General features: G+C 52.6%; 2 protein-coding genes across 3 annotated transcripts; both read left to right on the top strand.

Annotated features, from left to right (window-relative positions):
• The first annotated feature begins 5,820 nt into the window (after window positions 1-5,820).
• On the top strand, window positions 5,821-31,625 carry LOC144941066 (very low-density lipoprotein receptor-like). 2 transcript variants are annotated; one of them, XM_078867498.1, is made up of 20 exons: window positions 5,821-6,097; window positions 6,274-6,393; window positions 15,434-15,550; window positions 16,237-16,365; window positions 16,597-16,977; window positions 17,740-17,865; window positions 18,916-19,038; window positions 19,902-20,021; window positions 20,870-20,995; window positions 21,333-21,507; window positions 21,879-22,106; window positions 22,673-22,791; window positions 23,431-23,570; window positions 24,388-24,529; window positions 24,712-24,864; window positions 25,085-25,213; window positions 26,119-26,211; window positions 26,812-26,883; window positions 27,618-27,808; window positions 28,057-31,625. In XM_078867498.1, exons 1-20 carry the CDS (start codon window positions 5,872-5,874, stop codon window positions 28,084-28,086), a joined length of 2,940 nt encoding a protein of 979 aa, XP_078723624.1. In that variant the 5' UTR covers window positions 5,821-5,871; the 3' UTR covers window positions 28,087-31,625. The 2 variants fall into 2 exon arrangements, with proteins under 2 accessions (XP_078723624.1, XP_078723625.1); XM_078867499.1 differs by lacking the exon at window positions 5,821-6,097 and having other exon boundaries at window positions 6,376-6,404.
• A 29,371-nt stretch (window positions 31,626-60,996) lies between these two features.
• LOC144941065 (tyrosine-protein kinase Src42A-like) lies at window positions 60,997-134,393 on the top strand. The gene is made up of 8 exons (XM_078867497.1): window positions 60,997-61,274; window positions 103,090-103,211; window positions 114,986-115,149; window positions 124,782-124,950; window positions 127,842-128,000; window positions 129,975-130,156; window positions 132,021-132,177; window positions 133,413-134,393. Exons 1-8 carry the CDS (start codon window positions 60,997-60,999, stop codon window positions 133,613-133,615), a joined length of 1,434 nt encoding a protein of 477 aa, XP_078723623.1. The 3' UTR covers window positions 133,616-134,393.
• Window positions 134,394-143,303: the final 8,910 nt, after the last annotated feature.

Below are 143,303 nucleotides of genomic sequence, written 5' to 3'. Positions count from 1 at the left end.
GTCCCCCACTCCTCCTGATGTCGAGGGAAAATGGGCGAGGTTTAGGACTGTGGCTCATGCAGCTGCAATGGCTGCTTTGGGTACACGATCCATACCTCCCCAGAGACCCTGGCTGACAGAGGAGGTGTTCAGGATAGTTGAGACAAAGCGACAGGCCCATTCTCATCGGCTACAGCATCCCACGTCGGAGAATGAGGAGGCTTACCGCAGCCTTCGCTCGGAGGTTTGGAGAGCCGTGAGGCGCTGCAAGGATGGGTGGTGGTCGCGGGTTGCTGAGGAGATGGAGTCTGCCTCAATGGCCCACCATCACAAATCACTCTTTAATTCTATCAAAAAAGTAACCTGCAGCCCCACACCTATTACCATCATTAGGGGAAAAAATGGTGATCCAATCTCCGACCCGCAGAAACAGGTTTGCAGATTTGCTGAGCATTTCTGTGAGGTCCTGGGGGAGGGGAAATCCCCCAGCCTAGAAAACAACGGGGGACAAAGTGTGGATGACCATGTGGAGGCTGCGGTGCCTCAAATATTGGAAGAAGAAGTATCCCCCTGTGAGTGGCTGGCTGAGGTGCCATCTGTTGAGGAAGTTCTGAAGGCGATCCAGAGTCTGAGACCAGGAAAGGCACTGGGCAGAGATGATCTCCCAAGCGAAATGCTGAGGGAGGGTGGCATTTGTGCACAGACTGCCCTATATGACATCATAACAACAGTCTGAACCACTGGATGGATTCCGCAGGATTGAAGGATGCCCTGGTGGTAATTGCTGCTCACTCAGAGGAGGAGTTGGAGGTGCTGCTGCTGGACCTGGAGCTTGCCACTAAGAGATGGAGCCTTTCCATTAGCCCCACCAAAACTAAGCACCTGCCTGGGTATTTTGTACTATCGGACACTCCACCCCCACAACTCCCAATTGGTGATAGGGCAGTTGTGGAGAGAGTGGAGAGTTTCCCATACCTGGGCAGTGTGCTCATGATCGGCTCCGGTTTAACAGCAGAGGTCTCACTCCATATCAGTCGAGCGGGATTATCTTTTCATCGGGTGCGGAATGCTGTGTGGAAGCTACCTGGTCTGTCGCTCGGCACGAAGCTTCAGGTCTTCTCGGCCACAGTCATTCCCTCCCTTCTCTACACTTGCGAAACGTGGACCCCCCTAATGGAGCATCTTCGCCGGTTGGAAACATTTAGGCTGGGCTGCCTACGATCCATCCTGGGTTTAACCATGCTAGATAGTGTGAGGAGCTCACAAATCCTTGAAAGATCTGGACAAAGTCCCATCCGTGAGCTCCTCCGGCAGGCAAGGCTGTGTGGGGGCCGTTGGCCCCCGGGGTCCCCCCCGCCTCCATCCCCTATTCCGTTTACGTTACCCCACCTCCCTAATACCCGCTAGGGTTTCGCCGGCCTTCGGACGCGACGCCCCTACCCATACGGCTTCACGCGGTGCTCCCACGCTGCGAGCATACGTGCGCACAGCATCATCAATCAAACGCCATACTCCCCCTCTTTACACCGCTACGTACAGCTCTCGCACGCTGCGAGCATGTGCCCGTCTACAGCCCGGTGCGGCACTCGCCTCCACGTCGAATAACCACGTGACCAATGCGCACCCGTATCCGACACGTAGCGAACGTACGCGCACTCACGCACACAGCTCCCCGCGGCACCCACTCACCACTGAGCACTCACGTTGTGATCGCGCACCTGTATCATACACGTAGTGAACGTACGTGCACTCACGCACACAGCTCCCCGCGGCACTCACTCACCACTGAGCACTCACGTTGTGATGGCGCACCTGTATCATACACGTAGTGAACACACGCGCACCCACACGCGCAGCTCCGCGCAGCGCTCACTCACGCGGCGAACCACTGTGTACACAGAACCACACACGTTCACACCTCTCAACGAGATCACACGAGGCTGCGATCAGCTATTAATGATTTATTGTCTGCTACCTGGAACTTGTTGTTAAATCAGTCTGAATCGACGAGGCTGGCCTACGCTGATACCTTTATGCCTATTTCCTATTTATCTGCTTATGATACCCTTTCACCTTGCTACTCACGGTTTGAAGTATTCGGCGTCCTGTGGCTTTTCCTCGATGCTCGTCTGGACACGTCACGTGGACGTCCAGAGGGCAGAGCTGGGAGCCGACTTGCACGCGGGCGTCTTGAAGAGAAGTGAGATCACTCGATCTTGCTACGATCCCTTTTATCCTCTCTCCCGGACTCCCCGAACACTCTCCGCTCATGCGCGGCGCATATGCTAATCAATGTGTGGCGTGCGCGGCGTAAATTCTAATTAATCCCTTTATCACGCAGGCCTTTGTTATTGCAGATTATGCTGCGGCGTCCATCACAAAGGCTCGCCGTGGGAACTTGTGCGCGGCTCCCCGCGTGCCTCCGCTCTCCTGATTATTCATACTTCAGCTTAATCCTTTACCTTCCCTAACAATGGTGCCTGCGCGCTCAAGCGTAATTATCCTAACCATCAGCGACTACGCGCAAGAGCCCCTGCAGTCCTGCTAATCATGCCGTCCCGTCCCTCCCCTGCTTGCCTCGTCGATACGTGGGGGGTGTGTGTGGGGGATGCGCTTCAACCGCGGTGGCCGAATGCCCCTCGCCGCGACCATACCATCATAAGGCCGGTCGCAGCGCCGCGGTGCAACGTAGCGTCGGGGGAGGTCGTCCAATTCCCTGGTCACCGGAAACCGTGAAAGTCAATCCCGATAAGGGCTTCTCGGATAAAAACCGGTCGATCAGGTGACCTCCCCTTCCAGCTCTATGGGGGGGGGGGTGCGTGCGGGTGTGTTCATGTGAGGTGAGGGGGACGCGGGGTCGGCTCCGTCGCTTGGTGGTGGCGAGGTCGCAGATGGGGCGCCTGCCGACCGGCTTCGTGGCGGCGGCATCACAGCTGCGTTGGGTAGGCCATGTAGCCTGCATGCCGAGCCACCGCATGCCTAATCAGCTTTTCTTCGGCCGGATCGAGGGGGCTAAACGGGCGTGGCACGGGCGAGAGAAGAGATGGAGTGATGTGGTACAGGAGGATGTGGAGGTGAGTGGACTTGTCGATGACTGGTACCAGCGGTGTCAAGAGCGGCCTCTGTGGAGGAGGTTCGTGAAGGACGCTACTGGGCAGTTGGGGGCAGTCGCCCTCCAACAACAACGGAGGGCAGAGGAGTGACGCTCACAACAACGAGTGGAGCGCCGGGTAGCTAAAGCACAGCAAGTTGGCACAGTAGGGGGGCACAGGTGGTGCATCAGCCAGTCGTCTCAGTCAGTCAACTTGTGGCATCTGGGTCTGCCCCGTGACCTCCTGCCAGCGGGTGTTCGACACTTCACGTGGCCTCAAGGTGCACATAGCCTGGCACAAGCATCGTGGTGACGTCACCGCCACTTAGTGGCGAATGGCGGTTGTTGTTGTGTGTAAGTCGATGTGTGTGTGTAAGTCCGTGTGTGTGTGAGTCGCTGTGTGTGAGTAAGGTGATGTCTGTATGTAAGTCGATGTGTGTGTGTGGCTCTATGTGCGTGTGTGAGTCTGTGTGTCTGTGTAAGTCTATGTGTGTCAGTCGATGTGTGTGTGTAAGTCGCTGTGTGTGTGAGTCGCTGTGTGTGTCTACGTCAATATGTGTGTGTGTAAGTCGATGTGTGTGTGTGAGTCGATGTGTGTGTGTGTGCGTCGATGTGTGTTTTAGTCCATATGTGTGTGTGTGTGTAAGTCGATATGTATGTGTGTCTTTTTCGCCCGGGCAATGCCAGGCACTTCCCACTAGTATAATATATATTATACTGGTAGGAACCGCCAGGTTACACCAGCCCACAGGGGATTATTGTGTCCATCCGTCGTGCAGGGAGGGGCTGGGTGGGGAGGGGAGGGTGGGGAGGGGCTGGGTGGGGAGGGTGGGGAGGGGCTGGGTGGGGAGGGTGGGGCTGGGTGGGGGGTGGAGGGGGTGGGGCTGGGTGGGGAGGGACTGGTCACCCCATGGTGCCCTTATAAAACTCAACGTTTAACCTACTCACGCCGGCTTGTGCCCGCCCACCACAAACTTTACCATATTCCTATTTTTTTGGAACATCATATTTTTGCCAATTTTTGCGCTAAAAAGATCCCAATAATTGGGCGGTCGACTCAACCCGACATCCTTCCAGGGGTCGATACAAAGGGGAAGCCACTTTGTTCTGAAGTCAATCGTCGTTTTGTCTAATGAAGACTAATCCCCGCCATATGAATGAGGAATTTACACCACTGGCTTTGCAAGGTTGTGAAATCAGACGAGCTCCGATGCTTTGATGGTCATTTGAGCAGCAGGACTTCACGAGTTTGATCCACGTGTCAGCAGGGTGTATTGCCTCAATGTAAACCTCCATCAGCAGGGGGACTCGGAGCAGCCCTGAGCGATCAAAGTATTAATGAGCGTCGCTGTGGAGAAGACTGTACAAGTAACACAACCGCTAAGCTGGACAAATGCGGTGCGTGACTACTTCCCCACATCTGCCCCTCGAGATTGAAAAACTCATTTCTTTAGAACTGCGTGTTGTGTGTTTAGTTTCTTGTCCCCCTCCTCCGCAAATTCCGATTAGAACGGTTGGCTACGTACGGTACGAAAGAAGTTGAACATACATATCTATCAAATATACTGTACAAGTCTTTTTTACACATCGCATCAGCGCCGCGGTCTTCTGGGAGTGGATTTTTTAAGCAGCTTTGGTTAAATATACGCACAACTCTAGGCCAGTTTAATCAACAGTTTGATGATGATGCTAATCATGAGCCTTGAAGACTACCAGAGTTGTGATGATGACGACGATGATGGAGGGGAGCAGCTGTGATGAGGTCACTGGTAGTGGTGATGAGTTGTGATGAGGTCACTGGTAGTGGTGATGAGGTCACTGGTAGTGGTGATGAGTTGTGATGAGGTCACTGGTAGTGGTGATGAGTTGTGATGAGGTCACTGGTAGTGGTGATGAGCTGTGATGAGGTCACTGGTAGTTGTGATGAGGTCACTGGTAGTGGTGATGAGATGTGATGAGGTCACTGGTAGTGGTGATGAGTTGTGATGAGGTCACTGGTAGTGGTGATGAGCTGTGATGAGGTCACTGGTAGTTGTGATGAGGTCACTGGTAGTGGTGATGAGTTGTGATGAGGTCACTGGTAGTGGTGATGAGCTGTGATGAGGTCACTGGTAGTGGTGATGAGTTGTGATGAGGTCACTGGTAGTGGTGATGAGGTCACTGGTAGTGGTGATGAGTTGTGATGAGGTCACTGGTAGTGGTGATGAGTTGTGATGAGGTCACTGGTAGTGGTGATGAGCTGTGATGAGGTCACTGGTAGTTGTGATGAGGTCACTGGTAGTGGTGATGAGTTGTGATGAGGTCACTGGTAGTGGTGATGAGCTGTGATGAGGTCACTGGTAGTGGTGATGAGTTGTGATGAGGTCACTGGTAGTGGTGATGAGGTCACTGGTAGTGGTGATGAGTTGTGATGAGGTCACTGGTAGTGGTGATGAGCTGTGATGAGGTCACTGGTAGTTGTGATGAGCTGTGATGAGGTCACTGGTAGTTGTGATGAGTTGTGATGAGGTCACTGGTAGTTGTGATGAGGTCACTGGTAGTGGTGATGAGCTGTGATGAGGTCACTGGTAGTTGTGATGAGGTCACTGGTAGTGGTGATGAGGTCACTGGTAGTGGTGATGAGCTGTGATGAGGTAATGAGGAGGTGTGAGGAGGTGTACACATTGTGGTCGTTGTGACACTGATCCGGCTCTGGGGGAGTTGTGGAGAGGAGGAGGTTTGGTGATGAGGTGGGAGCATGAAGAGGAGGCGCTGTGAGTAGGTGGAGGAGGAGGCGCTGATGAGGAGGAGGAGGCGCTGTGATGAGTAGGAGGAGGAGCAGCAGCAGCAGGCGGAGTCGGCGGCTCCGCCCCGCGCCTGTTGAGATCCCCGCTCCGCGACGCCGCCTCCCCACATCCGAGTCGCGACGTCCATGCGGAGCCATGACCCAGCGGAGCCCCCCGCACCGCCTCGCCGCGCAGCGCCGCCGCCTCCTCTCGCTCGGCCTCGTCGCGCTGCTCGCCGCCTCCCTCGCCTCCCTCGCCTCGGGTGAGGAGACGCGCAGACGATGGGTGGCGCTGGCTGGCGCCGTCGCGTCTCCGTTCGTACCTCCACCTCCCCCCCATTCATTATCGCACGCGTGCCGCGCGTCCCCGACTCCCTTGCGTGGTCCTCACGGTGCCCCCCCCCCCTGTGCCCCCCACCCCCCGTGCCCCCCCCCCCAGGCGAGTTTGCTCGCTGCGACCCGTCTCGCTTCCAGTGCCGCAATGGGCGCTGCGTGCCCGAGGCGTGGCGCTGCGACGGCGGCAACGACTGCGGGGACGGCAGCGACGAGACGGGATGCGGTGAGTTGGCGGTGAGGGCGGTGAGGGGGGTGAGGGTGGTGAGGGTGGTGGAGAGAGTGGCCCGTGGGGTGATGGCAATGGGGTTGAGGGTGAGCTGGTGGTGAGGGTTCGCGGTGTTGTTCAGGGGTCAAGGGTGAGCTGTTGGCAGTGAGGAGTGATGGGTGAGGGTGAGGTCTCTTTGAGTCGGAATGGGCTGCTTTGGATAGGGGTGAGTCGTGCCAGGGTGAGTGGGGGGTGTGGGTGTGGTCTCTCTCTCTGGGTTAGAATGTGAAGGGGAGCTGTTGGGGTGAGTTGCATGGTGAGGGTGAGTTGGTGAGATGGGGGTGAGTGAGTGGGGTGAGTAGCATGGTGAGTTGGTGAGATGGGGGGTGAGTGTGTGGGGTGAGTAGCATGGTGAGGGTGAGTTGGTGAGATGTGGGGTGAGTAGCATGGTGAGGGTGAGTTGGTGAGATGTGGGGTGAGTAGCATGGTGAGGGTGAGTTGGTGAGATGGGGCTGGGTGTGTGGGGTGAGTAGCATGGTGAGGGTGAGTTGGTGAGATGGGGGTGAGTGAGTGGGGTGAGTAGCATGGTGAGGGTGAGTTGGTGAGATGGGGGTGAGTGAGTGGGGTGAGTAGCATGGTGAGGGTGAGTTGGTGAGATGGGGCTAGTGAGTGGGGTGAGTTGCATGGTGAGGGTGAGTTGGTGAGATGGGTGTGAGTGTGTGTGGTGAGGAGCATGGTGAGTTGGTGAGATGGGGGTGAGTGTGTGGGGTGAGTAGCATGGTGAGGGTGAGTTGGTGAGATGAGGGTGAGTGAGTGGGGTGAGTAGCATGGTGAGGGTGAGTTGGTGAGATGGGGGTGAGTGTGTGTGGTGAGGAGCATGGTGAGTTGGTGAGATGGGGGTGAGTGAGTGGAGTGAGTTGCATGGTGAGGGTGAGTTGGTGAGATGAGGGTGAGTGAGTGGGGTGAGTAGCATGGTGATGGTGAGTTGGTGAGATGGGTGTGAGTGTGTGTGGTGAGGAGCATGGTGAGTTGGTGAGATGGGGGTGAGTGTGTGGGGGGAGTAGCATGGTGAGGGTGAGTTGGTGAGATGGGGGTGAGTGTGTGTGGTGAGTAGCATGGTGAGGGTGAGTTGGTGAGATGGGGGTGAGTGTGTGTGGTGAGTAGCATGGTGAGGGTGAGTTGGTGAGATGGGGGTGAGTGTGTGTGGTGAGTAGCATGGTGAGGATGAGCTTGTATATTGAGGTTACCTGTTGACGCTGGCAAGTCGCTCCAGTCTCGTGTGTTTTCACGTCAGGCTCGGTACACTGCTGATGAGACCCACAGGAGAGAAGCTCGCGTGGTTCGTGCCTCCATGTGCTGTTTGAGCATCTGAAAAAAAAGGGGGAACGCCTATTTTTTTTTATTTTCATCATTTCGTGAGTGACAAAAAAGGTCCTATATTTATGACTGCTCAACCCTAGCAATTCATACTTTGGTATTTTTAATTGCCTTTGTTAGTGTTCGCCTGTTTGCGTTCTCTGCTCTAACGCTGGTGGGATAAGTCCATAGAGAAGGCGGTCTCTCTGGTGTCGGGAAGTCCGTCTCAAAGACGCTGCATGTTCACCACAAGCATGTGTGGTTAATGCAAACTTGATTCCTTGGTGTTTGGATATCTTAACACCTGTGCGGTATTGCCAGCAAGGGGTAAAGCCTATTCTTCTTTTCATTAAATTAGCTTAACTCTAGGCAAATGCTGCTGCTGGAGAATATTTGATCGTGGTGGGGATTGACTAAAATATATTTAATTGCAGCGATGATGGCGTGAGTGTGGAGTTGAGTTTTTGTTTGGGCAGACATCCATTCATCCATTCATGCGCTGTGGGGAACGCGGTGACGTGGGGGTCGTGGTGGGGGCAGCTGGGGGCTGGTGGGGGGAGGGGCTGGTAGGGGGAGGGGAGGGGCTAGTGGGGGAAGGGGGGGGTCGCTCTGGCCAGTTTCCCGCGTTCGGCGTCTCACGTCAGTCGGGACACGGGGCTCGCTGATTGGCGCGGAGCTCAACAGCAGATGTGACGTGCCCGCTTGGGTGGCCAATGGTACGCGTGGGTGTGTCAAGGGCGTGGTCCCCCCGCGTGCGTCGCGCGCTTGGGGTAGTAGGGGCGGGGTGGGGGAGTTGAAGTTGAAGGGTGATGGGTCCAAGGTGATGGTGATGTGTGTTGTTGGTGATGGTGTGTGTTCGTGATGATTTGTGTTGTTGGTGATTGTTGATAATGGGTGAGCCTTCTGGAATGATGATGGTGAGCGTTCTGGATGATGATGAGCGTGCTGGATGATGGTGATCAGTGTTGTTGATAATGGTTGGTGATTGTGAGTGTTCTAGATAACGGTGTGGGTCCTGGGTAGACCTGCAAGGTGTGGATCTGATGTTTATAGGAGGGGAACTTTCCCTCACATTTGTTCTAAATCTGTGGACTCTGTGGAACTTGTTGTCCTTTACCTCGTAACAGCCGAACCTGTGACCTCAGCGGTCACATAGCTACAGCCCTACGATGCCCTGACAATCACGGCCTCCGGGCCCGGTAACTCACAGACCGCACACACCGACGTCTCACGTGGCAGCTGACAATTGGCTCTCAACTCACGTGACGCACGCGCGAGTGCGTCTCTCTGTGAGCAACCTCTAATGTTCAACATCACCTGATTCGAACGTTGTTTGGCGAGGCACCCTTTGTGGCCCTACGTGAGCGAGGTTCCATTGCACAACCTCGACGGAGCACAGCTGGCTCGGAGCCGCCCACACAAATTTGACCATGGCAGGGTGGTGATGTGTTCTGAAGATGTATGCTGCTCTCACGTCTGCAGTCGAGCACCCAGTTCCTACCTCACTGCTGCGCCTGATAGAATGCAACGTACAGCAGCAGTCGGGGTGATTGGTGATCCAGCACGCGTTGCTTCACTCCAGTTACTCGTTCGCTCACCGGCGGCCAGTCACCTCCTCATCGCTCTTCTGTCGCCACGACCATGGTTACCGTGTCCTATGAACGTCACTCGTTGATTCCTTCACCCATGTTATGGACTTCGGTGTACCAGACTGACTGCTTTGTCGGTCACATACTGACGCTGTTCAGGTCACAAAAACAACAACACCACCACTCACCCATTCACTCACTGAACCATCACGCTGCAGGTGACATTACTCTTCGCTCGCACTGCTCTGCTTTAGATTTCCCTCCCATCGTCTCTCTTTTCCCACCAGCACAAATAATCACTATTCTCGGTCCAAGACACGAGTTCGTACACTTTTTCTAGCACAACGTTGGTTAGTGCTGCGTGTTGCTGTGAACGCGTGACGTTTTGGGCCTTTGCTTAGCAACTATGTTTCGAACACACGTAGAGGTGGACACCGCTGTGTCCATTGGCCACGTGACTGGAGCTCAAGGTGTGGCATTGTTTCGTGGAGTCTCTATTAATAACCACCCTGGGTGAGTGGTGATCATAGGGGGTTCAAGTCCAAGCAAGGAGGTTTCACTCTTTGAGTGACGGCGGCTGATGGAGGAAATGTTGCTGCAGGGCAGAGTGGGGCCACGACGCAGCCACTCCCCAAAACTTTTCCCCAGGACCGCCCCTACTTGCAGACCAATGCCCCAATTATAGAGCAGGTGCCCAAGTCCGCCTTGTGTCGCACTAGGACAGCCGTGCCACTGATGCCCCCCTTTTCAAATGTTGAGATGATCGGATGTGATGTAAAGCGCCCTTCTGAGATGCCCACGCGTATAGGAAGGGGCTGGGGGGCGGGGTGGCTCTATCAAAAACAAAATAATGTTTTTACATCTGCCCACCCGAACTCTCTCCCCATGTCCTGCAAACTCTGCACCTGTGCATCTCTGCGGAAGCTTCAATTCAGCCACCGTTAGTTCATGAGCCCAGACCGATATCTCTCACATGAGGTAGCACGGCTTTAGTGGTGCAAATGTCTTAATGTGGCAAATAACCATTTGAGATGAGTGGCCGTGTAAATCAATGTTTGCCTTAGGTGGTACCACTCACTGCTCTGGCCCATGGACGAGCAGCAGCAGTGTCGCTGATAATTCCCTAGGTAGGGCGTTTGCTGCTGGTTCGTTATCCCTGCACCGCGTCACATTGCGTACGTACAGCTGCCATCGTTAGTCCGCGTGTTTACCCAGGGAAAGCCTCGTCTCAGTCTCAAAACTCCGTTTTTTAGCAGGGTTCCTGTTTGCTTCTCACAGATTAATACTTTATTTTATTTTATCGACCATGGTGGTGATGATGGGTCGGCCCCAGGGGGAGCCATTTATACATCACAAAATGCATCGTATAAGTTTACAAGTTGCACCTTATAGATACATAACATTTTGGCACTTTCGTGTGAAGGCGATGTTAAACCCTCGCCAGGTGTAACACTCCGTGTGGAGATGGCGAGTGTTGTCACTCCGCCGTGTTGTATTCTTGTGGTGCGGCGTTCCAGTTGCGATGCCGCTGATCATTCTTGAGATTCCCATCCTCCATTCCGCGTGCCACACGGGACTGGGGCGGTCAGTGGTGGTGGGACAAGTGATGGTGGAAGTGCAATGGTTAAGCGCACTGCTCTCCTAATCCGGCATCCCCGAGTTCGATTCCCGTTCATGCCCAATAACAGTGGCGAATGTCCCGGGCCACTCGGTCAACTTGGCCTTAAAAGTTAGTACCTTAAGCGGTGTGTAAAAACATCAGCACTGGGGAGACAAAGGCGGCCACGCGTGGTGTTGGCCACCCATGCCTCATAGGTGCACTGTGCCAGTCTGTCTAAGTGCTTGCTAACAGCACTTGCTCCAACAATCTGTTAAGGCTATACGGGGGATCTTTGTCTTTTAGAGGTGGCCGTGGGAATCCGCAAGCGCTGCATTAATGTACCTGGCGACGAGTTGCGCAACCCCACAAGTGCCGCGTGTGTAGCAGAGGCTGGGGCTGTCGCCCCCCCCCCACGTGCTCGTCGGTGTGCGTCATCTCGCGTGGGGCGTGCCCGCTGCTGCCCGGCCCCGCCCCATTGCCGGTGGTGTGTTGCGTCGAGGCCAATCGGCGGAGGGCCCGGGAGTGGTGCGGGGGGCCGGCCGAGTGACGACGCGGCGCTGCGCCCTCTCTCCCAGCTCCGCCCCAATGCCCCTGCCCTCACCACAGCGGCTTCCGCTGTGGCGGGGCTGGGTCGTAGTAGGGGAGTAGTAGGGGAAATAGGCATTTGCATGGGACGGTTGAGCTGTTTAAAAAAAGTCAAAGCTCTTTATTCCCCTCCGTCCTTCGGTGCCCCCCCCCATACCCCGCCCCTCAAAATCCCAAGCACGTGAAGAATGTATGAATGATGCGAGACATGTTTAGAGACTTGTATGGATAAAACCTTATTCTGAACAATAATACCGATACATTACTCACGACGTGACTGCTGCATTCGTAACCATGCGCAAAATAGCAGGATGCTTCAAGTTGCCACACCAGTTGTCCAACAGTGCTTTTCCTAAGGATAGACCTCGCCGCCGCCATAGTAACGTGGACTTCACACCACTGACTTCAAGGCTGTATTTTGAGAGATTAAACCACCGGTCAGAATGGCGGATATCACTGGCTTGTGAGACATATTTAGGACGTCCAGTATATATTCACCGCATTCCAGATCCAAACAATGCACCTCGTGGCTTTGACATTCCTCCTCGAAGACAAGTGTAACCAACTGCGTCACAACATCAACAGGCCAATGCGCACATCGCCTTCATGAATGGGAAATTCAAGACGAGCCTCAGTAGTGCGATTGTGGCCATGTAACCCAAACTACGGACTACAGATCGAACCACCATTGTTGTTGTCTGTGCTCCTTCAACGGAGGAGGGATAGCAAACCTACACGAATTGCCAGGCAGACCTCGACATTAGCCTTTAGCTCCTGAACATGTCGCCACAGGCAAGAATAGAAGAGCAAATAATGATTTCTCGCTCGCAGTTGGTGTCCGGCCCCACCTGTTCTCGGGACGTGGGTGAGTGTGCATTCCTCGTTGTGAAATGGCTCTCCAGTGACGGCATTCTCCGTGGCAGTTGTCCTTATCGGTCCCGCAAGTGGGACCGACTTTCCACCCCGTGTGGCCTTAAATCACCCCCAAGCCTCCTTCCGCTCTATTTGCCCTGGACGCCGGAAAAAAGATGCGCATTGCTGCCCTAAAATTGGGAAGCACACCACCTTCCCATGCGATTACAAGCTACACAAACGGGACTATATATGTCCATTCTTTCTTGTGTCCCTGGACATTAAACATTTTATAGTCAATTTTGCACAACCCCATTTCGGATTGCATCATTTCGGTAGCGTTGGCTTCAACACGAGCAAAACTCTGTACCGGTTTCTGACACTCGGTGTCTCATTATCAGCAGACTCAGGCTTTGATGATGAGAGAGATGGGGGTGGGCAGGGTTTTGAGGTGAGGGTCTCAGGTCACTGTTTAGAAAGGTAAAGGTGCAGACCTGCAACTTTTTGCTCGCACCACAGCGCGCGGAAGGGCCTTCTCTAGAGAGGAGCCCCTCGTCGAGTTGTATTTGACCGAACCCCTCCATGTTGAACCGGGGCATCTTGGAAGAGGTTTGGAGTACCCACATTTTACCCCACCACACGTTACTTACCGACCGTAGACAGTAGTGAACCCGTTTATACTGCTGGGTGGTGGACAGAGGCGGGGCGGGGGAAATTTGATAAACTTGTGCCACTGTTTGAACGACCTCCGGACTGCAAGTCCAGTGAGTGTTGCTGACCATGATGACACCACGACAGCTCCAGTGTTTATTTTGATTGGGCCGTTCATTGACGGCAGCGCACGCTACACGTGATCAACCATGTGGTGGGGGCCGAGCGGGTGGGGCGGCACCTGCATGATGGTGGGATTGCAGCACTGGCTGTAAGTCATGCGGCTGAGTTGTTTTTGTTGAAGGCAGGAATCGGTGAGATCAATTGTCAACTTTGAACTTTTGGGGCCCAGATTTTCTCAACTGCGTTCGTATGGTTGTGACTCGGCTCCATGCACACAGGTGGTGGCCGTGACTTTAAAGTCACTGCCTCCCAACTCGTTTTTATAAAACAAAGAAGCAGACGGTTGTCCTACTGCCGGCCTGGTGGGCCGCCCAGCAGTAGAGCGAGCAGCTCGCAATCTCAAGGCTGCGGAGGAGTTTGTATCTTGGTTGGAGATGGTTAACTCAGCACATGGTTGCCTCCCTATGGACTCAATATAATGATCACTACTGTGTTGGGAAAATCAACGTCAGCGTTTGTAATAAAGGAATTTCCACCACTACTGCAGGACTGTAAACAGGATATGGAGCGCCAATGCTGCAATGCTCATTTAAACAGGACAATCATTGACTTTTGCCATTGAAAAATAAAGTATATTTATTTACACAACCAATCAGCATTGTGGGAAGCCATAATTTTTGTAGCAAAGGGTTTTAAAGTAAGAAAACTCTAGACGGATTTCGCCACCCGTTTATCGGCAACTTGATAGTGCCGGTACAACTTTATTGCAGACAATTTGTGTGCAATAAACGCCGGTGAATTTGAGCTGATGTTGCATGGTGGCCTCTGCCAGTATGAACGGCCTTATTGTGGTAAGAGAATAGCACACGCGTTATATTGCAAGACAAAAACAACAACAATCCCACTGTGATGTATTAGGACTTGTGTGCGTGCGCATCTCAGTTAACCCATGGCACTTGGGTCTATCCTGTGACCCGCCTGTCAGCAGAGCGAGATCCATCCACGCTTCACGTGATGGTCTCAAAGTTCATCATAGCCTGGCACGAACATTGCAGAGACATTGCTGCCAGTTTGTGGCGGATAGCTGCTGTTGTTCCTGCAGCTGCTGCTGTTGTTGTTGTACTTGTGAGTGGGTGGTTGACGTGATTAGTGGATTCCTCTACAAACCCAACCACCTGAGTTCCATTCCCGCATATAGCATCAGTGGCAAGTATATTAAACCGAATATGGGCCTCTACTAGGTTGACATGGCTTCAAATGAGTACCTGCGTTCAGCGTGGTGTGTACCACCACGCTGAACGCGAAGACGAAGGCGGACGGACGTAGTGCTGCACATCACTTCCCTCGTGTGCTGTGCCAGACTTTGTAAGTGTCACTCGATAATATGATTTGCCTCACGAGTCTCTTTATGGGCTATGCAGGGAATGTTTTGAGATATTTGCATGACTCACTCTCAAAACACACACACGGGGATTTATTGTGTGCCGTGGCACTTGTAGAGTTTGCCTGGAGCACGGTGCGGTGTGGCGTGAGCGCGCCTCGGCCAATGGGATCCTGGCAGGTGGTGGTGGCGATGCTGGTGGGTGATGACGGGGTGGGGGGTGGGGGCTGGGCCCTGCCCCACCACCTTCCTCTGCCATAGCCTTGACCATTCCGAGGGCTGCTTCCGTGACGAGCAAAGCGAAGTCGATGAACGCCCGAGGAGTCGCCGAACCCAGTGTTTACAGTTGGTGGTTGTGCAAGGCCGCAATTTGAACGGAACACAAAATGATTCCTCCTTCTTGCCCCACACTGACTGCCCCCCCTCCACATCCTATTGTCGGCCACACGGCATTCTGGGAGCGTGTCTCATCGGCAGCATTAATGGTTCAAGCAATCTGATGAGACAATGAATGGACCGGTGTCCAGCATTCAGTCGGGCTTGTATTGAACCATGCTGGTGAACTGCCCGATCTTTATAGGTTTAGGACCCCCTCTATCTCTGATAGAAATTGGTCCAAGTTCAACACATAGTTGCATGATACATAACGCAAATAAATCATTCGTATCGTTCTGGAGAATATAAGTAGCAAAAATAATTAACTTGTCCTAACTCGGAAGGTTTACAGAGTGCTGGATCATCGAACTGACTGCTGCCTCATCACATTGCACGGTGGATTTATATGGTGGTGACATCTGAGTGCGTGGTGCTGAGTTGGAGTTGAGAGTACGTGGTGTTGATGGTGGTGGTGATGGCGTTCGTGGTGATGGGGCACCATGATGGTGGTGGTGATGGTGGTGTCGTCATCGTGTGTGGGAGCAGGACCTTGCAGGAAGGATCAGTTCAGCTGCGCCGATGGGATGTGCATCAACCGCAGGTGGCGTTGCGACGGGCGGCCCGACTGCCCCGACAGCTCGGACGAGAGCCCGGCCGAGTGCGGTGAGGCCTCCCTCCCCTCACGCCATTGCCACCAGTCACGGTCGTACCAGCTTGGCCTGGGGACCACGCGGGCGTGTGACCCCCTGTCCCTGTTGGCACATGTGTGTGTGTAAATGTGTGGATGGGGAGCGGTGGCGCAGCGGTTTGCATGCTACGCTACAAACCCGGTGACCCGAGTTAAATTCCCACTCGCGGCCAACACAAGTGACGGTTATCTGAACTGGTCCTGGGCCTCCCCTCGGTCGCCTCAGCCTGAAATTAGTATCTGGTGCGACGTGTATAAACATCGCCACTAGAAGACAAAGGCTGCCGGGCATGGTGCTGGCCATTCGCCCCCTCGTGTGCCGTGCCAGCCTTCATAGGTTTAGAGTATTTGGTTGCTTATAAATTTACACGTGATAAGCCACTTTGCGCTATCATTTGTGGCCAGGTCGCTTCTTGAAAAAGAGCTACATAGCTCAGTGTGCCTTACCTGGTAAAATAAAAAACAGTAATACAAAAAATAGGTGCTTTTCGCAAACAGACTTGCTCCAATAGTCTGTTAAGGCTATACGGTTGATCTTGGTCTGTGTGTGGACCTGATTGTGTGACTCAACTGTGTGTGGTATGCGCGTGTAGCCGTGTGGTCATGTGGTTGTATGCGTGACTATGGTTGTGACCCACGGCTGTGTGTGTGTTTGTGGCAGGCTTGCGCTCTTGCGCATCTGATGAGTTTGACTGCGGTAGAAACGTGACGTCTCAGCGCTGCATCCAGCACAGCTGGGTGTGCGACGGAGACCGCGATTGCGAGAGCGGGGAGGACGAGCAGGGCTGTGGTGAGGCCCACCCCAGCACACGGGGGTCCATGACCCCCACTCTCAGCGGTGCTCACACTCAAGGCCACCATCCTTGTTCTCCTTGCGTCATCGGAAAGGATTTCGGCATATTTACAATTATGAGAGCGATGGCGGTAGCACCAGCGCTTTGGCCGCTTGTTGCAGAAGTTCTCGCTTACAATCCGGTCAGCCGCCCTTCTTAATACTTGTGACCACCCCCCCCTCCCACAGCCCCCGTGGTGTGTGCAGAGCACGAGGTCACGTGCCGCAGCGGCAAGTGCGTGGACGAGAAGTTCGCGTGCGACGGCGACGACGACTGCGGCGACGGCACGGACGAGGAGGGCTGCCCCACGGTGCCGCCGTGTGCCGCCGGCTCGCTGGCGTGCCCGTCCGACCCGGCCATGTGCGTGCCGCCGATGCTGCAGTGCGACGGGCATGCCGACTGCCCCGGCGGCGAGGATGAGGCGGACGAGCGCTGCCCCGGTGAGGGCCGCCTGGACCCCAGCTGCAGGAGCAATGCGTTTCGCTGCCGCTCGGGCCACTGCGTGCACGAGGGTTGGCGCTGCGACGGGGACCCCGACTGCGACGACGGGTCTGACGAGGAGGGATGCAGTGAGTGCCCGCACACCCCATTTCCTCCCCCCCACTCATGAGTCCTCACTCCCGATGCGGTCATGACTAAGGTTGTTAATGTCGCACCCAAAAACGTCTCGAGCAGCAAAAGCCGACGCGTTGACCTTGTTGGCTGAGGTGAAGGCGGCTGCCACAGCAGCCGTGTAACGGTTTAGCGCGCTGGATGCAGAGATCGTCGGAATCAATTCTGTCTCCTGACGCGGAAGTCAAAACAACGGTGCGAGTTTCTTAAATCCCCCCCCCTCCACTTCTGTTCTTCCAGCAGTAGCATAAAGGCTGGGCCACAATCACAGTTTAGTCGAACGGCAGGTCACGTGTGGTGAGGTAAAGTGTGGGTATGCCCACCACTTCCTGAGCCGTCTGGTCGGCGTGGAAGAGTAGCCAGATACCTTTTGTAGAGCCCACTCTCGTAGAGGGCCTTCTACCAGCCGTGGCACTAGCAAGCAAGTGCAGGGCGGCACCTTTACCTTCGTACTGAGGTGACTTGGGCCGTCGTGCGGATTGTACGTTTGCGAGTGGCCAATGGTTGCTTTCATTACTCACATCCCACTGGAATTGATTACCAGTTCCTGACTTTCAGAATCGGTGACCGATTTGGAGAGTTGTTCACTGGTTACCTGTGAACAACCCTAGTCACGACTCGCGTAACTGAGCGAGGTAAACGGCGTCGGCGAAGGCACGCGAATCTCAATCCGTACCGCCTCCATCCCCTCCCTCCTCTCTCTTCCGTCCGTCGAACAGAGGTGGAGGCTTGCGGTGCGAACCAGCTGCGCTGCACGGACGGGTCGTGCGTGCCCGGTAGCAGCCAGTGCGACGGCTTCAGGGACTGCCACGATGGCTCCGACGAACACGACTGCAACAACACGGGTTAGAGTGCGAGCATGCGTGCGTGCGTGCATGCGTGCGGCGCTTCCTTGCCTCAATACTGTTGTTGTTTTTGGAAAAAGTGCCGTTAGCGAGCACCTGTGAAGGTCAATATGGTGTATGAGGGGGTGGGTGGCCAACACCAAACCGGGGAATGTTTTGCTCACCATTGCTGATGTATCCATCGGGTACTTATTTAAGGCTGAGTCGACCTAGGGGAGGCCCGGGGCTGGGTTCAAATATTAATCACCGATGTTAGCCGCGAGCGGTAATTGAACTCGGGTCGCCGAGTTCGTAGCGCAGTGCGCTAACCGCTCCACACAACGCGCACACAACGCGCACACAACGCGCACACAACGCGCACACAACGCGCACACAACGCGCACACAACGCGCACACAACGCGCACACAACGCGCACACAACGCGCACACAACGCGCACACAACGCGCACACAACGCGCACACAACGCGCACACAACGCGCACACAACGCGCACACAACGCGCACACAACGCGCACACAACGCGCACACAACGCGCACACAACGCGCACACAACGCGCACACAACGCGCACACAACGCGCACACAACGCGCACACAACGCGCACACAACGCGCACACAATGCACAACACACACTCGCTTATGTGAAGCCTCAACACAGCAGCACCTCGACCATTCAATTCAATGGAATTGATGAAAGTTACGCATGATACTTCCTGCTCTGTTGATAGTTAACCAGCCGGGTGGCAGCTCAGCTTAAGAGCAAACCTTGCCATTGCAAGTTCAAATCCTGATTGGGGCGGTGGACTCAGCACATCATCCATCCAGAGTCAATAAACTTGAATACCAATTTGTGGGGAGTGCATCGTGGTTGTCCTATAGGTAGACTTGCCCATGCCATAGGAATGTGGACATTTTAATATTTGGCTCTACAGGGTCGTAAACAGGAGATGAGCACCAACGCCTCAACAATCGTTCGAGCGGGAAGTCACTTTGCGTGTTGCTTCGTGTGGTAACACTGGACTAATTATGCACCTGCTTCTGCCGCCTATAGCCGTGGACTGCACGGGCCCCGGCTGGTTCCGCTGCCGCTCTGGCGAGTGCCTGCAGGACCGTCAAGTGTGCGACGGGACGAGAGACTGCCACGACTGGTCGGACGAGCCGCTCAGCCTGTGCAGTGCGTTCCCACACGGCACCCCACACCACCCCCCCACATCTCCCCTATGTCTCCCTCTCAACGGTGCGAGCTCTTACCCCCTCTGTTCATCAAAATCAAGATGCCACCACCACCACACCTCTTCGCCACCAATGCGTTCCACTCCTCCCGCCAGATCCCGCAGCTGCTGCTGCACAATCAACACTGCCCTGGCCTTAGATTCACAAAGATTCACATAAGACTCGCACGGAGGCCCATGGACTCGCACAGAGACACACCGAGACCCATAGAGCTATCCCGACGGTCTCCAACTATATGCTCTTAGAAGTCTTCTCGACTTGTGGAGACCACTCCAATGCTGGTCTCAGCAATCGGCTCCACGCACCCTGCAATACGGCCCACCCAACGCAACCGTTTTACGTCTCATCATAGCTTTGGCACTCACCTGCCCCGCGGACCTCTGCTTTGATTATCCTGCCTTGACACGGAACCCTCAGCATCCGTCTCGGACACCTGTGCTCCGTAGCCCACAACTCTTTTGGAGCTGCTTGGGTAGGGTCAATTCAGACTCACTGTTTTTCTCTTCCACAGTGGTTCCCATGGCCCCTCACAAACTTGTGCTGCTAAAGCAATGCACCTCTTGAGCTCTTTCTCACAGCCCCCCATCTGCATTATGGACTCTACTGCTTGATTATGCGCAGTTCCTCTACCACCTACACCTTATCTCCTCCTACCGAGACCAGAGTTAAAAGGAAGTGCTAGTCTGGAGTGTGTGTGCACGCTCACAGCAGTTTCCCCAACAGTCTGTAAAGGCTATATGGGGGGGATCTTGGTCTTTGTGTGGCACGGATGGCAACTGACGTCCGCCCGTGTTTGTGCTGCAGATGTGAACGAGTGCGCCACCACCAACGGAGGCTGCTCGCATACATGCTGGGACCGGCCGCTAGGCTTCGAGTGTGGCTGCCCCGCGGGATACGAACTCCTGGACGAGTACACGTGCGGAGGTGAGCCGGCGATCGCAAACTCGTCCCCCGCCATAGCTCACCCCGCCCCTCCTCTGCACAACGCCGGTCACATGTACAAATGCTTGTAACCACTATAACTTGGAGCGCGTTCATGCAGCGAACATACCACCCAATCAACAAGTTGATATAGATACATCAGTAAGTGGTGGGCACCCCCGCCATGTATATATTGATGTTGAACTTTTTTTTGTTCTGTACTTAACCAACTGTGCTAATGTAAATGTAGAACGCACCCGGGCTGTAACGGCTGCGTGCGAGTGAGTTTTAATCAGAGGCTTAGACGAGCCCGAGACTGGTGGCATAGTCTCGTGGATGTGTGTGTGGAGGAGATTGTTCCGTGTTGAACCGGTTACCCTATTGATGGGTTGCACCTCTGAGTAGCACAGTTGGCTACATACGGTGCAAAATAAGTTCAGCATACATACATAACTTTGTGAACGGAGAGCATAGTTATTGTTTTTGAGGAAAGCAATCGTTGTTGAGGGGCCATGTTTTTTAATTTGTACGTCTGTAGCTCATGGGTGGCTCAGCTGTGGAGTGAGCGGCTCGCAGTCCGAAGGTGGCAAGTTCATGACTCATGCTATCATTCCTCCAGAGGTAGATTCAATCAATACCACTTTATGAGGAAGTCAACAAGTGGTTTCTTGACTTCTACACCTGTCCAATAGGAATGCAGAATTTCCACCAACTGGCTCAATCATGACTGTAAAGCAGGAGATGAGCAATCTGTTATTGCTCTCACGTGAGCAGGAAATCTCCTTGGCTTTGAGATAATGGACACCCAGCCTGACGAGCCATGCTGCTGCTGTGCGTGCCGGCCCCAACAGACACGGACGAGTGCAAGCAGCCCGGCGTTTGCAGCCAGCTGTGCATCAACTATAAGGGCGGATACAAGTGCGATTGCTACGAGGGATACACCATGGACCCTGCCACGCAGGCCTGCAAGGCCACTGGTGAGTGTTCCTCCCCCAGTCTTCAGCGTGCTGCCCCCTTCTGGATAAATGAGCGTTAAACATCGTCAAATGTTGTTTTGGGAAACCTTGCGTTTCAAAGTAAACTTGAGGTTTTTTTTATTGGTGAACGTGAAATAATTGGTTAGTTTCACTGCAATTTTTTATTGTGTCGCCATTGCAAAGCAGCGAGGGGTGGTCTGTGTTGGTTGCGCCCTTACCTCATAACGGTCGTGCGTTAAGCGTGTCCAGGGGGTCTACTGACACGAGAGCAGCAAATGCGTCGGTGCACGTCTCGCTTTCGCGCATAACATCGTGTGCCGCGTGTGTGTGTGTGCAGAGCACCAAAAGACCTACCTGATCTTCGCAAACCAGCGTGACGTCCGCCGCGTAGACCTGCACACGCGCAGCTACAAGCAGCTCATCTCGCGCACGCGCAACACTGTCGCCGTAGCCGTCGAGATCACGGCCAACCGCATCTACTGGTCTGACCTGGGCCAGAAGCAAGTTTACAGGTGTGGCCTAGCGCGGAGAGGGGGTCCTCCATACCCGTGTGAGTGAGTGGGTGAGTGGGTGAGCGAGTGGGGAAATGAGCAGGTGAGTGAGTGGGTGGGTTTGTGACCGAGTGAGTGAGTTGGTGAGCAAGTGGGGAAATGAGCAGGTGAGTGTGCGAATGAGTAAGCGAGTGGGTGGATGGGTGGGTGGGCGAGTGAGAGGGGTTACGAGCGGGTGAATGAGTGTGAGCGCATGAGTGGGTGGGCAGGGGAATGAGTGGCCGAGGTGAGTCAGCGAGCGAGCGATTGGGCAGCACGTTGGCATCGTGCGTTGTCGATTGTGGACACCGCGTGTGATGCTCTCTCTGTGCCTCTCTCCCTTCCCCGTACAGCGCACTAATGGATGAGGCGCATGATTCCACGCGCCACACCAGCGTGCTGGGCGAGGCGCCTGTCTTTGTTGAGGGCATCGCCATCGACTGGGTGCACGGGAACCTCTACTGGACCGACTCGAAAGCCAAAACCGTTGCCGTGGCCAAACCCGACGGCTCCCGGCGCCGCACGCTCTTCGGTCAAGGGTTGAGCGAGCCCCGTGCCATCGCCGTGGACCCGCTGAGCGGGTGAGCAGGCGGCACACCACCCCCCTCACCCTGTCCGTCTGTCCGTCCGTCTGTCCGTTTTGGCAGTTCACTAGCGTTGAGACACTGAATGTCAAAAGCTTCACTTGTGTAAAACCCATATTGCTAAAATTCTGCATTTGCCAGAAGACCGTGTGGCTAATGGGATGTGTCAAAAATATTTTAACGTGGAGAGACAGATATGGAATGGTATTACCTACTCAAATTTCTGTATCTATAATATTTGGTTTGAATATCCATTAGTGGTTGAGCGAGCAGTTTGCAATCGGAAGGGCATGAGTTTAAATCCTGGTTGGGGTGGCTGCCTCGGCCCACCATCCCTATAGGATAGATCAAATAGGGACCACTTTGTGAGGAAGTCAACAGGGGTTGTCCTTTGGATTGACTCTGATGAGATGTAACATTTTTTATTTTTTTATTTACATGTAAGGACAGGTATGGGAAGGAGGTAGCACATTGCTTCGTTATTGTTACTCGTGTGCTAGCGGTGCGACTCATTGCGCCGCCTTCACCGGTGCTAACCTCCACGTCGCCGCTCTCCCGATCAGGTTCGTCTACTGGTCCGACTGGGGTCAGCCGGCTAAGATCGAGAAGGCCGGCATGAACGGCGTAAGCCGCCAGGTCATCGTGTCGAAGGACATCGAGTGGCCCAATGGCATCACGCTCGGTGAGTCTCGCCCAAACGAACAACCGCCCACTTCGCCGATTGGCGCGCTCACACAGCCGGCAAGAACCGCCCGTGCAAAGCAAGCGTGAAGGCTGCGTCACCACTGATCGGGAATATCATTATTATTTCCTGGCTGCTTCCCATTGCCCCGCAACGCAAGGCTTTCTTTTACATAGTTTCTGCCTGTTGTGATTATGATTATAAGAGCCATGGGTTAAAGAGACGATGGTGGGAATTCCATAGTGGAGCAGTGCCAGGGAAAGAAGCAGAAGAGAGAAGTGCTGTGACTTGCAATGTGTTTCGGTGGGTCGGTGGGGTGGAGTGGAGTGGGTGGGGTGGGGTGAGTAGGTGGGTGGTGACCTGCAGTGTAGTGCTTGAACACAGTCTGGTGGATGAGACGAAAGCAAGTCTGGTAGACCGAGTCCTTAATGTGGGTTGAGGAATCAATGATTGAAGTTCACGGGAACGGTAGCCATGGTAGTAGCTATAGAAGAGCGATTTAGGAGTCGAACCGACTGCTGGCAAATTAACGAGGGACTTGGAGCGTGGGGTTGAGGGTAAACCTACGCCGGTGAGAATGAGGAACAATCGTTGCCGGTGTTTCCGTGCTCACCCTCGCGACCCCTCTCGACCGTGCAGACCTGGTGAACAAGCGTCTGTACTGGGTGGACTCAAAGCTGCGCACGCTGTCCAGCGTGAACCTGGCCGGGGGCGAGAGGCACGAGGTGATGCACCAGACGGACGCGCTCCACCACCCCTTCGCCATCGCCATCTTCGAGGTGAGGGCGCCGCTCACTGCGGAGGTCTTGGGACACTTGGCGTTTATGGTCCAAACCCCCCCCAGCTAAACGCACAAACACACACAACTCGTAGTGTTGTGCGCACCACCGCAGCATGTATAACACGCTCGAGCTGTAACCCCGGGTCCTGTTACCGTTAACCTGGTCCGAGAAACCGAGTTCTGTAAACCGGTTCCTGTAAATCACCGGGTTCTCCGGTTTTCCCCTCTACATTTAAAATCAACATGCGTGTAGCGTATTTGGCTGTTATACATTCCCATATCATAAGCCACTGTTGGGCTATCATTTGTGGTTAGGTTGCTTCTGAAAAAGAGCTATATAGCTCAGCGGGCCTTACCTGGTAAGCTAAAGTTGTTTAGTTCAAAACATTTAAATAGTATAGTGTAAGTTGAGTTTGTAACGGCTGTGCATGCTGTACGAGTGAATATTAATTAGAGGCTTAGATAAGCCGGAGACTAATGGTGTAGTCTCGTGTGTCAGGGAGGTATCGGTCTCGGGACGCTAAAACTGTTAAATTGTCAATGCGTCTGTGCGTGGCGTGTGGTAGTGCAGTGGTCATCACCCTGCACTACAAACACGGCGATACCAGTTCAATTTCCGCTCATGACCACTAACGGCGAATATTTTAACAATTTCTGGGCCTCCCCTAGGTCGGCTCAGCCTTAATCGAGTAGCTGGTGCGGTGACAAATGTGGCCGAACATGGTTATGGCCACCCCCTCATGTGACGTGCTAATAGCACTTACCCTAACAATCGTTTAATGGCTGTACGGGGGATCTTTGTATTTGTGGCGCAGGACAAGGTGTATTGGGCTGACGGGGAGAAGGAAGCCATCTACAGCGCTGACAAGCACACGGGGAGCGGCATTTCCTCCGTGGTAGAGGACCTGCACAGCCCCCAGGACCTGCTCGTTTACCACCCCCTGCTGCAGCCAAACGGTACAACGTGCGCTCTGCCACCCCCTGCTGTGCTATCCCCTGCTGTTCCATCCCCAGCCGTGCTCTTCCATGCTGCGCCATCGCACACAGCTCGTCGCACACACGCACGCGTGCGCGTATGCATCTCCCCCCTCCCCCTTGACTCATGCCCACCCCCCGCGCTGTCACTCCTCGGTTTGCAGGCACGGACTGGTGCAGCACAGCGCCGCTCCCGAACGGCGGCTGCGCATACCTGTGCCTGCCGGCGCCGCACATCACCGCCGGGTCGCCGCGGTTCACGTGCGCGTGCCCCGATGGGGAGTTCCTCGCAAACGACGGCCGCGGTTGCAGCAAAGGTGAGCGTGGGGGTAGGGAGGGACCCAGGGCGCGGGGCCGGGGTTCGTCCGCAAACGCGACGGTCGCACCGCCCCCCTCGTGGGCACCGTCTCGGCCTGGATGGGCGATCGCAAGCCGCACCCGGACCCCCCACGGTCCGGTTTCGTCAAGGCGACGGGAGGGGCGTCTTTGTCAGGGGGCGTCGCTCACTCCACGTTACCGCTTTCGCGCCTCTCGTAGACCGCCCCCCTGTCGTTGTGATGACAACCGGACCAAAGGACGTCACGAGTCGGGAGCCACAGCGGACAAGCCCACGGCCCGCGACCGCCTCGTCCTCCACCACGACCACCAGGACCACCACGATGTCAGGTACAAACTCAATTTCCCTCAAATCACTCGCTGCCTGTATACCAGACAGCCGGGGTTGGAGTGAGCGAGTGTGAGCGTGCGAGTGTGCAAGGGTATTTTGTGGGAGTGGGTGCGATGTGAGTGGGAGGTGTGTGTGAGAGTGTAAGGGTGCATGTAGGGAGTGGTAGTGCAACTGTTAGCGCGTTGCGCTACGAATCTGGCGACCCGAGTTCCATTCCCGCACACCGGTGACAATTATCTGAACCGGTCCTGGGTCTCCCCTAGGTTGACTCGGTCTCAAATGAGTACTTTTCCATGAGGGAGACAAAGGCGGCCAGGCATGGTGCTCGCCACCCACTGCCTCGTGTGCCGTGTCGGCCTTCATATGTGCTCGCGAACAGCACTTGCCCCAACAGTCTGTAAAGGCTATACGGGGGAACTTTTTCTTTCTGCATGTGTGTTTAGTGTGCGTGAGATGTGTGTGTGAGTGGGTGCGAGTGTGCATGTTGTTAGCGCATTGTATTACGAACCTCACGACCCGAGTTTGATTTTCGCCCTCTGGGCCAACATCGGTGACGAAATATCTAAACTGGTCCTGGGCCTCCCTTCGGTCAACTTGGCCATAAATAAGTACCTGCTGCGGAGGCGGCAAAAATACTCAGATTGAAGCGGCCGTACACGGACCTGGCAACCCACCCCCCCCTCGTGTGCCGTGATAGCCTTAATAGGTGCTGACCAACGGCACTTGCGCCAACAGTCTCTTAAAGGCTACACGGGGTATTTTTGTGTGATAGGTACCGGTGGTGGTTGGGGTGGGGACATGGGGTAAGTGCGAGGGAGGGGCCGGGGCAGCTGTGACTCGCCTGCTTACGTCTCGTGAGCTGTACACGTGTCGCCCTGCTCACCATCGCGCTGCCCTCCCACAGACCGCCCGGCTGCCGTGACGACGGATGACGCGACTCGGCAGCACCAGCGGACGAGCACGGCGCCCGCGACCTCCCCCACCGCGACCAACTCCCGTACGAGCCCCTTCCTCTGGCTTTTAGTCACTCGCTGCCTGTAAACCGGTTCAAATCCAGCAGGCTGCCCTGATTAATACCACGGTGGTGTCGTATTTACCGGAAAAATACTACATCGCTATCCGCTTCGCTCACGGTGGACATAAAAAATCCTGTGAAGTCGTTCAGAAAGAGTAGTCGAGCATTGTGTGCCGGCCGGCGTCACGGTCTAAATTTTACCAGAATAAAAAAAAAATACCGCTAATTACTCAATTTGGAAACGCATGGCAACAATGTACTCCTACTGAGAAACCGCTGTTGACTGTGGCTGTAAGACACAGCAGCTCCTTCCTTTGGACGTTAAAAGATCCCCATGACACCATTCGAAAATAATAGTAGCCCATTATTTCAGCCGTCACGATCCAAATTTGTCCAATAAAAAAAAGACACCGCAAACGACTTACTTCTGCCACACACCCAGTCGGAGTTGAATGGCGTCTGGATGTTGGATTCAGTGTGTCGTCGGATCATCAGTGCTGCCGTTCGGCAGCTGGATTGACCTTCGCGATCATCGCGTTGTGGCCCCCTTGATCCGACTGTCCCCTGTGTGTCGCGTTGCAGATATGCTGGCTCGGAAGGAGGAGGCCTCAACGTCTGTGGTGCCCGTGGCACTGGGGATCACCATCCCTATTGGTGAGCCCCCCCCCACTCCGACCCCACACCCCACACTCCACACTCGGTGTTTTATGGTGAAGTGAGTGGCTGGGCGATTCTGGGGGCCCACTGGATGGAGCTGGCGATGGCGAGAGTCTGGGTTCAAGTTGGGCTTTTACATTCGCGTTCTTCTGTCACTGGTAGCTGCATGACTAAAAGTCCGTTTCCGGTTTACCGCACGGACAAAAACGTCTCGAGCAGTAACCACGTCGCGTTTAGCTCGTTAGGTAACAAACGAATGCAGCTGCGACAGCGGTGTAATGGTCGGTCAGCAGTGCACTGGGCTTACAATCCAGAGGTCGCCGGTTTCAGTCCATCTCCTGGCAGCACAGCACTTGCCTGATGATGCTGGTTGTAACCACCAGGGAAACATTACGTACCCATTTGTTCACTGCGTGTGGATCACTAACACAACCAGTGGTGCTGCTGAAGCAGCAATCAACCGGCATGTTTGTTCATCACTTGACAGCTTTATTCATTGGCTATCGGGTTGAGGAAGGTGCACGAGACACACATTTGACTTGCGCTGCGATCTGACCCAAAAGTCAGTTATGAATCATTAAAATATCTTTATTTGGTATTTCCACTTAAATTTGGCAGCAAGCCGTCTGGGTGTGAAGGGCAGGTGCGGTGGGGTTTGGGTGACACTGTGTGACCCCATGTGACGTCGCGTGTTCATGTCCCCCCCCCCCCACCGTGCTTGCCGTTTGCAGTGCTGCTGCTGCTGTTGGCAGCAAGTGCAGTGATGCTGTGGCGTAGCTGGAAGCGGCGTAGTGCCAAAAGCATTCACTTTGAGAACCCGGTTTACCGCAAAACCACGGAGGAGCAGGAGGAGGAGGAGCGAGAGATGAGCTTTGGCATGACTCGCAACGGCTCCGTGAGCAGCGCCCACTCCTACACGCCGGTACGGAACACTCCCACACGCCGGTAACGAAACACTTTGTGCTCACTACTGCGTGACGAGATTTCTCTTTTGTTCGTTTTCATTGTACAGGAGACTCGATTATCCACACTAGTGACGGGGAGGTTGGCCGCGGATAATCGAGAGTCGACTGAACTTTGTTTCACGTTGTCGCGCCACATCTGACCTCGTGTGGTTGTTGAGGTTTTTTTTTTTCCCTGACACATTTATTCGTCCGTATGTGTTTGCAGATTGTGCAGGTCCACGTAGAAGAGGACTAATGTCGGAAACTTTGGGGGGAGAACAACAGAAACGAAAAAGCCCCACGAATATACATTTACAACCAGAGGACCAGTGAGCTTCACTGCAGTCACCCAGGAGGGGTCTGATTCTCTCTCTCCTCTCTCCGGCACCTCCCCCTGGCTTCTCTCCCAAGCAGGTGTGGGTGGGGGGCTTCTGGGGGTGGGCAGGGGGGGTGCACAGATCCTGTGGAGTTTGTTACAAGTCGCCCTTAATTGCGTCCGAAATTCCGAAACGCCCTGGGTTGAGGAAGGTGTTTCTTCAATTGTGCTAATTGCGCAATTTAAGTTCTCATTCTGCCATTCGCCCCTCGCTGTAATGAGGGAGTGGGCGGTTGAAGCTGCTCATCAAACCTACGGTGCCAACGTCTCCTCCATCAATGAAGTCAACCCTGCTTTCTGGGAAAGGCCACAACACAAGCTACCTTGCCAAGGTTTCGCCATATTTCTACGGCAATCGGAGAGCGGGCTGCGTCGTGACCATTCTGAGACTCTTGACGTGCGGCCGCCTTTCACGGGGTCTGGGCACTCTTGTCGCGCACCACCGCTCCCCAGAAACTTTACGTTTGAGGCATTGCGGCCCTCACCACACATATTCTGTTTTTTTTTCTAACCACTACGTGGCCAAGTTCAGCCAAAGAGTTCTCAAGGCCGTCACACGCCAACGACTAACAGGCGGCGGCGGGGGCATGGACGCAATCCGGGCGGAGTGGCGGTCGGGTCGGACCGTTAAACGAGAAGCCTTCCAACGGGTAACGTTGCTGTCCACGGCCACGTTAGTTTGATGACCTCATCAATGTCGACCGGGGGCGGGGGGAAGGAGGGGGGGGTGATATTTTGCATAAGCGCTTTGGTTTGAATGAATCGCTCCTGAAGGAGGAGGGGGGGAGCACCATTGTTTACAGATTTGAGGGTAGGGAAATCGATCGTTGCTTTATAAACCCGTGGGCGTGTTGATGCACGGGCGAGCAGGCAGGTGAGGTGGGGGATGAGGTGGGAGGGGAGGTCACATCGCCGACGTCTGTAAGCAGGCAGCGTGCCCGAGAGCCAAGAAGGTTCTCCTCGTCCGAGTCAGTCTGTCTGCGGAGTGGTTTTGACGACGCCCGGGAGAGTCGGAATCCGGGAGCTGCGTGTATGTGACAGCCGCTGCTCTAATCGTGCATAGCACAGACTGTACCATCAAGACAACGAAACAGCCTTAATATTATAAACACGGGCAGATGACTGCAAGCAAAGCCCGAATGTTTGTAACGTGGCCAGTTTACTGCGGTGACGATTGTGTTGTGTGTTGCGTGCATGGTGAATCGGTTGGACTGTGCTTGGATCAGCTTATTTATTCTTGGTATTGTGTGTATATGTGTATGTATGTCTGGCTTTGTACAAACAAAACAATACTCCGTCTTCTGTAAATTTGAGCCATCCGTGATGAATGTCGGTTAATCGACACGTGTTTGTAACTAGTTTTCTGTACATATGTATAAAATGCTACGTGTGTGGGACAGAACAATTGCCCAACACGCATTGTATTGTGATGACCTACTGTAGTAACTGGCCGGGAGTAAAGATGGCACGGGGATAAGCACCCTGTGCCTTCTTAGCGGCGGCAGGATTTCAAGACGGTTTTTTTTTGTGGTTCTTTATCGTTGCTTTTTCAGATCTTTGTTTTTCCTGTTTTTAAACTGGCATCAATCAACTCGGGGCCAGGGGCGGCAGTGGGCCACATCGGTAGAACGTCAGGGGTGCCGTGGCGCCGCGATGTCACTTTGGAACGGCAGCAGCGTCGGGAACCCATCACGATGGCCACCGGCGCCGTTTTGGTGAACGCAAGAAACGGCACAAAGTGGCCTCTTGCTCATAGAAGCACACTCGATCCTGTGACACTACCAGCCACATTTCGGTTGAGGGTTGAACGTGAAGTCCGTGGGCTTTTCCAGCAAAAAAGCCCATCGAGGTGGGGTCAACACCCCGAGCTCTCGGTTGCGCCACCAAATCGTTCTCAATCGCACGCGATCGTGGACGAGTCTGGTAGCAGAGACGTCCACTCTGGGGGCTCGTTAGCCATTGTGTCACACGGCACCGAGTCGCGTAGCCGACGGCTTCCGGTGTGGATCTGCCCGTTTGGAGTTTTTTTTATATTTACGGCGTGGGTGCGTGCGTGATTTGTTGCAGAATTGTAAATAATAATTGCAAAAGAATCTCAAGGACTCACGAATGCCTTTCCAGCCAGGCCTCGCCTCGCTCGTGATGACGCAACTGTTGTGACAGTCGTCGCAACCGACCAACTGGGCCAAACGCGTGTCGCTAAAACCCTCAGGAGCTGCTGTGCACGGTCGGTGCGTCAACGAACCTCATAAATCGGCGCGGCAGGCAGAGCTTCGTCAGGGTAATTCTGCCGCGCCGCCGAAGGGCTCTCGGTTCTTGGCGTCGCCGGGCTGGGTGACCGCGCGCACTCAGGAGCCAGGCGTAACGCGACCACGAGCTTTAAAAAAATCGACTGCGTCCGTCCTTGCTCGGTCTTACTACCTCCCGTGTGCTTTCCGCCACGGTGGAATATCCTCGCGCCAGAGAGAGGAGCTTGTGCCTGGGGCAGGGGGGGGGGAGAGATAGTTTTGTCCACGGCAGCAACCTCGTTCAGTATCCCTCGCCCATGCGTTCCTTATCTGCAGCGTTTGCTGGGTATTATATCCGTCCGTCACGCGTTGCCGCGACCAATGCTTTCCTACCACCGCTCGCGTGCAATAGCCATGCTGAGAAGCGGCTCCGAAAAGTTGTCACGGGTTCGATCGTTTCCACGAAACGCCACGTTCGCGCGGTGGTTCGCGTGGTGGTCCGCGGAAATTCTTGACCGTGATCTGCAGATATGGCTGGGGAACTCCCACTGCGTTTTCTATCGAGCCGTAATTAGTGACATCTGTATATGCGTTATATAAGTTCAGACTTTTATTTCAACTGGTTGCCAATTTTGTATATTTGTCACTTCGTTGCCAAAATGATTGGGGGGTTCTATTTAAGTTTATGTCCGTTGTACGCGTTTGTAAATCGGCCGAATGGGATCTTGCACTTAATGATGGGTATCACGTGCCATGGTCACTGGCGAGCTGCAGCGGCGGCGCACGAGGCTGCATGCGGCGCTATGGGGGGGGGGGGGGTTCGGTGCACCCCGAACCCCCCCCCCTCTTGTCGTTGCATTGCTGCTGACTGTGGCTCCGCTCGTACTCGCTCGCACGCACACATTTGGGCAGCAGCCTGGGTAAAACCAGCGGCGGCGTCGCCGTCGGCGTCTTTGTGGAGCTGCGTTGCAGCGAGTGAAAAAAACCCATCCCCCGTGGGGCGCCTCGGGTTCGTGTGATGTTGCCACCATCACGTGTGCGCGTGTGTCTCGGGGTCAGGGAAATCCGTCTATGCTCTGGCTGCATTTGCCTCAGCCCATGAAACAAAATAAGTGATGGCATATGCAATCGGCGTCTCCGTCTCAGAGGTTACTGTGTGCAAATTACTTGCCTAATTTGTCCAAATAAATGCCGGAATGCAACTCTTCGCGCATGCTGAGGTTCTTCATGAATTGCAGAGTGGTGTGGGTGCAGTGCTGCTGATGTGTGAGATGGGAGTGGTGAGTTGTGAGTGTGGAACTGTGATGCATCGTGAGATGAGAGTGGTGAGTGTGAGTCTGTGGTGCTGTGTGAGATGGGAGTGGTGAGTGTGAGTCTGTGGTGCTGCGTGAAATGGGAGTGGTGAGTGTGAGTCTGTGATACTGTGTGAGATGGGAGTGGTGAGTCTGTGGTGCTGCGTGAGATGGGAGTGGTGAGTGTGGTGCTGTGTGAGATGGGGGTGGTGAGTGTGGGTCTGTGGTGCTGTGTGAGATGGGAGTGGTGAGTGCGGTGCTGTGTGAGATGAGAGTGGTGAGTGTGGTGCTGTGTGAGAGGGGAGTGGTGAGTGTGGGTCTGTGGTGCTGGGTGAGATGAGAGTGGTGAGTGTGGGTCTGTGGTGCTGTGTGAGATGAGAGTGGTGAGTGTGGGTCTGTGGTGCTGTGTGTGATGGGAGTGGTGAGTGTGGTTCTGTGGTGCTGCGTGAGATGGGAGTGGTGAGTGTGAGTCTGTGGTGCTGTGTGAGATGAGAGTGGTGAGTGTGGGTCTGTGGTGTTGTGTGAGATGGGAGTGGTGAGTGTGAGTCTGTGGTGCTGCGTGAGATGGGAGTGGTGATTGTGATTCTGTGGTGCTGTGTGAGATGAGAGTGGTGATTGTGGTGCTGTGTGAGATGGGAGTGGTGAGTGTGAGTCTGGTGCTGTGTGAGATGGGAGTGGTGAGTGTGAGTCTGGTGGTGTGTGAGATGGGAGTGGTGAGTGTGAGTCTGTGGGGCTGTGTGAGATGGGAGTGGTGAGTGTGGTTTGGTGGTGCTGTGTGAGAGGGGAGTGGTGAGTGTGGGTCTGTGGTGCTGTGTGAGATGGGAGTGGTGAGTCTTAGTCTCTGGTGCTGTGTGAGATGAGAGTGGTGAGTGTGGGTCTGTGATGCTGTGTGAGATGAGAGTGGTGAGTGTGGGTCTGTGGTGCTGTGTGAGATGGGAGTAGTGAGTTTGGGTCGGTGGTGCTGTGTGAGATGGGAGTGGTGAGTGTGGGTCTGTGGTGCTGTGTGAGATGGGAGTGGTGAGTGTGGGTCTGTGGTGCTGTGTGAGATGGGAGTGGTGAGTGGGTCTCTGGTGCTGTGTGAGATGAGAGTGGTGAGTGTGGGTCTGTGATGCTGTGTGAGATGAGAGTGGTGAGTGTGGGTCTGTGGTGCTGTGTGAGATGGGAGTAGTGAGTTTGGGTCGGTGGTGCTGTGTGAGATGGGAGTGGTGAGTGTGGGTCTGTGGTGTTGTGTGAGATGGGAGTGGTGAGTGTGGGTCTCTGGTGCTGTGTGAAATGAGAGTGGTGAGTGTGGGTCTGTGATGCTGTGTGAGATGAGAGTGGTGAGTGGGTCTGTGGTGCTGTGTGAGATGGGAGTAGTGAGTTTGGGTCGGTGGTGCTGTGTGAGATGGGGGTGGTGAGTGTGGGTCTGTGGTGCTGTGTGAGATGGGGGTGGTGAGTGTGGGTCTGTGATGCTGTGTGAGATGGGGGTGGTGAGTGTGGGTCTGTGGTGCTGTGTGAGATGGGAGTGGTGAGTGTGGGTCTGTGGTGCTGTGTGAGATGGGAGTAGTGAGTTTGGGTCGGTGGTGCTGTGTGAGATGGGGGTGGTGAGTGTGGGTCTGTGGTGCTGTGTGAGATGGGGGTGGTGAGTGTGGGTCTGTGGTGCTGTGTGAGATGGGAGTGGTGAGTGTGGGTCTGTGGTGTTGCTATGTGATATGAGAGTGGTGAGTGTGGGTCAGTGGTCCTGTGTGAGATGGGAGTGGTGAGTGTGGGTCGGTGGTGCTGTGTGAGATGGGAGTTGTGAGTGTGGGTCGGTGGTGCTGTGTGAGATGAGAGTGGTGAGTGTGGGTCTGTGGTGCTGTGTGAGATGGGAGTGATGAGTGTGGATCTGTGGTGCTGTGTGAGATGGGGGTGGTGAGTGTGGGTCTGTGGTGCTGTGTGAGATGGGGGTGGTGAGTGTGGTTCTGTGGTGTTGCTGCGTGAGATGGGAGTGGTGAGTGTGGGTCTGTGATGCTGTGTGAGATGGGGGTGGTGAGTGTAGGTCTGTGGCGCTGTGTGAGATGGGAGTGGTGAGTGTGGGTCTGTGGTATTGCTATGTGAGATGAGAGTGGTGAGTGTGCGTCAGTGGTCCTGTGTGAGATGGGAGTGGTGAGTGTGGGTCGGTGGTGCTGTGTGAGGTGGGAGTGGTGAGTGTGGGTCGGTGGTGCTGTGTGAGATGAGAGTGGTGAGTGTGGGTCTGTGGTGCTGTTTGAGATGGGAGTGGTGAGAGTGGGTCTGTGGTGCTGTGTGAGATGGGAGTGGTGAGTGTGGGTCTGTGGTGTTGCTGTGTGAGATGAGAGTGGTGAGTGTGGGTCTGTGGTGCTGTGTGAGATGGGAGTAGTGCGTGTGGGTCGGTGGTGCTGTGTGAGATGGGAGTGGTGAGTGTGGGTCTGTGGTGCTGTGTGAGATGGGGGTGGTGAGTGTGAGTCTGTGGTGCTGTGTGAGATGGGAGTGGTGAGTGTGGGTCTGTGGTGTTGCTGTGTGAGATGAGAGTGGTGAGTGTGGGTCTGTGGTGCTGTGTGAGATGGGAGTAGTGAGTGTGGGTCGGTGGTGCTGTGTGAGATGGGAGTGGTGAGTGTGGGTCTGTGGTGCTGTGTGAGATGGGAGTGGTGAGTGTGGGTCTGTGGTGTTGCTGTGTGAGATGAGAGTGGTGAGTGTGGGTCTGTGGTGCTGTGTGAGATGGGAGTAGTGCGTGTGGGTCGGTGGTGCTGTGTGAGATGGGAGTGGTGAGTGTGGGTCTGTGGTGCTGTGTGAGATGGGAGTGGTGAGTGTGGGTCTGTGGTGTTGCTGTGTGAGATGAGAGTGGTGAGTGTGGGTCTGTGGTGCTGTGTGAGATGGGAGTAGTGCGTGTGGGTCGGTGGTGCTGTGTGAGATGGGAGTGGTGAGTGTGGGTCTGTGGTGCTGTGTGAGATGGGGGTGGTGAGTGTGAGTCTGTGGTGCTGTGTGAGATGGGAGTGGTGAGTGTGGGTCTGTGGTGTTGCTGTGTGAGATGAGAGTGGTGAGTGTGGGTCTGTGGTGCTGTGTGAGATGGGAGTAGTGAGTGTGGGTCGGTGGTGCTGTGTGAGATGGGAGTGGTGAGTGTGGGTCTGTGGTGCTGTGTGAGATGGGAGTGGTGAGTGTGGGTCTGTGGTGTTGCTGTGTGAGATGAGAGTGGTGAGTGTGGGTCTGTGGTGCTGTGTGAGATGGGAGTAGTGCGTGTGGGTCGGTGGTGCTGTGTGAGATGGGAGTGGTGAGTGTGGGTCTGTGGTGCTGTGTGAGATGGGGGTGGTGAGTGTGAGTCTGTGGTGCTGTGTGAGATGGGAGTAGTGAGTGTGGGTCTGTGGTGTTGCTGTGTGAGATGAGAGTGGTGAGTGTGGGTCTGTGGTGCTGTATGAGATGGGAGTAGTGAGTGTGGGTCGGTGGTGCTGTGTGAGATGGGAGTGGTGAGTGTGGGTCTGTGGTGCTGTGTGAGATGGGGGTGGTGAGTGTGAGTCTGTGGGGCGGTGTGAGATGGGAGTGGTGAGTGTGGGTCTGTGGTGCTGTGTGAGATGGGAGTGGTGAGTGTGGGTCTGTGGTGCTGTGTGAGATGGGGGTGGTGAGTGTGGGTCTGTGGTGCTGTGTGAGATGGGAGTGGTGAGTGTGGGTCTGTGGTGCTGTGTGAGATGGGAGCGGTGAGTGTGGGTCTGTGGTGTTGCTGTGTGAGATGGGAGTAGTGAGTGTAAGTGTGGTGCTGTGTGAGATGAGAGTGGTGAGTGTGGGTCTGTGGTGCTGTGTGAGATGGGAGTGGTGAGTGTGGGTCTGTGGTGTCGCTGTGTGAGATGGGAGTGGTGAGTGTGAGTGTGGGGCTGTGTGAGATGACAGTGGTGAGTGTGGGTCTGTGGTGTTGCTATGTGAGATGAGAGTGGTGAGTGTGGGTCTGTGGTGCTGTGTGAGATGGGAGTGGTCAGTGTGGGTCTGTGGTGCTGTGTGAGATGGGAGTGGTGAGTGAGTCTGTGGTGCTGCGTGAGATCAAAGTGGTGAGTGTGGTTCTGTGGTGCTGTGTGAGATGGGAGTGGTGAGTGTGGGTCTGTGTGAGATGGGAGTGTTGAGTGGTGCTGTGTGAGAAGGGAGGGGGGGAGAGTGAAGTGATTCTGGGTCCTACACCACCGCTCATAATAATTTAATCTCTACATTTATGCGTCACTCAACTGCCTCGACATCTCACACAGCGCCTGGCCTCGCATCTTAACTCAACCGTTACCAAGGGGACTCTCCCAGTGGCAGCTGTCTCTGTGCAGCAACGACGTGACACGGCGCCCACCCTGATCCCAGTAACCTGCAAGTCCCTGTTGGTGGTGATGCACATTGCGTGCCTTGAGTATATTGCCCGCCTCAAAAGCAGTGTCATCGACAGCCATTGCCCGTGCACTGCTGGATGAGGGCCCACTCGAGCCCTGTCCATCCCTTTGGTCCTGCTTCATCTGCGCCGTGGATTCCTTTGGCTGACGCTCCAAACATTTATCTCGACCACTGACCGTCGCCGTCTCTTCTGGCGATGTGGCCCTGCCCAGGTGCACTTCTCTGAACAGTAAATACCTTAGAAATGTGGAGTGTCAACGATTCAGAGACGGAGTTTCTAGGAGGCACCTTTATTGACAACTTTCACGGTCTCATGCACACTCTTTCCACTGAGATAGCCAACTACTATCCTTCGCAATATCTACCGGAGACGTTTAGCGACGACGTCGATGAGACGAGTCCATTCCCAGGACCGGCAGCCCCGGGCTCCCGCTCTTAGCTCCTTTTATGCTCCCAGCGCTGCCTGGCTCTGCCCTGACTGCGCCTCTCTTCTTGAATCCGCTAGCAGGTTCCAGGGGCATCCAGATGGGGTCCTCCGTGACCCTTACCCGAGTTCCTCCCCTCTGCCCACACCCCGTGCATACCCTCACCGGCGTGTGTGCTGTCTACCCACCACAGTTGCCGCTGCTGTCCACCAGCTGGCGCTATTACACTACACATGGATAATATATACTGTATATGTGTGTGGGGAGCAGTAGTGTAGCGGTTAGCGACCCGAGTTCGATTCCCGCTCACGGCCAACACCAGTGACGATTATCAGAACCGGTCCTGGGCTTCCCCTAGGTCGACTCAGAATCAAATGAGTACCTGGTGCGGTGTGTGAATATCGCCACTTGGAAGTCAAAGGCGGCCGGGTGTGGTGCTGGCCACCCACCCGCCCCTCGTGTACCGTGCCGGCCTTCATACAGTGAGGGAAAAAAGTATTTGATCCCCTGCTGATTTTGTACGTTTTCCCACTGACAAAGAAATGATCAGTCTATAATTTTAATGGTAGGTTTATTTGAACAGTGAGAGACAGAATAACAACAACAAAATCTAGAAAACGCATGTCAAACTTTTAATAAATTGATTTGCATTTTAATGAGGGAAATAAGTATTTGACCCCCTCTCAATCCGACAGATTTCTGGATCCCAGGTGTCTTTTATACAGGTAATGAGCTGAGATTAGGAGCACACTCTTAAAGGGAGTGCTCCTAATCTCAGCTTGTTACCTGTATAAAAGACACCTGTTCACAGATGCAATCAATCAATCAATTAGATTCCAAACTCTCCACCATGCCCAAGACCAAAGAGCTCTCCAAGGATGTCAGGGACAAGATTGTAGACCTACACAAGGCTGGAATGGGCTACAAGACCATCGCCAAACAGCTTGGTGAGTAGGTGACAACAATTGGTGCGATTATTCGCAAATGGAAGAAACACAAAAGAACTGTCAATCTCCCTCGGCCTGGGGCTCCATGCAAAATCTCACCTCGTGGAGTTGCAATCATCATGAGAACGGTGAGGAATCAGCCCAGAATTACACGGGAGGATCTTGTCAATGATCGCAAGGCAGCTGGGACCATAGTCACCAAGAAAACAGTTGGTAACACACTACCCCGTGAAGGACTCAAATCCTGCAGCACCCGCAAGGTCCCCTGCTCAAGAAAGCACATATACATGCCCGTCTGAAGTTTGCCAATGAACATTTCAATGATTCAGAAGACAACTGGGTGAAAGTGTTGTGGTTAGATGAGACCAAAATGGAGCTCTTTGGCATCAACTCAACTCGCCGTGTTTGGAGGAGGAGGAATGCTGCCTATGAGCCCAAGAACACCATCCCCACCGTCAAACATGGAGGTGGAAACATCATGCTTTGGGGGTGTTTTTCTGCTCAGGGGACAGGACAACTTCACTGCATCAAGGGATGATGGACGGGGCCATGTACCGTCAAATCTTGGGTGAGAACCTCCTTCCCTCAGCCAGGACATTGAAAATGGGTCGTGGATGGGTATTCCAGCATGACAATGACCCAAAACACACGGCCAAGGCAACAAATGAGTGGCTCAAGAAGAAGCACATTAAGCTCCTGGAGTGGCCTAGCCAGTCTCCAGACCTTAATCCCATAGAAAATCTGTGGAAGGAGCTGAAGGTTCGAGTTGCCAAACGTCAGCCTCGAAACCTTAATGACTTGGAGAAGATCTGCAAAGAGGAGTGGGACAAATCCCTCCTGAGATGTGTGCAAACCTGGTGGCCAACTGCAAGAAACGTCTGACCTCTGTGATTGCCAACAAGGGTTTTGCCACAAAGTACTAAGTCATGTTTTGCAGAGGGGTCAAATACTTATTTCCCTCATTAAAATGCAAATCAATTTATACAATTTTTGACATGCGTTTTTCTCGATTTTGTTGTTGTTATTCTGTCTCTCACTGTTCAAATAAACCTACTATTAAAATTATAGACTGATAATTTATTTTTCAGTGGGCAAACGTACAAAATCAGCAAGGGATCAAATATCTTCTTAGGTTTTTTCGGTAAAGTCACGTAGAAAGTAAAATAAAATAAAAACAAAAATCACGACGTTTCGGAGGCAACACAAGTCTCCGTCATCAGGTGGGACCGTCACAGCCAGATTAGCTGTATCAAGTGAGGCAATGATTCAAGATGTAATCCCTTAAAAGCGCGATGGGTATTACCTTGTTATCTCGGCATCTCTTGAGGAAGGCCAGCGTCTCGAGAAGCTGTGACTTCTTGTCTCTTTGTCTGTTAAAAACTCTAAAATACTTTTTTCCCTCACTGTAGGTGCTCACTAACAGCACATGCCCCAAAAGTCTGTTTCAGGCTATACAGAAGATAAGAATATTTATTGAGACTGAAGGAATCCGATGAGCTATGAAGTTCTTTTTCACAGATGTCCAGTCGGAGCGGGTCAGACAGTTACAACAACAGAGAATATGAAAACCGATAGGGAGTGTAGAGTATAGGAAAGGTAACCAAGTCGCTAAAATAAATAACAGTAAGGTATATAACTACAAATGACAAAAGTATATCAAATCATGCCGATTTTTCAACACTAAATGCAAACTTGGGCAAGACAACAACAGTCCCAGATCACACCAAGACAACACAGTTCCTCAATAAAATTGAAAGATCCTTTGTCGTTAATGTGTCTGTCTGTGTCTGTCTGTGTCTGTGTGTGTCTGTGTGAACATATACAATAATTATTATTATGTATGAGTTTAACAATGCTTCCTTTTGTTGTTGAATCGTAACACATTTTATGACACTGACTGTATGGGGATTTAAATACAGTAAATCATTATTTCCTTCCGACTTATGAACCGTTCAACTTACGAACGGGCATCTGGAACGGAGTCCGTTCATAAGTCGAGGGACTGCCCGTACTACATTCTCCTGGCGAGCCGGGGTAAGGCACCTACCTCCTCGACACCCACGGGAAGGGAGTTTAGCAACAATCGTGCGAACCACCAACCCTCGCTGCCTCCACAGTGCTGAATTAGAGCCACGTGCGTAGCCACCACCGCTCGGCTTTGATTGATTGCATCAAGCAAGCAACTACAGAGGGGAATCGGGCACGGTGACGGCACCAATGAGAGCTTGGTTTTCCGACAAATGTTATTCGTGAAGACTAAAACGCCATGAATAAATATGAACAAGAGTAATGCATTAGGAACAACCACCGTGGACTTGCTGGTGGCAGTCATCATAACTGGTGGAAATTAACTGCAGGAAACGAGAGATTGGGACTTAGTGGGGAAGCCAGCAAGATCGGCGAAAGTTAAAAGAGCAAGCAGCTTGTCATCGTAAGGTTGTGAATTCAAACCCTTCTCCGTGTTGGGTGGGGGGTTTACTCAGTCCATCACCCCTCTCGCCAGAGGGTCGATAAAACAGGTACCACTTTTGTGATGAAGTCAACAATGGCTGTCCTTCATAATAAAGGTTTTTCGGTTAGATCGCGTTATTTATAAATGTGTCGCAACCCTCCACCACCCGACACAGCCAATCAGTAAAAAATGTGTCACGTTGACAAAAAAAATAATTCACTACTTTAGCCCACCGGTGTGTTGAAAAGTAAATGCACAATATTTACAATTTTTGAGTACGACGTTTTACTGGTAATTACATCCAGCATCATCGGACAATTTGCCAGAAGAGTGAAGCCATCCACCTGATCCTGGTCTTAAATAGAGCAGCAGGGTGACGTCATCATTTAACCCAATCAGGTGCAGATGTAGTGAGTTCCCAGGGAGACAGACGACGTAGTTGAGGCACACTCTTTTATTTAACCAAAAGGCGGTAACAATACTTGAATGGGGTAACGGCCCCTTCACCCTTACTCAATGGGAAACACCCCTAGCACTATTCCCTGACTGTCCTATTCCCAGTCATCCGCTAAGAGTGCTATGGGAGGCTATCTGATCAGGCCCTGGTTAAACACGGATCCCGGCACCCAGCTAACCAGGCCGTCCTCGGCCCTGACAAGAACAGCAAGCCAGGGGAGTCCCAGGGCCTATTCTGCCGGTCTTCAGTCTTCACTGGTAAGCTTCTAACACACTGGCCGCGAGCCCTCTGGCTCCCTGCCTTTTATAGGAATCCTCTCTGAGGGGTGGGGCTATGGGGGATCACAGCGCCCCCATGGCCCCCCAGGGTTAACCGATGCGGACGTGGATGTAGACACCCGTGTGTGGGTGCAGACACCCTTGTGTTTCTGTCCGCCTTTCTCCCAGTAACAACCCTACACAGAGATCAGAGGCAGAGAAGGGGGGTATTGTAATTATATAATAGACGAGCTGTCCTAGCCGGCTTCCCCCGGGACTTGGATCCACCACGCCCGGCCGCCTTTGTCTCCCCAGTGGCGATGTTCACACACCACAGCAGTTACTCATTTGAGGCTGAGTCGACCTAGGGGAGGTTCAAATAATCGTCACCGGTGGTGGTGGTGGCCGTGAGGAGGAATCGAACTCGGGTCGCCGGGTTCATAGCGCAGCGCGCAAATCGCTTCGCTACGCAGTGCCCCCCCCCCCAAAGTTGTGAATATGTGTGTCTGTTCAAAATGTTTAGCATACTTCCCGACATGCAAGAAACTTGAAATTTGGCATGTGGTTACTGTCCAGACTGTACACCATGCAATAATGGATATATTTTGCATGGCAAGTGAGCTGTGACATTTATGATGTCACCCGCATGCGGAAGCGTAACGCAGTGTGCCAGCTGATGTCACGCATCCCCCCCAACCCTCCGCGTGTAAAGTGCCATACACATGCATTGCAGGTCTAAGGCGTTCTTCGCGTAGCATTGCTTTATTATTTCCGTCGTTTACTGCCGTACGCACCCTGAGAGTTGTGTGTGTCTGCAGCCAGCACGTGTATGTGTACCTTTGGACGCGGTAGTGTAGTGGTTAGCGTGCTTGCGCTACAAACCCGGCGACCCGAGTTTGATTCCTGCTCACGGTCACCACCGGTGCGAATTATTTGAACCGGTCCTGGGCCCTCCCCTCGGTCGACTCGGCCTCAAACGAGTAATTCGTATGGTGTGTGAACATCGCCACTGGGGAGACAAAGGCGATCTGGCGTGGTGAATCCAAGCCGGGTAGTAAAGCTAGTATATGTATAAAAGGGAAATTTGTGAATATGTGTCTGTTCGAAATGTTTAGCATACTTCCCAACATGCTGCAAACTTGAAATTTGGCATGTGGGTAGCTCCCACACTGTGTACACACTTTTGTATTTGGGGGGGGGAATGACAATGAAGTGTGTGGCGACAACCTGCATACAGGACTGGCGAGGATCGATATCTGGTGAGCGTTTGTGGTATCGATTAAACGGGAATAGGCGGGTAATAAAGAAATCAACAACCTTCGATTCTTGGCACGCGAGCGTAAGTTTTTTTTTCCACCGCGCGTTGGGTTTAATTTGAATTATTCAGGTAATGATCAAAGTTTTATTTTCATTTATCATTAAATATGTAATTACATGCATTATAAAGATGAGGGTTATTGTGTGCAAACTTTACATGTAGCACGTTAAATATTTTCCCCCTAAGTAACATGGCTAAACGGTACAATGGCAATGGGTCTTTTATGTAAAAATTTATTTAGGTAAATTATTATTGCAAGTACTTAATTCTTACCTATAAAATATTTTTTTGTCTGTCTGTGTGTCTCTCTGTCTGTCTGTGTACGCAACTTGCGACGCATTTAACTCACAAACTGGGGTTTACATTTCTAACTTTAAAGTAGTTATATTGACAATTTAGCGGTTTCTGCCGAGCGCAGTCAGGGCAGGAACGAATAAGTTTAGAGACCTCGGCCATCATGCCGGGCTAAAAGTAATCCCGTTGCAGCGTCCGCAAAGTTATTTGAACACCGAGGTGCAACAATTTTTCACTATGCAAGACACGAACCAAGCCGTCACGGAGGGTAATGGGGACTACAATCCGCCATCGGTCTACCATATCCTCCCTCCACATCAAAAGGCCGTCATGAAAAGCCAACCGACCACAGTCATCCAACGCCAGAGAGTCATGTGTGTGTTCCGCTCGACGCCGCAAAGTAGCTAAGGAATCATCCAGCAGCTGCTCGCGCACCCACACGGAGCGCGGAAGCTGCAGGATGCTGTCAGCCGGCACATGAGCAGCGTGCGTCTTTGAATCATCCACCGCGGACATGACAGTTCGCGGAGGTGAAGTGACAGGCGTACAGCGAATCGTTCCAGAAGAAATGCGCAGCGGGAAGCATGTTGCAATCGTGACAGCGCATCCGCGTTGCAATGCCGGGAACCTTGACGATAAACGACCTCGAAGGAAAATTCTTGTAATATTTCAAGCCAACGAGACAATTGGCCGGCCGGCTGCTCGATCTTCAAGGAGTATTGGAGAGCCGCATGGTCAGTGTGGACAATTAATTTCCTGCCGTAAAGGTAAGGCATATACTGACGCACAAAGTACACAATGGACAAAAATTATCTTGTTACGCAGAAGCGACTTTTCGTTGTAGAAAGGACACGGCTGCCATAAGCGACTACTTTCTCTACACCATTTTTCGATTGCGATAAAATGGCGCCGATACCCGTGTCGCTGGTTTTGGTATCTAATATAAACGACAAAGAAAAATCTGGATATTCGAGCGTGGGTGCGTCGGATAAGCGACTGCGATGGGCCACGAATGCCACTTCCTCCTCCGGACCCCATTTAAATCTCTGATTTTTAGCAGTCAGCGCGTGCAGGAGTTTAGTGACCGTAGCAAAATTTGGCATAAACCGACGGTAATATAACGCAAATCCGAGGAAGCTTCGTACATCCCCTCGCATGTTGGGGTCGGCCAATCGCGAACACAGGCTGTCTTGGTCGGATCCATGGCAATACCGTCGGAGCTCACAACGTGACCCAAGTAACGCACCGAATGTTGCAATAGATGACATTTTTTTGGTTTTAATTTGAGGTTAGCGGGGCGCATCCTCTCAAAAACGGCGCGCAGGCGTCGAAGGTGTTCATCAAACGTGCGACTAAACACAATTACATCATCCAGATAAATGAGACAATTGTCCCACTGCAAGCCAGCTAAGACGAGCTCCATCAAGCGTTGGAATGTAGCGGGAGCTGAATTCAACCCCATCAGAAGGCAATTTTATTGAAAGAGTCCCTGAGGCGTGCGGAACACGGTCTTCAGTTTTGAAGAGTCATCCAAGGGCAATTGCCAAAACCCGGAAGACAAATCGAGAGTCTAGAAATACCGCGCTCCGGAGAACGCATCCATGGAGTCATCCATACGCGGGAGCGGATACGCGTCGGCCACTGACATTTTATTCAGTTTGCGGAAGTCCACGCAAAATCTGAGATTCCCGTCCTTTTTTTTAACAAGTACGACTGGTGCGCCTCAAGGGCTGTTAGACGGGGAAATCATATCAGCGGCCAGCATATCATTCACAGTGCACTGCACACGTTCTTCTCCCATAGGCTCAACCGATGCGAGTTCTGACGAATAGGGCTGGCCTCACCCGTATCAATGTGGTGGGACAAAAGGGACGTATGTCCCAAATCGAAATCATCTTTACTGAAAACGTCAGCAAATTCACACCGAAGTGCACGCAACTCCCTGCGTTGGTCGGAAGACAACGACAGATTCTCTCGACATAGCTCCGTGATCCATCGATCATCCGACACAGAAGTGGAATGAGTCGCCTCCCCCCCCCATGCAGAACTTACAAAAACGGGGCCTGTCCGGAACGAACTATCGTCTGAGCGCCAACAAGCGTCAGACTCCGGGTCGCAGTATTAGACGGGGTCAGAAGGACCCCGGCTGCCACATCATCGCTACGATTCCTTTCCGATAACGCAATGGCACCAGCATCTGGGAACCCGGCAGAATTTCAACTGTAACGTCTGCTAGCGCCTGCACGGCGGCGCACGGCGACGAACGCAAGAGCGGAGACGGTAGAAAAAACAATTTACAACCGGAGGGCATTTCCAAACAACTCTGATCCACGAGAATTTTAACAGGCATCCTCCCAAGAAAATCAGGGCCCAACAAGCAGGGCACAAGCAGGAAGATGGATTCTGGCTTAGCAATCATTGGAAGGACGTAATAAACCATTTCGGATCTTAACTGATTGTGTTCACGTTTACGGTGACTTTCAGACCGCGTTCCACTCACTGGCATTGTATTCTCCGCAGGGAATGGATTCTTTGCTCTGCTGCATTGACATATTTTGTTTCTTCCTCTTAGTATCTTTCACACGACGGTCAACGGTACAATGTATAATAACAAATAGTATAAAAATGTATATGCTTAATACAATGTACAAAGTAATATATAGTATCGTAATTGTATAGTGATATACATTAGGGTGGGTAGAATAATGTATAAGGTATAGGGTGGTTTATAGCAATACAGTATATAATTTAATGTTGGGTTTGTCTATGGCAGTATATAGTACGGGTAGACTCGTGTGATGTAAGAGAATAAAGTTTAGATGGAAGCATATCATATTTTTTACGACGTAGAATTGTAATGTATTAGTTACTGTTAGTAACTCAGCTTATTGTAGAGTATATTTAGTATAATGATGATACTATGTAGCAGAGGTGTGGACTCGAGTCATGCGACTTGGACTCGAGTCAGACTCGAGTCATGATTTTGATGACTTCAGACTCGACTTGGACTTGCCTCATCTTTGACTCGACTTGACTCGGGACTCGAGAGCAAAGACTTGAGACTTACTTGTGACTTGCACAACAATGACTTTGTCCCACCTCAGAGGTGTGGACTCGAGTCATGCGACTTGGACTCGAGTCAGACTCGAGTCATGATTTTGATGACTTCAGACTCGACTTGGACTTGCCTCATCTTTGACTCGACTTGACTCGGGACTCGAGAGCAAAGACTTGAGACTTACTTGTGACTTGCATAACAATGACTTTGTCCCACCTCTGCTATGTAGTTTATACTTCAGTTGCTTACGTGGTGGTTTTTAGTTACTGCAGCTACATACTATGAACACTTCTTCCCTTTACTAATGCTACCCCTATCCCCTCCCTGTGATGCTGCTAATCCTGCATAATGCACGGTCAAAGTAGCACTAATTCACATACCTGCATTTCCCATATCCCCTCCCTTGGATGCTGCAAATCCTGCATAATGCACGGACATAAGTAGTACTAATCACATACCTGCATTTCCCATAAATATGCTAAATTCCTCTTGATATGCAAATTCTTTTGTCAAGGCACCCTTTCCCCCCCCCCCCTTTCAACCCAGTTTATATATATGCTCCAAGCACGTGTGCTGTTTCATTCAGACGCTGTCGCCTCGACAGACCTGGTTTCACCTGAGGACGGCTGCTTGCGTTGTGGCCGAAACGTCGTGAGAATTATTTTATTATGTTTTATTTTAATTATTTTATTACTTCCCTTCTACGTGACTTTACCGAAAGAACCAAGAAGAAAAAAGCAGGGCACAGCCAAGGACCTCGAAATCAAGACCGGCCCTGACACAGCAACATCCCCAATCGCAATGTGGGCATCCACCTGGCCGATGATGCCCATGCTACCCCCATTAGCAGCAACGCAAGCGTCAAAGGCCGGTCGAATTCGTGAAACGGGAATAGACAGAAGCTGAAAAATAACATCAGAAATGATTGTAGCAGAAACACGAACATCAACGCCCTGAATAGAGCCAGGTACCGTCGAGGATCCTGCGGCCGCCGCGACCACGCAACATGCCAGCTTTTTCCATTGCGTTATCGAGACAGGCCAACCCTTGGCAACAGTACCCGAATTACGATACGAACGACCCTGCTCAGTGATATGAGATGCCTGAGGTGACGAATTAGGCCGGGTGTCTGACGTGTGCCGACTTGTCTGCATGGGAAGATGTTGGGCCGTCGGAGAAGGAGTCGGAGCCGGAGCAGCAGGTGGAGTCGGAGAACGAGGGCGACTTCGGGCGATCCCACGTGAAGTGGCCCAACCGGCCACACCTAAAGCAGGTGACGGCCGGCCGGCGAGCTGCCCAGTCGTCACCCCGACGTGGACCGGAGAACCCCCGGCGACGTTGAATGTCGCCCCATCGTCGATCCCAACGAGGAACAGCTGCCGCAAGATCACCCTCCGAAAGCGTATCGTCCGGATTGTGGACGACTTTAGTTGGTGACCAACCCTTCGGCTCACCATCGTGACCAGGATCCCCAGTCCATGGAGCCATCTGCGTCCAACGCTGTAAGTTCTCATGCACGTTCAGGCCTCTGGCGGCCCATCGAGACGTCTGCGGCTCATGACCGCAAGCAGGTAGAACCACCCCCATGTCCCTTGCCAAAGCTAGCATTCTTTCCATAACCAGCGAGTCAAGGACTTCTTGCTTGACATTGGGGTAGGCGGCCACAGTCAACGCCATCAAAGTGCTACGGTAGGCGAGTGGGGATTCGGAACTCCCCCGCCTACGCTGCATGAACTTTCGTTGAGTATCGGAAGGCAGTTTGTAGACCTCAGCTATTTCCGCGTACACATCCTTCAACGTTTTCTTTTTCTCAGGAGGAATCGTCGAAATACCACCAGCGCGTCGTCATCCAAAACGGTTGGCAGAGCGACCAACGCCTCTTCCTCCGACCAGTGTAGTGAACGGAATGCTGCCTCGAAGCTCCAAGTGAAGGCGCTCCAATCACCGCCTGCAGTGACGAATTCCTTGACTTGAGGAAGACGGCTGCTGCGTTCAGCTCCGTTCCATCCAACAGCAGCAGCTCCCACCGGCTGCTCACCACGTGGCTCCTCAGAAATGGCGGACTCCAACCGCGCTCCAACAGTGCCGCCCAAGATGGCGGCGTCCCGCCGCATGGTCTCCGTAGCGTGTGTAATGGCGGACAGCTCTCCCGCGCCCGCAATGGCGGCCATCGACTCTGCAGGGGGACCCTCCGAGGCTCCATCCCGAAGCCTCTGCTCATCACCCCTCGGCAAAACCTCCTGTGGGTGCCCCGTAACCATAGACGACGCGACAAGAAACACCAGCTGGAGAAGCATCGTCCGTAGCGAGTCTAGCTGCTCTTCCACCCTTTTCCAGCCGTCTTCTGCCCGCTGTGGTGAAGATGCCGCAGCTGCGCCGTCCGTCTCTGGCGCGGTGACCTCACCAGCCGCGGTTCCTGTGACCGGGACCATGGATCCCGGGGTTGGCAGGTCCTGGGTCCCTGCCTCGTCAACGTCGGAAGATGCCACAGGTGAGTTCTTCTTCTTGAGATGCTTGGACATTTCGCTTTCCGTTGTACTTTTTTGTCTCTAGAAGAACCACTTCTGACTCCAGTTGTAATAAAGCACTTCCACGACAACTGTTGACTGGCGTCTTTCTTTATTATATAACTGCACAGCTCTCGCTCTCTCCGGATGGTTCCACTCTCTTTCTCTGCCGTGACGCGCGCCCTCTCTGCTCCACCATCGCGGCGCGTCTCTCCCTCTCGCTCCCTGTCCACCGCTGGCTGACGGCGTGCCGGGATGAGAGACGGCTTCGCTGGAAAAACCGTGGCGAGTAGAGGGTGGCGATGACGCAGTCCGGACTCAGGCTTCCCACACCTCTCACTGCCTCCCCTTATTTTCTCCACGGTGGAACAAGCTCTGCCTCCGGACACGACCCCTCGTAGAACCTTCTCGACTGTTCTCGCACATATTCTCAAGCTCCGCCCGTCACCTTTGGCCCAGATGGATCCCACACTTCCCATTGGGTATTAGTTACCCAGTGGTGGCTTATGCAGATACCCCTCGTCGTCCCCTAGATGGTGCTCTCTCATTACACTACTATAGAGTCACTAGCTACTACTCACTCTATTGTATGTAGGGTGTTTAGGTATATGTGCCTACGCGGGGGTAAAAATATTTTTTTAGTGTGGCGGGGGGGTCGACAATTTTCGGAAACCTTATAGATCAACTATTTACCCCCCACTTTCTATAACTTTTTTTACTTATAATTTTGTTGACGGACAAATGGATGGACAAACCGCACACTGGGCTTTCACAATAGCTTAGTATTTGTGTATGTATATGTCATGTTTTAAAGTTTTGAGAAGTTTTTAAATCAAATTTTCCGCTGGGCAACGCCGGGTACTTCCCACTAGTCCTATATAAACTCTCGTTGCAGCAGCTCTTTCTCCTATGTCAGCAGTCCTCCTGATGTGTTTGTTTCACACCTGCTGACGGTTGCTTGTGTTACGATGGAAACGTCGTGATCTATGATTTTTTCTACCTAAGTGACTTTCTCGAAAGAACTGTAGGGCTGTTACGGAGGGGCTGTATGTGTAGGGCTGTATGCATGGGATCACACGGGAAACAAGCACAGGGGGCGGGGCTCCGTGAGTGCTAACGGGGAGGTGCCCGCAACGACGTCCGCACCGGGCAGCCTGGGGGGTTGCCCGGAGTTGTGATCCTCTGAGGGGTATAAAGGGGGATGAGCCGGAGAGATCGGGGCTCAGTATTAGGATGGAGAAGGAAGACTGAAGACCGTCTAGCTAGAAGCCGTGGACTCACCTGAGACGCCGCCCTTGTCAGGGCCGCGCAGGACCGAGCCAGTGGCATGGTCCCGCGACCCAGAGTCAGTCTCTGGGACTCCGGGTACCGTAGGCCGGCTAACCAGTGTCGGCCCAGACAGCCTCCCCTAGCCCAGTAACTGGAGGACTACGAGGCAGATTAGGATAGCTAGCGAAGTATCCCCAGCTATCCGGGTGAGGGGGCCGATACCCCCTCTAGTGCTGTCCTGTTCTGACCGCTTACACGAATAAACATACGTGTGCCTCAACCTTGGTGTCAAGCGTCCTCAACGGTACTTCAACTGGTGTCAGAACAACTACGAACAATGGACACGCGCCGGACAGCTCGAGCCGGAGTACCACAAGGGGAGGACAACGCTGAAATTGTCGAGCCCGAGACAGCTCAACAAGACATCGTGCAGCCGGAGCCGGACGCATTCTTACCGGGGCATCACGATGAAGAGGAGCTGCCGTCAGAAGGGCTGAGGCTGGCGCACGCGAGGCTGGCGGAGCTGCTTTATGCAGCTGCCGCCACGCTTGAAAACATCACGCGCCTGGGGGCTGGTGGACCACCACGGGGCGAGGGCAACCGACGTCCGGTGCGCCTTCCCGCCATTTCGACAGATTCAAAGTTTGAATCTCCCGCCTTCGCCGCGGCAGCTGCAGAGGGCGTGGCCGGGCTCTACCTGGGGTCCGACATCGCTCTCGCTGGGGCAGCCGCGTCATCGCCGGAGGGAGCGTCATCACGGCTGCGACAGGCGATCCCATCTGCCGTTCGCACCGAAGCACTGCCGAATTTTGGGGACAGCAGCCTGCAGACTTCCACGACGAACGCTGTGCTGCAACAACGGCTGCCTCCACTTAAGGAGTTCGTTGCTGCGGAGGGCGACTGGGGCGGCTTCCAGAGACGCTTCATCGCCCATCAAGAGATGGCCAAGTGGTCGGACGCTGAAGCTCTCTGCGCGCTGCCAGCGCTCCTCGACAGCGATGCACTCGCCGCTCTCACGTCGGCGCCGAGGGAGAAGCGCTCCACGTTACGGATGGCGCTGCAGCTGCTGGCCGGGGTCTACGGGCCTTCAGCTGAATGCAGACAGCAGTTCTACGATCGCCAGCGGGGTGAAAAGGAGTCGCCCCTGGCGTACAGAACGAGTCTCCTGGCGCTGGCGAAGACGGCCTTCCCCCGTATGGATGAAGACGGCGTAGACGCGATGGTCACGGAGAAAATTCTCCTGTTAGCTGACGACTTGGACATCGCCGTCGTTGCGCAAGAAGACAAGGAGATGACTTCTCTCCAAGCTGCGCGGCTCCTCCACGCCAACTTGCTGTCGCTGCGACGGAGAGCCAGCAGGGCGAGGGCCGGGCGTGCGGTGGCTGCAGCCACCCTTCCGACGGAGGAGCTTTACGCCGTCGACCGTCGACGGCAGCAGGCGACGGGAGCACGGTTGGGCCGGGACGAGTCAAGCCACCTCGACCGTCCGTCATCTCCGCTGGCGCTCCCGCGTTGCTTCAACTGCGGCGTCTGGGGCCATGTCGCCTCGGGATGCCGCTCTCCTCGACAGCGCGGGACGACGCCTCGACGGGACGCCGGCCCTCCTCCTCCCAAGCTCCACCAACATAACCCGGCGAGTCGCGGCACCCCACATGTTTGGCCCAAGCACACACCCGTCACACACTCGCACACCGCAACAAACGGGGGGCCGACATTGCGCTGCGACGGGCAAACACGCATCACTGCGGGGACTCGAATCGAACCCGGGCAGTGGTCCGTGTTAGCCCATCGTGTTGTGGCCGCGTCGTCGGGGTCGTCGGCTGTGGTGGGACACATTGACGGGGTAGAGGTATGCATCCTGGTCGATACGGGGGCATCGGCGACCATCATTTCCGAACTGATTTACAATATTCTACCTGTCCAGAGCCGTCCTTTACTGCCGGTCAACGTTCCATTCTATGCCGCTAACGGAGGCTCTCTTGGCATCATTGGACAGATTCGGGCGCAAATTTGTATCGGGGACATCAAATTATCGGGGCCTATTTTTGTTTCCACCTCGCTGGCGGTTCCGTGCCTGCTGGGGACGGACTTCTTGGCCAAAATGCCGATCCGTATTTTGATCCACCAAGGATGTATTGAGCTTCCGTCGGGACGACGTATGGCGTTCCTGCCTTCCCCTGCTGCGGCTCGAACGGCGTGCTCAACAGTCCCGGCGTTCGTCGTTAACACCGTTCGTGTGCCGCCGGGAGCTCAAATGTTAGTGCCTCTGAAACTTCGTCGGCCTTTCGCTAAGGGCGTTGGGGACCGGGGTATTGTGCTGGGACCGTCTAGGGCCGGGGTTAGTGGACCTCATTTGATTCCGGCCCAGACCGTCGTTAGAGGGGACGGGGACCCTTTCATCGCGGTCCTCAATGTGGGGTCGCAGAGAGTGGTGGTTCCTCAAGGGACGGTGCTCGCTCATGCGACACCGGTGCCCTGCGAGGAACCTACCGCGAACCACATTGACACTGCTTCCCGGGCGCACCCACATTCGGACAGTGATGAAGGGTGGCTCGACGCGCTTTGCGCGGGATCGACGGACCTATCAAATTCAGAGCGCCAACAGCTTAGAACGCTACTGAGGGAATTTTCCGACGTCTTCAGTCGGAATAAATACGATTTGGGTTGCACTAATCTGCTGCGTCACCATATTGACACGGGTGACAGCGCGCCAATACGCCAAAATCCGTTTCGGTTAAGTCCCGCCGAAAAGGACCATGTCAAATCGGCTATTGATGACATGTTAGCCGCCGACATCATTTCTCCCTCCACCAGCCCTTGGGGAGCGCCGATCGTCCTGGTTAAAAAGCAGGACGGTTCGTTGCGGTTTTGCGTGGATTTTCGGTGCCTTAACAAAATTTCGGTTGCCGACGCATACCCGCTCCCACGGATGGACGAATCGCTGGACGCCTTGGCGGGAGCGCGATTCTTCTCCACACTAGATTTACTTTCGGGATTCTGGCAGCTGCCTCTGGACGATGATTCAAAGCCCAAAACTGCGTTCCGTACACCGCACGGCTTGTTCCAATTTAACCGGTTGCCGATGGGCTTACACTCAGCGCCGGCAACTTTCCAGCGTTTGATGGAATTGGTTTTGGCTGGATTACAATGGGGGTCGTGCTTGATTTATTTGGACGACGTTATTGTCTTTGGAAAAACTTTTGACGAACATCTCCAGAGGTTGCGGGCAGTTTTCCTAAAGATGCGGGCTGCTAATTTGAAATTTAAGCCCCAAAAATGCCATTTGTTACGTGATTCGGTGCGTTATTTGGGGCACATCGTGGGGCGCTCAGGTATTGCTACCGATCCCGCCAAAACGCAGTGTGTCAGCTCCTGACCGACTCCCACCTCGGTGGGAGAGGTCAGGAGTTTCATTGGCTTCGAGTCGTATTATCGAAGCTTCGTCGCTAATTTTGCGACGATTGCCAAACCCCTACACGCTTTAACATCTAAAGGGGTTCGGTTCCACTGGGGTCAGGATGAGGAAGCTGCTTTCTGCTCCCTTCGGGACGCCTTAGTGAAAGCTCCTCCCTTGATTTACCCAGATTTTTCGAGACCGTTTTTGCTCGACACCGATGCGAGCAACACGGGTATTGGGGGCGTGCTTTCCCAGGTGGTTGACGGCGTGGAACGGGTGGTTGCGTACGGCAGTCGGGTGTTGTCTCCAGCGGAGCAACGATATTGTGTCACCCGTAGGGAACTGTTGGCAATTGTCCATTTCATCCAACAGTATCGCCCATATCTGTACGGTCGGCATTTCACCGTCCGCACAGATCATGCGGCACTGCAGTACGCCCTGAGGGTTCAACAGCCATCGGGACAATTGTCCTGATGGTTGGAGGTCCTCCAGGAGTTCGATTTCGAAACCACCTACCGTAAGGGCGTTCGCCACACCAACGCAGACGCTCTGTCACGGATGCCAACCGCCTCCGAATGCGCATGCCTCCTGGGGTCGGGGCGTTGCAAGCCAGCAGGGGACATGATGGTTCCGGTCCTGGCGGCCGCCGCCGATGACGAAACATTGGTCACCGATGATATCGCGGAACAGGGGAAAGATTCCCTGCTTGGGTTGCCTGTTAATGAATGGGGGCGCCTCCAAATGGAGGATATCTCCCTCCTCGCGTTGCGTCGTCGCGCCGGGGAGAGAGGGCGGGAGACGGGTGATGCCGACGCTTGGGGGATGCACGCAGGGTTGCTCATGCATTGGGACGGCAAATCCCACCGTCACCGGCTGGTGGTCCCTTCGGGATTACGGGGTAAGGTGGTGTGGGCTGCTCATGAGCGCCTCCTCCACCTGGGTACCCAGAAAACCCTCGCCTTGCTCCAGCTTGATTTTTTTTGGCCGGGCATGACAAGGGATGTCGCTGATCTGTTGGCAGCATGCCCTCGGTGTGCGCAGCGCAAACCACCGGCACGGGAGTCAAACCCGCCCTTGCAGTCCATCCAGGTCTCCAGAGTAAACGAACTGGTCGCGCTGGACATTCTGGGGCCATTCCCCGCCACCCCCAGGGGAAATAGATATTTGCTTACCGGGGTGGAATACTTTACGCGCTGGCCTATGGCCTGGCCCCTGGCAAATCAGTCGGCAGCAGCCATCGTGGACGCCTTTGTCCAAGGTTACGTCATGGACAAAGGTGCTCCGGAGCGGCTGCTGACCGACCAGGGTAGAAATTTTTCCGGAAAACTCCTAAAACAAGTCTGTGATCTCCTAGGAACGAAAAAAATTCGAACCTCTCCCTATCACCCGCAAACGGACGGGATGGTCGAGCGTCTGCATCGCACCATCACGTCTATGTTGTCGCAGCAGGTTTCGGACTCACAGACTGATTGGGACTTACAAATTCAAGGGGTTCTAGCGGCATACAGATTGGCTCCCCATGCTGCGACGGGATTTTCACCCTTCTTTCTTATGTATGGCCGCGAACCCGACCCACCTGTTCGGGCACAGCTGCAGATCCCCGCGCCGCTGGGTAAAACTAAATTGGACGAACACGTTAAATTTAACCTTGACAAACTGACTGAGGCGCGGGATGCTGCGAGGCTAAATTCTGACAGGCGTCAAAAGGCGAACGAGCGCCTCAGACTGGCTCGCGCGCACGTGCTGCAGTGGAAGCCAGGGGACAGGGCATGGCTGCACTGTCCCCAGGTACCACTCGCGACCTCCTCAAAACTCGTGCGCCCGTGGCGGGGCCCCGTCGAGGTTGTCGAGGTTTTGAGGCCTCAGTGCGTTCATATCAAATGGGGGAGGCGCCGGTGGTTTGTACACCCCTCTAGGCTAAAACCGTTTGTTGCGGTGCGAGGCCCCACTCCACACACGCAGGGCCAAGCATGTGGGGGGTCGACCGACTCGGAGGGTCCGTCGCTGCTCTCGCCTGATGTGTTGCCGGCTGTCCCGCCCCCAGGCGCACCGGGAATGACGGGCTCACGCCCAACAACCCACACGGGTGATGCCGACGGTCGCGCGACTTCAATCGCGACCTCATCTCGAAAGGGACAGCCGCCACCGGATGGTCCGCCGTCCGGGGTTGCCCCGTGTGACGGGCCTGCGGCAAGGACGCGCGCTAAAATGCGCAGACTCTTATAATACACAAAAGGAAGAAAAAAAAAATTCTTATTTTCCTTCACGTGTCATGGTTACTGTGTGCTGCGTCGGTGGTGTGCTCCTGGCACACTGTGTGTGTTGTGTTGTGTGTGTGCTGGGGGTTCCTGGCGATTTGTATATACGTTGTGTTACGGAATTCGTATTTATTTGGGGGGGGGGGGTGCGTCGGGTTATTTTCCCTTCGGGGTTTTTATGGTTTTTATTGTTGTTATTGTTATTGTTGTTCTCTTCTCGTTATGGTTAAAAAAATTGAGGCACACGCGGGGCTCAAGGGGTTAATATACCTTTATTGGAATTGTTGCAGCCGGGACGGCTGCGAGCTGTGTAGGGGGGGGTGATGTAGGGCTGTTACGGAGGGGCTGTATGTGTAGGGTTGTATGCATGGGATCACACGGGAAACAAGCACAGGGGGCGGGGCTCCGTGAGTGCTAACGGGGAGGTGCCCGCAACGACGTCCGCACCGGGCAGCCTGGGGGGTTGCCCGGAGTTGTGATCCTCTGAGGGGTATAAAGGGGGATGAGCCGGAGAGATCGGGGCTCAGTATTAGGATGGAGAAGGAAGACTGAAGACCGTCTAGCTAGAAGCCCTGGACTCACCTGAGACGCCGCCCTTGTCAGGACCGCGCAGGACCGAGCCAGTGGCGTGGTCCCGCGACCCAGAGTCAGTCTCTGGGACTCCGGGTACCGTAGGCCGGCTAACCAGTGTCGGCCCAGACAGCCTCCCCTAGCCCAGTAACTGGAGGACTACGAGGCAGATCAGGATAGCTAGCGAAGTATCCCCAGCTATCCGGGTGAGGGGGCCGATACCCCCTCTAGTGCTGTCCTGTTCTGACCGCTTACACGAATAAACATACGTGTGCCTCAACCTTGGTGTCAAGCGTCCTCAACGGTACTTCAGAACCAAAGAGTATGGATTCCTGCAGTCACGAAAGCTTCGAATCGGTATTTTATTTGTTTTAATAATCTGATCACTTTCAGCAGTGTTGCTTTGCGATCGTGATTTGGCATTCAGTGCTCTGTTAATTTGAGCATTATTGTAGCCATTCTGTCGTAGTGCTTCTTTAACATGTTTAATCTCTCTCCATAGACTTTCACCATCTGACACTATTTTAGCCCGATGTATGAGCGTCTTGATAAGGGAGGATTTTTGAACTGGGTGATGATGTGAATCTGCATTCAGATAGGCATCAGTGTGCGTTCCCTTTTGGTAAACACTGTGTGTTATTTTGCCATTTAGGCCATGTCCAAGCAAAATATCTAGGAAAGGGAGTGTGTTATTCACCTCCGTTTCCATGGTGAACTGGATGGCCGAGTTTCGTGCATTGAGATGATTTATAAATTCATTAAGTGTATCTTTACCATGTGGCCAGACAAACAAAGTGTCATCAACATATCTAAACCAGAAATATGGTTTGAATGTACTTGAGGCAAGTGCTCTTGTTTCAATATTTTCCATGTACAGATTTGCTAAAGCAGGAGATAAAGGAGAGCCCATTGCTGCTGCTTCCTTTTGTTTAAAGAAATCACCTCTCCATAAGAAGTAAGTGTTATTTAAACAATGGTCAGCTAGTTTTGGAATATCTTTTTGGTAAACCTGTATTATCTACTAGTGTATCAAGTAATTTAAGCGACTCGCTAACTGGAACCTAAGTGAATAAATAAATCACATCAAAACTCACCAGAATATCATTCGGATTAAGTTTAATATCTTTAATCAGATTCACAAGATGTTCTGAATTTCTTATGAATGAAGATGTCCTACCGATGTAGGGCTGTATTTGTTAATTATATATTTTGCTAATTTATATGTGGCAGAGACAATTGTACTTACTATGGGTCGTAATGGGATGCCGATTTTCTGAATCTTTGGTAGCCCATACAGTCTAGGTGGTATTGAGGCCCTTGGCTTAATTTGGTATTGCTCAGTTTTGGGGATGAATGAATTTGCAATGATTGCAGTAGTATTAGTTGGATCTCGTTTAATTTTAATGTAGGTACTTTCCTCTAGTAAATCTTTAATTTTATTATCATAATCGGCTCGTGACATCGCTACAGGAGTGCGGCCTTTATCAGCTGCCAGAATTTGAATATCTTTATTTAATCGGAGCTCTCTTAAGGCTTTTGCTTCGTTAGAGCTAATATGTATTTTTGGTACTTTACTATTCTCAATTATTTTGGCAACCTCGTGTCTAGTCATCTCTGCCTCATTATGTGGAAGGTGTTTTACCGCTGATTCCACCTCGGCAATTATCTCATCTACTGGAATTGTGCATGGGATACGGCAAAGTTAAGGCGTTTAGAAAGGATGGAAATCATGTCGCTGGTTAAAACAGTTAGTTAAGTTCATTTCGGTTTTGTTTTTAAATTGTTTGTTTTTAGTTTAGAATTGTTTGTTATGAAGTATAGATAATTTGTTAGAGTTTTTGTTAGATTAAATACATTATCAGACGATTGTTGTGTTATAGTATCGATTATATTCCAATAATGAAAGGATACACTATTGCTTTTATTTAAGTGCAAGTGCTTTAGAGATTCCGAAATGAGAGATAATTCACTCCTGTTGTGCTGTATTTTCTCTAGCAAAAATAATTCGCTGGCTTTGTGTAGTATTTGGTTAACTTTAACAGACTTTATGTGATGTGTTATTTTAACTGCGTTTGGTATTACCTTCGAATCTCTGCACCATTGAGGAACGCCAGTGAAGATATCAATTTTACCCGCTTAATGCGGAGCTTCTCCAACTTTCTGGTTTTAAGAAACGTATCCTCCCCGTAGAGGTTAGTCAGTTTATAAATAACGCGATCTCACCCAAAAACCTTTATTATTAGTAATATTAGTCGCGAAAGCCTACGTGTTAAAATGGCTGTCCAATGGATAGACTCAGCCCCGCCGTATGAACGTGGAATCTCCACCACTGGCTTTGCTCGGCTGTAAACGGGAGATGAGCACAAATGCCTCGATGGTCATACGGGCAGGAAATGGCTTTGGCTGTTGAATTCAAAGTGAAACGCCAGCAGAGGGAGGCATTGCCACGCGACACGCTGGGCTATCTGCCGCCTCTGCCTATCATTATTGCAATCTGTATGGGCGGCTGTGGCTCCGGAAAGTCCACGAGGAGAGTTCGCACCTGGTTAAACATATAAACTTTAATTAGTGTTACTATCATTATTCTTCCGCTTGTTTACCCAGGGAAATCTCACCGAGTCTCAAGAACCGCTTCCATGAGGGGCCTGCCAATTTGTCGCAGAAGTAGCGGGCATGATGTTGCTGCTCCGGCGTGTAATGCCACTCGAGTAATTTGCAGGATCATGTTTTAAGCATTGGGTGGTTACGTCGCGGCGCACACATGTGATCCAGTTTGCGGAGGCGGCGAGGGTTGGCGGATCACAGAAATGTCGGGAAACGCCCTTTCCTTGCAGGTCGAGGTGCCCTAAACCTTTGGACGTCACGAGAGGGCGGAACAGCAACACTTGTTTCGTCTGCATGGGATAGAGCGTTTCCCCCTCGCATGTGCCGGTTTTTATCGGGGTGCTCCGGTTTCCTCCCATTGTTTACATAAAAAACGTATTAATTGGATACGTGTATGTTGAACATTTTTCACACCGTTTGTAGCCAACCGTGCTTATCAGAGGTGCGGGGAAAGGACAACAAACTAAACACAAAACGCAGTTTTAAAGAAACGAGTTTTCAATCAATATTTAAAAGTCCATTGTATCGGAAGGAAGAGCGTTCCAGACAACCGTAGAAGCGCATCTAAAAGCGTGTTGGATTTTTCCCGGCGCGCCAGTTTCCCTCTTGCGTGTAAACACTCATCGTTATAATATATAGAGGACCCCAGAGCCTGGGCAATTATAGGTAGTGACGGCTGACCGCCTGGCTGCTGCTGCCTTCCCCGATTCCCTGTGGTTCCTCCTCGTTGCCGCCTCCTCATCTGTCTTTCTTTGAGAGCGATGGGTGAACGCTGATGTGCCGGCACGTTACAAGTTGACGGAATGTTTTTATTTTTCAATTTAAAGCTTTCGTGACTGCATGGATTCATATTCTTGGTTCTTTCGGTAAAGTCATGTAGGTAAAGAAAAATAAAAAATAAAATAAAAGAAAAAAATAAGTAAATTAAATTACGACGTTTTAATTGAATTTTATTGTTTGATTTTGATTATTTTATTATTTCCCTTCTACATGACTTTACCGAAAGAACCAAGAATATGAATGTTTTTAGTTACTATCGTGTGTGCGCGTGTGTGGTTAGCCATGGGAGTAAACCGCAGAATCCGGATGAAACCCATGGATAACAGGAATACAAACTCCGCACAGAAAGGCGCCTGACTCGGTGATCGAACCCATGGCTCCTTGCTGTGAGGCACCAGTACCGTCCTCCCAGGTAACCAAGGCGCCAAGGAGGAATGTGTCTCGCCAGAGCGTGGTAGTAGCGTCTCCTGCTGCCGACACCGCGGCCACGAACCAAACGTGCGGAACAAAAACCGACAAGTGCACAAGACGCGCGCGTGGAATAGCACTGAGAGACGGAGAGACGAGGAATGCGTGGATTAGAGAACAGGATAGAGACACTATCATCATCATCTCGACCAGGGGCCGGCAACCAAAACAACAAGAGACAATCTTTTTCGGTAAAAAGCAGCAATACTGTATTTAAAGATCCGTAATGCGTGTGGTGAACGCGACAGACGGTGGATCCTTAATAAATGATGTCACGAAGCAGCCCTTCATGAGCCGCATGCGGCTCCGGAGCCATAGGTTGCTGAACCCTGCCTATGGTGAACTGGACTTCCATGGTGAACTGGACTCCCATGGTGAACTGGATTTCCATGGTGAACTGGACTCCCATGGCGAACTGGACTCCCATGGCGAACTGGACTTCCATGGTGAACTGGACTCCCATGGTGAACTGGACTTCCATGGTGAACTGGACTCCCATGGTGAACTGGATTTCCATGGTGAATTGGATTTCCATGGTTACCTGGACTTCCATGGTGAATTGGACTTCCATGTTAAACTGGACTTCCATGGTAAACTGGACTTCCATGGTTACCTGGACTCCCATGGTCAGGGTTCGGCAACCAAAACAACAAGAAGAGCCATTTTTTTTCGAATTTCAAGAGCCGCGCTGCAGTCCTTAAAGAGCCACCGCATGCGGCTCCGAAGCTGCAGGTTGCCGACCCCCTGATCCAGACCGTCAAGAGGAGCGAGTGGGGCCTGGGCAGGACGCGTCACGGCTCGCAGGGACCACGGACGATGGAAAAGGATAACTACGGAGTGGCAGCCCGAGAGGACGTCCAACCGGGGAGATGGAGCGGTGAGCTCGGTTTGTGTGCAGCTGCCGGGTGGATCGTTACACCGCGGGATCACAACCATCTCGCTCACCCGTCCACCACCCTGCTCACTCACTCGTCCATTCACCCACTCACTCGCCTTCACCCAGCAGTGGATTGATCTTGGCTGCTGCTGCTGCTGGTGACGATGACTATACCCCCGAAAATCCCCGAGGGGTTCACCGCTGCGCCATTGTATTGCGAGGGATGGGGTGGGGGTGGACCCCGTGGGGATCACGCGGGGTCCACCCGCCCGGGTTTCCTGCGAGTCGCGGGGGCAGGCCCGGGGGGTCCAGGCGAGCGCTGGGGCGCAGTCCGCCCGGCTGCGACATCGAGACGACAGCCGACCGGGTGTGGGGGGGGAGACCGCGGTGAGAGACAGGGGACCTGGGTTAATAGGAATAGGAGACCTGGGTGGCAGATCGAAGACCAGAGGGAGACGGGGTAGGAGACCTGGTTAAGGGAAGGGTGAGGGAGGGGAGTGGAGACCTGGGAAGAAGAGGGGAGGAGGAGGAAGAGGAGGGGGAGGAAGAGGAGAGGGAGGAGGGTGCAGCTCTCGGTGGAACACAGAGGCGGGGCCCCGCGACGCTGAGAGGTTTCTGTCGCCGAGACCGCACGGACCCGGCCCGGACTCCCCGGGGCCCGAGAGGGGACCAGCGCGGAACGTGAGGGGGTCTGCTGCTCCTTGCAGCCTCAACAACAACAACATCGTCGTCCTCTTCACCTCCAGCTCCTCCTCCATACGCGCTGCCACCAAGGGGACCCGCGGGGCCCCACTGGAGGCGAGGGCGAACGGTGTCTTAGAGGGGTCCCGTGCTCCGGGCTCCACGAGCGAAGGAGTCCCGTGAGAGGGCCCCGATTTGAGACGTAAGGGGGCCCGCGGTGAGTCGCGTGGACCCCAGGCTAGACGAGTCTCTAGTAAGTAGGAGGGGGGGGGGAGGTCCCCGGTGGGGGGGAACTCCTCTGAGGGGGTTCCCGGGAGCCATGGGCTGCCCGTGCTCGGTCGAGCGGCGCCCCGACGATCCTGGGCCCCCCAACGGGCCCGTGGCCCCTCACCTCTTTGTGGCCCTGTTCGACTACGAGGCAAGGACCCAGGACGACCTGAGCTTCGTGAAGGGAGACCTGCTGAAGGTCCCCGACGCGGGCCCTGACAGCTGGTGGTACGCGTGGCTCGTGGAGCGCGGGGCCCCCTCGGAGGGGGGCCCCGAAGGGTGGATCCCGGCTAACTACGTGGCGAGGGTGCAGAGCATCGAGGCAGAGCCGTGAGTACGAAGCCCGGGGGGTGCCTGCACCGTCACCCCCTCCCCATTCATCTCTAACCCCCTCCACCCTGAGACCCCCTCCACCCTGAGACCCCCTCCACCCTGAGACCCCCTCCACCCTGAGACCCTCTCCACCCTGAGACCCCCTCCACCCTGAGACCCTCTTTACCCTGAGACCCCCTCCACCCTGAGACCCCCTCCACCCTGAGACCCCCTCCACCCTGAGACCCCCTCCACCCTGAGACCCCCTCCACCCTGAGACCCTCTCCACCCTGAGACCACTTCCACCCTGAGACCCTCTCCACCCTGAGACCCCCTCCACACTGAGACCCCCTCCACCCTGAGACCCTCTCCACCCTGAGACCCCCTCCACCCTGAGACCATCTCCACCCTGAGACCCCCTCCACCCTGAGACCCTCTTTACCCTGAGACCCCCTCCACCCTGAGACCCCCTCCACCCTGAGACCCCCTCCACCCTGAGACCCTCTCCACCCTGAGACCCCCTCCACTCTGAGACCTCCTCCACCCTGAGACCCTCTTTACCCTGAGACCCTCTCCACCCTGAGACCCTCTCCACCCTGAGACCCTCTCCACCCTGAGACCCCCTCCACCCTGAGACCTCCTCCACCCTGAGACCCTCTTTACCCTGAGACCCTCTCCACCCTGAGACCCTCTCCACCCTGAGACCCTCTCCACCCTGAGACCCCCTCCACCCTGAGACCCTCTTTACCCTGAGACCCTCTCCACCCTGAGACCCTCTCCACCCTGAGACCCTCTCCATCCTGAGACCTCTTCCACCCTGCGACCCTCTTTACCCTGAGACCCTCCTCACCCTGAGACCATCTCCACCCTGAGACCCCCTCCACCCTGAGACCATCCCCACCCTGAGACCTCCTCCACCCTGAGACCCCCTCCACCCTGAGACCCTCTCCACCCTGAGACCCTCTCCACCCTGAGACCCTCTTTACCCTGAGACCCTCTCCACCCTGAGACCCCCTCCACCCTGAGACCCTCTCCACCCTGAGACCCTCTCCACCCTGAGACCCCTGCACGGGTCGAGGTTCTATCAGAATTGGCCTCTAATGGCCACCGTCACGACCCTGCCGCTGGTGCTGAGCCCATAGCTGCTGCCAAACCGCTCATCTCCCGTTTCCAGCCATGCAGAGCCAGTAGTGGACATTCCACATTCCTATGGCGGTTAAGGTCGGGGGGGGGGGGGGTTATATATGGGGCAAACACTGCTTGACCACCCCCACAAAGTGGTTACTCATTTAGTTTATCGACCCAGAACGGAGGAATGATGATGATGGTGGTGCCGGGTGTATCCGAACCCCGCCTGGGCCCTCAGCCTCTCCCAACTGCTGCGTGAACTTCACAGACGAGGGGGGGGGGGTTGATCGCTCAACTCACTCACTCCGATCTCACAAAGACCCCCGTATAGCCTGAACAGACTGATGGGGCAAGTGCTGTTAGCGAGTAGCACAAACGATGAAGGCCGGAACGGCACACGAGGGGGTGGGTTAGCACCACACCTGGCCGCCTTTGTCTCCCTAGTGGCGATGTTTACTACTACACACCAGGTACTCATTTGAGGTTGAGTCGACCTAGGGGAGGCCCAGGACCGGTTCAGATAATCGTCACCGGGATTGGCCGTGAGCGGGATTGGAATTCGGATCGCCAGGTTCGTAGCGCAGCGTGGCGCTAACCGCTACACCACCGCTCCCTGACGCACACACACAAACTACACACACACGCTGACTACACACACACAGACTACACACACACACTTACTACACACACACAGACCACACACACACACTGACTACACACACACACTGACTACACTACACACACACTACACACACACACTACACACACACTACATTACACAGACACACACTACACACAGACACACACTACACACAGACACACACTACACACCCAGACTACGCACACTGACTACACACACATACAGACTACACACACACACTACACACACTGACCACACACACACACTGACTACACACACACTGTCTACACACACGGCGTGGATGCTGGTGGATTGTTGTTCCCCCATGGACTGGATCGGGGTTTGGGGCGAGGACTTCCATGCGCTGGCGCGTGGGGACGCCCAGTTGCGTGCTGGGCTGACGCGGCGCCGTGGCCCGTTCAGGAGCGAGTGGCGTTCTGTGCGGGGGATGGCGGCGCGCCAACTACCTCGCCTGGTGCACAGGAGGTCGTGGGTTCGATCCCGACCCTGACGCCTGCTGCTGTATATTTGGAGTTTGCGTGTCTCTCTCTCTCATCATCCCGGTGGCTAAGAGATGTTAACTACCTCGCCTGGTGTACAGGAGGCCGTGGGTTCGATCCCAACCCTTGACGCCTGCTGCTGTATATTTGGAGTTTGCGTGTCTCTCTCCCCGTGGCCGCGTGGATTTTTCTCGGGGCCCTGCGATTTTCCCTCCACATTTAGAAACATGCTTTGAGAGTATTTTGTTAGCTATGCATTGCTACGTGATACACCACTTCGTCGCGTTATCATTTGTGGCCAGGTCGCTTCTGAAAACGAGCCGTGTAGCCCAGTGGGCCCTTACTGTGGCGCACGACACGACAAACGCGGCTGCTCGAGTTCCCCCGCTCACGTCGAAGTACGAGTGGCGATTATTTGAACCAGCCGCGAAGTCTCCACAAGGTCGTCGGAGCCTCGAACGAGTGCTTCGTGCGATGCGTAAAAAACACGTGAGCACTGAGGAGACAAAGGCGGCCGGGCGTGGTGTTTGGCCGCTCACCCCCCTCCTGTGCCTCGCCGACGCGGTAGCCCCAGCAGTCGGTTCGAGGCTACCAGGGTTACCTTCGTCTGTTTTTATCCGCCTCCCTCCCAGATGTTTGTTTCGTTTGTGGGTTCGGGTTTACACAAGTTTCCTTCATCCTCATCCGCGTCTTTAATTTCCTCACGAAGGCGCCCGCCACATCACCGGCAGGAGGCCGCGCTCCACACCCTGTCGCTGAAGCTCCGCGAGCGAGCGTCGTGAAGCGAGTCGCGCGAAGCGAGTGTCGTGAAGCGAGTAAATGAAGCGAGTGTCGTGAAGCGAGTCACTGAAGCGAGTGTCGTGAAGCGAGATAATGAAGCGAGTGTCGTGAAGCGAGATAATGAAGCGAGTGTCGTGAAGCGAGTCACTGAAGCGAGTGTAGTGAAGCGAGATAATGAAGCGAGTGTCTTGAAGCGAGTCACTGAAGCGAGTGTCGTGAAGCGAGTCACTGAAGCGAGTGTCGTGAAGCGAGTCACTGAAGCGAGTGTCGTGAAGCGAGTCACTGAAGCGAGTGTCGTGAAGCGAGTCACTGAAGCGAGTGTCGTGAAGCGAGTCACTGAAGCGAGTGTCGTGAAGCGAGTCACTGAAGCGAGTGGCGTGAAGCGAGTCACTGAAGCGAGTGTCGTGAAGCGAGTCTGAAGCGAGTGTCGTGAAGCGAGTCATTGAAGCGAGTGGCGTGAAGCGAGTCACTGAAGCGAGTGGCGTGAAGCGAGTCTGTGAAACGAGTCACTGAAGCGAGTCACTGAAGCGAGTGTCGTGAAGCGAGTCACTGAAACGAGTGGCGTCAAGCGAGTCACTGAAGCGAGTGTCGTGAAGCGAGTCACTGAAGCGAGTGTCGTGAAGCGAGTCACTGAAGCGAGTGGCGTGAAGCGAGTCACTGAAGCGAGTGGCGTGAAGCGAGTCACTGAAGCGAGTGGCGTGAAGCGAGTCACTGAAGCGAGTGTCGTGAAGCGAGTAAATGAAGTGAGTGTCGTGAAGCGAGTCACTGAAGCGAGTGTCGTGAAGCGAGATAATGAAGCGAGTGTCGTGAAGCGAGATAATGAAGCGAGTGTCGTGAAGCGAGTCACTGAAGCGAGTGTAGTGAAGCGAGATAATGAAGCGAGTGTCTTGAAGCGAGTCACTGAAGCGAGTGTCGTGAAGCGAGTCACTGAAGCGAGTGTCGTGAAGCGAGTCACTGAAGCGAGTGTCGTGAAGCGAGTCACTGAAGCGAGTGTCGTGAAGCGAGTCACTGAAGCGAGTGTCGTGAAGCGAGTCACTGAAGCGAGTGGCGTGAAGCGAGTCACTGAAGCGAGTGTCGTGAAGCGAGTCTGAAGCGAGTGTCGTGAAGCGAGTCATTGAAGCGAGTGGCGTGAAGCGAGTCACTGAAGCGAGTGGCGTGAAGCGAGTCTGTGAAACGAGTCACTGAAGCGAGTCACTGAAGCGAGTGTCGTGAAGCGAGTCACTGAAACGAGTGGCGTCAAGCGAGTCACTGAAGCGAGTGTCGTGAAGCGAGTCACTGAAGCGAGTGTCGTGAAGCGAGTCACTGAAGCGAGTGGCGTGAAGCGAGTCACTGAAGCGAGTGGCGTGAAGCGAGTCACTGAAGCGAGTGGCGTGAAGCGAGTCGCCTGAAGCGAGTCTCTGAAACGAGTCATTGAAGCGAGTCACTGAAGCGAGTGTCGTGAAGCGAGTCGCCTGAAGCGAGTCTCTGAAACGAGTCACTGAAGCGAGTCACTGAAGCGAGTCACTGAAGCGAGTCTCAGCGTGACGTTTAGCCGTGCGCTCTCGCGAGTCGGGTCCGTCGCGAATGCGCCACCCCGCCGATGGCACACGCTCCGAGTGAGCTCTTTGGGACTGACAACGCTGATTTAATTCTGCCTCGGACTCGACGACAGATCCCAAACATCTGCTGAATCTAAAAAGTCTCTTTTGTTTTAATTTTTACCAGGTAATGCCCACTGCGCCATACAGCTCTTTTTTTCAGAAGCGACGTGGCTATCACGAATGATAGCTCAACGAAGCGTCTCATTACGTGGACATTTACAGCAGCCAAATGTGGAGGGGAAAACCACGGGCAGAGAGACACGCAAACTCCAAATATAAAGCAGCAGGCGTCAGGGTCGGGATCGCGCCCACGACCTCCTGTATACCAGGCGAGGTAGTTAACATCTACTAGCCACCGTGATGATGATGAGAGAGAGAGACACCGCAAACTCCAAATATACAGCAGCAGGCGTCAGGGTCTGGATCGAAACCAACGACCTCCTGTGTACCAGGCGACGTGGTCCACGTCTCCTGGCCACCGCGGCGCTGCCGCTGACCGGGCCGGAGACCCCAGCGTTGAGGCCGCGGGGCACCGCGCGAGGTTTGCGTGTGTCATAGGTCGGGTGTTTATCTTTAATCGGCATGTGTTATTCGCAGCGCCTTCATAGGTTCTTCGTGTGTGTGTCTTTTGCAGCACTGCCAACGCAGGCTCTTTAATTTCTCATTTTGTCGCTATTTGTTTTTCCTTAAAGTCGTGTTGACCTTGGTGGTATTAAAAACCTTGGTGGTATTAAAAACCGTGGTCTCCAGCAAAGTCACGCCCCTTTACCCGACTGTGGTGGGGCTTGTGGCCATGCGGTGCTTTCCTCTGCTTTGGCACAGGGAAGCCGTCTGCATGACTCTCACCGACACTCCTTAAGAGTAAAACAATATCGGCCGTCTTCATGTGTTGTCACAATCAAGAAAATAAAAGAAACAAGCCACAGCCTTGCGACTGTGGCCGCGCAACTCAAACTACGGACCATACACTAAACCGCATGGATGCATAGTGACCCATAGAGATAGAGACCCATAGAGACCCATAGAGATAGAGACCCATAGAGATACAGAACCAGAGACCCATAGCGATAGAGACCCATAGCGATAGAGACCCGTAGCGATAGAGACCCATAGCGATAGAGACCCATAGAGATACAGAACCAGAGACCCATAGAGACCCACAGCAATAGAGACCCATAGAGATAGAGACCCATAGAGATAGAGACCCATAGAGATAGAGACCAATAGAGACCCTTCAAGGGAGTAGGGAGACCCAAACGACACCAACTCTCTCTCCTGCAGGCCTCTTGTCGCTGTGTCCAGCAGCAGACCTCGACGCTGATATCGATCTCATGAGCGTGTCGCCATGCGCGAGAACAGAATCATGAATCTGTGTCGCCACAGTTTTAGGAAATAACTTTTGTTTTCAGTCCATCAGCCTGATTGGGCTTTCCATATCAATGTGAATTCATGCAGCAGCATGCATACTGTCGTTACGTGTGAAGACGCAGAGCGCGGTTCCACTTTGAGTTTCCTTTAGCCATAAATACTCCAAAGCAACACGTGCTGAGCGTGCAGGCGTGCGCGTGTGTGTGTGCGTGCGTGTGTGTGCGTGCGTGTGTGCGTGCATGCGTGCGTGTGTGTGCGTGTGTGTGCGTGTGTGTGCGTGTGTGTGTATGCGTGCGTGCGTGTGTGTGTGCGTGCGTGTGTGCGTGTGTGTGTGCGCGTGTGTGTGTGTGCGTCTGTGTGCGTGCACGCGCCAAGACGACCACATACCACGGTCTGTATGTGTTGAACTTCACGGGCTAATCGGAGGTGCGGTTTGCGGTGTGGTTATGGAAACAGAGGTGAAGCAACGTCAGCCCCGGAGAGAGCACCGCTACAATCCCAGTTACCACGTGGTGTGTGTGTGAGTAAGCCCAGCCACCACGTGGTGTGTGTGTGGCTGAGTAAGCCCAGCCACCACGTGGTGTGTGTGGCTGAGTAAGCCCATCTACCACGTGGTGTGCGTGTGAGAAAGCCCAGCCATCACGTGGCGTGGCTGAGTAAGCCCAGCCATCACGTGGTGTGTGTGTGTGGCTGAGTAAGCCCAGCTACCACGTGGTGTGTGTGTGAGTAAGCCCAGCCATCACGTGGCGTGGCTGAGTAAGCCCAGCCACCACGTGGTGTGTGTGTGAGTAAGCCCAGCCACCACGTGGTGTGTGTGAGTAAGCCCAGCTACCACGTGGTGTGTGTGGCTAGTAAGCCCAGCTACCACGTGGTGTGTGTGCCTGAGTAAGCCCAGCCACCACGTGGTGTGTGTGTGTGAGTAAGCCCAGCCACCACGTGGTGTGTGTGAGTAAGCCCAGCTACCACGTGGTGTGTGGCTGAGTAAGCCCAGCAATCACGTGGTGTGTGAGTAAGCCCAGCCATCACGTGGTGTGTGTGTGAGTAAGCCCAGCCACCACGTGGTGTGTGTGTGTGAGTAAGCCCGGCCATCACGTGGTGTGTGTGTGTCCGTGTGGCTGGCTGCGGTCGCACGTGTGTGTTGCTATCGCCGAACCCAACCCATGATCTCGTTACCCACCCTTCTCGTTACCCACCCTCTCGTTACCCACCCTTGCCACGGGAGCTTTGCGATGGTGCGTGGCTGCGTGGTCGCGTATCATGTGGGACGAGCGCTCGCAAAATGTTCACCGACGCTTGTGGGATAGCGGATTGTGGGTTGGCGTTAACGAGTTGGTGCTGCCTGTTCAAGGGCTTGGGAGAGGAGAGACCGTGACGGGTTGGTGCTGCCTGTTCAAGGGATTGGGAGAGGAGAGACCGTGACGGGTTGGTGCTGCCTGTTCAAGGGCTTGGGAGGGGAGAGACCGTGACGGGTTGGTGCTGCCTGTTCAAGGGCTTGGGAGAGGAGAGACCGTGACGGGTTGGTGCTGCCTGTTCAAGGGCGTGGGAAGGGAGAGACCGTGACGGGTTGGTGCTGCCTGTTCAAGGGCTTGGGAGGGGAGAGACCGTGACGGGTTGGTGCTGCCTGTTCAAGGGCTTGGGAGAGGAGAGACCGTGACGGGTTGGTGCTGCCTGTTCAAGGGCTTGGGAGGGGAGAGACCGTGACGGGTTGGTGCTGCCTGTTCAAGGGCTTGGGAGAGCAGAGATCGTGACGAGTTGGTGCTGCCTATTCAAGGGCTTGGGAGGGGAGAGACCGTGACGGGTTGGTGCTGCCTGTTCAAGGGCTTGGGAGAGGAGAGACCGTGACGGGTTGGTGCTGCCTGTTCAAGGGCTTGGGAAGGGAGAGACCGTGACGGGTTGGTGCTGCCTGTTCAAGGGCTTGGGAGGGGAGAGACCGTGACGGGTTGGTGCTGCCTGTTCAAGGGCTTGGGAGAGGAGAGACCGTGACGGGTTGGTGCTGCCTGTTCAAGGGCTTGGGAGGGGAGAGACCGTGACGGGTTGGTGCTGCCTGTTCAAGGGCTTGGGAAGGGAGAGACCGTGACGGGTTGGTGCTGCTTGTTCAAGGGCTTGGGAGAGGAGAGACCGTGACGGGTTGGTGCTGCCTGTTCAAGGGCTTGGGAGGGGAGAGACCGTGACGGGTTGGTGCTGCCTGTTCAAGGGCTTGGGAGGGGAGAGACCGTGACGGGTTGGTGCTGCCTGTTCAAGGGCTTTGGAGGGGAGAGACCGTGACGGGTTGGTGCTGCCTGTTCAAGGGCTTGGGAGGGGAGAGACCGTGACGGGTTGGTGCTGCCTGTTCAAGGGCTTGGGAGAGGAGAGACCGTGACGGGTTGGTGCTGCCTGTTCAAGGGCTTGGGAAGGGAGAGACCGTGACGGGTTGGTGCTGCTTGTTCAAGGGCTTGGGAGAGGAGAGACCGTGACGGGTTGGTGCTGCCTGTTCAAGGGCTTGGGAGGGGAGAGACCGTGACGGGTTGGTGCTGCCTGTTCAAGGGCTTGGGAGGGGAGAGACCGTGACGGGTTGGTGCTGCCTGTTCAAGGGCTTGGGAGAGGAGAGACCGTGACGGGTTGGTGCTGCCTGTTCAAGGGCGTGGGAAGGGAGAGACCGTGACGGGTTGGTGCTGCCTGTTCAAGGGCTTGGGAGGGGAGAGACCGTGACGGGTTGGTGCTGCCTGTTCAAGGGCTTGGGAGAGGAGAGACCGTGACGGGTTGGTGCTGCCTGTTCAAGGGCTTGGGAGGGGAGAGACCGTGACGGGTTGGTGCTGCCTGTTCAAGGGCTTGGGAGAGCAGAGATCGTGACGAGTTGGTGCTGCCTATTCAAGGGCTTGGGAGGGGAGAGACCGTGACGGGTTGGTGCTGCCTGTTCAAGGGCTTGGGAGAGGAGAGACCGTGACGGGTTGGTGCTGCCTGTTCAAGGGCTTGGGAAGGGAGAGACCGTGACGGGTTGGTGCTGCCTGTTCAAGGGCTTGGGAGGGGAGAGACCGTGACGGGTTGGTGCTGCCTGTTCAAGGGCTTGGGAGAGGAGAGACCGTGACGGGTTGGTGCTGCCTGTTCAAGGGCTTGGGAGGGGAGAGACCGTGACGGGTTGGTGCTGCCTGTTCAAGGGCTTGGGAAGGGAGAGACCGTGACGGGTTGGTGCTGCTTGTTCAAGGGCTTGGGAGAGGAGAGACCGTGACGGGTTGGTGCTGCCTGTTCAAGGGCTTGGGAGGGGAGAGACCGTGACGGGTTGGTGCTGCCTGTTCAAGGGCTTGGGAGGGGAGAGACCGTGACGGGTTGGTGCTGCCTGTTCAAGGGCTTGGGAAGGGAGAGACCGTGACGGGTTGGTGCTGCCTGTTCAAGGGCTTGGGAGGGGAGAGACCGTGACGGGTTGGTGCTGCCTGTTCAAGGGCTTGGGAGAGGAGAGACCGTGACGGGTTGGTGCTGCCTGTTCAAGGGCTTGGGAGGGGAGAGACCGTGACGGGTTGGTGCTGCCTGTTCAAGGGCTTGGGAAGGGAGAGACCGTGACGGGTTGGTGCTGCTTGTTCAAGGGCTTGGGAGAGGAGAGACCGTGACGGGTTGGTGCTGCCTGTTCAAGGGCTTGGGAGGGGAGAGACCGTGACGGGTTGGTGCTGCCTGTTCAAGGGCTTGGGAGGGGAGAGACCGTGACGGGTTGGTGCTGCCTGTTCAAGGGCTTTGGAGGGGAGAGACCGTGACGGGTTGGTGCTGCCTGTTCAAGGGCTTGGGAGGGGAGAGACCGTGACGGGTTGGTGCTGCCTGTTCAAGGGCTTGGGAGAGGAGAGACCGTGACGGGTTGGTGCTGCCTGTTCAAGGGCTTGGGAAGGGAGAGACCGTGACGGGTTGGTGCTGCTTGTTCAAGGGCTTGGGAGAGGAGAGACCGTGACGGGTTGGTGCTGCCTGTTCAAGGGCTTGGGAGGGGAGAGACCGTGACGGGTTGGTGCTGCCTGTTCAAGGGCTTGGGAGGGGAGAGACCGTGACGGGTTGGTGCTGCCTGTTCAAGGGCTTGGGAGGGGAGAGACCGTGACGGGTTGGTGCTGCCTGTTCAAGGGCTTGGGAGAGGAGAGATCGTGACGGGTTGGTGCTGCCTGTTCAAGGGCTTGGGAGAGGAGAGACCGTGACGGGTTGGTGCTGCCTGTTCAAGGGCTTGGGAGGGGAGAGACCGTGACGGGTTGGTGCTGCCTGTTCAAGGGCTTGGGAAGGGAGAGACCGTGACGGGTTGGTGCTGCTTGTTCAAGGGCTTGGGAGAGGAGAGACCGTGACGGGTTGGTGCTGCCTGTTCAAGGGCTTGGGAGGGGAGAGACCGTGACGGGTTGGTGCTGCCTGTTCAAGGGCTTGGGAGGGGAGAGACCGTGACGGGTTGGTGCTGCCTGTTCAAGGGCTTGGGAGGGGAGAGACCGTGACGGGTTGGTGCTGCCTGTTCAAGGGCTTGGGAGGGGAGAGACCGTGACGGGTTGGTGCTGCCTGTTCAAGGGCTTGGGAGAGGAGAGACCGTGACGGGTTGGTGCTGCCTGTTCAAGGGCTTGGGAAGGGAGAGACCGTGACGGGTTGGTGCTGCTTGTTCAAGGGCTTGGGAGAGGAGAGACCGTGACGGGTTGGTGCTGCCTGTTCAAGGGCTTGGGAGGGGAGAGACCGTGACGGGTTGGTGCTGCCTGTTCAAGGGCTTGGGAGGGGAGAGACCGTGACGGGTTGGTGCTGCCTGTTCAAGGGCTTGGGAGGGGAGAGACCGTGACGGGTTGGTGCTGCCTGTTCAAGGGCTTGGGAGGGGAGAGACCGTGACGGGTTGGTGCTGCCTGTTCAAGGGCTTGGGAGAGGAGAGACCGTGACGGGTTGGTGCTGCCTGTTCAAGGGCTTGGGAGGGGAGAGACCGTGACGGGTTGGTGCTGCCTGTTCAAGGGCTTGGGAGAGGAGAGACCGTGATGGGAGGGAATCCCCAAAGTGGAGCAGTGGCAGGGAAGAAGCAGAGAGACGAGGGCCGTGACCTGCGGTGTGGCGGTCGAACACAGCGTGACCCCAAGCACGCAGAGTGTCTCAGACGAGACTCGATTGGCAGATTACTTGGCAGTGGTGCACAATCACAATGAACAGTGCTGTCGTTGATGAGTGTGTTCAGGTTGTTTTGTTTGGTGTCAAACAAATGTTTTCATTTCACCAGGTGAGGCCCGCTGAGCTACGCAGCTCTTTTTCAGAAGCGGCCTGGCCACAAATGAAAGCTCAAACAAATTGACATTCATAGCAGCCAAATACTCTAAACGCGTGCTTCTAAACACATCTTTGCCTTTGCACCTCTCTCTGTGTGTGCGCCTGAAAGCACAAAGCAGACGCGCCTGCATACTGCTCGACATGTGTGTGCCTGGACCGTGCACACATTCTGGGGAGCGGTGGTGTAGCGGTTAGTGCGCTGCGTTGAGGCGAGCGAGCTGGGGGGGCTTAGAGCGCGTTGCGTGCGTTCGCAGCGGCGGCGTGGGGGGGGGTAGCGCGCCGCGCTGCGAACCCGGCGCTCCGAGTTCCATGCACGGCCAACATCCGTGGCAAATATCCATACCGATCCGGGGCTTCCAGAAACGGAGCAATGTAAGTGAGTAGAACCTGGTGCGCTGTTTATATATCAGCGTCGGGGATGAACAGGCAGCCGGGCGTGTTTTTTTTTTCCCGGCCACACCACCTCCGGGTGGTTCCGTGCCGGCCTGCATGGGTGCTTGCGAACAGCAGTCGCCCTAACAGTGTTTTGAAGGCTGTTTGGGGGAATATATTCCCCTTTTGCATTGAGCCGTGCACCGGCACGCACCTGCGTCTTGCCGGGGTGGTGGTGGTGAGGGAGGGAGGCAGGGAGGGAGGCAGGGAGGGAGGGAGTAATGCCGCAGTCACTGGGGGTGACCGTGGCAGGCCCAGCCGGTGAAACGCGTGCTAACACGACAGCTCGGCACCGCCTCGCTTATAAAGTTTAAACAACGCCGCGGACGGGAAGGGAGATTACTCGTGGAGCTCAGCCTGGCCTCCAGCCCGTCGTGGAGCTCGGCCTGGCCTCCAGCTCGCTAATTAATCTCCCCACGACGCGGCCGGACCCCTGCAACGGAGACGGCGCGAGCAAAGCAGCCGCTTCCCGCACGGCGACGCGGCAGTGTCACTTGTGCACGTACACTGCGTTCATGTTGTTGTTATTGTTCTTATTGTTGTTGACATTATTGTTCCTATGCCGTGTAGGCGCTTGTTATCCCAGGGAAGTCTCACCGAGTCTCAAGGCTCTAGTCTTCAGAGGGCCCTGCCAATGTTGCTCACGCGCAAATCTCAATCGAGCGATTTGCGGTGTAATTTTTAGAATATGGAAAATTTTGGACCGTGACGTCGTCACGCAATGGCAGACTCTTTTTTTTTAAAGAAGCAGACGGTGAACCCGAATGTCACGGTTATAATCCACCCGCGGCATTCACCCCGGATGGCCGGCCGCCTGTGCCACACGCGTTCAACGCGGGTGGATGAGAACCGTGACATTCGATGGAGTCGGTGATGTAGTCAGCGGCGCAAGCACGGCACGCTGGGATTCCCCGTTGCGTTCCGCTGTTGGGGAAGAGGCCGTTGCGCACGCGTGGATTTATCGTGGATTTCCTGGCTCCGTGCTTTGCTCCTGGCCGCTGTTGCCCGACGGCCTCAGCCTCAGCAGCAGCGGCAGCAGCGCACCGAGTCTCAATTATCGGGACCGCTGCTCGGTGGACTTTCTTCTCCGTGGGCACGCACGCTCCGCGCTGACCGCGGCGGGCAAAGCCAATGAAGACATCTCGGATCTGCACGCAAATCTGCGTCGCGGTGGAATAAATGTCAGTGGCATAAAACAAAAGGAGGGAGGGAGGGAGGAGGGAGTTGCCATTCGGCTGTTTCAGGTGGGCGGCGGGGGTGGTGGTCACAGCACAGAAGGTCGCCTGGGTCCGATTCCCAGACTGGGTGGCCGTTCAGCGTCGCGTTTGTGTGATTCGTCCCCGACAGCAAGAGAGAGAGAGATGATGTCGACTGGTATTGCGCAAACAATAATTACGCAGCAAGTTGTTCAATTGGTCAATCAGCAACGTTGTTGGCAGGACCCTCCTGAAACCAACGTTAAATAAAGTTCTCTGTAATTCAATTTGGCTTGGACAAATTACATAAAAAAACGTTCACACACAGGACGTGACTGTGTTTAAGGGTTATTATTGTGGCACTGGTGTGGAAGCGGACACGCGGCTGTACAAGCCAATCGCGAGTTACTGCGCGGACTCTACAGCTCAGCATCGAACCGTGATTGAGATGGGCAAGTCGCCAAGGACGAGGTTGAAGTGATGGAATTCCGCGAGTGAGAACCGCGTTGTGAGTTTCGCCCTCGGTACATTCGACAGGCAAGTGTCGGGTGTTGTAATCTCCTGCCTGTGACCATGTCACTTGGAATGGGCCCCATTTCATCAGCTCACTTTGACCTCTTGACTTCTGTGTCGACTTAAAACACGACACGGCCGTTTTGCCTTCGCACAGCTGATGTCGACGAAGAGCAACAACTGCGATGTTACATTGAGGTGGTGGGGCCAGATGGTTGCGTCAGGAGCAGTGGAGTGTATCGCTTTGACGATGCCTCCTTCGCATAGATCACTGTGTGAGTGTGTGGGTCTCTATGTGAGAGAATGGCTCTGTACGTGAATCGGTATGTCTGTGTGAGTGTGTGGGTCTCTGTGTGAGTGAATGGCTCTGTACGTGAATCTGTATGTCTGTGTGAGACTGTGAGTGTGTGGGTCTCTGTGTGAGTGAATGGCTCTGTACGTGAATCTGTATGTCTGTGTGTGTGGGTCTCTATGTGAATGCATGACTCTGTACGTGATTCTGTATGTCTGTGTGAGTGTGTGGGTCTCTGTGTGAGTGAATGCCTCTGTACGTGAATCTGTATGTCTGTGTGAGTGTGTGGGTCTCTCTGTGAGTGAATGGCTCTGTACGGGAATCTGTATGTCTGTGTGAGTGTGTGGGTCTCTGTGTGAGTGAATGGCTCTGTACGTGAATCTGTATGTCTGTGTGAGTGTGTGGGTCTCTCTGTGAGTGAATGGCTCTGTACGTGAATCTGTATGTCAGTGTGAGTGTGTGGGTCTCTGTGTGAGTGCATGGCTCTGTAAGTGAATCTGTATGTCTGTGTGAGTGTGTGGGTCTCTGTGTGAGTGAATGGCTCTGTACGTGAATCTGTATGTCTGTGTGAGTGTGTGGGTCTCTCTGTGAGTGAATGGCTCTGTACGTGAATCTGTATGTCAGTGTGAGTGTGTGGGTCTCTGTGTGAGTGCATGGCTCTGTAAGTAAATCTGTATGTCTGTGAGTGTGTGGGTCTCTATGTGAGTGAATGACTCTGTATGTAAATCTGTATCTCTAATATATCTCTGTAGATCTCTTCCTCGTACAGCTGATCTTGATGGAGAGCAGCAACTGTATTTATACATTGAGGCGGTTGAGCCAGACGATTGCGTCGGGAATAGTGGAGCTTATTATCGCTGTGATTATCGCCTCTTCCATATTTTCGAATCAGGCATTGAGTCATTATTATTTGTTCCGTGATCTCCTCTGGGTGACCACAGTCGGAGACTGCCAGATAATTTTTCATTTTACACTTGTGCATTAAGTATCGACTTCTGTTGCTGCTATCATTTGTCCGTGGATGTGGTTTAGCGTTGCGGCCCAGAAGCTTCGTGTTGGATCTTTCGCGAGTAGTTTGTGACTCCTTGTGCGAGCATCATCAGGGTTGAAGTTGCATTGTTCGAGATGAAACGCGTGGGTCCAAAAGTGCTTGCGCGACCTTCGAGCGCTGGTGAGATTCTGGTGAACGGGGAGACGACGTTTTCCACGATTCGCTGGATTTTACCTTGGAGGATTGTGTCCGTCTGGATCTCGCTGAGCTGCATTGGCTTTTGGTTGCTGAACGATTATATTACAAGGTCGCGCTCATTACACACAAAGTGCTTGCCACAAATTAACGCAAATACCTTGCTGATCTCATCATAGAGCATAACCCATCACGCAAACTCCAGCCATCCTCGCAGCAGATGTTGCCTAAACATCGAACAAAGATGGTCACCGCATCGCGCGCTTTCAGATGCGCTTCTGCGGCCATCTGGAACGCTCTTCCTTCCGATATTAGGAAGCCACTGGAGTTGTGCACTTTTAAATCTAAATGTAAAACTAATATCATTAGAACTGCTTTTTTGTGTTTAGTTTGTTGTGCTTCCCCCGCACCTCCGATTAGCACGGTTGGCTTCGTATGGTGTGAAATCAGTTCAACGTCCATAAATACATACATCGCAACGAATGGATGGGGGAACGAGGTGCAACAACACGGGAGACCAGGGTGCTGGTGTCGACTTGAGCGTTCCAGTGTTGCACCAACGCATTGCAGTGTTCAGTTGGAAATCATCAACAAGTCGAGTGTGGCCTCATCTGGTCCACAGAGGCGCTTCCCGATGCTTGTGGCCCAGCGCTGATGTCCATAGCTCTAGCACTGATGTCTGTAACATCGGCGCTGATGTCTGTAGCGCTGTTGTCTCTAGCGGTAGTGTTGATGTCTCTAGTGCTAGCGCTGATGTCCGTAGTATCGGCGCTGATGTCCGTAGCGCCAAGTGCTGATGCTCCTTCCAGGCTTGTACTTGGCCAGTTTCGTCTTCGTCGCCTTAGCGGCCACCTTCGTCAGGTGGTCATGCGAGATTACCGCGTGCCTCCAGCTTCGCTCCCACATCGCTCGGAGCGGTGGCGTGTTGTCGCGCGGTGCTGCCGCAACAGGACGCTGCACCGAGTGATGGAAGCCGATGGCTCTACGACGGCGTTTCTCAAACTTGTTGTCACCCGCGGACCACTCGGCCAATGCAAACATTTCCGCAGACCACCCAGCCCAGCCCCCCCGAACCCCTGGTGACAAAACGCATTCGCTTCTTTCTCTCTAAATACCACTCAGACAAAATGATTCATAAAAACCTTTTTTTTTTACGCAGCTATAAGGATATTTTGAGGGGGAGGGGGTATTGAGAGCTTAGGGTTAGGGTAGTTTAATCAGGGCAGTTTACCTCAAATATTAATGACTGTTCGAAAAAAATGTGTATAAACGTCGTCATTATTGTCCGCATCAACCTGCATTTGCATCACAGCCACACGGACCACCTGGAGGAGCGTCACAGGCCAACGCCGCTGGTCCCTGGGACCGCTCTCTGAGAACCTCTGCCCTCGAGGGCCAAAGAAGCCACATTTCTCACCAGCAGAGAGATACTCAGTTTGCTGAGCGCAGGCCCAGACGCCCAATATGCCAAATTCCCATAAAACAAACAACGTTATCAAAGTTGCAAAAAAGTGGAATGCGTTTCTCAATTGAGACGAGTTATTATTTGTCAGCGCTTGGGGGAAAGCAACGGTGGTGGCAGGGGAACTCTCCAGTGGAGCAGTGCAAGACGAAGACGCAGACAGAAAACTATTGTCACCTGCAGTGTGGTGAGTGACCTGCAGTGTGGTGAGTGGGTGGGTGATCTGCGGTGTGGTGATTGAGTGAGTGGGTGGGTGACCTGCAGTGTGGTGAGTGAGTGGGTGAGTGAGTGACCTGCAGTGTGGTGAGTGAGTGGGTGAGTGACCTGCAGTGTGGTGAGTGGGTGGGTGACCTGCAGTGTGGTGAGTGAGTGGGTGGGTGACCTGCAGTGTGGTGAGTGGGTGGGTGACCTGCAGTGTGGTGATTGAGTGCGTGGGTGACCTGCAGTGTGGTGAGTGAGTGGGTGGGTGACCTGCAGTATGGTGAGTGGGTGGGTGACTTGCAGTGTGGTGAGTGAGTGAGTGGGTGGGTGACCTGCAGTGTGGTGAGTGGGTGGGTGACCTGCAGTGTGGTGAGTGAGTGGGTGGGTGACCTGCAGTGTGGTGAGTGAGTGGGTGGGTGACCTGCAGTATGGTGAGTGGGTGGGTGACCTGCAGTGTGGTGAGTGAGTGGGTGAGTGACCTGCAGTGTGGTGAGTGGGTGGGTGACCTGCAGTGTGGTGAGTGAGTGAGTGGGTGAGTGACCTGCAGTGTGGTGAGTGGGTGAGTAGGCTTTCACGACCAATATCATCCACAATATTACGGCTGATAACCGTGTGGCTAAGATGATACAAGTCAGTTTGGTCGGGCGAGCCCTCGGCATTGGTAGAGGAATCAACGGGTGGGGTTCATGATACCAGTAACCGTCGTCGTAGCAATAGAAGATTGAGGCGGTCGAGTGATTCAGAAGTCAGAGCACTGAGCCGGCAATGCTGAGGACCTGGGTTCTAATGGAAATAATCCGGGTCTTGAGTGTTGTGAGTTGATGGCCCTGCCACCGGTGTCTCTTACAGAGACCCGTTGACTCACAGAGACACTCACATCGACTGGGTAGTGATTAAACCGCGTTCTCAAGTGGAGTGAGTTAATGGTCCCAGCCCAGTCACCAATAACTGCACACATAAACACCTATCCTATTTAACGTGTTTCTGTACTTTTGGCTAAAATTTGGGTGCCTCGGTGGCGAGATGTTAACTACCTCGCCTGGTATACAGGAGGTCGTGGATTCGATCCCAACCCTGACGCCTGTATATTTAGAGTTCGCGTGTCTCTCTCCCCGTGGTCGCGTGGATTGTTTTTTCCCGGTTTTCTGGTTTTTCCCTCCACGTCCGGAATCAACACGCGTTTAGAGTGTTTGGCTGCTATAAATGTCCACGTGATAAGCCACTTCGTTGAGCTATCATTTGTGGCCAGACCGCTTCTGAAAAAGAGCTACGTAGATTAGTAGGGCTTGCCTGATAAAATAAAAAATAGTTTGTCGTTAAAATTCCAGCTCTGGGAAGTAAAATCATGTTTAATTGTCGCGTGATGAACATTTCTCTCATATAGCAGAGCGAGTGGGAAAGGGCAGCCCTCTGCTGTGGACCAGGGGTCGTTTGAGGGATCTCAGAGGTAGTTCAGTGATATCCGTTTGAATTAAAATCCAGCAGGCCCCAAGTCTAACAGAGAGGGTTCCTTGCCTTCAAACATCTGCCAGTTCACCAGCATTGGTCCAAGCAAGCCCCTCCGTGCAGTGGTCCCTCGGTTTACGATGCCATCGAGTCATGATATTTCGATGAATGATCCGCCTCCAATAGGTTGCCCCCATTGTTTCGATTAGCGATGCGTTTACGATATCACGCGGCCGCCAATTTCGGTCAATCGGGGATTGGTGCCAAGTTTCAGTGTTCCGGTGACAATACGCATTGCGTTATTGTGTATTTAGCGGTTTGTGTACGAGCTCCCGTACGAGGCTGAGGCGCAGTGACTCTGCTATTGAGCAGATGAGGGTGAGGGCGGCAGTCCCCAACACATCAGCTCATGCACCCCAGAGGTTGTTCCTGGAAGATTCTGCAGCAGGGCGATTCTTGATTTGGCCTTTCCACAGGTCTGTTTGATGTGGGGCTTGAAGGTCAGGGTTCTATCCATGACCCCTAGATATCCTGCCGTGGGGTCATAGCGCACTGGGCGACCACAGGAGGACACTTCAAGGGGTGGCACCTGCTGAGTGATTGTTCAGGTGGAAAGCGCTTGTGGTGGTTTTGGAGGGATTTAGTCGAAGTCTCCCATGACAGAAATATGTCTCCAATAAAGATCAGCTGTTAGGATATTGGCAATGTTCTCGGGGTTGGTGTCCAGTGCAGTAAAGGCTGTGCTATCAGCATCGTGAACTTGCCTGATGATGTGCATGGCAGGCCACTGATCTATATAAATGTTACTTAGTGGCGGTGCTCGTACTGAGCACTGAGGGAGGCCAATGTTCATGGTTCTCTTCACCAGCGAGCTGCACCCTGAGAGTGCGGTTGCTGAGCGCTCGCGTCGAGTATGTTTCTGGCCATTATAGGAGGGCCTTTCTTTTGGCATTCAGCTCTCGGGCTCACATCTGCATTCGCATTGACGACGGCCATTTGGGCGACATGACGGTGACCCTTGTGTTTAACGGTCACGCGAGGACCCGACGCGCCTGGGGCCACCACGCGGAGGCGTCGACCGTCTCCCGCTTAATGTCGAAACCGGTCCTGAGTTTTGCTTTGTGTTGAACCAATGCTGCTGAAAGAAAAAAAAATCACTGCCAGCCTGTTAAAGGCTACACGGGGGATCTTTGTCTCCACGTGTGTAGGAGTGTTTGTGTGTGGGCGGCTGCGCGTGTTGTGGGAAGCGGTCGTGTAGTGGTGGGTGAACTGCACGACGAACCCGGTGACGCCAGTTTCATTACCCCTCGCAAGCAACAACAGTGGCGAATATTGAACCGATTCTGAGCCTCCCCTATGTCGACTCAGCCTTAAACGAATACCTGTGGTGTTGTGTAAAAAGCAGCATTGGCGCGTGTCGTGCCGGCCGCCTTCATAGGCGGTGCTCGCTAAGACCTCAACAATCTGTTCAAGGCGACACCGGGGATCTTTGTCTGTTGTTGGGGTTCGTGGCAGTGGCTGTGTGAGTGCGCGTGCGCACGCGTGCCCCGTGTGTCGTTGCCTCACGTCCTGTTTGGCCTGCGAGCGACCCGAACCCAGGAAAGCGGGGGCCAAGGCCAGGAAGTGGCGCCTCTGGAAGCCGCGGCTTCGTTCTCGCAGCCGCTCTCCTGACACGCGGGGAAGCATGACAACAACCACCATCGCCCGTGCCACACGTGCCGCTGTGGTGTGTGTGATGCTGGCTGCTCTCAGATACGCTGCAACAACAAACAAACTCAACACACTCATCAACAACACCACCGTGGTGTTGAAATAAAACAATATCGCCAACGTTTCGGGCAATGGTCCTTCTTTATAAAACATCTTTTCCGGCCACAGCATAGTTGCCGAGTGTGTTGAGAGGTATTGTTAATTCAGCTTGCGTAGCCCTTCCAAGGCAATAGCAGCAAATCATTTACACCAAACAAGATCCGTTATCCCGCAAGCATCTGTGAATTTGTGAGTGCACATCCGACTTAGCCACACACACCACGTGGTAGCTGGGCTTACACACACCACGTGGTGGCTGGGCTTACTCACACACACAGACCACGTGGTGGCTGGGCTTACTCACACACACACCACGTGGTGGCTGGGCTTACACACACACACCACGTGGTGGCTGGGCTTACTCACACACACACCACGTGGTGGCTGGGCTTACTCAGCCACACACACCCACGTGGTAGCTGGGCTTACACACACAGACCACGTGGTGGCTGGGCTTACTCACACACACACCACGTGGTAGCTGGGCTTACTCAGCCATACACACACACCACGTGATGGCTGGGCTTACTCAGCCACAAACCACGTGGTGGCTGGGCTTACTCAGCCACACACCACGTGGTGGCTGGGCTTACTCAGCCACACCACGTGGTGGCTGGGCTTACTCAGCCACACACACCACGTGGTGGCTGGGCTTACTCAGCCACACCACGTGGTGGCTGGGCTTACTCAGCCACACACACCACGTGATAGCTGGGATTACTCAGGCACACACACCACGTGGTGGCTGGGCTTACTCAGCCACACACAACACGTGGTAGCTGGGCTTACTCACACACACACACCACGTGGTGGCTGGGCTTACTCACACACACACCACGTGATGGCTGGGCTTACTCACACACACACCACGTGGTGGCTGGGCTTACTCACACACACCACATGGTGGCTGGGCTTACTCACACACACACCACGTGGTGGCTGGGTCCGCAGTAATGCTATCACTGGGGATGATGTCACCTGCACGCTCAGCACGTGTTGCCGTAGAGCATTGTGGCTAAATGGAAATCTGAGCAGAAGCGCGCTCTGTGTCTGCACATGGAACGACAGCCGTGCGTGAGCTTTAGTCACTCAGCCTGTGCGGGCACAAATGCTGAATTAATATTGGTCTGGAAAGCCATTAAATTGGACTATAGCACAATTTATTTATATTGTGGGAAAACAACAGAATTATGATAATATATGAAGACGATATTGAACGAATCCCAATGCAAAAAATACTTTGGTCAATAACGATGTTTCAAAATGTAATAGTTGATGTTTCTGGCTAAGTCTCTTCTTCATAACACAGTTTTTAAATAGGAATATACATTGTCACCTAATGGTAGCTACTGGCTAGCAGACAAACCCGTCAATAATCACAAAGTGTGGCTATTAAAAAAATAATTGACAATTCAAACATTGCTGGCACAAGGAGGACAAAGAAGCCACAATCGTGGTGCTCAATGGCTACAAACAATGTAACTATTCGTATGACTATTTGGAAATAAACTGATCAGAAAACATTTGCAAATGTAAATCCCATCAGGCCACATGGAGTAAAGAAATGGAGTCTCCAGTTATTTCTTGACTTAAAGCTTTCGTGACTGCAGGAATTCACATTCTTTGGGTCTTTCGGTGAAGTCAAGTAGAAAGAAAAAAAAATTAAATAATAGTATACGACGTTTCGATTGCAACACAAGCAATCAACATCAGGTACGAATGAAAGAGAAAATAAACCTAGTAAACTGAAAAATATAATGCAATACAACACAGAGAGTCGGCTAACATAACAGTCAACACCCTACCTGGTTGATGGCGTTCTTCCAAAGATTGCTAAATTTGAGAGAGAGACAAAACACAGACACGGAGACACACAGACAGACACACAAGCAGAGAGAGACAACACAGAGACACACAGAGAGAGACACACATAGGCACACTGAGAAACAACGCCTCTGTGTCGAGGCCTTAAATAGAGAGAGACGGGGCAGAGAGAGGGGGGGGGGTAGATAAATGAGAATGTCAATGACAGATTTGGAGCTTTCGTGACTGCAGGAAATACTAGAGCGACAACACGAGGACACGGAGAGAGAGAGAGAGAAAACACACTTAATCAAACAAACTTAGTAAAATTTTGAAATGTAATGCAATGCAACACAGAGAGTCGGTCATTACATTACAAAAAAAGCTGTTGAGTGTTAATGTGATGGCGCTGTGAGTGGCAGATTTGTGCCAGATACAGTGAGGGAAAAGGGTATTTGATCCCCTACTGATTTTGTACGTTTGCTCACTGTCAAAGAAATGATCAGTCTATAGTTTTAATGGTAGGTTTATTTGAACAGTGAGAAACAGAATAACAACAAAAAGATCCAGAAAAACGCATGTCAAAAATGTTATAAATTGATTGGCATTTTAATGAGGGAAATAAGTATTTGACCCCCTCTCAATCGGAAAGATGTCTGGCTCCCAGGTGTCTTTTAGACAGGTAACGAGCCGAGATTAGGAGCACACTCTTAAAGGGAGTGCTCCTAATCTCAGCTTGCTACCTGTATAAAAGACACCTGTTCACAGAAGGAATCAATCAGATTCCAAACTCTCCACCATGGCCAAGACCAAAGAGCTATCCAAGGATGTCACGGACACGATTGTAGATCTACACAAGGCTGGAATGGGCTACAAGACCATCGCCAAGCAACTTGGTGAGAAGGTGACAACAGTTGGTGTGATTATTCGCAAATGGAAGAAACACACACCACGTGGTAGCTGGGCTTACTCAGCCATACACACACACCACGTGATGGCTGGGCTTACTCAGCCACAAACCACGTGGTGGCTGGGCTTACTCAGCCACACACCACGTGGTGGCTGGGCTTACTCAGCCACACCACGTGGTGGCTGGGCTTACTCAGCCACACACACCACGTGGTGGCTGGGCTTACTCAGCCACACCACGTGGTGGCTGGGCTTACTCAGCCACACACACCACGTGATAGCTGGGATTACTCAGGCACACACACCACGTGGTGGCTGGGCTTACTCAGCCACACACAACACGTGGTAGCTGGGCTTACTCACACACACACACCACGTGGTGGCTGGGCTTACTCACACACACACCACGTGATGGCTGGGCTTACTCACACACACACCACGTGGTGGCTGGGCTTACTCACACACACCACATGGTGGCTGGGCTTACTCACACACACACCACGTGGTGGCTGGGTCCGCAGTAATGCTATCACTGGGGATGATGTCACCTGCACGCTCAGCACGTGTTGCCGTAGAGCATTGTGGCTAAATGGAAATCTGAGCAGAAGCGCGCTCTGTGTCTGCACATGGAACGACAGCCGTGCGTGAGCTTTAGTCACTCAGCCTGTGCGGGCACAAATGCTGAATTAATATTGGTCTGGAAAGCCATTAAATTGGACTATAGCACAATTTATTTATATTGTGGGAAAACAACAGAATTATGATAATATATGAAGACGATATTGAACGAATCCCAATGCAAAAAATACTTTGGTCAATAACGATGTTTCAAAATGTAATAGTTGATGTTTCTGGCTAAGTCTCTTCTTCATAACACAGTTTTTAAATAGGAATATACATTGTCACCTAATGGTAGCTACTGGCTAGCAGACAAACCCGTCAATAATCACAAAGTGTGGCTATTAAAAAAATAATTGACAATTCAAACATTGCTGGCACAAGGAGGACAAAGAAGCCACAATCGTGGTGCTCAATGGCTACAAACAATGTAATTATTCGTATGACTATTTGGAAATAAACTGATCAGAAAACATTTGCAAATGTAAATCCCATCAGGCCACATGGAGTAAAGAAATGGAGTCTCCAGTTATTTCTTGACTTAAAGCTTTCGTGACTGCAGGAATTCACATTCTTTGGGTCTTTCGGTGAAGTCAAGTAGAAAGAAAAAAAAATTAAATAATAGTATACGACGTTTCGATTGCAACACAAGCAATCAACATCAGGTACGAATGAAAGAGAAAATAAACCTAGTAAACTGAAAAATATAATGCAATACAACACAGAGAGTCGGCTAACATAACAGTCAACACCCTACCTGGTTGATGGCGTTCTTCCAAAGATTGCTAAATTTGAGAGAGAGACAAAACACAGACACGGAGACACACAGACAGACACACAAGCAGAGAGAGACAACACAGAGACACACAGAGAGAGACACACATAGGCACACTGAGAAACAACGCCTCTGTGTCGAGGCCTTAAATAGAGAGAGACGGGGCAGAGAGAGGGGGGGGGGTAGATAAATGAGAATGTCAATGACAGATTTGGAGCTTTCGTGACTGCAGGAAATACTAGAGCGACAACACGAGGACACGGAGAGAGAGAGAGAAAACACACTTAATCAAACAAACTTAGTAAAATTTTGAAATGTAATGCAATGCAACACAGAGAGTCGGTCATTACATTACAAAAAAAGCTGTTGAGTGTTAATGTGATGGCGCTGTGAGTGGCAGATTTGTGCCAGATACAGTGAGGGAAAAGGGTATTTGATCCCCTACTGATTTTGTACGTTTGCTCACTGTCAAAGAAATGATCAGTCTATAGTTTTAATGGTAGGTTTATTTGAACAGTGAGAAACAGAATAACAACAAAAAGATCCAGAAAAACGCATGTCAAAAATGTTATAAATTGATTGGCATTTTAATGAGGGAAATAAGTATTTGACCCCCTCTCAATCGGAAAGATGTCTGGCTCCCAGGTGTCTTTTAGACAGGTAACGAGCCGAGATTAGGAGCACACTCTTAAAGGGAGTGCTCCTAATCTCAGCTTGCTACCTGTATAAAAGACACCTGTTCACAGAAGGAATCAATCAGATTCCAAACTCTCCACCATGGCCAAGACCAAAGAGCTATCCAAGGATGTCACGGACACGATTGTAGATCTACACAAGGCTGGAATGGGCTACAAGACCATCGCCAAGCAACTTGGTGAGAAGGTGACAACAGTTGGTGTGATTATTCGCAAATGGAAGAAACACAAAAGAACTGTCAAACTCCCTCGGCCTGGGGTTCCATGCAAGATCTCACCTCGTGGAGTTGCAATGATCATGAGAACGGTGAGGAATCAGCCCAGAACTACACGGGAGGATCTTGTCAATGATCTTAAGGCAGCTGGCACCATAGTCACCAAGAAAACAGTTGGTAACACACTACGCCGTGAAGGACTGAAATCCTGCAGCGCCCACAAGATCCCCCTGCTCAATAAAGCACATATACATGCCCGTCTGAAGTTTGCCAATGAACATCTGAATGATTCAGAGGACAACTGGGTGAAAGTGTTGTGGTCAGATGAGACCAAAATGGAGCTCTTTGGCATCAACTCAACTCGCCGTGTTTGGAGGAGGAATGCTGCCTATGAGCCCAAGAACACCATCCCCACCGTCAAACATGGAGGTGGAAACATTATGCTTTGGGGGTGTTTTTCTGCTAAGGGGACAGGACAACTTTACCGCATCAAAGGGACGATGGACGGGGCCATGTACCGTCAAATCTTGGGTGAGAATCTCCTTCCCTCAGCCAGGGCATTGAAAATAGGTCGTGGATGGGTATTCCAGCATGGCAATGACCCAAAAACACACGGACAAGGCAACAAAGGAGTGGCTCAAGAAGCACATTAAGGTCCTGGAGTGGCCTAGCCAGTCTCCAGACCTTAATCCCATAGAAAATCTGTGGAGGGAGCTGAAGGTTCGAGTTGCCAAACGTCAGCCTCGAAACCTTAATGACTTGGAGAAGATCTGCAAAGAAGAGTGGGACAAAATTTCTCCTGAGATGTGTGCAAACCTGGTGGCCAACTACAAGAAACGTCTGACCTCTGTGATTGCCAACAAGGGTTTTGCCACCAAGTACTAAGTCATGTTTTGCAGAGGGGTCAAATACTTATTTCCCTCATTAAAATGCAAATCAATTTATAACATTTTTGACATGCGTTTTTCTGGATTTTTTGTTGTTATTCTGTCTCTCACTGTTCAAATAAACCTACCATTAAAATTATAGACTGATCATTTCTTTTTCAGTGGGCAAATGTACAAAATCAGCAGGGGATCAAATACTTTTTTCCCTCACTGTATGTAATTGTTTGTTTTAACTTGACTTGACTCATCATTGGAACTAAACGGCTGCGTGTGTTGCGCAACCTGCCACAGCAGTGCAATATTCAGCACGCTGGACTTGCAATTCAGGGGTCGCCACTCCCGATTCTATCTCCAGGCGCGGCAGTTTGGAACGATGGGGGCAAGTCGCAAAAAACCATAACCCCCCCCCCCCACTGGCCATGTCCACCCAGCAGCAGGAATGGGCGCAAGTTGAGTCGATTGGCGGGGGGGGGGGCTGTGGTGTGTGGTGGGGCAATGTGCGGTCGTCGTGGAAGAGGAGACCGAACATCGCTCTCGTTCAGAGTTCGCTCGCTGGGGAGGCCCCTGCCGCCAGCAGCGTGGTGAGCAAGTCATTAAGTCATTGCAGAGATGCACCTTTACCTTCATATATTTTGAATAGCCACTCGACTCGTCATTACACAATTCGCGATTATTGACCACATAAAGACACTGGAGCCGATAAAGTTAATGCCACCGCAAGCGGTACTGATGAGTGAAAGATCTGGCCTTGCTTGGTTTATATTTAAAAAGTCATGAGCGATGCCATGCTCAAAGGAGCATTGCATCATCTGTGGGGGTGAGGAGTGTGCGTTGTTGAACCCAGCGATCCCGAGTTCGATTCCCGCTCACGGCCAACAGCAGTGAGAGGATCATTATCTGTACCGGTCCTGGGTCTCCCCGAGGCCGACTCAGCACCACGCACCGGCTCCCCTTCCCTCCCAGTCCAGCTGTTCTCGCTGTGCCGCCCCGGTCACAAGGCAGTCAAGCAAGCGGGCTCGCCATCCCAAGGTGGCGAGTTGAAATCCTGGTTGGAGGGGGCGGTGACTCGTCCCATCATTCCGTGGGGATCGATAAAATAGATACCGCTTTGTGGGGGAAGTCAACTATTGCCCTATGGATATATTCGTCTCTCACCCCTCGTATGCCGTGCCGGCTTCATACGTGCTCACTAACAGGGCTTGTGGCTAAGAGATGTTAACTACCTCGCCTGGTGTACAGGAGGTCGTGGGCGCGATCCCGACCCTGATGCCTGCTGCTATATATTTGGAGTCTGCGTGTCTCTCTCTCATCATCATCATCACGGTGGCTAAGAGATGTTAACTACCTCGCCTGGTGTACAGGAGGTCGTGGGCGCGATCCCGACCCTGATGCCTGCTGCTGTATATTTGGAGTTTGCGGTGTCTCTCATCATCATCATCACGGTGGCTAGGAGATGTTAACTACCTCGCCTGGTGTACAGGAGGTCGTGGGCGCGATCCCGACCCTGATGCCTGCTGCTGTATATTTGTAGTTTGCGTGTCTCTCTCTCATCATCATCACGGTGGCTAAGAGATGTTAACTACCTCGCCTGGTATGCAGGAGGTCGTGGGTTCTATCCCGACCCTGATGCCTGCTGCTGTATATTTGGAGTCTGCGTGTTCTCCCGGTGGTCGAGTGGATTTCTCTCCGGTTTACCCCTCCACATTTAGAACACGCGTTGAGAGTATTTGGCTGCTATAATTTTACACGAAATAAGCCACTTCGTTGCACTATTGTTTGTGGCCAGGTCGCTTGTAAAAAACAGCTCCATAGCTCAGTGGGCCTTTCCTGGTAAAATAAAAAGGTTATAGTTTGCTCCTTCAGTTAAGGCAATACGGGGGATCTTTGTCTATTGTTGTTGATCACAGCTACAAACAGCACTATTAGCAAAGTTGTACAGTGGAAAAGGGCGTTACGTGTTTCTGGAATTGAGAAAGATTATTGTGAGGGCTTTGCGGTGGGGGGGGTAGAGACGATGGTGATGGGTGGAGGACATTCTGAAGTGGAGCAGTGGGAGGAAAAGAAGCAGAGATGCGAGGTGAGTCCGTGTTGGTGAGTGCACTGCGCTACAATCCAGGCGATCTGAGTCGTTGTATTTATACTGGAGGAATCCGATGAGCTATAAAGCTCTTTCTCACAGACGTCTCGTCGGGGCGGGTAAGAACGTCACAACAAAACACGATAGGAGTGCAAAGTGCAAATCACCTAAACACAAACAGATATAACCAAACCATCCTTATCCTACCAGGCAAAGCCAACTGAGGTGTTCACTTATTTTTCAACTCGCCACCAAAACTCACAAATATCTCAGCTTGTTCTGGGTTCTCCCCCCCCCTAGGTTTACGCGGCCTAAAATGTCGTGATGTGTAAGAAGCAGCAGTGACGAGCCGTGCCGGCCTTCATAGCTGCTGCTGCTCGCTCACAGCACTCATCACCTCCGGTGTGTTTTGTGTTGCTGAGATCCGCAGTGTTGATGTTGGTTTTAACTGTACGGGTGAGACGCAACAGTCGGTCCGGAGAGCGAGCTTCTCGCATTGTAACACAAGTGTACTCCAGCACTGTAACACAAGTGTAAGCCACCACTAACACAAGTGTAAGCCCCAGACTAAACATGACCATTTTCACCGACTTCAAGGCCTGGTATTCGGCTGCTCAATGGCAGAGCGAGCGGCACGTGATCAGAAAATTGCAAGTTCAAATCCTGCGGCAGGATTATAGTATTTGGCTGCTATGTCCACACGACTCAGCTCATCATTCCTGTCTTCCTCCGGGTTTGAACAAACAAAGTACCAATTTGTGAGAAAGTCAACAGCGGTCGTCCCATTGACTCGCACCCTTCCCCATCCGCCGCCATATCAACGTGGAATTTCCACCGTTGTCTCTGCGGGGCTGTAAAACGGGAGATGAGATTTTGAGCAGGGAGGTCACTTTGGATGTCCGTGGTGGGAGGTGAGTCCGTCCCCTCGGCCACGAGTTCGGGCCACGCGTTCGGGCCACGCTTTCGCCCGTCGAGAGCCGCTGGGGCTGTGGCCGCGAGGTCCTCGCTCGGTGATGGTAGCGATGGGCCCGACACCGCTGCAGTCGCTCTGTGCCAAAGGCTCGCAGCAAACAGGAAGTGGAGGTTTCCTGCAGGATGTGAGCACAGACAGGCAGCCCAGTGACCTGCGGGCCTTCCCCCGTGCTGGCGGACGGGCGGGGGGGGGGCCCAGGCGTGGCCCATTCGAGCGGGGCACCTCCACACTGTAAACGGAGGTTGCCACCTTTCCCACAGTCCCAAAGCCGGGCAGGGTGGCAACCGTAGGGGTTGGACGGGCGGGTGGGTAAGCCGATCGGGTCGTATTGGTGAGAAGCGAGTGTTGGTGTTGTTCGCGTTTTACCGTCAAAGTAAAACGGCGAGAGCTGAAGTCATCCGGTCGGCTGACTCGGTGGCTCGCAATCGGAAGGTCGCGAGTTCAAATCCTGCTTGGAGGGTGGGGGGGACTCGGCTCCATCCTTCCCTCCGAGGTCGATAAAATATCGAACCGCTTTTGTGGGAGAATTCAAGCAGTGGTTGTCTCGTGACTAAACTCGTCCCCCGTCACAGGAATATGGAAATTCCGCCAACGGATGAGGGTGCGCTACCGCGTGCTGTGCCGTACCGCGTTCTCGCGGTGCGAGTTCCATGCGACAGCGGTGCACGTGACAAGGGGTGCATTCCACGTGAGAAAACAGTCCTAAATGTAAGAATGGGGTTATAGTGAAGACGCGTTGTGCGAGCACCACGCGTTGAGCGAGTACGTTGCTCTACGGTGGCTAGGAGGTGTTAGCAGCTCCCTCGCCTGCTATACAGGAGGTGCTGGGTTCCATCCCGACCCTGACGCCTGCTGAATTTGGATTTCCCAGTCTCTCTCTCTCTCGCTGTGGTCGCCTGGATTTTTCTCCGGGTCCTCCGGTTGTATCCCTCCAACATCTATCAACATGCGTTCAAATTACTGGTTGCCGTGAACTTCCACACGATAAGCCGCTTCGTCGAGCTGTCACGAGAGCCAGGTCGCTTCTGAACAAGAGCTACTTAGCGCCAGAGGGCCCCTTATCTGGGAAAATACCAACAATTTAGTTTAGTTTAGAATACGATAGTGCGTGAGAGCTCCTCCTGCACACCCAGTGGACGTGGGGCGTTGCGCTCACGTTGTCCCCACGTTCAGCCGGGCAGATCAGCCGCTGGTCACTTCCCCAGTTTGTCGGAACGGCGGCAGTGGCCGCGGTGCTGCGTCAATCACCTTGTCGTCGTCGTCATTAGCCATGATCATCAGCCATGGTCTACCTACTGCTGGATGCGGGCCTCCACGACGCCGCTTCGCCATCCATCACAGTCCGTGTTCAAGTCCTGACCTCATCCTCTCTGACGCTGTGTGCCACGCGCGCTCTCAAACCGTTTAGCTCTGGCCATGAATATTCACTCGAGAACTTGTTAGTAGTCTATGGGCAGTGTTAGTCTATGGGCAGTGGTAGTCTATGGGCAGTGTTAGTCTATGTGCTGTGTTAGTCTATGGGCAATGTTAGTCTATGGGCAATGGTAGTCTGTGGGAAATGTTAGTCTATGGGCAATGTTAGTCTATGGGCAATGTTAGTGTATGGGCAATGTTAGTCTATGGGCAATGGTAGTCTGTGGGCAATGGTAGTCTGTGGGAAATGTTAGTCTATGGGCAATGTTAGTCTATGGGCAGTGTTAGTCTATGGGCAATGTTAGTGTATGGGCAATGTTAGTCTATGGGCAATGTTAGTCTATGGGCAATGCTAGTGTATGGGCAATGTTAGTCTATGGGCAATGTAAGTCTATGGGCAATGGTAGTCTATGGGCAATGGTAGTCTGTGGGAAATCTTAGTCTATGGGCAATGTTAGTCTATGGGCAGTGTTAGTCTATGGGCAATGTTAGTGTATGGGTAATGTTAGTCTATGGGCAATGTTAGTCTATGGGCAATGCTAGTCTGTGGGCAATGTAAGTCTATGGGCAATGGTAGTCTATGGACTGTGTTAGTCTATGGGCTGTGTTAGTCTATGGGCTGTGTTAGTCTATGGGCAGTGTTAGTCTATGGGCAGTGTTAGTCTGTGGGTAATGTTAGTCTGTGGGTAATGTTAATCTCTCTCTCAATGTACCATGTCCTTTCTCAGAGACGTTGGCGATCATGGCTACCATTTGAAAAAACGCAGCAGGCTGCAATTGTGTTTTTAATGTTGTAAGCGAATCCACGGCAGCATCCGAGGTGGAGCTTGAGTGGACTAATCCACTTGTTGTAGTGGGGTAGCTGAGTGGACTAATCCACTTGTTGTAGTGGGGTAGCTGAGTGGACTAGTCCACTTGTAGTAGTGGGGTAGCTGAGTGGACTAATCCACTTGTTGTAGTGGGGTAGCTGAGTGGACTAGTCCACTTGTTGTAGTGGGGTAGCTGAGTGGACTGATCCACTTGTAGTGGGGTAGCTGAATGGACTGATCCACTTGTTGTAGTGGGGTAGCTGAGTGGACTGATCCACTTGTTGTAGTGGGGTAGCTGAGTGGACTGATCCACTTGTTGTAGTGGGGTAGCTGAGTGGACTAGTCCACTTGTTGTATTGGAGTAGCTGAGTGGACTAGTCCGCCCTTTGTATTTGGCGGTAGTTGGGACGCGGTGGTGGTGTGATGGTGGTTGGGACACGGTGGTAGTGGTGGTGGTTGGTACGTCGCGGATATTGAGAGCGGTCCCCTACTGCCGTCGGGGCAGCAGAGAGGAACCGGCGCTGTTCCTGCATGGGGCCTTCGGTGCGGTTCTTGTTCGGGACGCCACTGCCCCCCCCTGTGTCCCGCGCCGTTGGGTGGCGCTGGGGGTTCTTTTCGGCCGACAGAGAAGTGTGGAGGCGCGCGTTCAAAATAGCCGACGTCTCGATCGATTTCAGATGGGAGGACGGTGGTGGGGATTTGATGTCGATATGCTGGGGGGTGAGATTTGGATTTTCCAACTCCTTATACTTGGCCTTCTATTCAGCTCTGTCAATGATATCCCTCAAGTACTTCACATTGGATCCTCGCTGTTGCATACAATTGTTTAAATTGCGAATATAACTGAGTTCACTGTCTTCCCCTGGCTTCTTGCTGTACCTCGAGTATTCCCAGTCACACCACGTTTCTATTGAGTCTCTTGTTTTTTTATTACTTGTCCAAGAAATGTAACTTTGCCTTTCTCTAATGAAAATTTCTCGAATTCTGCTATCTGTAATACATTACACATCTTGTTAAATTACTCAATATATTACTAATCTTGTTACGTGACTCAATACATTACTTATCTTGTCTGTCCATGAAATGTTTCACTTCTTAAAAAACACATTTCTGTTCTTTCTAGGTTCCTGTTTCGAGTTTTTGTAATTGTCCAGCTTTCACAAAGACCCATAGACTCATATAGAGACAAATACATTATCATCGAGACTTTATATGTAGAGTCACATAGAGACACACAGACTCACAAGGGAGCATCAGACTTGAATAGAGACCCATAGACTCGCATAGAGACCCAACGATTCACAGCTTTCTCATCCGTATAAGAGAACATTTCTGGATATACAACAATGCAGTATTCTAATTCTCGATGTTATTAATACGTTCTTATTTTTCAATACGGGGAGTCCGTTCCTGAGACCCATTCATAAGTCGAACGGTTCATAAGTCGGAGCACAGTAATGTAAAGGTATTTAAATGCACATACGGTCAGTTATAAAATGTTATGGTTCAACAAAACAAGGAAGCATCGTTACACTCCTAAGCAGAAATATTGTACATTTGCATGTAATGCTGGAATAAATACAGCGGTCCATCGGTTAATGATATTAATTGGTTCCACGAAAACCATTGCTAACTTAAATTATCGTTAATCGATAGCTATATATATGAAAGGGAAATTTGTGAATGTGTGTCTGTTCGAAATGTTTAGCATATTTCCCAACATGCAACAAACTTGAAACTTGGCATGTGAGAAGCTTCCAGACTGTACGCAATGCAAAAACTTTAAAAATAGACTTTTGTATTTTTGGGGGGGGCGCAATAATGGATATATTTTGCACGGCAAGTGAGCGGTGACGTCACATCTGTGATGTCACCGGCATGGGGCAGCGTTACGCAGTGTGCCTGCTGACGTCACCCCCCCCCCACCCTCCGCGTAGGCCGTCTATCATCAAGACAAGAATCCAAGTCCCGGGCGAAGCCGGGTAGTAAAGCTCGTAGGAAACAAAGGTGAAAGGCTTAGTTTGTGAAAATACGGTGGAAAGTTGACTTTTTTCACCCTAAAAACATCGTCTATAACATTTAAACATGCAATTTTAACAAAATAACGTTATAAGAAGATACCTTTTAGCTCTGTCACAAATGTATTGGGAACTTACAGATTCACCTGAAATTTGCTTTTCCACAACCAATTCCCTACCTTTAAAAATCCTGGTTGAGGCATCCTTCACATTGAACGCTTAACATTTTTTTTTATTCCACATCCTCCCTCACATCGTAAAATTGCAACATCCTGACACTCTGGACGGCATTACCAGTTACATCGACGGTATCAGGCACACCGGACTCCTCAGAGCAGGCGGGGTGGGGAGGGAGAGATTTTCATTTGGGGGAGGGGGCGTGGTTGGCCTGGTCATTGCCGTTCTGGGCTCAGGTATTTACGACTGTTCTCAGGTTTCGGAATGGACCCCATGCACGTGCTGTATTCTTCTTCCTTGTCTATGAGCGTATAGCTCAGATGCTCCAGTGCTGAGATTTGGCCTGATGAATACAACCGTTCAGTATGGGAGGCTGCTATATTGAAAAGTCCTTATAAAATGTTCTGCTCTCGAGCCAGTCCCACTCCTCTTCGGCCCACAGGGTAGTTTCCACACCTATTTTTACAGATGTGTTGTTAATCCTATTGAATACCCTCATGTGTTCATATAACTCAGCAAAGTCGGACGTGAGAAATGTTAATTGGATGGTTCTCAGGGGGAGGGATCTGACCCCTTGGGAGGTGGAATTCCAAATCTGGGTCCATTCCAAATCTAGGGTCTGAAGTCATCCACTTTGTGCCCCTGAGATCAGAAGCCGGTATGCCTCAGATCGTTTGTATCTCTCTTTATCTGACTGGAGCCACTTTATTACTGCAGGAGGAGGTGTTATCAGATATCTCCCTCTGACTCTGGTGATCACGTCCCAGATCTGGAGGTATTTAGAAAAAACTGAGAATTGGGGAGGTTGTAGCTGTATCTAATAGATTGGAATGTGTCTATGTGACCATTATCTGCCAGGAGGTCCCATACTCTATGAATCTGGACTGCTTCCCAATCAGACCATCTGATTCCCTTGTTTTCAACTCACAGTGCCGGATTATTCCAAAGTTGGGAGTAGGAGTGGAGTACCCTTGGGATCCGTGCGAGTCTGTTTCTGCACATCCACAGCGTAGTGTTGACCATCTCTAGTGGCTTTATGCCCAAGGGCTTATCCTGAGGGTGCGAGTGAGCGAGACCTTCCAGATTCCATGGAGAGACTGAGGCTTTTTCCTAAGGTGTTCACACTCCGTCTCTCTCCTCCGAGATCCAATGCTTCGAGGTATGCAAGCCGGCTGCGAGGTAGTATTTTCCAAAATCCGGTAGAGCAAGTCCTCTCTCCGTGTCTGGGTAAGGGTCTGGTAACTTATTCTCGCGGCTTTGCAATTCCAAATGAAAGAAGAAACGTGGAAGGGCAATTTCCGAATAAAGGTTTTAGGGATCTGGTTTGGAATCATTCTCAGGTGGTACAATATCTTTGGGAGGGTCATGATTTTAAGAAAGTGCACCCTGTTAGTAAGAGACAATGGGACATCATTAAACACTTCCAGGGACGTTTGGATCTCTTGGAGTAGATGGTGGAAGTTCACCTTAAAAAGCTCACTCAGCCGACTCGGAATGATGACTCTTGAGATAGTTCGTCCTCCGAGGGCACCATTTGAAGGGGGCCAATGCAGTTGGGAGAACCTGAGAGCCTGGTGAGATGGGCATTATTTGTGTGTGTACGCACAAACACACGTGCACACACAGGCACACTCACTTTCACACACACTCACTTCACACACTCACTTTTACATACACACGTGCGCACGTGCACACACACAAACACTCACTCCCAGACTCATTTCGCAGCTAATCGCTGTGCTGAACAAAATAGTTCCGCGGTTCAGTTCACAAGTGCGAGTTTGCGTTTGTCAGTTGATGTAAAAAAAAATTAATGGAAGCTGGTTCGTAAGTGTGGATGTTCGTAAGTTGGGTGTTCGTAAGTTGATGACTGCAGGTATAGATCCCATTTTCTGAAATATATCCTTTGCTGGTGCTACTCTTCTTCTGTACATCTCAGACCCCATTGCTGCAGCAGGCCCCAACTTGCTTATTTGCTGAACAAGTCAATATGAGGTCTGTGATTTGATACTTTTCTCTCTTCCACGTATTTTTACTGTCTCTGTCTCAGTGGCAATTCCAAGCAACGCACCTCTTCATGCTTCTTCTTTGAGCATCTTTCAGCTTGTTGCATACTTTATGTTTGGGTTAAACCCAAGACTGGAGGAAATTTAATAACGCTACAAGCTGCCTGTTGAAGCAAGCTGTAACTACCAACGAAACATCCACACCCAATTGTTTAAAGTGTGTGTGGATTGCTCTCCAACAACACACCCGTGTGCTGAAGCAGTAATCAATTGGCAGATTTGTTCATGTGACAATTACATTCATTGGCCGTGTTGAGTGGAGGATGGTGTATGACGCACACGTTTACTCACGTGACCGATCTGACCTCGAAATCAATTACGAATCAATGGTTGCAAAATCCTGTTACGTTTATTTTTTATCTTTCGTTTTGGGTGTTTCTGATAAATGGCTCTCGGCGTAATTGGTCGGTTACCAGTATTTTTATTATTGCAGAATTAAACTGTAACGTTAGTGAAGTTGACCTCGAGGGGACACAAGGAGACCAGGTAGCGTAGGGTTTGTCCCCCGAGCTGTCGCCCCCTAGCCACAGTTGAGTGACCCCCCCCCCCCTCCTCAGCGTCCCCCCTGACTGCCGCGACCGAGCACCGGGCGCTTGGTCAGCTTTGTGTGGCATGGCGCCTTGAGATTGAGTCGCGTGCCATAATGATATTGGGGTGGGGTAAGAGGCCTACGTGGGGTTAAAGGCCTTTTTTATGCTGGTGCTCACAGAAGTGATGTCATCGGCCATAATGGGAGTTGAGGTGCAAATTGGCACCATCTTGTTGAGGCACCTGCTACTGGTGTCTGTAGCTCCACAGACAAAGCCCGTGCGTGCACACCAGGACAAAGGAGGCATTGTACCCCACCTTCGGCCTCTTAGCCCACCCGAATATAACGATAACAATGATCGTGAGTTGTTGATAGAGCTGTCCTCTACGCTGGTGGCGTCTGTGGTTCCTCGCGCTTCTGAGAGGTCATGCAGCACACGATGTGATGTCATATCAAGACAATGACCTCATATGTGGTGACATCGGAGGGGGGGAGGCACGTGCTTGGCTTGTGATGGCCGAAGAGGCTTAACTATTTAAGATGTGACGCAAATTACTTGCGTCACATCTCATCATCTCGACACATTTAACGGGCACCCCCAGTGGCAGCTGTCCCTGTGTGGCACAAGGTGACTCAGCACCTGGACCTGTGAATGGGCATTAGTCTGCCAGTGGCAGGGCGATAATTGCTGCTGCGCTCTGTAATCCCAATTAAGTAATTTGTGGGTACATTTTCAAATTTGGAAGAATGTGGACGGTGACGCCGGCCGACAATGGCCTACTCTGTTAGATTATCCCGGCTAATGTGGGGGGGGGGGGGAGGGGGTGCCGATCCCCGAGCCAGTTGTCTGTGGTAGCTTTTTGGGGCTTCACTTGGAGGGAAAAACGCAAGCACGGGGAGAAAGACACGCAAACTCCAAATATACAGGGATCAGGGTCGGGATAGAACCCACGACCTCCTGTATACCAGGCGAGGTAGTTAACATCTCGCCACTGCAGCGCTGGCTGAAGAAAGCATTGGGCACACTAGCAAGGCAGCCACAGTTGCTGGGCGCAGGCCCAAAGGACCAAGACGTCAAGCATCCAGCAAACAAATGGACAGAAACATTAAACACGCAGCTGTACCTAGAAAACCACCTAGGAAAAGTTGAAATTGTTAAGAATCTAACGCGTTTCTTGAATTGAGCAAAGGTTGTTGTTATTCTAAACGCTTGGGGGAGAGAAACGATGATGGGAGGCAATGCCAAAGTGGAGGAGTGCGAGGGGAGACGCAGAAAGAGAGGTCTCGTGACGTGCAGCGTGGCGAGTTAGTGGATGGGTGAGCGTGTTGTTGTAACCTGCAGTGTGAATGAGACCAAAATAGTCGGTGTCTGGTAGACCCGAGTCCTGAACATGGGTGGAGGAATCAAGGAATGAATGCCACGGTGACAGTAACCACGGTAGTGGCGATACAGACGCTGAATGTCGAATGCAGAGTATCGCTCGTGTTGCACCAATGCTGTTGAAATGATGCACTCCCAGAAGGCTGTGGTTACTCATGGGATGTGTAAACAAAACAAAATTACGTGGAGGAACGGCATTCGGAAGCAGGAGGAGGTTCGTTTTGTTCCTTGAATTCTCCACGGCGCCGCTAAATGCCAACTCTATGTGGGTGACATGAGTGCAGCACCGCCAACTGATGTTCGTGTGGCGGTCGCTCCAGAGGCTCGCCACCGCAGAGGGAGACACGACCTCTCAAGTCGACACCCCCTCGCCCCGTGGCTCGGCAGTTAAGGGGGAAGCGGCGATAGCGACACGCGACCACGCTGTAGCGCAAAGAGTGACGGCAGCCGTCACGCCAGAGCCTGCGGCACAGCCCCCGCCACGTCCGTGCCGCGCGTTTTCAACGTTTGAATGCCGTGCAAAGCGCCCCCAGCCAGGGCGGTGGTGCGTCCCCCAAACGGTCGCGAGCTCGCAGCTCGTTGCCGAGGAGGTTCGCAGTTGGAGCCCGGAGGCCGCCCTGGTTGCAGGAGAACTCCCCTTGATCCTTGCTCCGGTTATCCGTGGTACCAGTTATCCGGAGGTTAGCAGAGCACAGAGCATTCTTCCCGTTATCCGGCCACTGTTTAAATTCCAGTTATTCGGATTTGCACCTGCTTAAGACCCCAAAAATTGGTATTTCATTGATATTTACCAGAGAAAATACGTTTAATGTGTTTTGTATGAAGGAAGGACACTATATTAAATAAAACAACTTGACATTTCAGGATAAATTGAGAAACTTTGTAAGCTTCTGGATTTGTTATCTTGATTTGCCTCCGATCCTGGCCTATTGCGTTCCCATGTGACGTCAAACCAAATTGGCTCGAAACTAAACTCGGGAGCCCCCCCCCCACCCCGCATTGGCGCCATCGCCTTCGTGACAAACACCGTTGTCGTGATGGCGACCGTCGTGACGGGCGGCCCGGAACCTACCGGGGTGCGGAGGTTCCGGGCAGATTGGCAATAACTTGCCGGACGGCTTGCAGGTGCGCGGCCGATAAGCGTTTCTGGTAAACCGGAGCACAGATGACATTACGCTACTGGCTAAAACCTCAAACCTGTGGAAAAAATATTACGCACGCCCCTGGGATCACGCAATGCTTCGGAATTTTATTGTCGGGCTGGAGAAGCCAACAGCAAAAACACCTCGGGAGAGAGATTGAGACGCTCCGTGGGGGGGCGCGGGGGGAGGGGGTGTGTTGCAGTCGGGGGTGCTGATGAGATGACAACACAGGAACCGCACCTACGGTTAGCACGGTTGGCTATGTATGGTGCAAAATAAGTTAAACGTAACAACACATTTATATTTACGCAATCTAACCCCAGAAAAACGATATTATGGAAGGCAACAGCAATTGTTATCTTCTTGGTTCTTTCGGTAAAGTCACGTAGAAGGGAAATAATAAAATAATAAAATAAAACATAATAGAATAATATAATAAAATAATATACAATAATAAAATAGTAGTTGTCATGTGGATATACTCACCCCTGCCATAGGAACGTGGAATTTCCACCACTGGCTCTACAGATCTGTAAACAGGAGATAAACACCGGTCTGTCAGTGCTCACCTGAGCAGGGAAATCACTTTGAGGAGCCCATCGAGGACTGAAAGTCGCTTTTTTTAAGTGAGACCTGAGTAGAGTTAAATACACAAACACAGCGACAGAGCGTGTTGACAGCACGAGGCTTCACGTTTCCCAGCGGCTCTGGTGAACGCGGATTCCCAGCGCTGAGTGGAGGTGACTCGTGGAAGAAACAGGAAGCCGATTCTGTCGCTCTCCAGCATACGGCTGAAAACGCCATTGCCTTCGCCGCGTCCCTCCCTCCGTATCGCACGGTCACCGTGGATTGGTATGAGTATAGAATCGTGGTGCCAGGGTATAAAGTATAAACTATTTAAAAATATATATTTTATTTTACCAGCTAAGGCCCACTGAGACATATACAGTGGTACCCCCGAGATCGAACTTAATTCGTTCCAGAAGGCCATTCGAACACCGATTTGTTCGAACACCGAATACATTTTTCCCATAAGAATGAGTGTTAATGACATTAATTTGTTCCAGACACAAGAAAGCTCTCATTATAAAGAACTGTTACACGAAGTTTACAGTAATTACATGCATAAAATCATACAAAAAAACAAGAAACAATAAATAAATGTAATAAATGAATAAATATATGTAATAAATGAAATAAATGAACATTGAACTTCACTTTACCTGTAGTAAGGAGAGTTGATGGCTTGAGTGGAAGGTGGTGAGGAGGAAGTAGTCAAACCTTTGTCTGGGCAAGCGTCATGCACGCTGGCCATACGCGTCTCAGTCGTACAGGTTCTTTCAAGTCGCGATTGCCCGTTCGACCTCCGAATTTCATTCGGTTTCCGGGGCAAAAAATGTTCGGAAATATCGTTCTAACACCGATTTGTTCGAGTTCTGGTGCGTTCGATCTCCGAGGTTCTACTGTAGCTCTTTTTCAGAAGCGACCTGGCCACAAATGAGAGATTAACAAAGTGGCTTATCATGTGAAATTTATAGCAGCCAATTACTATAAATGCATGTTTCTAAATGTGGAGGGGAAACCCGGATAAAAATCCACAAGACCACAGAGAGTGAGACACGCAAAAATCGAAATATACTGTAGGCCTCAGGGTCGGGATCGATCCCACCACCTCCTGTATACCAGGCGAGGTAGCTAACACCTCGCCACCATACAACAAGTACTCACTAAACACGTGGTGTTCGCACAACGCGTCTTTGCTATAATACCGTTCTTCCATTTGGGACACTTATAACGTGTAATGCGGACAATTATGACGTGGAATGCGCACTGTTATAACGCAGACTGCACATTATGACATGAAACTCACACCGTTAGAACGCTGTTTCTGAGCGGTCGACGACAAACTACTTTCTTGAGCTGCGTGGATGAGCGGAATGATACAGTACGTGGAACGATACAGTACGCGGAATTATACAGTAACGCGGAACGATACAGTAACGCGGTGGCGAACCCTCATCCGTTAATGGCAATTACATATTCCTATGGTGGGGGCGAGTCTATCCAGCCAAATCCACACGACCTTACTAGGTAAGGTCCACTAAGCTCTATACCTCTTTTTTCAGAAACGACCTGGTCATAAGTGATAGCCCAATGAAGTGGCTTATTACGTGGAAATGTATAGCAGCCAAATACTCTATAAAAGCACGTTTACAAATGTGGAGGGAAAAATGCAGACACGGGAAAAGAGACACGCAAACTACAAATTTACAGGAATCATCAGGGTTGGGATCGAACCCACGATCTCTATACCAGGCAAGGTAATCAACATCTCGGCACCGTGGCGCCCACAGTGTGACAATATACCCTGGCAATTAAACAAAGCAAAACCTAGCGTTAAATAGTTAAGCCTCTTCGGCCCAGGTAGTGACATAAGCCAAGCGCGCGCCTCCCTGCCGATGACGCCACCGCATATGAGGTAATTATCTTGCGGTGATTTCACGTGTGCCACGTGACGAACCATAGACGAGCAGAAAGGCAGCCACGCGGAGAGCCGGCACTACCAACAGTTTCCCAAGCTCTGCCGTCCTCTATAATTTAAGGAGTTATCGGCCATTTAATGAGTTTGGAAGGAAACTACAGCACCTGGAGAGAACCCACGCATTCGAGGGAGAAACACTCAATTCCACAGATGGAACAGGTGGAGTCCACATATTTAACTCAGCTGCCCGGGTTTAGCTAGATCTAAATCGTATGACGATATCACTCCTATTCTCGTCCCTGCACTGGCTCCCTGTAAAGTACATAATCGACTTTAATATTCTGCTTCTCACGTTTGTGGCCTTGGATAGATAGGCTGGCTCCTAAATATCTCGCCAATCTTAAGTTTTATTTACCACTGCGAAAACGTAGACCTGCCGATTCTGGTCTGTTGTTCTATGGGGACATGGAGCCTCCTGCAGCCAGCTCCGCGATTGTGGAATCAGCTTCCTCGGTCCATTCGGGATTCTGTTTCACTATTGAAATCACCGTCTTGCTACTCGCCTATTTGTACAACAGGCTTTCCCCGCAACTTAAGATTTGAAAACCAATGTTGTCTGTTTGGATTACTCTGTACTTATTATTCGCTTCTATCATGGTTCTTTATTTTGTTGGAATTTCGAGAGTAGTCATTGATATTGTAATTATCAGCTTTCTATTTCGCTTAAATTGTATCTATACTTGTGAGTGTAGTTTTATTTTATGTATAGCACTTTCAGATACTTCAATATTAAATGCGCTTTATAAAATAGAGGTTATTATTTGCTGTACTGCCTTCTGGCAAACCTGGGTACGGTATATCCTTGAGGGCCACACGAAGGGAGTTTAAAATCAACATTTTCACGGCGATCACCAACCTTCGCTGCCTCCACTGTGCTGGATTAAGGCAGCCACGTGCGCAGCCACCAATGCCCGTATGATGATGAAATAACGATCAAATTCCCGGGCGCCCGCTGTCGAGATCGCCGCATCCTCGGCGTGTCCTCGGTGCGCATGTCCCCCTCTCCCTGCGTGACTCCGAACCGGCTCCGTCTCTCCCTCTCCAGGTGGTTCTTCGGGAAGATCAGCCGGGCGGACGCGGTGAAGCTGCTGCTCGCCAGGGGCAACGACCACGGCTCCTTCCTCATCCGCGAGAGCGAGAGCAAGCATGGCGCTTACGCACTCTCCGGTACGAGCAGGGGTGAAGCTGTGCGGGGCGGTGGGATCCTGGGTAATCTGTTTATTCTCAAGTAAGAGTTATAATTATGATAGTCCTTGCATTTATGTGGCATTTAAATGCCTCACCATCTCAAACATCTCATAACTGGGCCGTGGTGGCTCTGCACGTGGCCTGGAATCCAGCGCTGTGGAGACAGCGAACAAGTGTTGTCGTAAAAGTCCCTTCCCGTGGGCGTCGAGGCTGGCTGGAGGAAGGTGGTACGGCAAATTGTGGACTCCGCCGGTTTTGTCTGTTTCCCCTCGCACGCGAGTTATCTTTTGGTCCCTGGGTTTTCTCCCACGTGTATGAACATTAATTTGCTGAAAACGCCTTGACAAATAGAGAACCACCAAAGCTCGGGCAATTGTCGGTAGCACTGATTCACCGTCGAGCTGCCTTCCTGCTCTTGTGGTTTCCTCATGCCGATCGTTCCATTTAACCGAGAGTGTCATTGGTGAACGCGTTTGGGTGTTTGTTGACTGTGGCTGTGCACCACTGTCAATTCAGCAGCAGCAGCATCGCCTAATACTTTTGTAGTGAGCTCAAACGGAGACTCAGTCGTATTCTTGGAGGCAACACATTTATTAATACCAACACACTAACACAAAGGGGTAACTGCCCCTTCACTAGATAGTAAGCTATGGTGGTGGTCTACCAGGCTAACTACACTAACTACGCTAACTACACTGGGAGTAGCTACGATGGACGGGACCCCAGCTTGGGTCCCGGTCCTCGTGTTGGTGACTTGTCTTCGGACGCAGGGCGTAGAACGTAGAGTCTTGAGGATAACAACAGCAGCCGGTGCCGCTCAGGACTCCGGCTTGTTACCTGTGCGGCGGGGCTCGCTCCGCCCCTAGCCACGTCCACCTTCTCGAACCCTCGAGGAGGATCTCCAATTGGACACGTGATCCCCCCAGTCCCCCTTTGGGGGTCCCCGGGAAGATACCTCCGGTCACGTCTTCCCCGGGTTCAACCGGAGTGCCGTGGCCCCCTCGTAACCCCGTACCGTGCCGGCACTCTTGCCCTCTATCCCGTAAGGGCTGGCACCGCACGCAGAGCGTGGTGCCATCCATCACTGTCCATCAGTGCTCACCAAGCCCTGCTAGGGCCGGCACTGCATCCACCCTCGGTGATGTCAGTACATCGCGCGCCGTGCCTCTCCCAGGCCGGCTTCACACAGTGACATACACAGTGACATACAGAGTGACATCCAACGATGTCACTACACTTTGTTTAAAGTTGTTATAAAATCTTGAGGGGAGGGGGTGGTGGGGAAAGAGACGATAATGATGAAGGGAGGGGATTCCAAAGTGGAGCAGTGCAACATAAGAAGCAGAAAGAGAAATGTTCTGACCGGCAGTGTGGTGGGTGAGTGGGTGGGTGAGTGCGTGGGTGGTTTGTTGGGTGAGTGCGTAGGTGGTTTAGTGGGTGGGTGAGTGGATGGTTTTTTGGGCGGATGAGTGGGTGGTTTTGTGGGTGGGTGAGTGGATGGTTTGGTGGGTGAGTTGATGGTTTAGTGGGTGAGTTAGTGGTTTGGTGGGTGAGTTAGTTGATGGCTTGGTGGGTGAGTTGATGGTTTAGTGGGTGAGTTAGTGGTTTGGTGGATGAGTGAGTTGATAGCTTGGTGGGTAAGCGAGTGGGGGGTTTGGTGGGTGAGTAAATGGGTGGTTTGGTGTGTGAGTGGGTGGGTGGTTTGGTGGGTAAGTGGGTGGTTTGGTGGGTGAGTGGATGGGTGGTTTGGTGGGTAAGTGGGTGGTTTGGTGGGTGAGTGGATGGGTGGTTTGGTGGGTAAGTGGGTGGGTGGTTTGGTGGGTGAGTAAATGAGTGGTTTGGTGGGTAAGTGGGTGGGTGGTTTGGTGGGTGAGTGGATGGGTGGTTTGGTGGGTAAGTGGGTGGTTTGGTGGGTGAGTGGATGGGTGGTTTGGTGGGTAAGTGGGTGGGTGGTTTGGTGGGTGAGTAAATGGGTGGTTTGGTGGGTAAGTGGGTGGGTGGTTTGGTGGGTGAGTGAATGGGTGGTTTGGAGGGTGAGTGAGTGGATGGCTTGGTGGACGAGTAGGTCGGTGGTTTCGTGAGTGAGTGGGTCGTTTGGTGGGTAAGTGGGCGGTTTGATGGGTGAGTGATTTGGTGGTTTGGTGGGTGAGTGAATGGTTTGATGGGTGAGTGAATTGGTGGTTTGGTGGGTAAGTGAGCGGGTTGTTTGTTGGTAAGTGGATGGGTCAGTGGATGGGTGAGAGTGAGAGAGTGAGTGTGAGAGTTAGTGGGCCAGTGAGTGGTTGATCGTGTGGGTGGGTAAGACCTTTAGTGCCACACAGCGTGGATTAGAGGAAACGGCCGAGCTCTAAATGTAATGGGGCATTCTATCTTCGGCTTATTTGCTGGCTTCAGGAAACAGGTGACGCGCACAGTTTTTTCATGTTCAGTTTGCTTGCTGCCTCTATATAATGTTTCAAATATAATATTTATATTATATTTCTACGCGTTGAAATATGTGGGTTCGTGGTTAAATTTTTTCACACTAACGCCGCCAGGGTCTTCCTTGTCCACCACTTCCTGGAATGGGGCATTTGTTGTAATGCATGGAAATCCCCTCCTCACGAGCCAGAATCAGTTTTAATATACGGCTTTTGCAAGAGCGAGCAGTGTGGTTTTGTTATTTACAAGCGGGCAGGCCCGGTCCCCTCCCCATTGAAGTCGGTTCATGCTGATTGTACCCCCCACCCCGCCTCCTGAGCTCCATGTCACTCTCACGGAGCCGCACTACACTCCAACCCCGGCACAGCCCGGAGGCAAAGTAGGTCAGGCTCTTTGCTTTAATAATAATCAAAATCAATCTATTTTATTGCGCACAGCTCTGTAATAATATAAAAAAAACGATAATGATCTCAACTTGTAGCGGCACCGCCGTACAGTATTTGCTCGCTCTTGCATCGAGAGAGAGAGAGGAACCACTCGGAGGGGCCAGAAGGAGGAACCGCAGAGGAGCGGGGAGGCAGTAGCGGTGGTGAGGAGCCGGCGCTACCAACGGTTACACAAGATCTGCACTTGGCATTAATTAATTTCGAACAAAGTTTACGTTTTTTTATCGGCCAATTAATTAGTGTTTACACGTGGAAGGAAACAGGAGCACTCAGAGAAAACCCATGCATGCGAGGGGGAAACACTATATCCCATACAGACGGAACAGGTGGAGTCCACAGTTTTGCTGTACTGCCTTCTACTGGCAAGCCAGGGTATGGCACCACCTCGACGCCCACAGGAAGGGAGTTTCACAACATCGGCGTGCGGTGATCCATCAACCCTCACTGCCTCCATAGTTCTGGAATAGAGGCTACGTGCATAGGCTCCACAGTGGCTGCAAACTCTAGCTGGCATTACAAGCACGTTGAATCTTTTTTATATTTACATTTACTTAAACCTAAAGATTAAGACCAGATGGTGGGAGATTGTCAGGCGAGATCTGTGGGTCTTTGTGTGTCTGTGTGAGTCCATGGGTGTTCATGTGAGTCTATCTTCTTTTCTATGGCTAATGTAGATGCAGTGCAACAACTACAATTTCATATTCAGGTGGTCAAGTCTAGATAACCGCGTCAGGATCAGCGGAGTGTATCATCGCTGTGATGTCTCCTTCGTATTTGTGAATCGAGCATTGCGTCATTTTCCGTCTGTTCTGGATGACCACAGTCGCACATCGGAGCGCAAGGGCCCAAAAGGGCTTGCTGCGTGACTTCAAGTGATGACGAGGGACGTTACTGAGATCCTTATGTATGGGAAGGGGCGACTGTTTTCCTCGATTCGCAAGACTTTCCCGGAGGGTTGCAGCGTTGCGGCAGATCTGGTGGGGAAGAGATTCGTAACAGCACGGGCAGCCGGGTGTTGGGGTCGACTTGAGGGTTCCAGTGATGCACCACCTTGCAGTGTTCAGTTGGACATCAACAAGTCGAGCGTGACTACTTCTGGTTTATACTGGTGCACAGCACTCGGCTACAGAGTGCACGAGGGCCATCGTCGATGTCCGTAGCACTGAGGGTGCAGACGCTTCCCAGCTTGTGCTTGCCCGTTTCTGGACCAGGTTGATCCTTGTTTTGGTCTTGCTGGCTACCTTCTTCAGGTGGTCATAGAAGGTTAGCGTACGGTCCAGCTTCACGCAGAGATAGGTTGGAGTGGGGTCGTGTCGTACAGTGTTGCCGTAGAAGGTCACTTTCAGAGTGTGCTTGGCGCTTCTATTACCAAGATGAAATGCGGTGACTGTCTGTTGGGGATTTGGCTTGAGCCTCCATTTCCGTAAATATTTCCCTATGGTGTTTAGGTCTTCGTTCAGAGTAGCTTCGATGTTGTTGAAAGTGGCTGCTTGCGTTGGCAGGGCAAGGTCATCCGCACCGTACAAATGCGCGTGACCCGGTTGGCGGCATGTTGCTTGTTGAGACATTGAAGAGCCATGGCACGAGTACTGAACCTTGTGGCAATGCACAGTTGCCTATTGCTCAGCATCGTCCAGATCAGGCGTCTTGTTTCGAAGCAGGAAATGGTCCTTGTGAGCTTCAACATCAAGACCTTAATCATGATTTGAAGCTTTCGTGACTGCAGGAATCCATACTCTTTGGTTCTTTCGGTAAAGTCACGTTTTATTTTATTTTTTCTACCCATGTGACTTTACAGAAAGAACCAAAGAGTATCAAGACCATAATCCAGACGGTGTCAAAGGCCGATGACAATTCCACAAAGGCAGCGCTGCTCTTCGATTTCTTCTGGAATCCAGCCTCGATACACATCGCAAGGCCCAAAACTTGGTCACAGCAGCTGCGTCCAGGCCGGATTCTCGCTTGTTTGTCAGGGATCACTGACTCAGTGAGGGGGCTGATTCTCCGGAGGGATGATGCATTCCAGGAGTTTATACAGTGAGGGAAAAAAGTATTTGATCCCCTGCTACTTTTGTACGTTTGCCCACTGACAAAGAAATGATCAGTCTATAATTTTGGTGGTAGGTTTATTTGAACAGTGAGAGACAGAATAACAACAACAAAATCCAGAAAAACGCATGTCAAATATGTTATAAATTGATTTGCATTTTAATGAGGGAAATAAGTATTTGCCCCTCTGCAAAACATGACTTAGTACTTGGTTGCACAACCCTTGTTGGCAATCACAAAGATCAGACGTTTCTTGTACTTGGCCACCAGGTTTGCACACATCTCAGGAGGGATTTTGTCCCACACCTATTTGCAGATCTTCTCCAAGTCATTACGGTTTCGAGGCTGACGTTTGGCAACTCGAACCTTCAGCTCCCTCCACATATTTTCTATGGGATTCAGGTCTGGAGACTGGCTAGGCCACTCCAGGACCTTAATGTGCTTCTTCTTGAGCCACTCCTTTATTGCCTTGGCCATGTGTTTTGGGTCATTGTAATGCTGGAATACCCATCCACGACACATTTTCAATGCCCTGGCTGAGGGAAGGAGGTTCTCACCCAAGATTTGACGGTACATGGCCCGTCCATCGTCCCTTTGATGCGGTGAAGTTGTCCTGTCCCCTTAGCAGAAAAACACCCCCAAAGCATAATGTTTCCACCTCCATGTTTGACGGTGGGGATGGTTTTCTTGGGGTCATAGGCAGCATTCCTCCTCCTCCAAACACGGCGAGTTGAGTTGATGCCAAAGAGCTCCATTTTGGTCTCATCTGACCACAACACTTTCACCCAGTTGTCCTCTGAATCATTCAGATGTTCATTGGCAAACTTCAGACGGGCATGTATATGTGCTTTCTTAGCAGGGGGACCTTGCCGGCACTGCAGGATATCAGTCCTTCACGGCGTAGTGTGTTACCAACTGTTTTCTTGGTGACTATGGTCCCAGCTGCCTTGAGATCATTGACAAGATCCTCCCGTGTAGTTCTGAGCTGATTCCTCACCGTTCTCATGATCATTGCAACTCCACGAGGTGAGATCTTGCATGGAGCCCCAGGCCGAGGGAGATTGACAGTTCTTTTGTGTTTCTTCCATTTGCGAATAATCGCACCAACTGTTGTCACCTTCTCACCAAGCTGCTTGGCGATGGTCTTGTAGCCCATTCCAGCCTTGTGTAGGTCTACAATCTTGTCCCTGACATCCTTGGAGAGCTCTTTGGTCTTGGCCATGGTGGAGAGTTTGTAATCTGATTGATTGATTGCTTCTGTGAACAGGTGTCTTTTATACAGGTAACAAGCTGAGATTAGGAGCACTCCCTTTAAGAGTGTGCTCCTAATCTCAGCTCATTGCTTGTATAAAAGACACCTGGGAGTCAGAAATCTTTCCGATTGAGAGGGGGTCAAATACTTATTTCCCTCATTTAAATGCAAATCAATTTATAACATTTTTGACATGCATTTTTCTGGATTTTGTTGTTGTTATTATGTCTCTCACTGTTCAAATAAACCTACCATTAAAATTATAGACTGATCATTTCTTTGTCAGTGGGCAAACGTACAAAATCAGCAGGGGATCAAATACTATTTTCCCTCACTGTAAGCCACTAGCGGGAAGTCAGACACACACACCGTCTTACACACACACAGACATTGACCCACACACATACAAACACATCGACTTACACACTCAGACACATATGGACTCACACACACAGACATCGACTTTAGACACAAACACAAAAAACAAAGACAAAGATCCCCCATATAGAATTAACAGACTGTAGGGGCAAGTGCTGTTAGCGAGCACCTATGAAGGCCGGAACGGTACACGAGGGGGTGGGTGGCCAGCACCACGCCCGACCGCCTTTGTCTCCCCAGTAGCGATGTTTTTACACACCGCACCAGGTACTCATTTGAGGCTGAGTCGACGTAGCAGAGGCCCAGGACCGGTTCAGATAATCGTCACTGGTGTTGGCCGTGAACCAACACCAGTGACAATAGTGTAGTGGTTAGCGCAGCGCGCTAACCACTACACTATTGCTCCCCCATTAGACACACACGCATGGAGTTACACACACACATCGACTTGTACACACACACAGCGACTCACACACACACATCGACTCACATACACACATGGACTTACACACACACATACATCGAAGTATTCACACACATATCGACTCACACCCATCGACTCAGACATACACACATCGACTTACACACACACATCGACTTGTACACACACCAACCACAACCGCCATTTGCCACTAAGTGGCGGTGACGTCACCACGACGCTTGTGCCAGGCTATGTACACCTTGAGGCCACGTGAAGTGTCGAACGCCCGCTGGCAGGAGGTCACGGGGCAGACCCAGGTGCCACGGGTCGACTGACTAAGATAACCGAGATGACTGGCTAATGCACCACCTGTGCCCCCTACTGTGCCAACTTGCTGTGCTTTAGCAACCCAGCGCTCCGCTCGTTGTTGTGAGCGTCGCTCCTCCGCCCTCCGTTGTTGTTGGAGGGCGACTGCCTCCAACAGCCCAGCAGCGTCTTTTACGAGCCTCCTCCACAGAGGCCGATCTTGACACCAGCTATCGGCAAGTCCACTCAGCTCCACATCCTCCTGTACCACATCACTCCATCTCTTCTCTAGCCCGTGCCGCGCCCGTTTAGCCCCCTCTATCCGGCCGAACAAAAGCTGTTTAGGCATGCGGTAGCTGAGCATGCAGTCTACATGACCCAGCCAACGCAGCCTTGCCTGCCGGAGGTGCTCACCGATGGGACTTTGCCAAGATCGTTCAAGGATTTGTGAGCTCCTCACACAATCCAGGCTGGTTAAACCCAGGATGGATCGTAGGCAGGCCAGCCTAAATGTTTCTAACCGGCGAAGATATTCCATTGTGGGGGTCCACGTTTCGCAAGTGTAGAGAAGGGAGGGAATGACCGTGGCCGAGAAGACTTGAAGCTTCTATATTTGAAGTTTTCGTGACTGCAAGGATCCATATTCGTTGTTTTTTTCGGTAAAGTCACGTAGGTGAAAATAAAATGAGAATGAAAACAACTAAAATAAATCATTATAAAATTCAATTTAGTTGTTTTCATTCTTTTTTTATTTTCACCTACGTACTTTACCGAAAAAACCAAAGAGTACTTGAAGCTTCGTGCGGAGCGACAGACCAGGTCGCTTCCACACAGCGTTACGCAACCGATGAAAAGATAATGCCGCTCGACTGATTCGGAGTGAGACCTCTGCTGTCAAACCAGAGCCGGTCATGAGCACACTGCCCAGGTAGTGGAAACGCTCCACTCTCTCCACAACTGCCCCATCATCGATTGGGAGTTGTGGGGGTGGAGTGTCCGATGGTACAAAAACCCAGGCAGGTGCTTAGTTTTGGTGGGGCTGATGGTAAGGCCCCACCTCTTAGTGGCATGCTCCAGGTTCAGCAGCAGCGCCTCCAACTCCTCCTCTGAGTGAGGGTCAATTACCAAATCATCGGCATACATAACGTGATTGACCAATAGGGAGCCATCCCTTGGCCGTACCCGGGCATTGATCAGCCTCCCATTGTATTTGTACCAGATATAAATTCCTCTGGTACAGCCATCAAAGGCTTCACGAACTACGTGGTTGAAAAATATGTTAAATAATGTGGGAGCCAGAGGACATCCCTGTCGCACCCCAAGGTGTACAGGGAATGGCTCTGACTCCCAGCCACGTAGTTTTACCCGGGCCCGCTCACCATCATGAAGGTCCTTAATGATCGTGAGCAGAGGGTCAGGGACTCCGAAAGCACGAACAATAACCCAGAGCCCAGGCCTACTGATGGTATCATAGGCCTTGACCAGGTCAATAAAGCAGAGATGTAGGTCTTGTTGGAATTCCCTACACCTCTGCTGTAGCAAACGGACAGAGAATAGGGCATCTGTGCAGGACCGCCCTTTCCTAAAACCACATTGGGGCTCCGCAAGCCTCTCCTCAGCGTGCCTGGCAAGGCGATGTTGAATAATCCTTGCCAGGACCTTTCCCGGCACACTGTGGAGTGAGATGCCCCTGTAGTTGTTACAGTCTGTGCAGCCCCCCTTCTTAAATAGGGGGACCACCAGGGCATCCTTCCAATCCTGCGGAACCTGTCCAGTGGTCCAGACTGTTGTTATGATGTCATGTAGGGCAGTCTGTGCACAAACGCCACCCTCCATCAGCATTTCGCTTGGGAGATCATCTCTGCCCGGTGCCTTTCCTGGTCTCAGACTCTGGATCACCTTTAGTACTTCCTCAACAGATGGCACCTCAGCCAGCCACTCACAGGGGGTGACTTCTTCTTCCAATATTTGAGGCACCGCAGCCTCAGCAGGGTCATCCCCACTTTGTCCCACGATGTTTTCCATGTCGAGGGATTTCCCCTCCCCCAGGACTTCACAGAAATGCTCAGCAAATCTGCAAACCTGTTCCTGGGGGTTGGAGATTGGATCACCGTTTTCCCCCTAATGATGGTAATAGGTGTGGCGCTGCAGGTAACTTTTTTGATGGAGTTAAATAGGGATTTGTGATCACGGGCCATTGAGGCAGACTCCATCTCCTCAGCAACCCGTGACCACCACCCATCCTTGCAGTGCCTCACGGCTCTCCGAACCTAAGAGCGAAGGCTGCGGTAAGCCTCCTCATTCTCTGACGTAGGATGCTGTAGACGGTTAGAGTGGGCCTGTCGCATTTTCTCAGCCAGCTTGAACACCTCCTCTGTCAGCCAGGGTCTCTGGGGAGGTCTGGACCGCGTACCCAAAGCAGCCATTGCAGCTGCATGAGTCACAGTCCTAAACCTCGCCCATTTACCCTCGACATCAGGAGGAGTGGGGGATGATGCCAACCCCAGCCGCAAGCGATGATGAAATTCTCGCTCGCAACTTTCATCAGCTAGCTGAGACCAGGCCACCTTAGGTTGGAATGGGGTCCTGGGTGGACACCCACCACCGGAGTGGAAGAATGGCAGGCGTATCTTACAGATGACAAGTCGATGGTCAGAGGGCAGATCAGCTCCACGGTAGGTCCTGGTGTCAAGGACATGGGCTCGCATCCGCTGTTCCGTCACTATGTAGTCCAGCAGATGTTCTTGCAAGGACCCGGCATGAATCCATGATGTTGTGTGGATGCGCCGATACTGGAACAGCGTGTTGGTAATTACAAGCCAATGGGCTGCACAAAAAAATCTAGCAGCCTCCTTCCGTTGTTATTGAGCTGATCTGGCCTATGCCTTCCAATCACTCCAGACCAGGTGCCAGCATCATGACCAACTCGGGCATTAAAGTCACCCAACAAGATGACTCTATCCCGAGGGGCCACTTTAGCCAGCACCTGTGACAGGATGTCATAGAAGGCATCTGACTCATCGGCCTTGCCTGCATCCCTCCACGTGGCCATCCATAGTGGCTTTTTATTGTTTCTGGAGGAGCCCCGAGGGTAACGATTCAATCTCCTGGCTGCGCCAAATGGGGTTTGGCCAGGAGACGTCATAGACGCCTGTCCCCCCGGGGCCTTCGGCTAAAAGCTTATTAACGAGATATTTTAGACGTGGTTTAGTGGTAATTTATTGAAGGTGGAGGGATTACCAGCCCCTCGCACCCGTCCAGAGCCCCAATTTAGCTGCTGTGGTGGCTACAAACGCCCTGAGGGGAAAGGCCAATCAGAATTGGCCCTCCCCCCACGGCACTGCCCACGACAACGTTGCCCGTCCGGCACCCCAAGGAGGTCGGGGTTGTTTTTGCGAGCACCTATGAAGGCCGGCACGGCACACAAGGGAGTGGATGGCCAACATTACGCCCGGCCGCCTTTGTCTCCCGAGTGGCGATGTTTTACACACCGCACCAGGCACTCATTTGAGGCTGACTCGACCTAGGGGAGGCCCAGGACCGGTACAGCTAATTGCCACGTGTTAGCCATGAGCGGGAATCAATTGCGGGTCGCCAGATTCGTCGCGCAGCGCGCTAACCACTCCACCGCCGTTCCCCATACTCGCGCACTGCAGCCTCCTGCCCTAGGTGGCGCAGGAGGCTGCGTTGAAATATTTTATTTTTTATTTTTGCCGACATTCGTTTTGCAAAATTTGGCTCGCCGGGGTTTCTAACTCTCACGCGAGCCTGCACAAACCACCGTACTTCTTGTTGCCTATTGCACAACCGTTTAGGTATGGCGTTTTAGTCGTCAACGCTGTTCAGTACTCGTCAGAGTCGCGTTCTTGGGGCACGGTCGGTGGTGCCAGGCGGCTGCTCAGCGGTCGAGCGAGCGGCTCGCGATCAGAAGGTCGCGAGTTCAAATCCCTGTTGGGGGGGGGTCACTCAGCCCATCGTCATCCCTCCGGGGTCGATAAAAATGCGTACCACTTTGTGGGGGATGTTCAACTGCGAATATGCTTGTGGATTTCCACCACTGGCTCAAGGCTGAAATAGAAGGTGGGCGGCTTCCTCAATGCTTCATTTGAGCAGAGCATCACTTTGACCTTTGGTTGTTGGGGGACTGCTGCCGTAATCCGTGCGCCCTGCGCGCCCTGCGTGTGTGTGTGTGCGCCCTGCGTGTGTGTGTGCGCCCTGCGTGTGTGTGTATGTGTGCGCCCTGCGTGTGTGTGCGCGCCCTGCGTGTGTGTGCGCGCCCTCCGTGTGTGTGTGCGCCCTGCGTGTGTGTGTGTGTGCGCCCTGCGGGTGTGTGTGCATGCCCTGCGTGCGCGCCCTGCGTGTGTGTGTGCGCCCTGCGTGTGTGTGTGCGCCCTGCGTGTGTGTGTGCGTGCCCTGTGTGCGTGCCCTGCGTGTGTGTGTGTGTGCCCTGCATGTGTGTGTGCCCTGCGTGTGTGTGCAGTGCGGGACGTGGAGCAGGTGCGGCACTACCACATCCAGCCCCTGGAGAGAGGGGGCTTCACCATCAACAAGCGCGCCGCCTTCTCCACGCTGCAGGAGCTCGTGCGGCACCACGTGCTCGAGGCCAACGGCCTCAAGTGCGCGCTCATCTCGCCCTGCGTGCAGGTGCGGCCCCGCAAGGGCCCGGCCAGGGCAGGGGCCAGGGTAGATCGAGATGTCATCTTCTACTTTCTCACGTGCCTCCACTATTATGATGTTCGTTTTGTGGGCAGTCACATCGAGGGTTTTATTCATCAGAGCTTGATTTGTATAAAAATGTTTTAATGAAAAGCTACATTGTTTAGATTTGTACACTTTTTTGTTCCCTACCGGGCTGAGAGCAGCAACTCGCCAAACACGAGAGCCAGTTTCCTCGCCGGGTGGCTTCTGGGATTTGAAACCTGGCTTGTTGTGCAGACGCCCCGAGTCACTCGGCTGCCTCTCTCAGATTTGTTTTTATATTCACGCAAGATCAGGAAGTCATCAGCCTGGCCAAGGCTGTTAATGCCTTCAGCAGCACCACCGCACCTCACTACCAACGCGTTCCATGATCCGCCAGATCCCGCATCAGCTACCAATGGGTCGACACGCAGCGAGTTCCAAGATCTACCCCGACAGCCTCCCACCGTGTGGCCACCGTGTGGCCTTAGACTCACGTGGAGACCCACTGACTCGCACAGAAACCCACAGACTCACACAGAGACACATAGATTTGCCCTTACAGTCTCCTGCTGTGTGGCATTAGACTCACGTAGACCGATAGACTCACATTGAGACCCACAGACTCGCAAAGACACATAGATCTACCCTCAAAACCTCCCACTGTGTGGCCTTAGACTCACATAGACCCATAGACTGACATGGAGACCCACAGAATCACACAGAGACACATACATCTGCTCTTACAGTCTCCCACCATGTGGTCTTCGACTCACATAGACCAATAGACTCACATGGAGACAACACAGACTCACATAGAGATATATAGATCTGCCCTAACAGTTTCCTGCAATCTGATCTTATACTCACATAGACCCATAGACTCACACAAAGATGCAGAGACCCATAGATCTACCCTGACAGTCTCCAACTATCTGCTCTTAGAAGACTTATCTTATTCTTAGGTTTTTTCGGTAAAGTCTTTACCGAAAAAACCTAAGAATATGATGCCTTGCAGTCACGAAAGCTTCAAATCTAGAATTAAGACTTATCTTGTATATATGTATAAACTAAATTTTTTTTTAATTTTACCAGGTAAGGTCCACTGAGCTATTTAGTTCTTTTTCAGAAGCGACCTGGCCACAAATTATAGCTCAACGAAGTGGCTTACCATGTGAAAACTTACGCAGCCAAATACTGTAAACTCGTGTTTCTAATTGTGGAGGGAAAACCGGAGGACCTGGAGTAAAATCCATGCAACTGTAGTGGTGGTGTTGACGTGCGCCGACTGTGACAGTGATGGATTATGGGGCGGCGCGGGGTGCGGGGTTGGGCACGCGTTGTGGGCGTGGTGTGGACGCGCGCGCCGGGAGTGACAGATGACGGGGCGGCGCGGCGTGGGTGGTGAGGCACGATGAGATGTGGGAAAACAGGATCGTAGCCAGCGCCCGGCGATTGGTCGAATAAGTGGGTGCTCGCAGCGACGTCCGCAGGTGGGGTATAAAGGGGGACGCGCGAGAGCACTCGGGGAGAGTTACCCAGTTGAAGACCCGAAGACGGAGCTGAAGACCTAGTGCCCCGAGACCCCTAGTCCTTGTGGGGACCGGGGCCCTGTGTGGCTCGGAGGCGAGGCTGTGGGACCCGGGGTCCGACGCCCCCGTGGGTCGGGCTGGGGACCCACAGTCGAGACGGATACCCCGGGCAGGGAGTGTCCCGAGTAGCTCAGTGGCGTTAGTCGCCGAGTAGCTAAGTGGATGTTGGTCATCCGAGTAGCTCAGTGGCGTTAGTCGCCGAGTAGCTAAGTGGGTGTTTGTCACCCGAGATACTAAGTGGATGTTGGTCATCCGAGTAGCTCAGTGGGCGTTAGTCGCCAAGTAGCTAAGTGGGTGTTTGTCACCCGAGATACTAAGTGGGTGTTTGTCACCCGAGATACGAAGTAGGTGTTAGTCACCTGTGAACGAGTTGATAAAATAAAGAGTGTGTTACCCGTGAAGTCGTCTCCCGCCGAGTTACTACATTACAACTGGCGTCAGAAGTAAACCTGTCTTCAAGAAGTATGGACACAAGGAAGACTACCCGTACCCACGAGCGAGGTCGGGACGACGACGGCGTACCGGGGACACCGACCTCGGGAGTAGAGGACGAGGAGTTGCCGCCGATGCAGCACTTCGCGGTGATGGCCGACGCTCCGCTTGCCTCCGACACCAGCCTCCAGGACGCGCACTCCCGGTTGGCGGAGTTGCTACTCGCCGCCGCCGCTGTCTTGGCCGACATCTCCGTTCCGGCGAGCGGAAAAACGGCTGCGGGGGTCGTGGAGGAAGCGACGTTGGAGGATTCCCGCCAAAAGGCGCTTCGCGCCAAAAGTCTGGAAGTTGCCGCCGTTTTTGGGGGGCCGTCACCGATTGGCGGGAAAGACGGACGCCACGTGGCCGGACACCTCTGCGCAGCGCAGCCCACGTCATCAGCGCGCGCCGGAGCCCTCCATTTTGCGCCTGACAACCGAGCCGACATTTTACACAACTACAGCGGAGCGCGGGAAAATCTCTCCGACGTCGACGACGATCGGGTCCTCCAGCAAAGATTGCCCGCGCTGTCGGCGTTCAAGGCGGATGGGGGCGACTGGGGAGCCTTCCAACGAAGGTTCCTCGCTCATCAGGAGATGTCGGGGTGGTCCGACACCACTGCCCTGCGTGCGTTGCCAGCGATGCTTGACGACGACGCGCTTGCAGCCTTCACATCTGCTGCAAGGTCGTCCCGCTCTACGCTCCAGGCCGCACTACACCTGATGGCGAAGGTGTTCGGGCCGCCCTCCACGTGTCGCCACCAGTTCTACGATCGGCGGAAGGTGGCTGGAGAAACGACGCTCGCCTATCGCACGGCACTACTCGCCTTGGCGGACGCAGCTTTTCCCCGCATGGATAAGGAGGGGAAGGACGCCATGGTGACGGAGCAGCTGCTGGTGTTGGCCCACGAGTTGGGGGTCCCCATCAACGTGGCGGACGAGATGGATATCTGCTCCCTGGCGATCGCCACGAGCATTCACGCGTACGAGGTCCTCAAACGCAAGCCGGGGGTCGTCTGCAAATGGGCGGGGAACGCGGCACTGGCCGCCACGATCGCCGAACCTCAGCCAGCTGCGGTGCAGGAGCAGGCCTTCGCTGCATCGCGTCCGGGGGAGTGGAGAACGGGAGGTCGTTCGCCCACACGTTCGCCCCGCAAGCTGGAGCAACCGAAACCTACGACGTCCGTCGTCTGCTACAACTGCGGCCTTCGGGGTCACGTCGCAGCCGGGTGCCGGGCCCCGCGTCAGCGCGCCACAGGACCACGTCGGGACGACGACCAGGGCCACAAGTCATCCCAACAAAACCCGGCAAGTCGCGGCATCTCACACGTTCGGTCCACAAACACGGCACGTTCGGGTCGCCGCTTCGCGGTGGGGGGTTCGCGGCTGGGTGCCGGGGGTTCATTTCGGCGAGGGGGGTCCGTACGCGGCCCGCAAGCAGTCGAGTGGTCCGAATTGGCCCACAGGATCGTGGCTGCGTCGGCCGGGTCGTCCGTGGTAACGGGGTTCATTGACGGGGTTGAGGTCCGGGTGCTTGTTGACACGGGTGCGTCGGCCACCATCATCTCGGACCTTATTTATAACATTCTTCCCGTCCAAAGTAGACCCCTTCTGCCAGTAGATGTGCCATTTTATGCGGCGAATGGGGGATCCCTGGGGATCATCGGCCAGATTCGGGCGACTATTTGCATTGGTGACATCAAATTGGCGGGCCCTATTTTCGTATCATCATCGCTGGCCGTTCCCTGTTTGCTAGGTACGGACTTTTTGTCCAAAATGCCCATCAAAATTCTTATAGATCAGGCCTGCATAGAGCTTCCGTCAGGTCAGCGGGTTGCGTTCTTGTCGAGCCCTACCAAAATGCGCACGGTTTGTGCGACGGTGCAGGCGCTGGCGACTCACACTGTACGGGTGCCCCCGGGATCGCAAATGTTAGTACCCCTTCGGTTCAGGAAGCCACTCGAGGTGGGTGCGGAGGCACAGGGGGTGCTGTTGGGGCCGTCTAACAGAGCCAGTAGGGGCCTCGACTTAGCGGTTGCTCAAACCATGGTGAGAGGGGACAGTGAGCCGTTCGTAATGGTCCTGAATACGGGGTCGCGGCCGGCCGTAATTGCGCAGGGAACGGTGCTGGCTCACGCCGCGCCGCTACCCGTTGAGGAACGGCTCGTGGCTCAAGCGGATTTCACTGTTAAGTCGCATCCTCCAAGTGATGAGGGGACTGAGTGGTTGGACTCGTTGTGTGCCGGTTCTGCTAACTTGTCCGAGGTGCAATTGGGAGCATTGAGGGGTTTGCTAATCGAGTTTGCTGACGTGTTCAGCAAACATAAGTACGATATCGGTTGCACTGACCTGTTGCGCCACCACATAGCTACAGGGGACGCGGCCCCTATTCGTCAGAATCCCTTCCGGCTCAGCCCAGCCGAGAAGGAACATGTGCAATCGGCGGTTAATGATATGTTGGCGGCCGATATCATTTCGCCCTCTTCTAGTCCGTGGGGTGCTCCTATTGTCCTAGTAAAGAAACAGGACGGGTCCTTGCGGTTTTGTGTCGATTTCCGCCGCTTAAACAAAATCTCGATGGCGGATGCGTATCCGCTCCCCAGGATGGATGAGTCGCTGGACGCCTTGGCGGGAGCGCAGTTTTTTTCCACACTCGATCTGCTTTCTGGATTTTGGCAATTGCCACTCGATAACGAGTCTAAACCTAAAACTGCTTTCCGGACACCTGGGGGCCTATTTGAATTCAACCGTTTGCCCATGGGCTTACATTCCGCTCCCGCCACGTTCCAGAGACTCATGGAATTGGTTTTGTCGGGCCTCCAATGGGATACCTGTTTGATTTATCTCGACGATATCATCGTCTTTAGTCGGACTTTCGAGGAGCACCTCCAGCGACTGAGAGCGGTGTTCCTCAGGATGCGTTCCGCTAAGCTTAAATTTAAACCGGCTAAATGTTTTCTGCTTCGGGAATCGGTCAGGTATTTGGGCCATATCGTGAGTCGTTCAGGGATCTCGACGGACCCTGCTAAGACGCATTGCGTCAGCTCATGGCCAACGCCAACCTCGGTCACGGAGGTTCGTAGTTTCATTGGTTTCGCCTCCTATTACCGTCGTTTTGTCAAGCAATTTGCCACCATAGCCAAGCCCCTGCACGCTTTGACGGCTAAGGGTGTGAGGTTTCACTGGGGGGCGGAAGAGGAGGCTGCATTCTGCTCCCTCCGTGACGCCTTGGTGCAGGCTCCCCCCTTGTGTTACCCCGATTTCACACAACCGTTTTTGCTTGACACGGACGCCAGCAATACGGGTATCGGGGGGGTGCTCTCACAGGTGGTCGGGGGGGTTGAACGGGTGGTCGCCTACGGTAGTAGAGTTCTTTCCCCCGCCGAACAACGCTATTGCGTAACTCGTCGTGAATTGTTAGCCATTGTGTTTTTTACACAGCAATTCAGGCCGTATCTTTACGGCCGTCATTTTACGGTCCGTACGGACCATGCGGCTCTACAATACGCTATGCGCGTGGCACAGCCATCGGGCCAATTGTCCCGATGGTTGGAGGTCCTTCAAGACTACCAATTCACGACGATTTACCGCAAGGGGTTGCGACACTCAAATGCGGACGCCTTGTCGCGGTTGCCTCCGTGCACGGACTGCACATGTTTGTTGGGATCGGCGCGGTGCAAACCCCCGGTCGCCGGCACCCCGGGAGTTGCGCTCGCCGCCACTGACACCCCGGGAGAGGACGCCCACACGGGGAGGGATTCGCTGTTGTCGTTGCCCCTCATTGAGTGGGGCCGCCTCCAGATGTCCGACAGCTCCCTACTTACGCTACGTCAGAAAGTTGGCGCTCCCGAGGTAGGGGAGGCGCGGGTCGGTTCCTGGGTGTGCAGACAGGGCCTTTTGATGAAGTGGGACAACATGTCCCGGCGTCACGTGCTCGTTCTGCCTGTTGCTATGCGGGGTAGGGTTGTTCTGGCAGCTCATGAACGGCTCATGCATCTGGGGTTTCACAAAACGCTCGCCCTAATCCAGCGAGACTATTATTGGCCGGGGATGGGTAACGACGTGGCGAATATTCTTAAGGGATGCGTAGGGTGCGCCAAAAGGAAACCGCCACCATTGGCAGCTAATCCACCGCTGCAATCCATTCAGGTTTCGCGTATAAACGAATTGGTAGCGTTGGACATCTTGGGGCCCTTTCCGGCTACACCAAGGGGAAATAGGTTCCTGCTGGTTGGCGTGGAATACTTCACCCGATGGCCTATGGCATGGCCGCTCGCCAACCAGTCGGCTGCGGCGGTGGCGGACGCCTTTGTCCAGGGTTATGTTTTGGACAAGGGCGCCCCCGAACGCTTGCTGACGGATCAAGGAAAGAATTTTTCGAGCGTTTTGTTGCGCGAGGTGTGCGACCTGTTGGGTACAAAGAAAGTGCGTACTTCCCCCTACCACCCGCAGACTGACGGGATGGTTGAGCGTCTGAACAGGACGATTACGTCTATGTTGTGCCAACAGGTCTGCGACGATCAGGTTGATTGGGACTTACAGGTGCCGGGGGTACTCGCGGCCTATCGAATGGCCCCTCATGCGGCGACGGGGTTTTCCCCATTTTTTCTTATGTATGGGCGGGAGGCCGATCCGGCCATGGACGTCCAACTGGGGATTTCCCAGCCACGTGCAAAATCTAAATTGGCAGACCACATCAAATTTAATATCGCCAAATTGACTGAAGCACGGGAGGCGGCAAGGTTGAATTCGCGGTCGCGGCAAATTGCGAACGAGAAATTGCATGAAAGGAGGGTGCATACGCATGATTGGAAACCAGGCGATAAGGCCTGGCTGCATTGTCCACATGCACCGTTGGCTACGTCCCCCAAGTTGTTGAGACCTTGGAGGGGACCGGTGGAAATTGTGCGGGTTGCACGACCCCAGAGTATACAGATTAAATGGGGGAAACGCCGTTGGTACGTGCACCCCTCCCGACTGAAGCCCTATGCGGCACCGTGTGACCCCGTTCTGTGCCGTGACGACCGGGCGTGTGATGTGACCGTCGACTCGGGGAGGGAGGTGTCGCAGGCTGATCCTCACGTGTCTCCACCTGACCCACCCCCAGGTGCCTCGGGCTTGACGGCTGCTGACCGTCGAGAGCCTGAACCCCGGGGCACGCACGGGTCCTCGATGCCTGGCCGATGTCTTCCTGAACCGCCGGCACCACCGGACGTTCAACCGCGTCTGGTGCCGTACGACGGACCGGCAAGGCGGACTCGGGCTAGGGCTCAACAATTTTCATGAAGACGTTTTTTCTCTACACCGAGCTCGCCCGGTGTTCCCCTCTGCCGGGGTAATGTCCCGTTGTAGGGACGCTCGGAAAAAGAAGGGGACACTGCACGAGTCGAAAGAAAAAATTTTTTTTCCATTTATTTTCCTTTTTGCATACACATTGCTATTGTCACTCGCCGGTTTGTATATATTGTTCTATTGTCGCGGTGGCACTGGTTGATGGTTGCGGATGGTAGTGTTCGCGTCGTGTTGTGTTGTTACGTTAGTTGTTCTTGTTGTTGTGTTGTGTTACGGGGCACACAGGGCGGTTTGTGTATTTTTATAGCAGCCGGGTCGGCTGCGAGCTATGTGGTAGGGGGTGATGTAGTGGTGGTGTTGACGTGCGCCGACTGTGACAGTGATGGATTACGGGGCGGCGCGGGGTGCGGGGTTGGGCACGCGTTGTGGGCGTGGTGTGGACGCGCGCGCCGGGAGTGACAGATGACGGGGCGGCGCGGCGTGGGTGGTGAGGCACGATGAGATGTGGGAAAACAGGATCGTAGCCAGCGCCCGGCGATTGGTCGAATAAGTGGGTGCTCGCAGCGACGTCCGCAGGTGGGGTATAAAGGGGGACGCGCGAGAGCACTCGGGGAGAGTTACCCAGTTGAAGACCCGAAGACGGAGCTGAAGACCTAGTGCCCCGAGACCCCTAGTCCTTGTGGGGACCGGGGCCCTGTGTGGCTCGGAGGCGAGGCTGTGGGACCCGGGGTCCGACGCCCCCGTGGGTCGGGCTGGGGACCCACAGTCGAGACGGATACCCCGGGCAGGGAGTGTCCCGAGTAGCTCAGTGGCGTTAGTCGCCGAGTAGCTAAGTGGATGTTGGTCATCCGAGTAGCTCAGTGGCGTTAGTCGCCGAGTAGCTAAGTGGGTGTTTGTCACCCGAGATACTAAGTGGATGTTGGTCATCCGAGTAGCTCAGTGGGCGTTAGTCGCCAAGTAGCTAAGTGGGTGTTTGTCACCCGAGATACTAAGTGGGTGTTTGTCACCCGAGATACGAAGTAGGTGTTAGTCACCTGTGAACGAGTTGATAAAATAAAGAGTGTGTTACCCGTGAAGTCGTCTCCCGCCGAGTTACTACATTACACAACCACGGGGAGAGACACGCAAACTCCAAATATACAGCAGGCGTCAGGGTCGGGATAGAACCCACGACCTCCTGTATACCAGGTGAGGTAGTTAACATCTCTTAAGCACTGTGATGATGATGATGAGAGAGAGAGAGACACGCAAACTCCAAATATACAGCAGCAGGCGTCAGGGTCGGGATAGAACCCACGACCTCATGTATACCAGACGAGGTAGTTAACATTTCTTTACCACCGTGATGATGATGAGAGAGAGACACGCAAACTCCAAATACACAGCAGGCGTCAGGGTCGGGGTAGAACCCACGACCTCCTGTACACCAGGCGAGGTAGTTAACATCTCTTAGCCACCGTGATGATGATGATGATGAGAGAGACACGCAAACTCCAAATATACAGCAGGCGTCAGGGTCGGGATGGAACCCACGACCTCCTGTATACCAGGCGAGGTAGTTAACATCTCACCACCGTTGCGCCCTCAGCTTTTTTCACACCGTGCTAATTGGAGGTGCTAATCTCTTAATCCCCTTGGTCGGCGACTTGTGGAGACCACTCCAACGCCGGCCTTGGGAATGGTCCCACGCACCCTACACGCACAGCCCACCCAGCGCAACCGTTTCACCTCCCATCAATTAGCCGAGGCACTCACCCTGCCCCGTGTTCTCTTTGGACATCTGCTTTGCTTTGCCAAGGAATTCCCAGCATCCGTCTCAGACACCTGTGCGAGAATGGGAGTGTTAGCTAATTTTTTTGTTAACCTGTCTACAGTGTATACTTTAGAATTACAGAAATTAAAACAAATACAATGAGTTCATTATTTCTAAAATATTAAAATTGCCGATCCGGCCACGCGGCTGCTCAGAGGTTGCGCGAGCGGCTTGCACTCCGAAAGTCGTGAGTTTAAATCCTAGTTGCAGGGGTTGACCATCGTCCGTCTTTCTGGGGGTCTATAAAATGAGTACCACTTCTTGGGGATTCAACAAATTGTCCTATGGATAGACTCGTCCCCGACCATAGGAACATAGCATTTCCACCACTCTGCAATGCTGTAAACGGGAGATGAGCGCCTGCTCAGTGCTCACTAGCGGAGTGAATCGCGCTGACTTAAGGGGGTTTGCGTTTTTATTTTTACTCCGCAGGTCACGAGCCCTGTGACCTTCGGCCTCTCGCACGACACGGTGGACCAGTGGGAGGTGAAGAGGAGCTCCATCGAGCTGCTGCGCCAGCTCGGGGCCGGCCAGTTCGGGGAGGTGTACGAGGGCCTGTGGAACAAGACGACGCGCGTCGCCGTCAAGACTCTCAAGCCTGGTACTCACAGACACGCGCCGCACACACAGCAAACACACACACACGCACACACACACGCATACACACGCATACACACACCTTCGACAAAGACTCCCCATATTGCTTAAACAGACTGTTGGAACAAGTGCTGTTAGCGAGCACCTATGTAGGCCGGAACGGTACACGAGGGGGTGGGTGGCCAGCACCACGCCCGACCGCCTTTGTCTCCCCAGTGGCGATGTTTACACACCGCACCAGTTACTCATTTGAGGCTGAGTCGACCTAGGGTAGGCCTGGGACCGGTTCAGATAATCGTCACTGGTGTTGGCCGTGAGCAGGAATCAAACCCGGGTCACTGGGTTCATAGTGCAGCACGCTAACTGCTGCACTACCGCTCCCCACAACACACAACAACCGCCATTCGCCACTAAGTGGCGGCGACGTCACCACAACGCTTGTGCCAGGCCATGTGCTACTTGAGGCCACGTGAAGTGTCGAACGCCTGCTGGCAGGAGGTCACGGGGCAGACCCTGGTGCCACGGGTCGACTGACTAAGATAACCGAGATGACTGGCTGATGCACCACCCGTGCCCCCTACTGTACCAACTTGCTGTGCTTTAGCCACCCAGCGCTCCGCTCGTTGTTGTGAGCGTCGCTCCTCCGCCCTCCGTTGTTGTTGGAGGGCGACTGCCTTCAACTGCCCAGTAGCGTCCTTCACGAGCCTCCTCCACAGAGGACGATCTTTACACCGCTGGTACCAGTCATCGGCAAGTCCACTCAGCTCCACGTCCTCCTGTACCACATCACTCCACTACACACAAACATGTACACACCTATACTAATAGGGTTTTTCCCCTTTTTTCTGGCAACAAAACTTGACACCTTTTGCAAGGAATCATGCTTACATTAACCACAATACTTGCAGTCAAATGCAAACAAAAAACAATACTCTGATAATTTATGCATTGTCTTTGAAACTGATTGACCCACACCAGAGACAGCTTTCTTTGGAGCCTAGTTTCATATGGTGTTCGACCAGATGACGCCAAAAGGCGCACAGTTCAAAGACAACGAAAGCTGTCTCTGGTGTGGACCAATCAGTCTCAAAGACAATGCATAAATTATCAGAGTATTGTTTTTTGTTTGCATTTGACTGCAAGTATTGTGGTTAATGTAAGCATGATTCCTTGCAAAAGGTGTCAGTTTTGTTGCGAGAAAAAAGGGGAAAAACCCTATTAGTATATTTTGGTACTGGCAAAGGAGGTCCCATGATGTAGCTGCTCACCCCGAGCTCTCATTACTCTGGTAGTGCGTTGTCTTTGAACTGTGCGCCTTTTGGCGTCATCTGGTCGAACACCATATGAGACTAGGCTCCAAAGAAAGCTGTCTCTGGTGTGGACCAATCAGTTTCAAAGACAATGCATAAATTATCAGAGTATTGTTTTTTGTTTGCATTTGACTGCAAGTATTGTGGTTAATGTAAGCATGATTCCTTGCAAAAGGTGTCAGTTTTGTTGCCAGAAAAAAGGGGAAATACCCTATTAGTATATTTTGGTACTGGCAAAGGAGGTCCCATGATGTACACACCTACATATATTCAACAACAACTACCGTTCACCACTACGTGGCGGTGGTGTTACCATGGCACTTGTGCCAGACTAGGTGCAACCTGAGGCCACGTGATATGTTGAAGGCTCACTGGCAGGAGGTTCCCAGGTGCCATGGGTTGACCGAATGAGTTGACTGACAGATGCACCACCTGTGCTCCCTACTTTGCCAACTTGCTGCGTTTTAGCTGCCCGCCGCTTCAATTTATGTTGTTGTGAGCGTCGCTCCTCTGCCGTCCACTGTTCTTGGAAGGCAGATGCCTCCAACTGCGTCCTTCATGATCCTCCTCCGCAGAGGCCGATCTTGACACTGCCAGTACCAGTCATCGGCAAGTCCTTTCACCTCCACATTCTCCTGTACCACATCAGCCCATGTCCTCTATAGCCTGTGCCGTGCCTGTATATCCCCCACTATCCGGCCAAATAGAATGTGCCTGGGCATACAGTGGTTGGTCATACAGGCTACACGAACCAACCAATGCAGCCTTATCCACCGGAAGAGCTCACCAATGGGATTGTGTCCACATCTTTCGAGGATCTGTGAGCTCCTCACACAATCCAGCTCGGTTAAACCCAGAATAAACCGCAGGCGGGTCAGCCCTGCGTGTTTCAAACTGGCACAGATGTTCATTTAAAGGGGTCTAGGTTTCACTGTCGTAGAGAAGGGAGGTGGTGACTGTGGCCGAGAACAGCCGAAGCTTCGCGTGGAGCCTCCTCTATATGCCTAAACACGTTGAGTGTTTTTTTGTTAATTGTGCACCACTCGCAACGCCTGCATCAGCGCCAACGCCAAATAATAATCTGCTTGGCAATAGATTCTCACGTGAAACTCATTGCAGATCACATCACTTCTCTCTCTCTGCTTCTCCCCATTACACTGCTCCACTTTGGAATCCCCTCCTTTCGTCGTGGTATTCCCCAAGCTCTTGTAAGAACCTCCACTTATCTGGTGATGCTGTTGCTGCATTGTCAGTGGTGCACAACCACAAATAACATAAAACCCCCCACACATGTGTCGACAACACTGTGGCCGTAAAAAGAAATAGGTAAATACATAAATAAATACGTAACATGAACACTTAGAAAGTAGGCGATGTTTTGGGTCATTGCTTGAAACGTCACCTTTCATATTTTTCCTCTTAAGGCCACGGTACTATTGGCGAATGCGTTGAGTCTATTTTCTTCTGATATCCTTGGTCACTTCCAGAATCGCGTTTCCTCTCTTTGTCGCTCACAACTTTGACAGTTGCTGTTTGTTGCCGGCCGCTTGACACTCTGGGCCCTCTGGGCCTTGCGTCCCCACAGGAGCCATGGTGCCCGAAGAGTTCCTGGCTGAGGCGCACATCATGAAGAGGTTCACGCACTGCAACCTCATCCAGCTGTACGCTGTGTGCACCGCGGAGGAGCCCATCTACATCATCACGGAGCTCATGGTGAACGGCAGCCTGCTGCAGTACCTGCAGAGTGAGCCGCTCGCACGCACACACTCACACACACGCGCTCACACTCATACTCACAGGCGCTAACACTTACATGCACACTCACACGCACACTCACAACAACAACAATACCAACCGCCATTCTCCACTAAGTGACGATGACATCACCACGGCGCTTATGCCAGGCTATGTGCACCTTAAAGACAGTGAAGTGTCGAGTGCCCGCCGGTAGGTCACGGTTGACTGAGATGACTGGCAGACATACCACCTGTGCTCTCCACTGTGCCAACTTGCTCTGCTCATTGTTGTGAGCATCGCTTCTCTGCCCTCCCCTGTTGTTGGAGGGCGACTGCCTCCAACTGCCCAGGTAGCAATCCTTCATGAGCCTCTTCCACTGAGGCCGATCTTGACACGGCCAGTACCATTCGACTCAGCTCCACATCCTTTTATACCACATCAGCCCACCTCTTCTCTAGCCCTTGCAACATCCATTTAGCCCCCTCTATCTGGCCAAGCAGAAGCTGCTTGCCTATGAAGTGACTGGGCATGCGGGCTACATGACCCAGCCAAAGCAGCTTCGCCTGCTGGAGGAGCTTACTAATAGTACGGAGTCCAGATCTTTCAAAGATCTGAAAGCTCCTCACACAATACAATCTGGTTAAACCTAGGATGGAACATAGGCAGGCCAGCCTACATGTTTCAAATCAGCACAGATGTTCCTTTAAAGGGCTCCACGTTTTGTAAGTCGAGAGAAGGGAGGGCATAACTGTGGCTGAAAATACCCAACTCTTTGTATGGGGTGATACACTAGGTAGCTTTCACGCAGCGTTACGCAGCTGATGAAATGCAAATCAATTTATAACATTTTTGACATGCGTTTTTCTGGATTTTGTTGTTGTTATTCTGTCTCTCACTGTTCAAATAAACCTACCATTAAAATTATAGACTGATCATTTCTTTGTCAGTGGGCAAACGTACAAAATCAGCAGGGGATCAAATACTTTTTTCCCTCACTGTATTTGAGCTGAGGGGTTTCTCCTCAGCCATAGCAGCTGCATGAGCCAAGTCCTGAATGTAACCAACAGAAAGAGGAGGGGTGGGGGGATGGTGGCAACCCCAAATTCTCGCCTGCTAACCCAAGACCAGGGTCTGTGGGACCTCCACTCGAGCAAACTCCAGATAGTATTTGGTCTACTCTTCCACTGCTGGAGTAGGTGGGAGTATCCACACTCTGCTCGACGATCGACTAACCGTGGTTGTACCCATTGACACTGCTGGTTTGGCAGAAGCGGTGGTGTTGGGGATTTATTAAACTTGCACCGTGGTTTAAACTGCCACGCCGGGAGATTGAATCGGACTGGCTACCTGGATTCCGTTTGAACCACGGCAGCTCCAGTTACCAATTACTGCACAAAAACACTATGACACTCACATTTGGGTTTTCGTATAATTTGCCTAAATTCCGGCTCTTGAGAATTAGAAATCTCCATCTGGCTGCCGTGGAGCTGTTGAACCTCCGTGATATCTTCACTCGCAGTTGCGTTTGACTTGGTACATCCATGTGCCTGTCCATACTAGTGCAACCGTCACCGCTAAATCCGTTCACGTGGATAATTCTGTAACTGAAATTTACTCCTGTTTTTAAAATTAATTTGTTGTAGCCTACTTTCATTTCAAGATAAATAATTTAATGTTACAATTATTTAAGTTTGTGCACTGTGTTCAATTCTGTCCGTAATGCGCTTGTTTTTTTGTAATCCGGTTGGTTTTTTTCTCGATTCTATTTGCTTATTTTTTTCTCTCATTTATCTTTTCTGCATCGTTGGTTTCTTCGTGATTGTAATTTTTTCTTTGCTTATTCATTTATCTTTGGCGACCCAGGTCACTCTTGCAAATGAGACTCTATCCTTGGTCTCGTGAGTTGTCATCTGGTCAAACAAAATCAAACTTGACGCCGTCCCCGATGTTCGTTGTGCGTCGCGCGCGCCTTTACTTGCAGACGACGAGGGGGGCGTCCTGAAGATGTGCCACCTCATCAACATGGCCGTGCAGGTGGCGTCGGGCATGGCCTACCTGGAGGCCCAGAACTACATCCACCGCGACCTGGCGGCGCGGAACATCCTGGTTGGAGACAACCTCACCTGCAAGGTGGCCGACTTCGGGCTGGCGCGCGTCATCAAGGTGGGTCGCCGGCGCCGGCGTGTGCGTGGCGCGCGGGGGCTTGGTTTGAGGGGGAGGGGCCCCGCAGCGTTGCCGCTCCCCCACCCGATCAGTCCGTCTCTACAGCTGCAGCGTGTGCAAATGTTTTCTGGCACGTGTGGTGGCGGGTACTGCAAGATTCGACCGTGTCCGTCCAGTGCTCGCCGAGCTCGCATTGGATTCCGGTTGCCGAACTAATGTGTCATGAGGTCACTTCTGATTACTACACACAGAGTGCTTGCCACAAATGAAGCACAATACCTTGATGATCTCGTCAAGGAGCATTAACCACCATTCGAACTCCGGTCATCCTCGCAGCGGATTTTGGCTGGCCATCGAACAAAGATGGTTACCATATTGCACGCTTTCAGATGTGCTTCTGCGGCCGTCTGGAATGCTCTCCCTTCCGATATTAGGAAGCCACTGGAACAGTGGACTTTTAAATCGTCTAGATTCAAAATAATTTTCTTTAGAACAGTTTTTTCTGCTTAGTTTCTTGGCCCTCCTCCGCACCTCTGATTAGCACGGTTGGCTATGTACCGTGCAAAAGAAGTTCAACGTACATACTACATGGCTGCCTTTGACAGTGAGTGACCTGGGTTCGAGTCACAGACTGAACTTTACCCAGGCTACTCTTGTAAATGGGGCAATCCTAGCTCCTTGAGTTCTCACCTGGCTGAACGGTAGCGACCCGCTCCCGACGTTCGGATCACCGTCGTCCAGAAACTCCCAAAATCCGGCCTCGACGCAACGTTTGGGATGAGCGTGATTTTTGTTGTTGTTTTGGATTTACCTCAAAATATTCATGACCGGCATTGTGGAGATTATAAGAAACAAAATAAATAAGCAGGCAATCTGCCTTCACATATTAAAAAGCAAATAAATAATATCGATTTTGTTTTCGCATTAGTCACACAGCCTTCTGGGAGTGCATAATTTTAACAGAATTGGTTCAGCACAAGCTACATTCACTGTCTCATCAGCCGTCAGGCTTTTCTTGAACCAATGTGAGTGAACTAACAGAACCCTCTCTATGTTACAACACAGAATAATGAATAGCGCCGTTCTGGAAAACATAAGTAACACAAAAAGGGCCATATGTAACAAAACTAAGGAGCCTTAAGTATTTGGTTGTCTTCTAGATTTGAAGCTTTCGTGACTACAAGGATTCATATTCTTAGGTTTTTTTCGGTAAAGTCACGTAGGTTAAAAATTTAAATTAATAAACGTAAAATAAAAATAAAATAAAAATCACGACGTTTCGGAGGCAACACAAGCTTCCGTCTGCAGGTGGAACCGTTACAGCACGCTTGCTGTATCAAGTAAATGAGAAATTCCAAGAGATCCGACCTTGTATATATACTGGTTGAGGGGGGAGGAGCCAGGGTTGGCCTCTGGATAGGAGTTTTTTTTATTATTATGATAAGGTTGGTGAAGCTGAAGCTACGGCTAGTCTACATAATAAAGGATTGAGCCTTTGTTATGTAGACTGGTTGAGAGGGGGAGGTGCCAGAGTTGTTAATGTGCGGCTGCTGCTAATGGGACTGAGCCTTTGTTATGTAGATGGTAAAAGCAAAAAAGCAGGTCAGGAAGAAACAGCCTCAGTGACGATTATCTGCACCGGTCCGGGGCCTCCCCTAGGTCATCTCAGCCTCAAATGAGTATCTGGTGCGATGTGTAAACATCGCCACTAGGGAAACAGAGGTGGCCGGCAGGTGGTGCTGGTCACCCACCCCCACCTTGCGCTGTGCCGACCTTCATAGGTGCTCCTACTCGCTAACAGCACCTCGCCTCAACAGGCTGTTATAGGCTATACGGGGGAATTTTTGTCCGTGTTTGATCGCAGGATGACGAGTACATCGCCCGGGAGGGAGGGAAGTTCCCCGTGAAGTGGACGGCCCCCGAAGCAGCCAACTACAGCCGCTTCACCATAAAGTCGGACGTGTGGTCGTTTGGCATCTTGCTGTACGAGATCGTCACGTACGGAAAGGTGCCCTACGCGGGTGAGCAGCAGCAGCAGAGAAAACGCCTTAAACCACACACCAAGACCCAAGGTCCCGCCGTATAGCCCCTGACGCACTGTTGGGGTGAGGTGCTGTGAGCGACCACCTGTGGAACGCCAGCACGGCACGCGTGGGGTGGGCGGCCAGCACCACGCCCGGCCGCCTTTGTCTCCCCACAGTGCTGATATTTACACACCGAACCAGCTGCTCATCTGAGTCGACGTAATGGAGACCCAGTACCAGTTGAAATATTTGTCACTGTTCACAGCCGTGAGCGGAAATCAGCCTCGGGTTTGCTGGGTTCGTACCGCAATGCGCCAGCCGCTGTTCCACCGCTCCACACAACACCTACACGATGACAAACATCCCCCTAAAGTTTTACATACAGTAACAACATTATGAGGCACTGAATGTCAAAACTCATCCAGAGTTTGCTTGCGTTCAACCAAGTGCTGCGAAAAATGTTTTACTCCCAGATGGCCATGTGACTGATGGGATTTGTACATTTTTTTAAAATCTTTTTTTTACGTGGCCAAATAAAAATGTTGTTAGCGAGCACCTTTGAAGGCCACACTCATTTAGGCCTGTCGGCCTGGGGAAGGCCCAACATCAGTTAAAATATTCACCACAGTTCTTGGTCCTGAGTGGGAATCAAACTGCGGTCCACTGGGCTTGGAATGCATGACCGCTCCGCACGCACGTGCAGAGACGAGACAAATAATCCCCATATAGCCACACACGCTGCTGGGAAAGTGCTGGTCGTGAGCGCATGTGGTGGGTGGGCATTAAGGGGGTAGTTTTGTGGCCAGCACCACACATTAACACACACACACATGAACAATGCGCGTCCATGCATGCTGTGCAACACCCGTGTTGGGCTTCATTCTTTCTGTATGTCCAGGTGGCTCAGCTGCATAGTGAACAGCTCGCAATCGGAAGGTTGCAAGTTCAAACCTGGATGCAGCCCACCATCCCTCCACGGTCTATAAAACCACTTTGTGGGGAGGTCAACGACAGTTGTCCTATCCATGCAGAGACCTGCCCCCCTGCCAGGACAATGTGGAATATCCACCATTGGCTTAGGTTTGTAGGCAAGGGATGAATACCAATGCCTCACTGCTCATTCGAGCAGGAAACCACTTTGGCTTTCCAGTGAATGAGCATGCCAACCACTCCGCCGTGTCTCCCTGCATCCAGCGCCGTGTACCACTGTCTCCCCCCCCCCCCACACTCAGGGATGACCAACGCGGAGGTCCTGGAGGAGCTGGAACACGGCTACCGCATGCCGTGTCCCGCGAACTGCCCGCGAGACTTCTACTCCATCATGTACAACTGCTGGCACAAGGAGGAGGCTTGCCGACCGTCGTTCCTGCAGCTCGATCACCAGCTGGAGGACCTCATCACGGACTATTCGGAGCCTCACGAGTTCCTCTCGTGAGAGGAACGAGACTCCTCTCGGCCTTTCCCCTAACCGTGGATGCGCGCGCACGGGCGGGCGAGAAGGAGCTCCCGGCTGCTAGCTCTGTGGGGATCCGATAACGGCAGTGGATTCGCGGAGTGCCAGCGCACCCCATCTATGCGGTGTGCGGTCCCTGCGGAGATGCCGGAGATTGTGCAACACGCGCGTGCGTGCGTGCTGCTGGCTCCTGCGTCGTCCGTGAAGCAAACGTGGAGGGCTGCCGGGGTCTGCGCCGTGAGGCTCGTGCCCGCCCGCTGTGTCGATGCGGCTTCCGACGCATTAGACAGCGGCGGCGGGAGATGTACGGGCGCGGAAGGGCGGGTGACGGTGGTCACGGAGGTCCTCGCGTTCTCGCCCGAGGGAATGTTAAGCCATAGCCCCAGCCTCATCCAGCGGCGGCGACGTCGAAAGGTACATTCACCGAAATCACTTGTTTTGCCTAAAGATACCCGTACGTCGCTTTCCTGTTCGTCTCAGCCACAGATTCGCTAACAGAGACAAAAACGGAAGCAATCGACCTGGTACTGCGATGAGCATTCTGCAAACGTGCGTTGCCGTGACACCAAATGCTCTCGGGACCACGCTCAACGTGTCGCTCTGCTTTTTTAAACGTTTCTCTAAACCAGCCTGCGCGGACTGCAGACGTCCGTCGAGCCATTCCCCGCAGCTGCAGTCGCGAGTCCGAGAGAAAATATTGATGGTTGGTGGCCGCCGCACCACGGGGGGTTTGGGGTGAATTTGTATCGTCGAGCAGCCGTTCGTGTAGGTGGGTCGGAGTGCGGGGGTGGGTGGGGGGGGAGTTGTTATTCTCCACTGCCCATTTAGGGGTTGTTTTTTTTCTTCATAATCCGTGGGGATGACGAGGATAAATCATATTGAAACATTACGATTTGCCGTGAAAAACTGTCTTACCGATTTTAATGACCCTGATGCAGTGTTATCGCCTTTGCAAGTGTGGCGTGCGTGTCGAGGGGCGTCCGTTGGTGCTGCGACTTTAACTGGATTTGGGTTTGTTTTTGCTACCACCATGAAGCCAAAAAACGCTCTCGACGCGTCTCAGAAAATCCAAACCTTAAAGGGCTCTGGGCCGTGAATTCCGGGACGGGCGATGTGAACCGATCCCGTCGCCGTATCTGCAAGGGTTTCAACCGGCCTCCTTCTGCCCGTGTTGCCTGGGCCCCTCGACGTTATCGGCCAGGCGGCCGAGTAACGCAATGGCCCAGCCGTGACCGATGAGCCTGGTCGCACGCGAACTTTCTCCTGGTTTTGCACCCGAGTCTGCTCACCACTTCTTCGCTCGCTGAGATGCGTTGATGCGTTACCCCGGGAAGTAGCGGCTGTGGCGTTGTCTCGCGACCGGGCCCTCGGCATGTCGCCCATGGTTACAAGCGGATCCCTAGGCTCTTTTTGGTTCTCGTCGGTCGCCGCTGGGAAATGTGCGAGATGTTATTTGTGGTTGTTGTGAATGTTGTTAAACACATAAAGGTGCCGGTTCGAAGTTTTGAGTTTCAAGTTGATTTTGTGTGACCAGGTGAGAATTCAACAGAGCAGGATGAGTGTCTGATCTGCAAAAGTTAGCCGGGTCACCTAAATGATCAAAGCAATGATATAGAAGCTAAGTACAGCAATGAAGCAATATAAATCAGAGCAAAGACAATTGTGCTGCAGAAAAAACAGGACGCAAAAAAAACGAAAGTTGTCTCGGACAAAACTTACTTGTGATCACCGTAAGTGCCGGTAATCCACAAACCTCGTGGAAATATCACGGCAAAAATGACCCTTTCCGAAATGCAACGACGCTCGCTACTTGGCGCCGTGGCCCCCCGTTGGCTGTTGTTGGTGTCCGTGTGCGGCCCCATGCGCCCTCTGGCTTCCGCCGTGATTTTTTTACACAAAGGGAATCATATTGACATGCAAGGTACATTTTCCACCCATAATAATGATCAAATAATAATAATGATAGTCTCCAGAGAGCGCACCTTTAATGCCACAAGAGTTCAAGGCCACTTCACACGAGGTTAAGGCAAAAAAAAATTCAGAAAGACAAATGTGTAAACGCTCGTATAATTGTAAAAACACAAAGAGAAGGAAAAACTAAAGGGTAAAATTGTCGCAAGATACCGGAGTAAAATCAAAAGGCGAGAGTATAGAAATGGGCCTTAAGCCTTGAGTTAACCGTAGCTCCTGCGAGGCGACCTCTGATGCGTTGGGGCAGAGTTCCACAGTTGTGGAGCCTGAACACACAAAGCCACCTCCTCTCCTCCTGAGCCTGACCCTCGCAATGCAGAGCAGGGGCCACTGCTCTCAGGCGACCTTATCACACGCTGCTAAAGCTGAATGGGAACAACGAACTCTGACGAGTACATCTGGTGCCATTGCATGTCGTGCTTTAACCATCGGTAACAGAATTTGTAAAGCAATTCTACACGTATTACCTAAAGCCAGTGCAGAGAAGCGGTTAATATGGTAGGGATTTCGCAGGTAAACATTTTATGAACCGAATCAAATATTACGCTGCTTGTACGTAACATTGCGTATGGATTATTTTTCTCAATTGTTTGTGGACTGGTTGATGTGATCCCTGCGGCCAAATATATTTAACTCGCTCCACAACCATGCAAAGTGCGTATCTGCTGTGTGAGCGAATCGTGACATTAAATGGAGACAATGAGTGGATATCACCGGAGATTTTAATTGTTACTGGCCTCAGAAGTCAAAGGAGCATCGAGGCGATGGAGACAACTCCTGTTTACAGCCCCCTGAATCATTTGAAGTAAGTCCGGATATCTATGGAGGGAGGAGAGTCTATCCAAAAAATAACTACAAATAATTGGTTTCTGGGTTGGGTCGCCGTGCGAGTAAAATGTGTGTCGTTACACCCTCCTTGACTCGACATAGCCGGTGAATAAAGTTGTCACGTGACGAACAACTGATTGCTGCTCCAGCAGCACATGGGTAGTGTTGGAGAGAGATCCACGCACATTTAACAATTGGGTGCGGACGTCTGGAGGAGGGTGTCCAACACGCATTGTACTCATGCAGCGAATAATAACATTGGTCACGAAAGCCTGGCGCCGTGTTAAGGACAAACACTGTGGACTTTCTCGCGAAGTGATTTTTTTTTTTAAATCTAACCCTGAGGGATGATGGGAACTCACGGACCTTCCGATCGCGAGCCGCTCGCTCACCTTAGGAGCGTTTGTGACTTCACATTGCACATTAGCACACGCTGCTACTGATAACGTCGGGTGCTGTTTGTGATAATAACTGGAAACCTCTGCAGGTGAACGATATTAATAATAATCATCGCTCTTCTTCGACGATGTTTGAAGGATATATGTCTCTCTTTGAACAGGGTGATGGCATTGTCTATACATGTTTTTCAGCAGACCCGCCTTCAGCATTGCACTGTGTGAGGTATGAAATGTGTGCGGTCATTCGTTGACCATGCTGCACTCGAGACGTGTACATAATAAGTGAATCGATTGCTCAATATGCCGAGTGCTGCCCAGTGACCGGTTCCGAAGGCGTCGGGCACTCGGCGGCAGCTCCAGACTGGCAGAAGACATCACGCGGTCACCGAGCGCATGTGGTTTGAAGAGGACGGCAGCCGCACTCTTTGCGAGGGGTTTTGCAGTTCGGATCTGGCATGTGGCCCAGGTTAATGCTGCGAGTGTATTAAACGTGAAATACTACGGCCCCGTCTCCTGAACTTGCAGTGGACGTTATACGTTGCGTGACATTCAAATACAAGTGGGGCCCACTGTGTGCCGGCGTCACGGTCCAAATTTTGCTCAAATTTGAAAAATGACCTGCAATTCGGATGTACACATCATTCAAGTTTGTGGGTTAGATCGCGTAAGTGACCCGCCACAGCCAACCAGTAAGTGTTGTCACGCAAACAAAACGTTCCAATGAGTTACTACTTCAGCCCACCAGTGATGCTGTTGGAGAGTAAATCCACAACAATCACAATTTGAGTACCGTGACGTTTCGCCGGTAATGACATCATCCAGCGTCATCCGGGGCGATTTTGCCAGAATTATGAAGAGATCTACTTGCTTCCGGTCTTAAATAGGGCAAAGATTTACACAACAAAGTGATAAACATGCCCCCCTCCCCCCCCACTTGCAGGGCTGGTGCCAAGTCAACTCTGTACCGTGGGTGACAGCTGCCACGGGAGTGCCCTTCGAATGTTTGAGATGAGGTGTGACTTGAGGCACTTTCGAGTTCCCGAGGCATTCAAGTGCCCGATAAATGCAACGATTGATGATGATTATTATTATTATTTCTGATCTTCAATGGCTTACAGTTTCCCGAGGTCGCTTCATGCCACTGTACGGCCTGCACGACTGGCCCCCCGCACCAAGGAGGAATTAGTCTCGAGCAATAACAACAATAATAATAGTAATAGCAATAACAACAATAATAAGAGCACTGCGGATTGGGCACGCGGAAGTCTGCGTGTGGCATTCGTTTTTAGGTTTCCTGCGTATCGCGTTAGTAGCGGAATGTATTCCTCCGAGCAAACAACAAGCATTGTGAGAGCGGAACTCGACACAAGAGCACACTGAGCCACACGCATCTACACGACGAGCGATATCGGAGTTTTGTGGGGTTTTTTGTTATGCAGCAACGATGCAAGCAAGCATCCTTGCCCTGGACTGAGAGAGGCTGAGACAGCCTCCACTCTAAACGAGGGAATATGATTCATGGTCCGGCTCGCGTGTGTGATAATTATAAATGATAATAAACGTCACGTTTGTTTCTCCCGTGTGTTTTCTGTCTCGGTGCAAATGATTTGTGGCGTTCTGTCACGACTCCAACGCCACACACACATCTCTTTTTTTCCGAGAGCCCCATCGCTCCCCCTTGTTCACAAGTTGTAGAAGATCGCGGTCGCAGAGTTACCCACGGCCGGGCTTGTCTCAACAGGCGTGGCACCGAAGGAGATCAAGACCTCGAGCTGTCCTCGCCCCCGTGTCCCTTCTATGCCTCATGTCCTCCCAAAGGTTTTCACGCCTCCCCCACCACGCACTCCCCTTTGAAATCCCAATAACCAATAATACCCGCAATTCGCTACGAAGTGGCGGCAACGTCACCATGGCGCCTATGCCAGGCTAGGTGCACTTTGAGGTCACGTGAAGTGTCAAAGGCTCGTTCCTGACAGGTCACAGGACAGATCCAGCAGGTGCCAATGGGTTGACTGAGATCACTGCTGGCAGATGCAAGAGATGTACCCCTCTGCTGTGCCAACTTTGCTGCTTTGCAGCCGCCCGGCGCTCCGCTCATTGTTGTGAGCGTCGCTCCTCTGCGCTCCGATGTTGTTGTTGGAGGGCGACTGCCTCCAACTGCCCAGTAGCAGCGTTCATCACGAGCCTCCCCAGTCAGTCCCCATGCTCGCTGGTCGAACGGACACAGATAAGGAGTGGCGATCCCGGGTGAGCAATCAGGATCGTCCCTGAAGAAGCAGCCAGCCGAATGGTTAACTTATTCTTCCACACATTTGTCCTACTCGTGTGGGGTCCACAATCCTTGCCAACCTCCACACTGCCCTGTCCTATGCCATCTCTCTTTCCACTCCTCAGGCCACCATATCTGATCGCACCACATCGCTCCACCTCCATCTTCTTCTGCCTTCCTCTTGATCTCTCTCCTTCCACTTGCATCACTTGCACCTTCGGACCCACGTAATTTTCCTGTTCTCTCTGAACTTCTCGATCAATCAGTGCAAAGATTGCATCCATTGTTGACATTCCCTGTGAATCCAAACTCTCACCAATATCCACCAGCTTCGTCAGCCTCCTTTCTATGATCCTTTCCCAGTTCCATGGTGTGGCTCATCAATGATATGTAGTTCTGACACTTGTACATCACCTTTTCCTTCAAAGATGGGAACCATCCAGATATTCCCAAACAGCCCCATCAATATTTCAACACCCTTCTCTCCCATTGATTTAAACATCCATTGGAATCTCATCTGACCCCACTGCCTTTTGATATGTCATGCTCCCCAGAGCCGCCACTACCTCTTCTCTGGCTGTAGTCTGTGCAACTACTTCTACTCTTTGATGTTTCTCAGCCATCTCGTGTCTTGGGTTTTCCATATTCGGCAACTTCTCAAAGTACTCATTCCATCTCTAAACTTGATCTCATCCAAGATTGATCGTCCTTCACTGTTCTTAACGAGATTCACATGGTAGATGTCTCCCACGGTAATACCTGCTGCTTTCAGTATTCCACTCACCAGTTCCCATTTTTCATTCACGCTCCCCCTAGGCCTTACACTTTTTAAGTTCTCCCTGCTACAGTTCTTTTGTCTCACCTTCCTCTTCCTATCTCCTTTCACGACGCAGTCTCTCGCTGGTAATCTGTTGGTCAATCACAAACTCTCCCGGGATCACTTTGTAGTTTTCACTCCATTTAGGTGCTTTCTCCTCACCAAAACTAAATCTAGCTGGCTCTTCACTTCTCCACTCTGACAGGTCATCACATGTCCCTCCTGCTTCTGGAAGTAGGTATTCACTCAAAAAGCATTGGCTTGGACTATTCGAAGAATGTCCTCCCCCATTCCTACTGCCATATCCACATCCACCATGGTTCCTTTCATATCTGTCCTTACTTCTTCCCACTCTTCCATTTAAGTCTGCGCCCATCACCACTGCTTCATCTACCAGTAAGCTCTGAAGCTCCTGGTCTAAGCTCTCCCTAAATGAATCCTTCTCTTGCCCACTGCAGCCCATCTGCGGGGCTTATGCAGACACCACATTTACAACCCCACTGTCCAGTACCAGTCTAACTATCTTCTGTCTGTCATTCACTCTTCTGATTTCCACACCTTCGTCTTCATCGCCTCAATCAGCACAACTCCAATCCAATTTCTCATTGCTGTTGTTTCATGGTATAGCAATTCAAAACCACATCCAATCTCTTTCGCTCTGCTGCCTTCCCGTTTTGTTTCCTGGATGCATGCAACGTTGACTCTCCTCCTCAAGCAGCCTGGTAATCCTGACCTTTTCCTGTCATTGTTCCAATATTTCATGTGGCCAATCTTATCTTGCTCCCCAACAACCTTCTGCTCTTCCCATTTTGTTTCTGCATCTCGATGTGTGCAGACGACGCAACGACCACCGCCAGGTCTGCACTCCCTGCAGTGGCAAAGTCATTGGGTCCCGAGATTCTTCGCATCCTCTGCCCACTTCGGGGCTTCAGTGTTTTACAGCCGGTTGCCACCAGACGCAAACCCTCCTCCTTTATCCTGGCTTAAGATAGGCAGTAATGGCGGTAGTTGTTTGCCGCGAGTGACGATTAACATTTAATAATGGTCGCCCTTATGCGTCCTTTATACGCGAGCCATATACACACGGGTCCTATACACACGAGTCCTTTACACACGAGTCCCATACACACGAGTCCTATAAACACGAGTCCTATAAACACGAGTCCTATAAACACGAGCCCTATAAACACGAGTCCTCTACACGAGTGCAAATGAGCCACACTGAGGCATTGGTGCTCCTTTGTTTACATCCCCGCAGAGCCAGTGGTGGATGTTCCACATTCCTATGATGGGGATGGGGGGAAATGTATCCAGAGGAATACCGCTGTTGACTTCCCCAAAGAGGTGCATATTTTAAAGGACCATGGACAGGCGGAGAGATAATGGGCCAAGTCCAATCCCGCCTCCGCCAAAGGAGAAGGGGTCAGGCTTCTGTCCGTGATGACCCCTAGATATCTTTGGAGTGGGGTCATAGCGCACTGGGCGACTACAGGAGGACACTTCAAGGGGTGGCACCTGCTGAGTGATTGTTTAGGTGGAGAGCGCTTGTGGTGGTTTTGGAGGGATTTAGTCAAAGTCTCCAGTGACAGAAATATGCCTCCAATAAAGATCAGCTGTTAGGATATTGGCAATGTTCTCGGGGTTGGTGTCCAGTGCAGTAAAGGCTGTGCTATCAGCATCGTGAACTTGCCTGTATTGAGCACTGAGGGAGGCCATTGTTCATGGTTCTCTTGTGGCGGTGTTCAGCAGCGAGCTGCACCTTGAGAGTGCGGTTGCTGAGCATCAGTCGGTGAAGAGTGGCAGGAGGCCGTGGCACCAAACGGTGTTATGGGCAGCAGATAGATCACCAGTTGCTGTGCCGGTTTTCTGTTGACTCCGGAGACCAGGCAATGATCAGACTGCAGCAGCGACGGCCAGTTTGAAATCCCGCTTCGGTTAGGAGGCAGTTGATCGTCGATAATGGGGGAGAGTCTGGCACGGCACGTTCCGCCAGCTTGGAGGTGGAGGACACGAGGGACGATAGTGGCCTGCAGCTGGAGTCTTGCGGCTTTCTGGGTTTTAGAATAGCGATGACTTTGGCTTGCTGCCATGCTTCCATGACTCTGCCTGTCCTGTGTATGACGGTGGAGAGATTTGCCAGCCATTGTTGTCCATGACTGCTCTAAATGTCTACGTGATAAGCCACATCGTTGAGCTATCATTTGTAGCTTAGGTCACTTCTGAAAAATAAGCTAAAAGCTCAGTGGGCTTTACCTGGTAAAATAAAACAGTTTCGTTTTATTTGAATATTTGTTATTAGTGATGTGCTTACCTCTCCTATATTTAGCACTCCTGTCGTCCTGTTGTATTGCTTGTTGTTGTAAGGTTCTGACCCCGTGCCCCGACTGGACATGTGTGAAAAGAACCCTTTAGCTCATCGTATTCCTCCATTATAAATAAATATCCTGCGTCATACAGTCGCAGGTTCTATCAGCAACTCAGGACACGCAGGCCGTCATATCCCCGATGTCTCGGTCGGCTTTGTTACCCCGAGGGCCTATTCCACTACGACGGCGGTTGCGTGGCCTCCTCAGATCTCTTGCTGACGGTCGTTGGCTCAAGGTGACGGGGAGCTGTTTCGGGGCAGCATGTGTGTGGCGAGCTTGTCCACTCCACTCCTCTTACTTGAGCAGGACAGAGCGCAGCGTTCACTGTGATTGTTGGCGCTCTGCGCTCTGTTGGATTTGAGGCACCCCGGGGTTGCTATGAAGCCTATTTATCCATGGATCAAACGGGGTGGAAATTAATAAAGAATAAAAAAAAATACTCACATTTTAAGTGGAGAGACAGACACGTACAGGAGACAGAGTGCCAACGTATATATTTTTTTTATCCCGTTACTTATGTCGAGGTGCGGTGTGGAGACAACTCAGGCGGGATTTACTCCACAGAAGGACGTCCGTACGTACAATTCACTCACGAAGAGAGAGCGCCTGTGGGCACCGCGCGTATTGCCTGTCAGGGAGGGACGACTCTTGACAAACAATGCAGCAAGGAGGCACAAGTGGACATGCGTCACGGCCCCGGCACACGAACGTGGAGACAAACACCAGCGGGCCGCCAGCGAGCGGCTCCTCCCGCCTCCTCCGATCCCCTCCTTGGACCCCCCTCTCCCCTCCCCCGGTCTGGAACCCCTCGCGCCTGCAGATTCGCACCTCTCGGCCAACCCCGTGGCCTCTACGACACTCGTTTGAAACTAAATTCAACCTTCGTTGGCTACTGGCACCCAACAAAGGTTGAATTTAGTTTCAAACGAGTGTAGCCCCCCTCCCCCACCACCTTGCATGACCCAACATGTTTCTGAAAAATAAATGTATGAATAATTTACATGGATATATCTATTTTTAA

Source organism: Lampetra fluviatilis, chromosome 24, assembly GCF_964198595.1.
Source record: "Lampetra fluviatilis chromosome 24, kcLamFluv1.1, whole genome shotgun sequence".
Taxonomy (NCBI): Eukaryota; Metazoa; Chordata; class Hyperoartia; order Petromyzontiformes; family Petromyzontidae; genus Lampetra; species Lampetra fluviatilis.
Note: the sequence above shows the minus strand (reverse complement) of the source record. Positions and strands in the feature narration are given on the sequence as shown.

Excerpts from the sequence above, each read along its gene's own strand:
- LOC144941065 (XM_078867497.1), top strand. The coding sequence starts at position 60,997 with ATGGGCTGCCCGTGCTCGGTCGAGCGGCGCCCCGACGATCCTGGGCCC. Across the intron at positions 115,150-124,781 it reads TCATCTCGCCCTGCGTGCAG|GTCACGAGCCCTGTGACCTT; the intron begins GTGCGGCCCCGC and ends TTTACTCCGCAG. Across the intron at positions 128,001-129,974 it reads CCTGCTGCAGTACCTGCAGA|ACGACGAGGGGGGCGTCCTG; the intron begins GTGAGCCGCTCG and ends CTTTACTTGCAG.
- LOC144941066 (XM_078867498.1), top strand. The coding sequence starts at position 5,872 with ATGAGTAGGAGGAGGAGCAGCAGCAGCAGGCGGAGTCGGCGGCTCCGC. Across the intron at positions 15,551-16,236 it reads CGAGAGCCCGGCCGAGTGCG|GCTTGCGCTCTTGCGCATCT; the intron begins GTGAGGCCTCCC and ends TGTTTGTGGCAG. Across the intron at positions 25,214-26,118 it reads CAGGACCACCACGATGTCAG|ACCGCCCGGCTGCCGTGACG; the intron begins GTACAAACTCAA and ends GCCCTCCCACAG.